This window comes from Bos grunniens, chromosome 21, assembly GCF_055505025.1.
Source record: "Bos grunniens cultivar Pamir isolate PY7600 chromosome 21, Bosgru_T2T1.0, whole genome shotgun sequence".
NCBI lineage: Eukaryota > Metazoa > Chordata > Mammalia > Artiodactyla > Bovidae > Bos > Bos grunniens.
Genome location: NC_141185.1, coordinates 50,344,561 through 50,484,437, shown reverse-complemented (window position 1 = coordinate 50,484,437; position 139,877 = coordinate 50,344,561). Strand labels below are relative to the sequence as shown.

The window sequence follows — 139,877 nt, the reverse complement described above, 5'->3', positions numbered from 1 at the left end:
TGGAGTGTCTCTTAGAGACACATATTTCTGGGTATAGGTCAGAAATAGAGATTTCTGTGTGTATGCAAAAGGAAGGAAGCTGATAATCCCTGTGGATTACTGATTACAGATACAGATTTGTGCCTGTGTTAGTCAGACAACAATAAGGAGAGAAGTTTCAACCTTCAAACAGCACTGGTGGGAATGTGAAATGGTGCTGCCATTTTGGAAAAGAGTCTGGCAGTTCCTCAAAATATCAAACTTGGAGTCACCACATGACCCAGCAATTCCACTCTTGTGGCTAAACCCAAACACTTGTGCACACATGTTCACAGCAGCCCAGTTTCCAACAGCCAAAAGGGGGAAACCACCCAAATGACCATCAATAAGCAATCAAACAGATACACACAGTGGGGTCCATCCACACAGTGGAGTATGACTCAGCCATGAAAAGGAGCAAAGCTCTAACACAGGCTACAATGTGGATGGACCTTGAACACATGATACTCCGTGAGAGAAGCAGACACAGGAGGACACACAGCACGTGATTCCATTTATAGGAAATGTCCCAAACAGGTACATCCACAAAGAATGAAAGTGGGTTTGTGGTGGCTATGGGATAGGGGAGGGGGTGGATGGATGGATGGATGATGGATGGGTGGATGGATGGATGATGGATGGATGGATGGACGTGAAAGGTTGTTGCTGAAACATGAAAGACACCAGGATTCTTGGCCTCTGGAGGAGAAGAATTCAATCTGAGGCCAGAGACGAAGCTTGATCACTCAGAGCTTCAGTGTAATAAAGTTTTATTAAAGCATAAAAGGGATAGAGAAAGCTTCTGACATAGACATCAGAAGGCTGCAGAAAGAGCACCCCCTTGCTAGTCTTTAGCTGGATGTTATATAGCTACTAGCAGTCTGCTAATTAAAGAAAGGAGTTATCTCAAAACTCAGAGAATGGCACCAGGCCCCTCACCCACAACATGCATTTTGAGATAACACTGGCACCAGGTGAGTCATCCCGGGCCATGAAACGATTGACATAAACCTTGAAGAAAGGCAGATTTCCACACAAATGTATCGTTTCATTAACACAGATTAGGAGAACAATGTATGAGTATAACCTACCGGTTTATCAAGTGGGTTCTGAGCCTTTAGGCGGAACCGACTTGAAGACAGAGTCCGGGGTAAATGCATAGCACATTAACATAGCTTAAGACCAACATTTCCATAAGAAAAATGCATTGGTTAGCTCAAGGTTTGAGAAAAGTTAAGTTTAGGTAGAACTGGGTGTCATTAAGGCAACACAAAATTTTAAGAGAAACCTCTTTTTATATTTGTATAGACAAGGGAAAAAAATATAACACTAGTTTGTTTCCTCCTGGCGCAAGAGAGAGATAAAAATGTCTGACACTTGCAGCCTATTTCCTCCATTTGGAGACCCCTGACCTTCCTGCCTGTTACCTTCTCATTCCCCGCTTTTCTTCTAGGAGAATTATGTTGCCTAGGGAAAGGGGCTTCGTTCTCATTCCATAACTGCTTCTGAGCTGATAAGGGGCATTGTCCCTAAATTGGTGAGGCATCATATTCTCCTAACCCTCAGGCTCCAAGTAGTAGATGGAGGAAGCTGCTGCAATTACAGGAGTTTGAGCAACCTTTTGTAACTTAAAAGCCTTCATGCAAATAGAAACAAATCCAGCTACACAGTTACAGATGCAGGGAGAAAACAGCAAAAACAGAACAATCAGAATTATTGTAATTAAGATAGTTTTCCACCATGGGGAACTAGTTAATGTCCAAAGTGAGGCAGTTGAGTCTTCAGGAGTATCCATAGCCTGAGTCATCTTGTTCATGTGTTTAGTAAAATGAGTAACATTCGTGCTCGTATCAGGTATATATGTACAGCATTGGGTATGAATAATGGCACAAGTTCCTCCCTGTGCAGCTGTCAGAATATCTAAGGCCAATCTGTTTTGTAAAACCACCTTTCTAATTTGTATTTGTTCAGCATTAAGAGCTGAAATAGCTTTTTGAGAATCTTGCAATGCCTGTTGAGTAAAATTAGTCAAAGCATCCACTTGTAGCATAACATTTGTAGTTCCCAGAGAGGGAACAAACACTGCAGCCAAATAATTACACCAGTGAAACACAGACCTTGCCCACCGAGTTTTAAGGTGCGGTAAATTAGCAGGCTTTTCTGGAAGCTCTGAAAATATGAAGCCATGAGTAAAAGCTAGACCTAGGGTGCATCTCCCTATCTAGCCAGGGGGAAGCCATGCCCACAGTAAGAGCCACATATTCAATACGCCCCTTTTGGAGCAAGCCAGCGTGACTGAGATATCCAGTCCAAATCAATGCTTGGCCAGGCAAAGGGAGGACCTGAACTGGGGTTGGAAAACACGGGAAAGATTACATTACACATTTCCTGAGTCAAAAATCCCAATTGTTTCCAATCATTGTAAGTTGTTGGACCTTTAGTATAGGCTTAATTCTCTCAGGGCCTATGGTCCTGGTCCCTTCTGAAATGATTAGGCCCAGATAGCTCACAGATTGTTGACAAAGCTGAGCCTTTTCCCTTCATGCCTTGTAACCGCAGCCTGCCAGAGAGTTTAAGAAATCTTCTGAGGCTTGTGAACAAGCTTCCTCTCTCAGCACAGAGCAGAATATCATCTATATATTGTAGTACCACTGCTTCGGAGCTATTCAAGTTTTGTAGATTTCGTGACAAACTTTGCCCAAATAGGTGAGGGCTGTCACGAAATCCCTGGGGCAAAAATGTTCAGGTTAAGAGAAAAGCCGGCTGCATAGGGTCTTCAAAGGCAAATGGAAATTGACTTTCCTCCGCCAAAGGCACTGAATGGAAAGCATCTTTTAAATCAATTACTGAGAAATATTTGGCTCGTTCAGGAATTTCAGACAATAGACTATAAGGTTAGGCACCACGGGGTGTAAAGAACTACAGTCTCTATTATTCATAAATCTTGAACTAGTCTCCATTTACTATTTGATTTCTTTATACCCAAAATAGGAGTGTTGCATGGACTGTTACAGGGAATTAATAGCCCCTGCTCCTTTAAATTCTCAGTGATAGGTTTTAACCCTTCCTTAACCCTTCGGCAACCCACTCCAGTACTCTTGCCTGGAGAATCCCATGGACGCAGGAGCCTGGTAGGGTGCAGTCCGTGGGGTCGCTAAGAGTCGGACACAACTGAGCGACTTCATTTTAACCCTTCCTCAGGTTTCAGTGGGTACTGCTTCTTATATGGAAATAAGTGTGGGTCTTCTTTAAGCTCTGGGGATCAAATCTATCCTAGTTTTTCAGGATACAGTTCAAAGGAGTGAGGCCGAAATTGTTAGTTCCCATCTGTGAGAGAGAGCAAAAAAGCATTGGAGACCCCTGGCCTTCCTGCCTGTTATCCTCAGATGGATGGATGGATGGGTGGATTTGTTGCAGGAAAGGGGACCCCTTCCAGGGTCCGAAACTGGGCTCTTGTCTAACACTTAGAAATGAATTGTCCGAGGAGATACATGTGCTGACAAAGCAAGGGATTTTATTGGGAAAGGGCACCCGGGTGGAGAGCAGTTGGGTAAGGGAACCCAGGAGAACTGCTCTGCTGCGTGGCTCGCAGTCTCGGGTTTTATGGTGATGGGATTAGTTTCCAGGTGGTCTTTGGCCAATCATTCTAATTCAGAGTCTTTCCTGGCGGCGCACGCATCGCTCAGCCAAGATGGATGCTAGCGAGAGGGATTCTGGGAAGTGGACGGACACGCGGTGTCTCCTTTGGACCTTTCCTGAACTCTTCCGGTTGGTTGTGGCTTATTAGTTCCGTGTTCCTTATCAGGATGTCCTGTCAGAAAACAACTCATGCAAATGGTTACTATGGTGCCTGGCCAGGGTGGGCGGTTTCAATCAGTGTGCTTCCCCTAACAGATTGATCTGTGGGTGGGTGGGTGGGTGGATGGATGAATGGATGATGGATGGATGATGGGTGGGTGGATGGAAGAAGGGGTAAACAGAATGTGGCCCATTCACACAGTGGAATATGACTCAGCCATGAAAAGGAGTGAAGCTCTGACACAGGCTACTGAGAGAGTCATTTCCTAGGCAGGTTGATAGGAAATCTAGGGGTCCCCAAGGAGAGAGGGGTCTGGAATTCTCAAGGAGGAAGAAAGGACAAACTTTTCACAGTCTTTGTAGACCAGGACCTGGGGACTGGAGTCGTTGAAAATGAGAGGGTAACAGGCAGGAAGGCCAGGGGTCTCCAAATGGAGGAAATAGCCTGCAAGTGTCAGACATTTTTATCTCTCTTAAGGGGCAGGAGGAAACAAACTAGCAATATTTTTTCCTTCTCTATACAAATTTAAAGGGAGGTTTCTCTTAAAATACTGTGTTGCCATAATGACACCTGGTTTCGCCTAAAGTTATCTATTCTTGAGCCTAGAGATAACCAATGCCTTTTTCTTATGGAAATGTTCGTCTTAAGCTATGCTAATGTACTATGCCTTTACCCCAAACTCTGTCTCCAAGTCGGTTCCGCCTCTTGGCCCAGAACCTACTTGACAAACCAGTATGTTATACTCAAATATTGTTCCCCTAATCTATGTAAATGAAACTATTTGTGTGGTGGTCTGCCCTTCTTCAAGATTCAAGTTAATCATTTTATGGCCCAGGATAAGCCATTTGGTGCCAAGATTATCCCAAAATGCATCTTATGGGTGAGGGGCCTGGTGTCATTCTGAATTTTAAGACATTCCTTTCTTTCATTAACAGGCTGCTAGTGACTATATAACATCCAGCTGAAGACTAGCAGGGGGGTACTCTTTCTACCCCCTTCTGATGCCTATGTCAGAAGCTTTTTCTATCTCCTTTATACTTTAATAAAACTTTATTACACAAAAGCTCTGAGCGATCAAGCCTCGTCTCTGGCCCCGGATTGAATTCTTCTCCTCGGGGGGCCAAGAATCCTGGTGTATTCGCGTGATTCAACAACAACCTTTCACTACAATGGGGATGAACTCGAACACACAATGCTCAGCGAGAGAAGCAGACACAGAAGGACGCACTGTCTTAGTCTGCCTGGGCTGCCATAGCGAAACAGAAGGCTGGGGGCTTCAGCAACAGGAATGCATTTCCTACAGTTCTGGAGCCCAGACGTCTGAGATCAGGGCGTCAGGATGGTCAGGTTCTGGTGAAGCTCTGTTCTTGGTAGGGGCAGGGGTCTTCACTGCGTCCTCACATGGAGGAAGGGCTGAAGGGGCTCCTTCGGGGTCTGTTTCTTAAGAGCATTAATCCCATTCACGGGGTCTCCACTCTCACGACCTCATCACCTCCTCAAGGCCCCCCTCCTCACACCATCACCTTGGGGGTTAGGTTTCAACATATGCATTTTGAGGGGGACACCAACACACAGCCCAGAATAATCACAAACCATATGATTGCATTTATAATAAACATCCAGAACAGGCAAATCCAGAGACAGGGAGTGGGTGAGTGGGGCCTGGCGCTGGGGGACGGGAAGGGCAGTGGGAGGACCTGAATAAACCCTGCAGCTTAGGATGTTCAGGAATAGCCAGTTCTGACTCCACGTTGGAACTGTGTCTTTGACTGGCTCTCTGTTACTTTTGTTACTATAATCACACATAGCGGCCTGCCCCAGAGAGTCCTGCCCCTCTGCCTGACTGTTAAAGTGCTTTTGTTCAGAACCCTGTCCACCTGTGGATGGCAGGAAGGAAGAGATTAACACATCCCCTGCCTGAGGCTTGCCGTTCTCCAAGATATTTGCAAGATTTAAGGACTTTTTAGTTTGTTTCCTCACATCCTCCTTCTCTAATTCATAAAAGAACCTGGCACCCAGAACCCAACAACAGGGTTATTTGGAGACATTAATCAGCCATAATTTTGGTCAGCCGGCAGTTAGGAAACAGTCGTATTCCTTGCCTCAACACCCGTGTCATGTGGTGAGCATAACAAGCTTGGATCCCTGACACCTGTCCTCAGCTGATTTTAATCTGCATCCTAAGCAGCTGTGTTCCAGCTGCAGAGAGGGATCCTGTTCACAGGGCCCTCCCAGGGCACGGGGCTCACATGGGCAGACCCCTCCCAGGGCAGGGGGCCCGTCTGGGCAGGGCTCAGCACACAGGTACCCTGCATGGAACCCTGCAGAGCACCCCCAGCCCTCTTCCTGGTCACCTCAGAGCAGGACCTGGACTAACAAACAGCCGCTCCTGGGCAGGTCAGTGACCCTGGGCTTCACTCTGTGCGGCCTCCTTCTGGCAGGTCTTCCAGAGTTTCCACTGCACCCGGGGCCCTAGGCTCCTGTCTCCACCCACCACCCCTCCTCTCCCTGACTCCTGGGTTCCTCTCTTTAGGAGAAGATCTTCTTGAAATTCTCTCCCACTCGTGGGCCAGAAAAAAAGACTAGAAATGAAACCAGAGCTGCAGCCCCATGTCCATCTTGACCCTCAGGCCCACACCTGTTCCTTGCACCTGGCAGGCACAACAAGACCCATTTTCTGCAACTGTGAGCCCCTGGTGGGTGAGGATTGGCTGACTGGATGAGTCAGCCAGCCCTTCCCAGCAATGCCTGGGTTGAGGTCTTTATAAACAACCCCCTCCAGGCAGTGGGGCTTCTCTGGTGGCTCGGTTGGTAAATGAAATAACCTGCAATGCACGAGACGCGAGCTGGCTACCTGGGTCAGGAAGATCCCCTGGAGAAGGGATGGCAACCCAGTCCAGTATTCCTGCCTGAGAAATCCCATGGACAGAGGGGCCTGGCAGGCTACAGTCCATGGGGTCACAAGAATCTGACACGATTTAGCAGCTAAACCACCACTGCTTCCCTAGTAGCTCAGCTGGTAAAGAATCCGCCTGCAAGGCAGGAGATCTGGATTCAATCCCAGGGTTGGGAAGATCCTCTGCAGAAGGGAATGGCTACCCACTCCAGTATTCTGGCCTGGAGAATTCCATGGACTGTATAGTCCCTGGGGTTGCAAAGAGTCAGACACAACTGAGCAACTTTCACTTGGAAAAAACCACCCTGTCCAGGCAGCAAGAATGCCTGCAGCGGCACCCGACACCATCTTCTCTGCCCCTCAGGAGCACAGCTGGTCTGGTGAGAAGGATGAGGGGTCACACATCGTGGGCTGACTTCTTATTTTGGGTTTCTTTTTCGTTGTTCTAAGAAGTGGATCCCAAAAGAACTTGCTATGATGAATGACAAAGTTTCTACCGCCTATATTTTCCTCAAGAATTTCATAGTATCTGACCTTACAATTAGATCTTTATCTTGACAATCTGTTGCTAACTCGTGTCCAACCCTTTTGTAATCCCATGGACCATAGCCTGCCAGGTTCCTCTCTCCATGGGATTTCTCAGGCAAGAATACTGGAGTGGGTTGCCATTCTCTTTTCTAGGGAATCTTCCTGACCCAGGGATCCAAACCCGAGTTTGTTGCATTGACAGACGAGCTCTTTACTACTGAGCCATAATAAGGTGGGATCTTTATCTTTGTTGGTCAGTCACTCAAGTCGTGTCTGACTCTTTGTGACCCTATGGACCATAGCACGCCAGGCTTCCCTGTCCATCACCATCCCCCGGAGTTTTCTCAAACTCATGTTCATTGGGTGACTCCATCTAACCATCTTGTCCTCTGTCATCCCCTTCTCCTGCTTTCAATCTTTCCCAGTATCAGGGTCTTTTCCAATGAGTCAGCTCTTCGCATCAGGTAGACAAAGTATTGGAGCTTCAGTTTCAGCATCAGTCCTTCCAATGAATATTCAGGACTGATCTCATTTAGGATGGATTGATTGGATCTCCTTGCAGTCCAAAGGACTCTCAAGAGTCTTCTCCAACACCACAGTTCAAAAGCATCAATTCTTTGGGGCTCAGCTTTCTTTATGGTCCAACTCTTACATCCATACATGACTGGAAAAACCATAGCTTTGACTAGATGGACCTTTGCAGGCAAAGTAATGTTTCTGCCCCTTAATGTTATCATTATACTGCTGCTTGATTCAGTTACCACATACACATACAGCATATCTCTTTTTCTGGATTCTTTTACCACAGAGGAATTGCAGAAGGACTAGCAAAGTTCCCTGTGCTGAGCATCAGGTCTTTGTGGAGTATCTACTAGAGATACAGATTTCTGTGTATATGTTAACAATACAGATTTTGGTATATGTTTTAGACATACAGACTTTTGTTTATATCTGGAGGAAGCAAGGAAGGAGATAACCTTGCAGATTATCTATTACAGATATAGATTTCTGTTTATGTTAGTGATACAGATGTCTGTGTAATCTTAGAGATTCTCAAATTTTTGTATTTGTGGGAGAAAAGTAATAAAAAAGTGAAAGTGTTGGTTGCTCTGTCTTGTTCAACTCTTTGCCACCCCTGCCAGGCTCCTCTCCATGGAATTCTCCAGGCAAGAATACTGGAGTGAGTAGCCATTTCCTTCTCCAGGGGATCTTCCCAACCCAGGGATCAAAGCCAGGTCCCCTGCATCGCAGGTAGATTCTTTACTGCCTGAGCTACCAGGGAAGCCCATTTCTGGGAGGAAAGGGCAAGGAAAGAAGAAAGGAGGTAATCCTTTTGGATTATCTATTTTAGATACAGATTTCTGTGTATATGTTAGTCCCGACCTCCTAATTCATCGTTGCTCTTTCAACTTTTTTGGAACCCTCTGTGTTTGAATTCTCAGAGTCTCTTTTTGTGTTGTAAATTAGTTTGTCTACTTCCTTTTAGATTTTGCCTAGTATTCACATCATATGCTATTTTCTCCCTCTGTCTGCCTGACTGGTGTCTGACCCTCCCAGGTCCATCCTTGTGGTGACCAGTGGAATAATTTCATAATTGCAGTGGCGGTTCTCATGGTTGACTTGCGGTCCACTGTATGCATGTACCACACCTTCTTTAAGCTTTCATGTGTCAGCAGACACTTAGCTGGATCTGAGTCTTGGCTACTGTAAGCAGTGCTGCAGTGAGTGTTGGGGTGTATGTGGGTTTTCAAATGATGGTTTTCTCGGGATATAGGCCCAGGTGTGGGAATGGCAGATCCTAGGCTTAGCTTTCTGGAAAGTGTTTTTTTTCCCTCCCGACACAGGGAGGCTGTGCTTTCTAGTGGCTGTTGCCAATGTCCATTCCCACGTACTGTATAGGTGGGTTCTCTCTCCTCCTGGCTCGCTCCTGCCTTGTTGCCTGTGACATGTGAGAATGGCCATTCTGGTCAGTGGGATTTGATTTGTCATTGTCACTTTAATTTGCATCCTCCTGTAATAATTAGGGATGTTCAGCATCTTATCCTGGAGGAGGAAATGGCAACCCACTCCAGTGTTCTTTCCTGGAGAGTCCCGCGGACGGAGGAGCTTGGTGGGCTGGTGTCCATTGGGTCGCACAGAGTCAGAGGTAATTGAAGTGACTTTGCATGCATGCATGCACTGGAGAGGGAAATGGCAACCCACTCCAGTACTCTTGCCTGGAGAATCCCAGGGACAGAGGAGCCTGGTGGGCTGCCGTCTATGGGTCGCACAGGGTCGGACACGACTGAAGTGATTTAGTGGCAGCGGCGGCAACATCTTATCCTGTTGCAGGGTGGGAATTTATTTTCCCCCTTTATACTTTTCTTTAAAGGATGTCAGGAAAATTTACCTGTTGCAATTGGCTTCTTGAACATCGGTTGTGTTTGGAATTTACGTCTGCAATGTGAGCCCCAGATCCTTTCCTGAGGGCAGCTGTCATTCACAGCCCCACAGGCCTTTTTCATTGGAGGTGTGAGCAAGCGCTGCTGGCCAAGTTGTAGTTACAGGAAATGTCCACAGGGCGGCAGCGCTGTTTCGTGCTCAACTCTGGTTTCTTGGACAACCAGAGCCTTCGGGAATGTCTGCTTCCTGATCTGTGAGTTAGAGGACTGTGGCTGAGTAAACACCCAAGGGCTTGTGTCCCCTGCCTCTTCGCCCTAACGCTTCGCTCTTTACCATCCGAATCATCCCTGCCTCGCCCACAGAACCCTGCTGAGGTTCCTAGGAGGCTGCACTCTCAGGAAAGAGCATTGAGCTGGGGACCCCAGCACCAGTCGACCTGCAGTCTCGGTTACTTTTCAAAGTTCAAGGCCAGAGGGTCAGGCGACCATCCTTTGGTTAAACGAAGGACTCTGGTCGCAGCCAGAGCAAACCTCACAGTATAGGTTAAAGATGGGGCTCAGTTAAGGGCACCCTGCCGGGCTGTTCAACCCTACTCCTGTAGGGTTGGATCCAAGGCCGTTCAGACTCCAGGGATGGGATGGCAGCCCAGGTCAGGGAGGTGGGTGGAAATTAGGCTTTGCTTTTCTTTAATCCAATGGCGATGGTATACGGGAATATAGTTGACCTGCCGTTTGGTGCTTGTTGTCAGTATACAGCCACCTGATTCAGTGTGACATATATTAACACACAGCATATCTGTTCTTTTATGGATTGTTTTGCCCTTGAAAATCTTGTAGAATTTCAAGCAAAGTTCCCTGTGGTGAACATCAGGTGTTTGTGCAGTATCTGTGAGATACACAGATTTCTGTATAAATGCGAAATTAGGAAGGAAGGAGATAATCCTTGTGGATTACCCATTACAGATACAGCTTTTTGGGTATATGTTAGTATCAACCTCCTAATTCATTCGTGGTGTTTCCTTTTTTTTTCTTTTAATTCTTTGTTTTTCGATTCTCAGAGTCTCTTTTTATATTATAAACTACTTCCTCTGTTTCTTTTTTTAAACTTTGCCTAAAAGGGACATCTCCTGTTATTTTCTTCCTCTGTGGCTGACTTCACTTAGTGTATGATCCACCAAAGTTCATCCTTGTGGGAACCATTTTCAGAATTTCAGTGGCAGTTTTTCATGTCTGAGTAATAGCCCATTGTATATATATACCACATTTCTCTAAGGTTTAATCTGTCCGTGGACATTTCTTGGGTCTGTGTCTTCGCTATTTGAAGTAGCACTGGAATGAACATTAGGTTGCATGTGTCATTTTGAATGATGGTTTTTTGTAATATAGGCCCAGGTGTGGGCACAAAAGTCCTAGGCTTAGCTCTCTTGAAATTTTTTCTTCTGGCCTGTGGAGGCTGTCCTTTCTAGGGGCTGTTGCCAATGTCTGTTCCTAGGGAAGGTGTAGGGGGATTCCATCATCTCCCTGCTCTTTACCCCCTTTCCTGTTTGTGGACAGTCAGGATTCCCATTCTGTCAGATGGGGTTAGATTTCTTGTTATCATTTTGATTAGCATTCTTCCTGTAATAACTCAGGATGCTGAGCTTCCTGTCCTGTGGCCATTTGTGGTTTTTTTTTTTTTTTTTTTTTCATTTCTTTCTCTTAAAGGGAGTGAGGAAAATTTACCTTCGCAGTTGGTTTCTTGAAAGTAAGTTGTGTTTGAAATTTATTTCTACAATAGCTGCCCCAGGTCCTTTCCTGAGGGTAGGGGTAATTAATACTTCCAGGTGAAAGTGAAAGTCGCTCAGTTGTGTCCGACTCTTTGCGACCCCCTTGGAATTCTCCAGGCCAGAACACTGGAGTGGGTAGCCTTTCCCTTCCCCAGGGGGTCTTCCCAAACCAGGGATTGAACCCACGTCTTCCACATCATGGGCAGATTCTTTACCAGCTGAGCCACAAATAGCTCCAGAGGCCTTGTTAATTGGAGGTGCTAGTAAACACGCAGTGGGCAAGAATGCTCAAACTACTGCACAACTGCACTCATCTCACACGCTAGTATGACTTTCTAGAAATGGAAAATGTATTTTTGTCATATTTTTTAAGTTTCCAGAAAAGATTCCAGACCTCCTGCTCCAGAGCATGATGGTCACATGCATCCCAGGACTCCCTGTCATATCCTGTGTCCCCCAGTGTCTGAGACTCACAGGGGAGGGTCCACTGATGCCCAAGGACCCAGGAGGGAAGGAAATAAGTAAAGGGGCTGGAAAGGACTAGGTCCCTGGAGAGGACCAGCAGCACCTGTCTGGGGTGGTGGAAAAGCAAGATACTCTGGGAAGACAAGGTCTCATGTTTACAAAACAGGAAAAAAGATACAGAAACGCCCTACAAACATGTATACATGTATGTACACACATGTCTACATATGATTTCACAGCATTTGAAATGTATTGAAGGCTGAGGTTGAGGACATGGATGCTCCCTGGATGGAGGGGTGGACGCTCCTGTGAGCAGGCAGGAAGCCTGGCTATGCCGAAGATGGGAAACCAGTCACAGATGAGATTATCATAGTCCTGCTTTATGTCAATTATACATGAGAATAAGAGAAATATAGAAAATACTAAACAGAAATGAGGATGGAAAACAATATAAAGAAAGAGGCTAGCAGCTGCTTGTCTCCAGCAACGCCACTGCCAAGGGAACCAAACCAGGTGACACTGTATCTCCTAAGGCTTGAAAAGGAGCTGTAATCCGAATTGTCACGTGAAATTAAAACAATGTGCAGCCACCAAACACTCAGGGAAGAAACAGTAATGCTAGTGATTCCACATCATTTTTTCATGAAAACACTGATGGAAACTGTGGTGGAAACTGAACACATCAAGAGTCCACCTGCAGTGCAAGCTGGCTTGCAGCCCCTGATCTGCAGCACGTCAGGCTGCATGTGCTGATGTCCAGAGCCAGGGCCTTCCGGGTCCTCTGTGAGGGGGGCGGGGAGGTAGCTGGCACACAAAGTAGGTATAGAGACATTGAACAGAAGGGGAAACGGAGGTTCTATTGAGTAGCTTGCCATGATCATCCAGCTATGAAGGCTCTACTCCTTGTCACTCTGAGTGTCCATCCCATCTCACCCTTCTCTGCCCTTCTGGCACCTCCTCCTCCTTCCTCTGTTCTGGCCATGACTTCCCAGCTCACTGTCTTCCAGTCCACATGCCTGGCTGCCGGGCAGGCAGGGCTCAGCCACATCCAGGCTGTGCTATGACTGGAGCACCACGTCCAGGCTCACAGAAAGGAGGAGGGGCTGCTAGCAGACAAACTTCCACTTCCTGGTTTCCAGGTCAGGGAACAGAGGCCCAGAGAGGGCACAGGCCTGACCCAGGGTCACAGGGTTGGAACCTCCATGCCTCCTCTTCTCCATATCCTCTCTCTGATGCATTCAATGGATTCAAAGCATTCAATGCATTCAAGTTGTCTTAGGTGGAATTTCAGGGTGAGTTCAAGTAATTAAACTGGGATCAAACTGGTGTACAGAGAGCATGACACTCCCTCCCTCCCTCACAGCAGTGCCCCTCCCCACCCCGGCGGTACCCACTGGGAGGCCTGCAGGCTCCAGGGCTCCACTGCCAGTTGGGGCTCAAGGAGTTTTGTGAGTCCAGGGAGGTTCTCAGGTTTGCTCTCTGTTTCTCTTTCCAGCCTCAGCTTGTCCCAGGGTTTATTATCAGCAAAGGCAACAAGGCCCCTGATGGCAGGAAGCTGGCTGGGGCTCAGGCTGCTGGCCCTTCAGCCCTGGGGGCCTCTCAGCAAATAGTCCCTTGGAAACAGGGCAGCTGTCCCTGCGGAGGGGGCAGGCTGGGAGGGGCCTCACTCCCCCAACGCTGGACCCTGGATGAGGCCCTGTGTGAGCAGGACTGCAGCCCTGGCTGGCAGGACTGTCTTGGGCAGTGACCTGGGCAATTGCGTGGTCTCCAGGGTCCCTGCCACTCTGGCCACGTGTCCCTGTCACAGCCCTGAAACCCCTTCAGGCCCCTGTTCTCCTGTCTCAGTTCCAGTCCAGGCCCCTCCTCCATGGGAAGGTTGGCTCCATGCCTGCATCCCTTCTGGGTCAGAAGACACCCACTGGGCTGCCTCAGGGCCCCAGGGACCCTAGGATCCCCCCAGTCATCTCCACTCTGTCCCCCGCCCGCCCCAGTCCTGGGTGCATTCTCAGGGTCGTCTCCTCCCAGGGGTCTTGCAGGGGCCTCCTCTCCTGCATCATGTGCGTGCTCTATGCCATAGATATGGCTTACATGTGGAAACACTACAAGTTGAAGAACATCCCCTGCTATGTGCACACACTACCAGGCCTGCTAAAGATTCTGGAGAGCGCAGTGGCCTGTGTCATCTTCGTCTTTATCAGCAACACCTCCCTGTACCTGCACCAGCCGGCCCTGGAGTGGTGTGTGGCCGTGTACTCCATCTGCTTCGTCCAGGTAGTCGTGGCCATGCTGCTGAAGCTGAGGGGCTGGGAGAAGAGACTGCCCCTCCGGCTCCCCACTTTCCATCGGGTGGGGACCTGGTTCTCATTCCTCCTCTATGTCATTGCCATGGTCCTCTGGCCACTCTACCAGTTCAACGAGAAGTTAGGTGGACAACCCCACTGGTACAGAGATATGAGCTGCGTTGATGAGCTCACCAACTATGGCTGCGTTTGGGACCAGCAACTGGCTGTGGCCATCCTGACAGCCATCAACCTGGTGATTTACATGGCCGACCTGGTGTACTGGACCCGCCAGGTTTCTGTAGGTCTGAGGACCAGCCCAGTTTACTTTATTCCCTCCACTAAACAGAGGTGGTCTTCACAGAACTCTATTTACTGCTGATGCCCTCTTCTGGCCCCCTCTCTCCCTCCTCACACCCTTTGCATTCATCCCACTCTCTTTTCTGTTTCCTTCCCTCCATCTGCTCTGTCTCCTTCCTATTTTCATTGGCTGCCCATGTCCTATTTTGCTTCTTTCTCTTGCTTCTCTCATCTTTTCTACATTTTTTACTTTTTGCCCCTTTTCTGGTCATCCTTGGTTTTCTCGCCTCCTGTATCCTGACCACCTCTCCGCATTTTCCTTCTTCTGATCCATCAGGACCTGAGACTCCTTCCTTCTCTGTCCACCACCCCTCCCACCTCCTAAGGTGCTGACTCTACAGCACACAGCCCTTTGTGCAGCTGTTCACACCCTGGGCCTCGGGAGGGGCCTCATTGCCAAAGCATATCTGTCCCCCTGACAGTGCCTTAGTTGCTGTGTGTTTCTGGGGTGGGAGTGATGGTGGGTAGCTAGGCATCGGGCCTCCCTTCTCCCAATAGAAGGCAGTGTATAGTGCACCTCCCCTTTAAGTAAAAAAAAAAAAAAAAAACATTCTGGAGGTCACTGATTCCCAATGGGCAAGAGTCCTGAAGCAGAGATTTTGGATCCCTGGGCCCAGCCTGATGCTCAGCCTCACCTGAGATTGGCTCCAAAATTCTTCCGAGCTTACTAAACACTGGCTGCCTAGAGGGCATCTTGAAGGAATTTGGGATGACTTCCACCCCCAACCAGTCTCTGGAGAAATGAAAAAGGAGCTGGTGAAGAACCCCAGGGACTTGCAGACACCTGTCTGCAGTGTTGGTGAGGGGCAGTGATGGCCTCCTGCCTCAGTGATCACAACTGCAGGTCCTGCCTCTGCAGGGAGAAGAGCATGGCCACTGCAGCCTTATGTGATGCTAGCCTGAGATTATTTTTTTCTTTCTTTTCCTATCTTCTGGTCAGGAGGCCAATAATTATTGGGTGACTTGTTCTTAAAGATAAAGTTTCTTTTCAGAATTTCTTAGGCAGGTGGTTTGGGGGTGGGGGTGGGGTGGTTGTTGCTGCTTCCACTGCCAAAGGAATTGCATTGCTTGAGTGTGAGGTGACACGTGTGTGTGTTTCTGTGTACCTGTTGCTTTCTGCTGCTGCTTCCTGAGTTTCTGGAATCAGGTAAAATAAATATATAATTAAAAAATTTTTTTCTAGATCTTTTTGTTTCCATGAGCCCCTGTTGTCAATCATCGGGAAAAGCCTTATACTTTTTCTCACACACTTAATGTTCTTTTATCTCAGTATAAAGATAAAGAGCGTTGTCCATGGCTCAGCAGTAAAGAATCCATGGGCAATGCAGGAGACAATGCAAGAGATGCCAGTTTGATCCTTGGGTAAGGTAGATCCCCTGGAGAAGGGCATGGCCTCCCACTCCAGTACACTTGTCTGGAGAATCCCATGGACAGAGGAGCTGGGTGGGCTACAGTCCATGGGTCACTAAGAGTTGGACAAGACTGAAGCCACTTAGCATGCATATAAAGATGAAAGGGAAAACTAATACAATTTTGTAAAGTTTAAAAAAAAAAAAAAGCCCCAAACAAATCCACATATTTTAATACCCCAAATTGACCTAGAACTCAAAAGAGCCCTAGTCAGTTTTCACCCTCACCAAATCTATGTTTTTGAGAACCACTCCCACTGACTCTCCACCTCCATCTGGACCAGAGCCTGGGGATGTGGCTCAGCCTGTGAGGCAAGAGGTTGGGCCCCACCCCAATGTCAACATCCTGCCCACTACCTCTTAAAGGGGCCATGACGGCACCTCAAGGCCTCTCTTTAAAGATGTGTACTGGTATGGAGTTCAGTGCACCTGTGCGTGTACATGTGTGCGTGCTCATGTCAGTCAGTCAGTTCAGTCGCTCAGTCGTGTCCGACTCTTTGCAACCCCATGAACCACAGCACGCCAGGCCTCCCTGTCCATCACCAACTCCCGGAGTTTACCAGACTCATTTCCATTGAGTCGGTGATGCCATCTAACCATCTCATCCTCTGTCGTCCCCTTCTCTTCTTGCCTTCAATCTTTCCCAGCATCAGGGTCTTTTCAAATGAGTCAGCTCTTCGCATCATGTGGCCAAAATATTGGAGTTTCAGCTTCTACATCAGTCCTTCCAATGAACACCCAGGACTGATTTCCTTTAGGATGGACTGGTTGGATCTCCTTACAGTTCAAGGGACTCTCAAGAGTCTTCTCCAACACCACAGTTCAAAAGCATCAATTCTTCGTCACTCAGCTTTCTTTATAGTCCAACTCTCACATCCATACATGACCACTGGAAAAACCATAGCCTTGACTAGATGGACCTTTGTTGACAAAGTAATGTTTCTGCTTTTTAATATGAGGTCTAGGTTGGTCATAACTTTCCTTCCAAGGAGCAAGCATCTTTTAATATCATGGCTGCAATCACCATCTGAAGTGATTTTGGAGCTCCAAAAAATAAAGTCAGCCACTGTTTCCACTATTTCCCCATCTATTTGCCATGAAGAAATGGGACCGGATGCCATGATCTTAGTTTTCTGATGTTGAGCTTTAAGCCAACTTTTTCACTTCACTCTCCTCTTTCACTTTCATCAGGAGGCTCTTTAGTTCTTCTTCACTTTCTGCCATAAGGGTAGTGTTATCTGCATATCTGAGGTTATTGCAATTTCTCCCAGCAATCTTGATTTCAGCTTGCTTCCTCCAGCCCAGCGTTTCTCATGACATACTCTGCATAAAAGTTCACATGCCGCCCTGCGATGACACCAACAGCCCTATATAGTAGCTGGTGATGAGGAATTCACCACAAGCCTTCTTCTCCTGTTCGCAGCCACAAAGCCTCAACCCCAGCATCCTAGCGTCACCAGGCCAGAGGGGCCAGACAAGCAGAGCTGCGGGGGAGGGGAGGGGAGGGGCCCCACTGCTGCCCCTCACTCCTGTACTGGGGTGAAGCATGTGATCCTCACCCAGGGGCTGGACGGATGGAAGGGAAGGACTTCTACGAGGTGGTCCCTGTGGCAGGAAAATCTTAAGCAACAATGAAATAAAATTCCTATTTTAAGACAAGACAAGAAAAATTTAAATTGAACATTTTTGGTCTGTCTCTGTCAGATTCTTCCCTCTCCTCTAGTGTGCATATTTCATCTGCATTGTGCCTTAACCAGACCTCTTCAAGGGAAGAAATACCCATTTCACCACAAGGGTGACATTTTCTAGAGGAAGCCATGTAACTCCTTAGAAGACAGCACTGCTAACTTACTTCGGACCTGATCACTGTCTCTAACTGTATTACTTGTGCTCTGCTTATTTTAAAGATTCATGCCTTATTTCTTGTATTAACAGATGTGTGATAAAGAATGTGATGAAAAAATAATGGTGACTCGGCCTCTTGAAATGATTCATATAGTATATATAGTTTTATAAGATCCAGGATTGTAATGCAGTGACTATTCCCATATGACTCAGTGGTAACGAACCTGCCTGCTAATGCAGGAGACTTGGGTTTGATTCCTAGGTCTGGAAAATGCCCTGGAGAAGGAAATGGCAACGCACTCCAGCATTCTTGCCTGGAAAACCCTAAGGACTGAGGAATCTGGCGGGCTACAGTCCATTGGTCTCAAAGATCAGAGACGACTAAGCGTCTAAACCACAACAACAGCTACAGATATCGGAATAAGCAACAGGAAGGAACCATCTGCTCAGGACTTGGGCCCAGACCACCTTTTTTCTGGGAGTCTTTTTTTCCTCATTCAGTCCGATGACTTTAAGATTCCACTCATCAATAAATATTCTTGTTCCCCAAGTGTGTGTGTGCCAGGCCCTATTCTAGACACTGGATAGAGAGCAGAGAACAGAACCAAGAGTTCCGGCCTCATGGAGCTTGCACTCTAGTACAGGAGACATACACATCAATACATAACATCAGTCAGTGGGCTATTAATGCCATGATAAAGGGAACACAGGTAAGAAGGGTTATTGGAGTGCCTGTTGGCGGTGGGGGGCAAGGCTGCTCCATGGATGTGACGTTTAAGAAGAAACTGAAAGAAGAGTGTAGGCCGAGTCAGGACAGCTCCCCAGTTCCTGTCTCCAGAGCCGATCTCTACTGGGATCCAGAGTCATATACACCTGCCTCCTGATCTCCCCCACCGGATGTCTCGGGACACGTCACACTCCGTAGGTCCAGTCCCACCTCTTCAATCCCCCGCTCCCATCACTCACTGATCCTTCCTCATCTTTCCATCTCAGTCAATGGCACCACCTTCCCAGATGCTCTTCACAAAATTCTCCTGAACCCACCCACTCTTCTTCATCTTTAGACCACCTGGTCCAGATCCATCCATCCCCTCACCTGTACTCCTGCCATAAGCTTCTAGATGCTTCCTCTATTTCCATCCTTTCCCTCAAAGACTGGTTTGGAGTAAAGTCAAAGTATGATACTCTGAAGATTTCTGTTTGCTCCCTTAGGATGGAACACAGACTCCACAACATCACCCACCTCCAAAGCCCTGCAAGATCAGACCCCTTTCTTCCTCTCCAGCCTCCTCCCCTGCCTCCAGCCACTGACAACTGTTTCCAGTTCTCTTGGTCATCTCAGAGCTTTTCACCTTTTATGTCTACACACCACCTCCCAACCCTCAACTGAGACCTGAGTTCAGCCGGGCTCACAGTAGACCTGTGCTCAGTCTATGCTACTCTAGGTCTCAGTTTGCTCATCCAGAAAATGGAGATAATAGCTCCTGCTTTTAGTCATAAAGGCTATTAACTGTACCCTCCAGAGACATCTCTGGCAGCATAAGCAGAGAACAACTGTACTAGAAGGATACTGGATAGCTTGGAGAACTGCTAGAGAGGGACCAGCCTGAGAACAGGCTCAGACCAGAAATGAGGGTGCTGGACAGCCAGCTCACAGCCAAGGGCACTTGGTCCAGGCCCCGTGGCCACTGGAAGCACACTGGATGATACTGCAGGCCCTGCAGAAGGAATTCTGGTCTCTCTTTGTTTCTGTGTATATCTGTTCTTGTGTGTCCAGGCCCCATTTGTGGGGCAGGTCCAATATTTATCTGGCCTTTTCTTTCTTGAGGCTTCCCTGATGGCTCAGACAGTAAAGCATCTGCCTGCAATGTGGGAGACCTGGGTTCGATCCCTGGATGAGGAAGAGACTCTGGAGAAGGAAATGGCAACCCACTCTAGTATCCTTGCCTGGAAATCCCCATGGACAGTGGAGCCTGGGATGCTACAGTCCATGGGGTCGCAAAGAGTTGGCCACGACTGAGCGACTGCACTTTCCTTGCCTTTTCTTTCTTATTGAGGGTCAGGCCCAGTCTCTCCCCAGGTTGCACACATTATGGGATTGTCCTCAAATATAGTGATGAGGTCAGGTCCTCAGTGATTTCCCTCCATGGAGATATCCATCACAGAAGGTCAAGTGTTGTTAGGAGGATTAAATGGGACAAAACATGATTCAGAGATTCTCAAATATTCCCCTAAAAGGCAGAAGGGATGGAGTGCATCCCAGTTGGTAGGTCCAGGCTACAGTCTGAGCTGTAAGCACTTGTATTCATTTCAGAAACATTTGCCATGGGCCAACAGGGCAGGTATTGACATAAAAGTTAAGAGAGGTGTCACACAGAGCACACACTGCAGGGTAACCACTGTTCTGGATGTTTTGTTCCTCCCAGCAGCCCATGAACTATGCACTCAGTGTCTCCATTATCACAGACACACAGTGGGTAACTAGACCAAGATCACACAAGTAGGAAGTGGCAGAACTGGGATTTGAACCCAGTCATGTGGGTGCAGGATCTTGTACTCTGATTGTCATTAATTTGTACCTTGAATTCCAGAAAGATAAAACAGCCAATATTTTTTGCACCAACAGGGTGTAAACAAACAACAAGGAGGTCCAGCACCTCCTTGGTGGCTCACATGGTAAAGAATCCACATACAATGTGGGAGACCTGGGTTCAATCCCTGGGTCAGAAGGATCCCCTGAAGGAGGGCATGACAACCTGCTTCAGTATTCTTGCCTGGAAAATCCCCTTGGACAGAGGAGCCTGGCGGGATACAGTCCAAGGGGTCGCACGGAGGTGGACATGACTGAGTGACAAAACATACCACCAGTCTGACTAGGTGACTTATTATCACTATTTCATTTTCAAGGATATTATTATTGTCATCCCCATTTAAGAGATGATGAATGTGAGGCTCAGAGAGCACATTATGTTTTTTTCCTCAAGATCACACAGTTACTCTCTGAGAGAGCCTGTGTTGAATACAGATCTGTCTCCCCCAAAGCTCAACAAGAACCTCGGGAAATGCTGAGCCCGTTCCCTCTTCTCTCAGATCCAGGTATAACCTCCTGGCTCCTGTCTGTCCTGCTCTGGCTGCAGTACCTCATTCAGAGGTCCTACAGCAGCACCCCTGTCTCAGGCAGACTACCTATTTCCTGTTGAAAAGGGAAGTAGCCAGCCAGAAAAGTCCGGAGACAGCAGGGAGAAACTTCACAGGGGTTGATTAAAGCCCCCTTGTTTCTCTTCAGCTCACCTGCCCCCCAACAGGCACTTTTAGACAGGAGCCAACCACACAGACAAGGGCCGCATGATCGGCCGTCTGCACGGGCACCCAGGGCAGATAACCAGGTGCCTGAGACACAGGAGGGAACGGCCCCAACTCTCCCCACTCAGAGGAAGACTGAAGAGGCTGATTCTGTGATTTTTCCAAGAAGCTGCTCCAGGACCAGAAAACGGGAACATCTGTGCCCCAGGCTGTGTTCTGGATGCGGCTCAGGCCATAGTCTGGGGGTGTCAGCTGGAGTCACCCTGTGCAGAGGACGCTCTGGCCGGCTGAGGAGGGAGCCTCTGACTGCTGCCCCAGGAGACAAGAAGCCCAGGGCAGACAGGGAGCAAGGGAAGGGCCTGAGGCTTGGGTACTGGGAGGTCTTCTCCATGAACTGTGTGTGTTGAAGGGCTGGGGGAGGCCGTGGTCACCAAGTAGGTGGGTTTCGGGTCCCCAGCTCTCCCTCCCGAGACCTCTGGACCCAAGTCACCTCCCTTCTCTCTGCCTTTGGAGACAGGCCTGTGTGGGCATCTCTCAGCTCCTCCCCGAGCCTGTCTGCTCTGGAGTCAGAGCAGATGTGACTGTGAATCCAGTCGCAGACCCCAGATCTGCCTCTCTTCACTCTGGGCTTCTGTTTCATCTTCCCCTGCTTATGGTCAGCCCTCTATATGCACAGCAGGAAGGAATTTGCTTTTCCCAAAGGAAACACAAGCTCCCTAAATAAGGCAAGAGCATTCTGGCTGCTGAGCTGGATCTGAAAAAGTGGAAAGTCAAGAATGTGTGGGAACAAGGAAGTCTGGGAGACCTCAGACTGTGGGGGTGCCTAGAAGCAGTTTGTGTTTTTGACAAGAATCACTGGAGAGTTGGACCCCAGGAAAGGGATTAAGGAAACTCATGTTATGAAAGAGAAGCATGTTCCCCACCAAGCAGTGGTCATGGGGAAGGAGGGTGTGTTTAGTCAGGAAGGATGTGACCAATAAACAGGACCCAGCAGCCGAGAGGAAACAAGCAGAGAGGGTGGAGAAGGGGGACAGACGGGAGGGAGCCGGCTCCATCTCCACGTCTGAGTCTCCAGGACTGGCAAGTCCAGGGGCCCCGGGAAGAGGGGGGCTGGGAAGGACCAGGGTCTCTGGGACCCCTCCCCCATCTAGTAGATGAGGAAACTGACTCAGCAGCAGTGAGTGCCCTCCTCAGGGGGATGGGGCAAGTTTGTGCAGGACTAGGGTGGACGGGGCAGAATCCCAGCCTGGAGGATGCTGCTGCCACACTTATAACAAGCAGTATGGGGCCATGGACAGACAGCCAGCCTGGCAACAGGACACCTGGTCCTGACTCTGACTCTGCCACACACAGGGTGACTTTGGACAAGTCCTGCCCCTCCCTGGCGTCCAGCTGCTCCTCCTCTATGAAGAGAAGACTAAGTGTATCTCACTCAGTCATGTCTGACACTTTGCGGCCCCATGGACTGCAGCCCACCAGGCTCCTCTGTCCGAGGGATTTCCCAGGCATGAATACTGGAGGGGGTTGACAACCCATCTCCAGGGGATCTTGCCAACTCAGAGATCAAACCCGGGTCAACCTGCATTGCAGAAGGATTCTTTACCATCTGAGCCACCATGGAATACCCTAAGACTAGAGGGTTGGACTAAATACAGGATCATTACACTTTCTTTTGAGGGCCACAGTGAGGAATTGGAGCACCATTGGAATTGTGACAAATGTCCCTTAATCTCTCAACAGGAGGAATTGACCAGCTGCCCCCCATGAACCAGGAGGCTTGGACAGCGAGCCCCTCAGGTGAGCCCACCCTAGACAATTCTTTTACTGAAGCACAGAGACATTTGCATCCTCCTGAGAAGTGAGGTCCCAGGGTTGTGTTCAATTTGATTTAGAAAAATATAAGAATCTGAGGTTCCTGCACTGAGACTTGCGGAGGTCATTGCGTACTTGCTTTTGTGGATAAAAAATTAGCTAATAGTCAGACAACCTAAGAAAGAATTGGAAATTTTATTGGAACCAACCTGAGAAGTTTAACTGGGGAGACAGTCTCTCAAGACGCTCCAAGAGCTGTTTTGAGGAGATTAGGTTTGGAGGTCAATGTTTAAGTGATTTGGGGAAGGACATGAAACCAGCCTACGCTTTGGTAGAAGGTTGCTTCACTCAGGAAGAACAGATATCACGGTTCATGCTTTTAGTGCTTCCTAAGCATGGACATATGCAGAAAACTGGGTTCATAGAAAAGTCTCCTGAAATATCCAAGTATGTGAGGGCAGGTTCTGCCAGTTTTCTCAGAGTACAAAGTACAATCCTGACCTTTTTCACGACTTCTTTCCAGAGTGGATTGCAGGTCAGTGAACTGCAGCAGCCAGTGACTTGATTTTGGAAGACCCCAGTGGTGGGCAACATTCTTTATCACACAATCTATTTGTTTCCATCTTAATTGCAATCAAGGTTTGGGAGGAATTTTCCCAGGTCAGGGGAGGATTCCATTGATGGGCCACTGGGTGTGCAATTCTTCTTCTAGTTCTGGTATCAGTAGCCAAAATCCTCCAGAACAATTGTCTCACTTGTCTGTCCGGCTCTCAGAAATGGTTCCCTCCTGTTGCTTCTTCCCATATTTCGAGTCATGGATCTTATAAAACTGTATGTAAGGTCACCTGGTCATCACCATGTTTATCAGAGGCTCAATGACACATTTGTTAATGCGAGAAACAACACTCTTATAAAGTGCTAGACAAGAGTAATATAGCTAGTGACATTTATAAGGTCATAGGGAGGCAGTGTCATGTAAAGTCACAAGGCTAGGGTTAGAAGAACACAAATGGATCTTTATATTGGGTCAGGTATTTCTGCCCTTCGGAAGGTCTGGTTAACACATACTCCAGATGCACACTGCACACTTCAGGGCAGGGAGGAGGTCAAAACAGGCAGAGACGAATTTTGTTTCAATTTTTCTTGTCTTGACTTAAAATATGAATTTTATTTGTTTGCTTCTTAGGATTTGCCTGCCACGGGAACCACGTCCTGGAGCCCTCCCCATCCACCCCACCCGCCCCTGTGTGAAGAACTCATGCTTCATCCCAGTACAGGAGCGAGGGGCAGCAGGGGGGCCTTCCCCTGTCCCACCCCCTCCCCTGCCCACCACAGCTCTGATGCCTGACTCCTCCAGTCCTGGTGACTCCAGGATGCTGGGCTCTGTGGTTTGTGGCTGAGAAACGAGACTGAACACAATAAGGGTGGCTTCCTGGCCACCAGTTATTATAAAGGCTGCTGGTCCAAATGCACCTGTGAGCACAGACATACAGGCACATACACAGGCAAACACGCGCTGGGCATGCACGCAGGGACACACCTTTAAATACAGTTCTCCAGGGTCTCGTCCTTTAAGAGCTAAGGGGACAGAAAGTCTAGTGTTGGGGACACAACTGCTAGTTGTCTTGGGCTGGGCCATGGCCCCAGGGCCCAGGGGAAGGTGCGAGTGGGGAGACATTGGGAAGGGCTCCCAGAGATGAGGGCTTTCATCAGAATAAAAATCTCCTGCATCCTTCCCAGCTCTGAGAAAATTTGGGCAATTAGATATGTCAAGTTTGTGGGGTTTTTCTTTTATCTTTGTACTGAGGTAAAAAAGAGCATTACAGTTGTAGGAGAAAGGGCAAGGCTGCATCTATGATTGATAGCAGGGGTGATGGTATCCAGAAATTCCAGACAATTAAGAAATCCATGTATATTTACATTTATTTAGATTATATGTAGATCCTGGAGAAGCAGGAGGCAGCATGAGAAAACAGCTGACACATAGAAACACATGTCTGTGCAGCACAAACTCAAGCAACACAGTTTCCTCGACTGTGGCATCAGCATTACTCACCCATCCAACACCACCCATCAACAAAGTTTTGAATAGAAACTTTCCATGCAAAAATATAGTCAACCAGTAATTTTTGCCCTTGAGACAATAAAAATTAAGAAAACTATAACACCCAGGCTAACATCACCTTTAATGCTGGCAATGGCGATGTCCTTCTCCCTTCAGAGGCAGAACCTGCTGTTTTGATCACTGAGGTAGGAGGGCCACATCGCTGCCCCTCACCAACTCTGCAGGCAGGTGTCTTCAAGACTCTGGGGTTCATTCACCAGGTCCTACTTTGATTCCCCAGAGAGTAGTTGGATGGGGAGGCATTCAGCCTTTGCTTCCTTTAAGATGGCCTCTGCTGGCAGTGGGTTTCAGTAAGCTTGGAAAAATTCTGGAGCCGATGTCAGATGGGGCCAACCACCAGTTGGGGCTTAGCGACCAGGGTCTCTGCTTCAAGACTCCTCCCACTGGAAATTACTGACCTGCACAGACTTTTGTTTAACTTAAAGGAGTGGTGGACTGTATACCCCATCCGCTGGGAAGAAGTGGGCCATATCCCTTGGTACTCACCCCCAACCCCAGCCTCCTTCCAACACACACACACACCAACTAAGGCACCCCCAGTGGGACAGACTTGCTTGGCAATGAGGCCCCTCCAGAGGCCCAGGGTGTGAACAGCTGCACAGAGGGCTGTGTGATGTGGAGTCAGCGCCTTAGGAGGCAGTGGGCAGAGAAGGAAGGGGTCTCAGGTCCTGATGGATCAGAAGAAGGAAAATGGGGAGAGGTGGTCAGGACACAGGAGATGGGAAAGCCAAGGATGACCAGAAAAAGGGAAAAAAGCAGAAAGTGTAGATTAGATGAGGGCAGCAAGAGAAAGAGACAAAACCGAATGTGAGCAAACACACCAAACGGGGCAAAGACAGAGCAGAAGGAGAGAAGGAACACAAAAGAGAGTGAGATGCATGGAGAAGGTTGTGAGGAGGGAGAGGGAGGCCAGGAAGAGGGCATCAGAGGATGTCAGAGCTCTACAAAGAACACCTCTCATTTAGAAAGTGCATTCTTAGTCCCTACAATAGCCTCACAGGCCAGGCACTCAGTGTCAGCCACATCAAGCAGCAGCTGGATAGGACGGCTACAGCCAGCCGCTGGTCCCAGGTGCACACCGAGCAGGTGCGTCTGTTCCTGCAGCTCACATCACTGGATCACTGGGGTTGCCCATCAGGCTTCTTATTGAACTGGTGGAGCTGACAGAGGACCAGAGCACTAGGGCAGAGGAGCACAGAGAGCACCGTCTGCTCAGACAGGATACAGGTAGGGAACAGAGATTTTTGTCTTTGACTCGATCAAATCGCTTCACTATGAAGTTCACAGCTCCTTCCAGGAGGAAGCATATGAAGTACACAACCTCGAACGTAGGGCTGGCTGATGCTGATACTGGTGGGGGCTGCTGATGAACGTGATGATGAGCCAGTCAGCATAGTTCTCTGGCCTCCTGCGCAGGCCCGGGAAGGCTGGCTTGAACCAGACCATGCCTCCAGGCTGGATATGATGCAGAATGCTTCAATGGCATAGAGACAGCAGCCACGAAGGCGAATGCAGTGGCAGTGATGACCCTGTTCTGGGCGAAGCCTGGAGGCAAGAACTTGATGTAGGTGGCGCCGAAGATGATGGTCTTTGAGAGGCAGGTGATAGAGAAGTAAAAGGCGTGGGCACAGAAAAAGCCCTCCCAGGAGAAGGGGAGGTGGGACCGGAGCTCACAGAATTCCACTATGAAGATGGTGAGGGTCATGGTGAAGCAGACGCACCAGATGAACATGCACCAGTTAATTACGTCCCCCTTCAGAGTGTCCTCACTGGCCCCCAGCGAGAAGGGCACTCAGGTGGTGAGCAGATGCCCCAAGTGGAGGAAGAAGCCCACGATGGGCTTGGTGCCCAGGCCTGAGGACGGGCACATGGTGATCATGGTGGTCAGGTAGGTCACCAGCACCCGTTTGTAACCTTGCTTGTTTCTCAACCAAAGGCTTATGAATAGTTAAACAGAGTTTGATGTTTTCTGGTTTCAGTTTTGCTTGGCCAGTTAAGCTCTGTTTCTGCCTCAATTCTTTTTTCTCTAGAAAATATACAACCACTGACACCTAGATCTGATGTGCTGATCTGAACAAAGTAAGGACCACACTCACCTTCTCAATCCAGCAAGGCGGCCCAGGGGTTAATGTAAAGTCCCCAAAATAGAAGCACAGCGCACCCCTGGCATGCAGCCTGCAGCCGTTTCCTGCTTCCCTCCTTGTATAAATCCCGGCTGAGCCTTGCCGTGCTGGGAGTTGATTCTTCTGGGCAGTAAAACACCTTCTTGCCAGCTTCCTTAAGATAAGCTACTTTTCTTAAACCCAAGACTTAGCTCTCTGTATTGGCTTCTTCAGCGACAAGCAGCTGGGCCTGACTTGGGGGACAATGTTGAGCGCCCAGGCAGGAGTCAGGTCCCCAAGTCTCCAGCCCCTCCCTTTCTTCCTAGAGCAAGGAACAGAGTGCCACTGGGAAGATAAGGTGGAGTGCCAGCTATTCCCAGGAAGATATATAGGTCTCTTCCATCAGCTGCCGAACTTGCTAGATTCAGGAACTTGCCCTGTCCCTCCCCAGGCCTTGCTCACAGGGTTCTTTCTCTTTCTGTTAAGAGAAGGAAACTGGCCTCTGAAGGAGCACTGAGCTCTTGACTGAGTGAGTAGAGGGGTGTGGGTCCCAGGAGCCCCCTTTCCACCTGTTTGGGTGTATTCTGTGCTCTTTGAAACTCTGGGGCCAGTTGGAGACTGGAGAAGTGGGAAATGGCTTGTTTGTGACTCTGTACCACTCTCTTCAAGAATTGCTTGTTTGTTTTAAATCTGTTCTGGAAGAGCCAGTGAAGTGGGGGGAGGGGACCTACATCCATCCCTTCTACAAGTCCACTGGCACCCATCTTGGCAGATGGGCAAAACTGGAGGTATGACCCTGTAATCAAGAAAAAAATGGTTTTCTACTTTCAATACAACCTTGCCCATGTATGTTTTCTGTTGGGAATAGTGTTGGTTCCTGTATGGATCTCTAAATTATTCCAGTATTTTGCAGTTAGAGCTCTTTTTTTAAGATCCGGAAGTGGGAGGGAACTCCATGTGCAGGTCTTCCTGTTACTCCCTAATTAGGATTCTTCCAAGGGCACCAAATTAAAGGCCAAAAGGAAAGTAAACTGTGAAAAGCTTGCCGTGTTCACAGACGAGTCTGCAGGCAAGGGAGGGAGAAGAGGGGTCAGCTTCTTAGTGAACTGATCCAGCCCCAGCTTTGTGGTTCCTATGATGCCCCAGGCAGGGGCTGTCCTGGTCTGCGCCATCCCCCTCCCCCTCCCCCCAACTCCAGTCTCCGGAAGAGGAGGGGTTCTAGTGTGTTGGCGGGGCACAGCCTTAGCGTCACCACAGCTTGAAGAAGAAAGGGGTTCTGAAGTAGTCTCTCCCTTTAAGACCTGACAGGTCACTCAATTTGGCCAGAGTGCGTCCCTTATGGCACGGGGCGGGGAGGCGGAGGTGGGCAAGGGGGTGGATTTCCACTAAGACAATTCCCTGCAGGAGGTTTCAGTGCAGAAGAAAAGTCTGTAACTGCTACTGGACATACGATCTTCTTCTCAACATAGACCTGCTAAACTGGAAAAAACCATCCTCCAAGTTGATCCACAAAAAATGGTGGAAACCTTCATTCGTATTTTTTCTAACCCTCCACCCAACATGGGCTGATGCACAGATGTGGGTGATGATTGTGTTCACAGCAGAGGAGCGGCACCTTGTCCCAGAAAAAGCCGGACACTGGTGTCTCAGTGTTTGGCTTCTTGAGGACTGAGTAGACAAGCCTGAGTTCAGGAACACAGCCACGGGCCAAGGCTCCTCCAGAAGCCAAAAGAGACAAGGAGGGACCCTCCCCTGGGGCATCAGAGACAGAGCAGCCCTGCTGACACCTTGTTTCAAAACGCTGACCTCCAGAACTGTGAGAGAATCCGTTTCTGTTGTTTTAAGCCATCAGGCTTGTGGTAATTGGCTGCAGTAGCCCTAGTAGAACAAAATGAATTTCCAGAAATGAAAAATATATTATTTGTCATATTTTTTTAAAGTTCCAGAAAAGCTTGCCAACCTCCTGCTCTAGAGTATGGTGGTCACAGGGATCCCAGGACCCCTTGTCATATTCTGTGTCCCCCAGTGTCTGAGACACAGGGGAGGGTCCACTGATCTAGAGAAGGGGGGTCAGTCCAAACGCCCACAGGAGCCAGGAGGGAAGGAAGTAAGTAAAGGGGATGGAGAGGACTAGGGCCCCTGGAGAAGACCAGCTGCACCTGCCGGGGGTGGTGGAAAAGCAAGATGCCGTGTGCATGGCACGGTCTTATGTTTACAAATCAGAAAATAAGGAAGATACTCCCTACAGGCATGTGTGCATGTATGCAAACATGTGTCTAAATACAGTTTCAGAGCTTGTGACATGTGTTGAAGGCTGTACGAGATGTTGAGAACACGGATGCTCCCTGGATGAAGGGGTGGACGCTCGTGTGAGCAGGCAGGAAGCCTGGCCATCCCAAAGAGGGGGAAATAGGCACATGTGAGATGATCATAGCCCTGTTTATGTCGATTATACAGGAGAATAAGAGAAATATAGAATACTACATAAAGGTATAAATGGAAAACAGTAAAGAGGCCATAGCTGATGCTCACCCCCAGCTACTCCCCCAACCCCAAGGGAACACAGCCCAGTGACACCAGATCCCCTGAGGTTTCTAAAGGAGCAGGAAATCTGGATTTTCTTGTGAAATTAAAACACTGCAGCTTCCAAACCCTTAGGGAAAAAACAACACTGATTCTACATCATGTCTTCCAGAAAATACCATGAAGAAAAACAAAACAAATCCTCGGGGCCACCTCCAGTACAAACTGGTTTGTGCCCCTAATCTGGAGCTAACCAAGCTTGCATGAGGGGACCAGGGCCTTCTGGGTCCTCTCTGAGGGGGAGGCGGAGAACCGTGAGACCATGAATTGTCTCATGTACATTCAGCTCAAATTCTGCTACAAAAATGAAATTTCTAAAAATCGTTTTCAATTTTGAGAGACTTGAAGATTTGAGATTGTACATAAGGATGATTCTACCTTACAACCCCAAAAGATAATGGTATGCAGCCCAAGAGGCCCCAAATATTCATGGTTTGGGGGCAGATCAAACATGGCTGTGAGATTTTGGGATGAGGCAGTCTCCTGACAAGGCCGAGGGTGATGGGTGGGGAGAACCATTCTGGAGCGGCTGTGTTGTTACCCAAGTGTCTGACCATTGGTTCCAACTCCACAGATCCTGAGCCTCAGCCATCACAGGGCCCTGAGCCTGTTCCAGGAGGCTGACTCGATCCACCACCAGCCAGACCAGCACAGCCCACGTGCACTGGGGTGACACTTGAGACAGGGGCTTCTTGGAGGTCACGTGCTGCTGTCTCTGCCTCTGCCCGCCACAGCTCTTCTCCACCTGCGTGGCCTTCTCTCTGGTGGCCGACATGGGCATCTGGAGAGGGGCCACAGGTAACTGGTTCATGTCCTTCTGGTGCATCTGCTTCGCTGTGACCCTCATCATCTCCATAGTCGACTTACGTGAGCTCTCGTCCTGCTTTCCTTTCTTCTGGTGCAACACCACCCTCCTCTGTCTCTCGGCCTCCATCATCTACTCTGTCACCTTTGTCCAGTTCCTGCCTGATGGTCCTTACCGGGACCGGGCCATCACTGCCACTACGTTCCCCTGTGTCCCACCTCTGCTACATGCCATGTAAGTAGTCTGCATGCGGATCACCTATGGGTTCAAAGAGACCTCCTGCTGTGTGCTCACCATGCCAGGCCTGCTGAAGGTGCTGGAGACCTTTATGGCTGGTTTCATCTTCATCTGCATCATCAACACCTCCCTGTACCTGCACCAGCCGGCCCTGGAGTGGTGTGTGGCCGTGTACTCCATCTGCTTCATCCTAGCAGCCCTGGCCATCCTGCTGAACCTGGGCAAATGGCAATGCAGGCTGCCCAGCCTGTATCCCATTTTTCAACTTGTGCTCAGCCTGCTGTCTGTCCTCCTCTATGTCAGCGCTCTGGTCCTCTGGCCGCTCTACCAGTTCAATGAGCAGTTTGGCAGACAGCCCCACCGGTCCAGTGATATGGGCCGCATCAATGGGCTCAACTATGACATGTGCTTCTGGGACCAGCGACTGGCTGTGACCCTCCTGACAGCCATCAACCTGCTGGTTTACGCGTCTGACCTGGTGTACTGGGCTCGCCAGGTTTCTGTAGGGACTGAGGACCAGCCCAGGGTTCCTGACCCCTCTGCTCACAGGAGGTATACTCACCGAGCTCTGTCAGCCCCTGATGTCCTCTTCCTGGCTCTCCTCTCTCCTTGCTCGCGTACTTATTCACTCATCTCACTCTCTTTTCCATTTCCTTCCCTTCTGCTCTGTCTCCATTCTGTCTTGTGTGGTTGCCCACATTCTGTTTTGCTTCTTTCTCTTGCTTCTTTCATTTTTTCTACATTTTTCTACCTTTCGCCCCTTTCCTGGTCATCCTTGCTTTTCTCATTTCCTGTGTCCTGACCACCTCTCCCCATTTACCTTCTCCTGATCACAGCAGCCTGACATAAATCAAGCTCCCACTCAAGATCAAATTCACAAGTAAGATAGAAAAGATTGAAAATAACCCAGGTGTTCATCTTTAGGATGCGGATTAATAAACAGTGATGTAGTGCAAGAAGGAATACTCTGCAACAGTGATAAGTAAATATCTCCAGGATACATGAAATAAAAATAGTTAAGATATAAATCAACATGGAGTATACTATATTTTATATAATAAAAATGAAGGGAAATAATATTAAATACACCTGTATGTACTTGACTTGCATCAAGGAGCACAGGAAGGACTCCCCTGAGTTCATTGGAATAGCGACGTGGGCCGGGTCGGGGAGGGGAACTGAGGAGAGAGTGGATGGGGCCACAGGTAGAAGTGAGGTTTCTCAGAACATGGCTTTTTCAGAATATTTTTATTTTGAACCAGGTAAAGATTCCCTTTTTAAAAAACTAAAATTTATGTTTGAAAAATATACCAACTGGAGAAGAAGAGTCAGGGAAGGGATAGTTGGCAGATGGTCTGCATGCTTCCTGCAGCCTTCATGGAAAGGCTGCAGGAGAAGCTGAGAGATGCCCACACAGGCCTGTATCCAAAGCAGACAGAAGGGAGGCACCTTGGGTCCAGGGGTCTGAGGAGGGAGAGCTGTGGTCCCCAATCCTCCCTGCTGAGTGGCCAGGGCCTTTCCAAGCCCTTTAGCACACACAGTTGATGGAGAAGACTTCCCGTTGCCCAAGCCTCAGGCCCTTCCCTTGCCCCCTGCCTGACCTGAGCTCCCTGTCTCCTGGGGCAGTGGCCAGAGGCTCCTTCCTTGAAGGCCAGCCAGAGCCTCCCCCAGGCAGGGTGACTCCAGCTAACATCCTCCAGACTGTGTCCTGAGGCGCATCCAGAACACAGCCCGGGGCACAAATGTTTCCATTCTCTGGCCAGCTTGGAAAAATCACAGAATCAACCTTCCTAGTCCACCTTGGAGTAGAGAGAAGGGACTCTGCTCTCCGGAGGCTCCAGGCACCTACCTGGGACCCAGGCATCGACTGCCAATCCGTGTGGCCCTTGTCTGTGTCACTGTCCTGTGGAAAAGTCTCTAGGAAGACTGATGTGCCGAGGAGATTCAGGCCAGGCTCCAATCAGTCTCTCCCTAGGGTCTGGACCCTCCCTGTCATGTTCTGGCTGGCTTGCCAACAGGAAGTGGTCTGGCCTGTATGGGAACTTGGCCACAGGACCTCTGGGTGGGGCACTAGAGCCAGACCAGGACACACGGGAGCCAGGAGATGAATCCTGGACCCAGGGAAGAGGGAAGGGGCTCAGCATTTACTGAGGTTCTGTTCCCTGCTGGGGCTTCCTTGGTGGCTCAGATGGTAAAGAATCTGCCTGCAAAGCAGGAGACTCATGTTTTATCCCTGGGTTGGGAAGATCTTCCGGAGAAGGAAATGGCTTCCCACTCTAGTACTCTTGCCTGGACAATTCCATGGACAGAGGGAGCCTGTGAGGGCTACAATCTGTGGGGTCGCAGCATCAAACACGACTTAGCAATTAACACTTTTCTTTTTCTGAGCTTTGCAGGGAGACAGGCCTGTGTTCAAATCTGGGCTCTGACAGAAAGTGACTGTGTAAACTTGAGCAAAAAACATAACACACTCTCTGAGCCTCAGAATCATCATCTGTACAATGGGGATGACAATAATAATATCCCTGAAGATGAATGAAATGGAGGTGATGTCACCAGGTCAGTCTGTTGGTGCTGAAAAATATATTGGCCACTCTGTCCCTTTGGGTCTAAGGTACAAATCAAACCCAAGCAGATTTTAAGGTCCTAAACCCACATGACTGTGTTCAAATCCCAGCTCTGACACCTAAACCTCTGTAAAGGTGATCGGTTGACCTCTCTGTGCCTGTTAAAATGGGGACTGAAAACATAGTTCAGGGGCTGCTGGGAGGAACAAATGAATCCACAGCAGAGCTCGACCTGCAGTGAGCACGACACATACGACCTCTTGTAACTGTTGTGTCCACAGCAGCCCCGCTGCAGCCCAAGTCCTCAGGGCCCCTTTCTCAGCCAACAGAACCTGTGAGCTGTCACCTGAGGTCTCTTCTGGAGCCAGGCTGGGCTGGTGAGGTTTGCCCAGTTGGTCTTTTCTGGGACTGCTTCTGACCAGGAATGGAGAAGCAGTGGGGGTGGGGGAGCTTAGTTCAAGCCCATCTCCTCACCCCTCACTCCAACCAGCATCTGTTTCCATAAATCCCTCAAGTGCTTGGCCCATCAGCCCAAACCACTGCCCCCAGAAACACTCCCATTGCTAGTGTGGGACCACTCCTTAGGGAAAACCCATAAAAGAAAGCCTGGTGTTCTTTCTGCTACTTCAGGCAGGAAATGCTTCTTGAATAGTCTGTTCCTGGACCTTGTCAGAGGCTGGCAGGACCCCAGAACCCTCCATCATCTCTCGGACCCTCTGCTCCTCTCTCACAGGTTTTGGCTCCCCCATTTTCTACTCCCCCGATCACATGTACTCTGACCCAGCTTTGTTCATGTGTCAACCACAATGTGCCTAAATATAGGCACATAAAGATCTCATCTTCTAGTATCTTCAAGCAAATAGGATGGCTCAGCCACCAGTCCATTAGTAGGAAGTTGTTACTTTTGTATTGAAACAAGTCTGATATGTTAAGAGTATATTATTATGGGGTATTATAAAAAGGAATGCAATATCCCACATTTACTTTCATGGAAAACACGAGGCTTCAAAGATAAACTCTAGAATATAGATCCACAAAGCAGAGGTGTCTTGTCCTTTGTTCTTTGAAATTTTCCCAGTGCTGAGCAGAAGGCCTGGTATGTTGCAGGAGTTTATTGAATAAGTATTAACGCGAGCTTACAACCTCAGGCCCCTTCCTGCCTGGACCTCCTGACTGGGATACATTCCATCCCTTCTGCCTTTAGGGGAAATGTTGAAGAATCAGTGATTCCTTTGTTTTCTCTTTTAATTTTCCCAACTTTCCCATGGCCTTGTATGATGAACATCTCCAGGGAGAAGAACAATTGAGAACCTGAACTTCCCCCCACCTCATATTTGAGGATGTCCCCATCGTGTGAATCTTGATGAGAAACTGGGCCTCACCCTCAATAAGAAACTCAAAAGGTCAGGTAAATATTTGACCTGCCGCCATATGAACTCTGGACACACACCTAAGGAGCAGGTGATACACAGACACCAGGTCAGATCGGAATTTCTACTGCTGAGGCCTGAGTAGCATCCAGAGTCTGCTGCCAGGGGCCATGGTGGCTAGACCAGCTGCCCTTGCCTGTGCCCCAGCTGCCCAGCACCCCTCCTTCCTGGTCTAAGCCTGCTCTCAGGCCCATCTCTCCCTAATAATTCTCTAGCAGCCTTCTAGGACAGTTGTTCTCTGCCTAAGTTGCTAGAGGTGTTTTCTGCAGGATGCAATCAAGAATCTTCACCTTTAAAAACTGATGCTATCTGTAAAGCAATTATCCTTTAATAAAAAATAAATAAATTTATAAAAACTGGTGCTATTATCTCCATTTTCTGGATGAGGAAACTGAGGCTCAGAGTGACATTGCCTGGACAGGACTACTATGTTCCAGGCTCAGTTCTGGTCTCCATTCAGAGTTGGGGTGTGTGTAGACTTGTAGCAGGAAAGGCCCTGAGATGACAAAGAGGAACTGGAAGTACTTCTCAGTGACTGGAGGGAGGGAGGTGATGAAGCTGGAGAGGTAGAAAGGGGTGCGAACATACAGGGAGGTGACACTGTGCAGTTTGAGGGAGCAAAGAAAAGCGGTCAAAGGTAACTTAGTTTGAGTTCAGCCCAAGCTGACTTTGAGGGAAAGAATGGAAATAGAGGAAGCAGTGAGAAGCTTATGAGGGGAGCACAGGTGAGAAGGCTGGATGGATCTGGACCAAGATCAAGTGGATGCTCTAGAGAGGAGGAAGAGAGTGTGTGTGTGTGTGTGTGTGTGTGTGGTGTGGATTCACAGTATTTTGTGAAGCGCATCTGTGAAGGTGGTGCCATCATCTTAGATGGGAAAGACAAGGAAGGATCTGTGTGTGTTGGCGCTAGGGGGGTTCAGGAGATGGGACCAGACATGGCGAGTGTGAGGCATCCTGAGACATCCAGAGGGAGAGATCAGGAGGCAGTTGCATATGACTCAGGGTCTCTGTAGAGATCAGCTCTGGAGGCCAGAATTGGGGAGTTATCATCATACAGCCAATTCACTTCACTCAGCTCCAATGAATCAGAATCTCTTGGTGAGGGGTGGGTCACATCCATAGAGTGGCCTGACCTCCAACCACCTAAAATAGCAGCCTCGCCCATCCCTGCATTCCAATAACTCTCTTTTTCACCTGTTTTCCCTTTAGCATAGTATTTATCATCCACTGACCTGATATTCCATTCTAAAGGAGATCAGCCCTGGGATTTATTTGGAAGGAATGATGCTAAAGCTGAAACTCAAGTACTTTGGCCATCTCATGCAAAGAGTGGACTCATTGGAAAAGACTCTGATGCTGGGAGGGATTGGGGGCAGGAGGAGAAGGGGCTGACAGAGGATGAGATGGCTGGATGGCATCACTGACTCGATGGATGTGAGTCTGAGTGAACTCTGGGAGTTGGTGATGGACAGGGAGGCCTGGCGTACTGCGATTCATGGAGTTGCAAAGAGTCGGACATGACTCAGCGACTGAACTGAACTGAACTGACCTGATATTACACATTGGTTCTCAGATTTTCCATCTTGTGTCCTAGAGGATAAGCTCCATGAGGGGGGAACTACTGGTTATCTTCTCTGCTCTCTCCATTGTCTAGAAAACTGCCGGGCACACACTTGGTGCACAGGTGTATTTGTCAACTGAGTGGAATCTTAAAGCCATCGGACTGGATGAGGATGAGAAGGAGTGAAGGTAGGTAGCTAGGCATCAGGGCTCCTTTCTCCCAATAGAAGGAAGTGTATAGTGCACCTCCCCTTTAAGTAAAAAAAAAAAAAAAAAAGAAAGAAAAAATTCTGGAGGTCACTGATTTCCAATGGGCAAGAGTCCTGAATCAGAGAATTTGGATCCCAGGGCCCCACCTGATGCTCAGCCTCACACTGGCTGCCTAGAGGGCATCTTAAAGGAATTTGGGATAAGTTCCACCCCCAGCCAATCTCTGGAGAATCGAAAAAGGAGCTGGTGAAGAACCCCAGGGAGTTGAAGACACAACCACAAACGTAGGGCTGGCTGTTGCTGATACTGGTGGGGCCTGCTGATGAAGGCGATGATGAGCCAGTCAGCATAGTTCTCTGGCCTCCTGAGCAGGCCTGGGAGGCTGGCTTGAACCAGAACATGCCTCCAGGCTGGATATGATGCAGAACGCTTCAATGGCATACAGTACAGCAGCCACGAAGGCGAATGCAGTGGCAGTGAGGACCCAGGTTCGGGTGGAGCCTGGAGGCAAGAACTTGATGTAGGTGGTGCCAAAGACGATGGACGTTGAGAGGCAGGAGATGGAGAAATAAAAGGCATGGGTGCAGAGAAAGCCGTCTCAAGAGAAGGGAGCCCACAAAACTCCCCTATGAAGATGGTGAGGGTCATGGTGAAGCAGACGCACCATGAACATGCACCAGTTAATTATGCCCCCCTCACTGGCCGCCAGCGAGAAGGGCATACTGATGGAGAGCAGCTGCCCCAAGTGGAGGAAGAAGCCCACGATGGGCTTGGTGCCCAGGCCTGAGGACAGGCACATGGTGATCATGGTGGTCAGGCAGGTCACCGGCACCGGTTTGTAACCTTGCTTGTTACTCAACCAAAGGCTTATGAATACTTAGAGTTTGATGTTTTCTGGTTTCAGTTTTGCTTTGCCAGTTAAGCTCTGTTTTTGCCTCAATTCTTTTTTCTCTAGAAAATATACAACCACTGACCCCTCGAACTGATGTATTGATCTGAACAAAGTAAGGACCACATGTTCTCAGCCCAGAAAGGCTCCTGGTGGTTACTGTAAAGTCCCCCAAAATAGAAGCACAGCGCACTCCCGGCATGCAGCCTGCAGCCGTTTCCTGCTTCCCTCCTTGTATAAATCCCGGCTGAGCCTTGCCCTGCTGGGAGTTGATTCTTCTGGGCAGTAAAACACCTTCTTGCCAGCTTCCTTAAGATAAGCTACTTTTCTTAAACCCAAGACTTAGCTCTCTGTATTGGCTTCTTCAGCGACAAGCAGCTGGGCCTGACTTGGGGGACAATGTTGAGTGTCCAGGCAGGAGTCAGGTCCCCAAGTCTCCAGCCCCTCCCTGTCTTCCTAGAGCAAGGAGCAGAGTGCCACTGGGAAGACAGGGTGGAGTACCATCTATTCCCAGGAAGATCTATAGGTCTTCTCCAGCAGCTGCCAAACTTGCTAGATTCAGGAACTAGCCCTGCCCCTCCCCACGCCTTGCTCACAGGGTGCTTTCACTTTCTGTTAAGAGAAGGAAACTGGCCTCTGAAGGAGCACAGAGCTCTTGACTGAGTGAGTAGAGGGGTGTGGGTCCCAGGAGCCCCCCTTCCCACCTGTTTGTGTGTATTCTTTGCTGTTTGGAACTTTGGGGCCAGTTGGACACTGCAGAAGTGGGAAATGGCTTGTTTGTGACTCTGTACCACTCTCTTCCCAAGGAAGAATTGCTTGTTTGTTTGAAATCTGTTCTGGGGGAGCCAGTGAAGTTGGGGGAAGGGACCTACATCCATCCCTTCTACAAGTCCACTGGCACGCATCTTGACAGATTGGCAAAACTAGAGGTATTGTTGCAAGAAGAGGGACCCTTTCCAGGGCTCGAAACTGTGCTCTCGTCTAACACTCGGAAATGAATTGTCGGAGGAGACACATGCGCTGACAAAGCAAGAGATTTTTATTGGGAAACAGCACCGGGGCGGAGAGCAGGAAGGTAAGGGGACCCAGGAGAACAGCTCTGCCACATGGCTCACAGTTTGGGTTTTATGGTGATGGGATTAGTCTCCGGGTTGTCCATAGCCAATCATTCTGATTCAGAGTCCTTCCTGGTGGTGCCCACCTTGTTCAGCCAGGATGGATGCCAGAGAGGAGGATTGTGGAAGGTGGTCAGACACATGCTGTCTCCTTTCGACCTTTCCTGAACCCTTCTGGTTGGTGGTGGCTTCTTAGTTCCGTGTTTCTTACCGGGACCTCCTGTCGTAAGACAACTCATACAAGTGGTTACTAGGGTTCCTGAACGGGGTGGGTGGTTGTGTCAGTGTGGTTCCCCTAACAGTATGACCCTGTATCAAGAAAAAAGTGGTTTTCTACTTTTAATACAACCTTGCCCGTGTATGTCTTCAGTTGTGAAGAACATTGTTCCTGCATGGATCTCTAAGTTATTCCAGTATTTTGCAGTTAGAGCTCTTTTGTCAAGATCTGGTAAGTGGGAGGGAACTCCATGCGCAGGTCTTCCTGTTACTCCATAGTAAGGATTCTTCCAACAAGGGCACTAAATTAAAGGCAAAAAGGAAAGGAAACTGTGAAAAGCCTGCCGCGTTCACAGAGGAGTCTGCAGGCAAGGGAGGGAGAAGATGGGGTCAGCTTTTTAGGGAACTGAATCCAGCCCCAGCTCTGTGGTTCCAGTCCTGATGCCCGAGGCAGGAGCTGCCTGGGCATCTGCGCCCCCCTCCCCCCAACTCCAGTCCCCGGAAGGAGGAGGGGTTCTAGTGTGTTGGCGGGACACAGCCTTAGCGTCACCACAGTGTGAGGAAGAAAGGAGGTCTGAAGCAGTTTCTCCTTTTAAGACGGGACAGATCACTTGATTTGGCCAGAGTGTGTCCCCTGGGGTGGGGGTGGGGTGGGGGCGCGCCAGGGGTGGATTTCCACTGAGACGATTCCCTGCAGGAGCTTTCAGTGCAGGAGAAGAGTCAGTGGCTGACTCTTGATACAATCTTTTTCTCACTTCAGACCTACTAAACTGGAAAAAAACAAATCCTCTGAGTTGATGCACAAAAAAAGGTAGAAATGTTCATGAGTATTTTTTTCAAACCACCGTCCAACATGGGCTGATGCACAGACATGAGCGATGATTGTGTTCACAGTGGGGGAGCCGCACCTCGTCCCAGGCAAAGCCCAGCACTCATCTCTCGGTGTTTGGCTTCTTGAGGGATGATCGGACATCATCAGAGTTCAGTAACATGGGACGAGCTAAAGGGCCTCCAGAAGCTAAAAGAGGCAAAGCGGGACCCTCCCCTGGGGCATCAGAGACAGAGCAGCCCTGCTGACACCTTGTTTCAAATTGCTGACCTCCAGAACTGTGAGAGAACAGGTTTCTGCTGTTTTAAGCTGCCAGGCTTGTGATAATTTGTTGCAGATCTAGGAAACCAGATTTAATTTCCAGAAATGAAAAATATATTCTTTGTCATATTTTTAAGAAAATTTCTCAGAAAAACTTGCTGACCTCCTGCCCTATAGCATGGTGGTCACTTGGATCCCAGGATCCCTTGTCACATCCTATGTCCCCGTGTCTGAGACTCACAGGGGAGGGTCCACTGATGCCCAAGGAGCCAGGAGGGAAGGAAATAAGGGGATGGAGAGCACTAGGATCCCTGGAGAGGACCAGCTGCACCTGTCTGGGGCGGTGCAAAAGCAAGATGCTCTGGGAAGACGTGGTCTCATGTTGACAAAACAGGAAAAGAGATACAGATATTCCCTACAAACATGTATGCATGTATGTACAAACAAGTATGCTTGTGTGTACACACATGTCTACACGTGATTTTACAGCATTTGAAATGTATTGAAGGCTGAGGTTGAGGTTGTGGACATGGATGCTCTCTGGATGGAGGGGTGGACGCTCCTGTGAGCAGGCAGGAAGCTTGGCCATGTCGAAGACAGGAAACCAGTCACAGGAGAGATGATAATAGTCTTGCTTTATGTCAGTTATACATGAGAATGAGAGAAATATAGAAAATACTAAACAGAGATGAGGATGGAAAACAATATAAAGAAAAGAGGCTAGCAGCTGCTTATCTCCAGCAACCCCACTGCCAAGGGAACCAAACCAGGTGACACTGTATCTCCTGAGGCTTGAAAAGGAGCTGTAATCCGAATTTTCATGTGAAATTAAAACAATGTGCAGCCACCAAACACTCAGGGAAGAAATAGTAATGCTAGTGATTCTACATCATTTTTTCATGAAAACACTGATGGAAACTGTGGTGGAAACTGAACACATCAAGAGTCCACCTGCAGTGCAAACTGGCTTGCAGCCCCTGATCTGCAGCAAATCAAGCTGCATGTGCTGATGTTCAGAGCCAGGGCCTTCTGGGTCCTCTGTGAGGGGGGTGGGGAGGTAGCTGGCACAGATTGAGGGTTCCATGTGACAGGCTTTCTGATGAACCCGTCACATGCTTTTATTCATTTAATTGACACAAAATAGGTATAGAGACATTGAACAGAAGGGGGAAACTGAGGTTCTATTGAGTAGCTTGCCATGATCATCCAGCTATGAAGGCTCTACTCCTTGTCACTCTGAGTGTCCATCCCATCTCACCCTTCTCTGCCCTTCTGGCACTTCCTCATTCCTTCCTCTGTTCTGGCCATGACCTTCCCAGCTCACTGTCTTCTAGTCCACATGCCTGGCTGCTGGGCAGGCAGGGCTCAGCCACATCGGCTGTGCTCTGACAGGGGCACCATGTCCAGGCTCACAGATTAGAGTGGAGGAGGGGCTGCTGGAAGACTCAGACAAACTTCCACTTCCTGTTTTCCAGGGCACAGGCCTGACCCAGGGTCACGCGGTTGGAACCCCCATGCCTCCTCTTCTCCATATCCTCTCTCTGATGCATTCAATGGATTCAAAGCATTCAAGTTGTCTCTTATCGTAGGTGGAATTTCAGGGTGAGTTCAAGTAATTAAACTGGGATCAAACTGGGGTACAAAGAGCATGACAATCCCTCCTTCCCTCACCCCAGTGCTCCTTCCCACCCTGGCAGTGCCCACTAGGAGGCCAGCAGGCTCCAGGGCTCCCCTGCAATGGGGCTCAAGGAGCTTTGTGAGTCCAGGGAGGTTCTCAGGTTTTCTCTCTGTTTCTCTTTCCAGCCTCAGCTTGTCCCAGGGTTTATTATCAGCAAAGGCAACAAGGCCCATGATGGCAGGAAGCTGGCTGGGGCTCAGGCTGTTGGCCCTTCAGCCCTGGGGGCCTCTCAGCAAATAGTCCCTTGGAAACAGGGCGGCTGTCCCTGCGGAGGGGGCGGGCTGGGAGAGGCACACTCCCCCCACACACTGGACCCTGGAGGAGCCCCTGTATGAGCAGGACTACAGCTCTGGCTGGAGGGACTGTCTTGGGTGGTGACCTGGGAAATTCCGTGGTCTCCAGGGTCCCTGACACTCTGGCCATGTGTCCCTGTCACAGCCCTGAAACCCCTTCAGGCCCCTGTTCTCCTGTCTCAGTTCCAGTCCCGGCCCCTCCTCCATGGGAAGGTTGGCTCCATGCGTGCATCCCTTCTGGGTCAGAAGACCCCTACTGGGCTGCCTCAGGGCCCCTGGGACCCTGGGATCCCCCCAGTCATCTCCACTCTGCCCCCCGCCCCCGCCTCCACCCCAGTCCCGGGCTCATCCTCAGGGCTGGCCCCTCCCAGGGGTCCTGCAGGGGCCTCCTCTCTCAGCTCCTGCCCTTTAAAGGATTAGATTTGCACGTGGATGGCTGCTTTGGAGCTTAAAAAGCTGGCATTTTAACATTTCGTTCCTTGGTTCCTCCATGACACTCCACCTTGGAATCATGCTAGGTTGGGATACCCTGACCCAATGCAAAAGAGTGACATGTGAAAGCAAAATTGGGGAGGGGAGTCACAATAGTCCCTACTTCCCATTTCATCCTGTCCCCACGGCCTTGCTCTCACCCCATGGCTCCTCCCTGTTCACTTCTGAAGCTGCCCTCCTCCGGGTGGGGCTGTGTCCCCTCACATGGCAGCTTCTTCTAGTGATGGCTGCAGGGAGGAGAGGCCTGGATTCATGTATGTTCAGGTTGCTGTGGAAGGAGGCTGTGGCCCTGAAGTTGTGTTCTAGGCTTTGGTCCTGGGCTCCACCTAAGGGGATTTCTGCCATGTGTGCTGTAGAGCAAAGAGTTCATGCCCATGGCTTTGGTATATTTATCTGGGGTTCCAACTTCATGGTCATGCCATCTTAGGGAAGGACTTAATTCCCCTACCTTAGTTTTCTCATCTGTAAAATGGGGTTAGTCAAAAGGACACTCCATAGTCCCTTTTCTGAAACACTTGGGGTCAGATATTCTCTAGAATTCAGAATTTTCAGCTCCATACAGGTGACATAGTACATCTACTCTACATGACATCACACCCCACTGGGGTCTCAAAGCACCTTGTAATCATACACATTAGTGTTTTGGCAGCTGAACTTTTGAACAGTCACATTGAGTAAAATAAAAAAAGATCATAATTTGTCTCATGTCTCTTTGGGCCGAATTTTGTTACCAAACAATTTTTTAAATATTCATTTTCAATTTTGAGAGACTTGAAGGGTTGGGATTAAAGATAAGGACCATCCGTCTCTGTGTCTCCATAAATAATGGTCAGCTTAGAGAGATCCACAATGTTCATGGTTTGAGGCTAGACCACAACTAGCTGGGAGCTTTGGGATAAGACAAGTCTCCTGACAAGGCCAAGGGTGATGGGTGGGGAGAACCATTTGGAGCAGCTGTGCTCTTACCCGAGTGTCTGAGCCATCGGTTCCAACTCCACAGGTCCTGAGCCTCAGCCGTCACAGAGCCCTGAGGCGTTTGTAGGCGTCTGATCCTCTGGAGCCGGATCTTTCTTTGGTGGGTCCTCAGTGAAGACCACTGCCAGACCGGTGACTGTGACTTGCCAGACATTCATAACACCATGAGCACCAGGGCGACACTCCCATACTGGCTCTACGTGAACAGAGTGTTCTGGCTCCTCCGCGTGCCGCAGCTCTTCTCCACCTGCGTGGCATTCTCCTTGGTGGCTGACATGGGCATTTGGAGAGGGGACATAGGTAACTGGTTCATGTCCTGCTGGTGCATCTGTTTCATTGTGACCCTATTCATAGTCATAATTGAGTTAAACGATCTCCAGCCTCGCTTTCCTTTCTACTGGTACAACTTTCCCGTCACCTTTGCCTGCTATGCCGCCCTCATCTGCCTCTCAGCCTCCATCATCTACTCCATCGCCTACGTCCAGTTCCTGCCTGATGGCCCTGAGTGGGACCGGGCCGTCGCTGCCACTGCATTCTCCTGCATCGCGTCAGTGCTTTATGCCATAGAAATGGCGGGCGTGTGGAACTTCTACAAGCTCAAAGAGATCCCCTGCTACGTGCACACTGTGCCAGGCCTGCTGAACGTGCTGGAGACCTTCGTTGCTGGTGTCATCTTTGCCTTCCTCAGCAACACCTCCCTATACCTGCACCAGCCGGCCCTGGTGTGGTGCGTGGCCGTGTACTCCATCTGCTTCATCCCAGCAGCAGTAACCATCCTGTTGAATCTGGGCGAATGGGAGAACAGGCTGCCAATCCCCTTCCCCATTTTCCAACTTGTGCTCACCGTGTTCTCTGTCCTCCTCTACATCAGTGCTCTTGTCCTCTGGCTGCTCTACCAGTTCTATGAGGAGCTGGGCGGGCTGCCCCAGCGGTCCAGCGATGTGAGCTGCATTGACGACCTCATGTGCGCCTGGGACCAGCGCCTGGCTGTGGCTGTCCTGACAGCCATCAACTTGCTGATTTACGTGGCTGAGCTGGGGTACTGGGCCCGCCGGTCTCTGTAGGGACTTAGGACCAGCCTGGAGACTCCCGATCCTCTGCTCACAGGAGATATCCTCACTGAGCTCTGACGTCCTCTGATGCCCTCTTCCTGGCTCCCCTTTCCCTCCTCACATCTTTCCCCATGCATCTCATTCTCTTTTCTGTTCCTCTGTCTCCTTCCTGTCTTGTGTGGTTGCCCACATTCTCTTTTGCTTCTCTCATTTTTTCTATATTTTCTATTTTTTGGCCCTTTTCTGGTTTTCTTGTCTGTGTCCTGACCACCTCTCCCCATTTTCCTTCTTCTGATCCATCAGGGACCTGAGACTCCTTCCTTCTGTGTCCACCGCCCCCTCCCGCCTCCTAAGGTGCGGACTCCACAGCACACAACCCTCTGTGCAGCTGTTCACACCCTGGGCCTCCGGAGGGGCCTCATTGCCAAAGTGTGTCTGTCCCCCTGGGGGTAATAGTTGGTGTGTTTATGGGGGGTGTATGAGTGTTGGGGGTAGGTAGGTCCTCATTTCTGTTAGTGGAGGGGGCTGTACAGTGCACCTCCCCTTTAAGTTAAATAAAATCTCTAGAGGTCAATAATGTCAAGTGGACAGGAAACTTGAAGCAGAGACCTTAGATTGAGACCCAACCTGTTGCACAACCCCACCAGAGATTGACTGGAGAATTTTCCCAGGCTTACTTATTATCTGCTGCCTAGAGGGTGTCTTAACAGAAGTGTCTTAACCAATCCAGCTCCTCTCTGGGCAAAGTAAAAAGGATCTAGGGAAAAAAAGCACAAGGTCTTGCAGACACCTGTCTGCAGTGTTGGTGAGGGATGGTGATGCAGCCCTCCTGCCTCGGTGATCAAAGCAGTAGGTCCTTCCTCTGTAGGGAGAAGAGCATGGTCCTGCCAGCCTTAAAGGGGATGTTAGCTTGCTATTCTTTTTTCCTATTCTTTTCTTTTTTCTGATCAAGACAGCAAAAATTAGTAGGTGACCCTATTTGTAAAGGGGGAAAGTTTCTTTTCAAATTTTCTTCAGTGGGCAGTTTGAGGGGGTAGCATTTGACAGCATTGACAATGCTGATGTCATTGTCATAGAAACTGCATGGCTTGAGTATGTGGTGCACACACATATGCTGAAGCATAATGTGATCTATATAAATACATATAGTTTAGAAAAACTCCACAGAGCTTTTCGTGTCCATCATTGTCTCTGCTCAATCACATAGTCTGTTTCTTAATCACAGAGAAAGACTTGTACCCCTTCCCACATTTATAGTGTCCTTTTCAATTTCAATATAAAGATGAAGGAAAACAAAGAAAAACTTCCACAAAATCCAAATATTCCAATTGCCCCAAATTTGCCTAGGGCTCAGAAGGATCCTATCCAATTTCACCCTCACCCAAACCTGGGTTTCGTGGAGCCCCTTCCACTGATGCCCCACCCACACCTGGACGAGACCCTGGGTCACAGGTGGCCCAGCCTGGGACACAAGAGGTTAGGCCCACCCCAGTGCCAGCTTCCTGTGCCTGAACCCTTAAAGGGGCCAGGAAAGCCCCTGGACATCTCTCTTTAAGGGTGTGTGCCTGTGTGCAGGCTCAGTGGGTGTTTGTGTCTCTGTGTGTACCTGTATATGTGCCCATGGGTTCCACTGCACTGAGGCCAGTAGCAGTTTGTTTATAGGAACTGGTGACTGGGAAGGCACCGAAAGGCCTCTTCCTCTCTTCCTCTCAAATGCAAAGCCTCAGAGCCCAGCATCCTGGTGTCACCAGGCCCAGAAGGACCCGGCAAGCAGAGCTGTGGGAGAGGGGCGGGGAAGGACCCCCGCTGCTGCCCCTCAGTCCTGTGCTGGGAGGAAGCCTGGGATCTTCACCCACAGGCAGGTGCGGTGGAGGGGGAGGGCTCCCAGGAGGCAGTTTCCATGGCCGGTAAAACTTAAGAAGCAATGAAAAAGACTTGCTATTTTAAGACAAGACAAGAAAAATTTAAACATAAATATTTTCTCTGCCCATTTGAACCTTCTCCCTCCCCTCTGGTGTGCATTGTGTATTTGCATTGTGTATAAAACCTACCTTCACAAGGGCAGAAATACCTGCTCCACCATAAAGATCAATATTTCTGTTCTGGGCCCAGCCACGTAACTCCTTAGAAAATACTACTGCTTACAAATGACCTTACTAATGTCACTACTTTATTACTTCTATTCTTCCTGTTTGACAAGATTCTTGTTTCTTGCTTTCACAATGTGTTATTGAGCCCCTGAAAAAACTAATGATTAACAGACTTGAAACAATTGACCTGATGTATATATAATTCTAAGATCACTGATTGTAATAGTGTGACTCTGGATATGGGAAGAAGCAACAGGAGGGAATCATTTCCTGGAGCTGACAGACTAGTAAGACAGTTGGTCCAGAGGATTTTGGCTACTGTTACCAAGACTAGACGAGTAATTGCTTGCTGAGTAGCCTATCAATGAAATCTTTACCTGACCAGGGAATGAGCATTCCTAGCATCCTAGGGCAAATTGGTCAAAAACACCTCCTAAACTTTAGCTGAAATAAGACAGAAACAAATGGAGAATATTGAGTAGTAAAAAATGTTGCCCACCACTGGGTTCTACAAGAATCAAGTCATTAACCACTGCAGTCACTGACCTATCCTGAAAGTAAGCTACCCTGAAATGAATTCAGGGTGGAAATCAGGAAGAAGCACTTTATGTTGTAGCAAGACTGGCAGAACCAGAAAGAAACCAGAGGAAGATAGATATTTTTAGGAGAAATTTTTATGAACCCAGTTTCTTGCATCTTCCCATACTTAGAAAAACACTAAATCCTTAACTCTGGTATCTGATCCTTTCGAAGAACAATAACTTGGCTAAGATGTATGCTTGGTTGCATGTACCCAAATCACACACATACTGTCTCCAACCCTTAACTCTTCAGCACAGTTCTCACAGCTTTCTGAAAGACTGTCTCCCTGGTTATAATTCTTTGTTGATTTGAGTAAAACTTTTCACTTCTTTTTGAGTTGACAATTGATGAATTTTTTTACTGATATGAGCATGTATGCATTTATCTCTTGCAAGTTCAGTGCAAGAACTCTCATTTTCTTACATTTTCCTGAATCAGACGAAACACAAACTCCCTCCCAGAGAGGGAGGTGATGAGGTTGAAGAGGTATAAAATGGTCTGAGCTTGCAAAGCTTTGGAGGTGACATTTTAAAAGTTTGTGTTTCATCTTAAGATAACAAAGAGAACCCACCAGAGTTATTTCAGTTTGCATTCAGCACAAGCAGACATTGAGGAAAAGAATGGAAATAGACAAAGCAGCTAGAAGCTAATCACAGGAGTGCAGGTGAGGGGATGGATGGATCTCAGGTTCATCTTTGTTCAAGGCTGCCTTTCACCGGGAACCCCTCTGTCCCTGGCCCCTCACATCATTGTCTCTGACCTTCACACCAGCCTTAGGAGAGTTATATAATCTCCAGTCTACAGATGAGAAACTAGAACCTCAACAGGGCTAGAGCTCAGGACCTTCCAGCCCTGGAGTCACTGAGCAGGGCCTGATCTGCAGTCTCTGCCCACCAGGTCCTGTCCTTCCTGTGGCTGCACCTCAGGCCAGGCTCCTGGGGCTTCCAAACAGCAGGGGAGCCCCAGCTGTGATCTCGGTCGTCCAGCCTTTCTTTCACTTAGAGGACAGATGCTAGTCACATAGAGAGAATTCTTATTACAAAGCCACCCTTCCTTTCTGTAGACTCCAGTGAGTCCCGGTGCAGTGGGACTGAACCAGTAGGCTTGCCAGCTCCCCCTTAGCCTGAGCTCTTGAGACAGAGGATCCTGGGTGGGGGAGGTCTGTCAAGTGGAACAACTCCAGCCTCCACTGAGGGACCCCATGGATGAAAAGCTGGGACTGACTGGCAGGGTGATCTCTGCACCCCTGTCCTTCTAGTGAAAGTGAGTCACTCAGTTGTGTCTGACTCTTTGTGACCCTGTGGACTATATAGTCCATAGAATTCTCTTCGACCAGAATACTGGAGTGGGTATAGCCTTTCCCTTCTCCAGGGGATCTTACCAGCCCAGGGATCGAACCCAGGTCTCCCACATTGCAGGCAGATTCTTTACTGGCTGAGCCACAAGGGAAGCCCAAGAATACTAGAGTGAGTAGCTTATCCCTTTTCCAGCAGATCTTCCTGAACCAGGAATCAAACTGGGGTCTCCTGCATTGCAGGCAGATTCTTTACCAACTGAGCTATCAGGGAAGCCCCCTGTCTCTCTATCCCAGCCCTAAACCCTGGGGATAGGTGGACATGAAGAGATGAAGACACTCCATCTTGACAGAGGGACAAGCTCAGGGCTCTAAACAAGATCCTGATAGGTGTCCCTGGAGCTCCAGGACCTGGGAACAGAGGGTGGCTGTTCTTCACAGACATGAGCAGCTGGGCTGAAAGGCATCTGCCAAGGGTAACTGACCCTGCATTGAGCCAGAAGCAGGAGGCAGGGTTAGAGATTTGAAAGCTCTTCCTCTGGGAATCCTGGTTCCACTCCTTCCAAGAAAGCCTAAAACTCTAGAAGAAACCCCGGCTGAGAGGCAGGAATCCTGGGGTCATCTTCCACACCAGGCTGCAACACTGCCCCAGGCCTCTCCCAACCTCAGCTCATTGGCTGAGAGAGGGCATCTAGAGGTCCCTGGAGCTGCCCCCTGGAGCCACCCCTAACCAAATTGGAGACCCAGCCCCTCACGCCTCCTGCCAGAGCGTCCCTCAGGCTGGCTCTCCCTGCAAGTCAGCCTGGGGGAGAGATGGTCCAAGGACTCCACCTGGTGGCCACTCCACAGCCAGACACAGAGCTGCCTACAGCAGAGACCCCTGAGAAGTCAAGCTGCACCTCCCTGCCCTCTCACACTGGTTCCCAGGTTCTCACACTGGTTCCCAGGTGTCATAGGTGGGAATGCAAAGCACCAGCTCTGGAAACCTGTCTGAATGAAAAGCACTGGCATTGCTGTCAGATGGGCCTGGATTTGAATCCCTTGGGTTCTTAACTTTACCTGGAGCCCCTCATCCCTGCAGTGGGCTATTTGGGACATGTCCTGTGGAGCTGTGCCCCCTCTCTGCATGAACAGGCAGCCCAGGGAGATGGCAGGGGCGAGGCTGGACCAGTCATCAGAATCCCTCTGGAGGTGCTCAGTTCTTAGGCCAGTTGCTAATCCGTGGCTGCACATCATGGTTGCCTGATGTGGCAGTGCTTCTCAAAGTGTGGTCCTCGGACCAGCAGCAGAACATCAACAGGAAATTATTGGGAATGCAGATGCCTGGGTTCCACCCCAGACCTGCTGAGTCAGAAACTCTGGGATGGGGCCCAGAAGCCCCCCAGGTGATGCTGATCCTGGTCCAGTGTGAGAACACGGTGCTCAGGTACCAAGGTGCTGAGAAAGCCCCTCAGGGCATTCCAGGGTGTTAGGCACTGGAAACATCTGAAGGTCAACAGGGCCACCCTACCCCCACCCATCTGCCTCACTCCCCACCCCCAGGGATTCTGGTTCCTTGGAGCTGAAGCAGGACCCAGACACAGATCTAAATAGCAACATGCAGCTGATCCTAATGTGAGTCGCTGCTCTGGTATGGACACTTCCTTACGTACACTGTGCATGCTCTTCCTTTAGAGGCCAGGCCCTGCAGCACAGGACAGGTGCGCTCTGCTAGGTCACTGGACTGTGCAGAGAATAATCACCAGATATTGACGTTTAGTGGTAGCTTGAGCTATGACATGCATGGTGCTGGATGACTTCTATGTAATATCTCAGAAGAGCCCAGCGAATTGTTAGATTTTCCTGCTTTACAGGTCTAAAAACTGAAGCACAGAGAGGTTAAGTCCTTAGTCACACAGCTACTAAATGACAGAATCAGATTTCCAACCTATTTTTCTCAGACTTCAGAGTACACCACTTTTGCTTCCTTTTTTTTACAAACAAGAGCAGGAATGAGGTGCTGAAGGTCACCATGCGGGGCATCCATCACTCCTGCTGTACTTTTGCCTGGAAGCTCCCTAGTGCTGGGGCATCAACTTCAAGATGTGATGAATGGACCTCGGAGCTGGGTATCACCTCAGGAAATAATGCCTCCTGCCTGGGCATAGATGTAGTTGGGAAAGGAAGGTGAGGTTTCATCCTGGACTCACAGGATTCAGGGTGTTAAGGAATTTGACACTTGCCCCTACCTTCTGCAATAGCTATTATGGAGAAAGAATCCAAGAAAGCACAGATATGCTGTGTGTGTATGTCATAACTAAAAAAGCGGCTGTACTGTGAGGACAAGCACAAAACCGCAAATCAACTATATTCTAACACAGCAAAGGCGTGAGATTACAGGACAGGAAAGGAAATGAAAGCAATATCTATTTCGTTTCCCTCTTGCCTCCCTAACTTGGGCTCCTACCCCATCCCTGGAGCCTGAGGAGGCTTGGTTCCTGTGGCTGGACTCGGAGCATCACGACACTGGGAAGTGTGCCCTTAATTTTGATTCCTGTGACACTGGTATTGTGTGATTCCCTCTGGCTAGGACCACAAGTCAGCAGGGCCCATGGGTGGGAGCCCAGGACCAAACTCGAGCTCTGGGACCCAGGACTCAGCTGCAGGTCTTCCTTCCACAGAAACCTGAAGACACACATGTCCTGGCCTGTCCTCCCTGCAGCATCACTAGCAGGAGCTGCCATCTGAGGGGACACAGCCCCACCCAGAGGAGTGGGATCAGAGATTAACAGGGAGGAACCATGGAATGAGAGCAAGGCCATGGGGACAAGATGACATGGGAAGTAGAAACTATTCTGAATCACCTCCCCTAATTTTGCCTTAACATGTGGTTCTTCTCCACTGGAACAGGGGACACCCACCCAGCATGACTCCAAGATGGAGCATCATGGGGGAACCACAGAATAAATTAACATAATGTTTGACTCTTAAGCTCTAAAGATGCCATCCAGATGGGAGTCTGGCAGTAGTCCTACCTGTGAGGATTCTCCTGGCCTGGGAGACTGGTTAGCAGCTTCCAAGCTGGAAGAAGGGATTGGAAATGAACAGGGATGCTCTGTCTGATGCTGATGTGGAGGTTTTCAGGGCATCTCAGGGAGGGGGTGATGATGGATGGATGATCAGACCCCTTTTAAGGGCAGGAGCTGAAAGAGGAGACCCCTGCAGGACCCCTGGGAGGGGCCAGCCCTGAGGATGCTCCACGAACTGGGGTGGGCGGGGAGCAGAGTGGAAATGACTGGGGGGACCCCAGGGTCCCAGTGGCCCTGGGGCAGCCCAGTGGGTGTCTTCTGACCCAGGAAAAGTCACCCTCCTCCAGGTCCGCTGGTGCTGGGGTCCCCAGCTGAAGCCTCTGAGAGTACAGCCTCCTGGGCACCTCAGCAGGGAGCGGTGCCCCAGGTTGGGATAAGTCTGAAACAGAGGGTGAAGTGTTAAGGGGAAGTAGCAGTGAGACAGGCCTTGCGTGTTTGCTCAGGCACGTTACACTCTTAATTCACAGCCCAGGAAGTCAATTTCCAAAGTCTCAGCTTGCCTGCCATTTCCTTCTCCAGGGGATCTTCCTGACCCAGGAATCGAACCCGAGTCTCCCTCATTGAGGGCAGACTCTTTACCGTCTGAGCCACCAGGGAATCCCTAAGAACCAGAGTTGGCACGAAACAGTGCTGCCTCCTTGTGGACATTACCTGAAACTACAACTTGAGCACAGATAATGCCACCTCCAACTGACAAGGACTTTGGGAATGCTGACGACCGCAGCACTCAGGAAAGGCCCTGGGGAAGATATTGCAGAAATAAATTCCAAACACAGCTGACTTTCAAGAAGACAACTGCAACAGGTAAATTTTCCTCATGCCCTTTAAGGAAAAAAAAAAAAAAAAAAAAACTCAGACACAGGACAAGATGCTCAGCATCCCTACTTATAGGAAAAAGGACAAAACTACACAAATACCACTATACGGTCAGAACGGCCAACAATCTGCATCTCCCCCAAAATAATAAAATTTCAAGTTAACTACAGCCTCTGACATTCCCAAACTTGGAGTATATCCCCAGAAAACCATCTTTCAAAAAGACACATGCACCCCAGCGTTCACTGCAGCACTGCTCACAGCAGCCGAGACACAGAACCACAAAGTGTCACCCACAGCTTAAAGCTTAAACAAGATGGGAAAATATTTGCCACAGACTATTACTCAGCCATAAAAACCACACCTGAAATTATGAAATTATGTGATTGGTCATCACAAAAGTGAACCTTAGAGGATCATACGCTAAATGAAATCAGCCGGACAAAGGAAGAAAATACCAGATGAAGAATCTCCAGGGCAACATAAAAAAAGATCAAAAAAAAAAAAAAAGGAACTAATTCACAGCTCAAAAGAAGCCTCTGAGAATTCAAACACAAAGAATTTTTTTTAAAGTTAAGGACCAGGTTGTATTCATAGGGGCTTGGGACTGACAAATACACAGAAATCCACTACTTCAGCATATACACCGAAATCTGTATCTGTAATAGAAGATCCATGAGGATTATCTCCTTCCCTCATTCCTTCCTTTGACATACACACACACAAAAATCTGTGTCTCTAATAGACACTGCACAAGGATCTGATATTCAGCAAATGGAACTTTCCTTTACCTTCTACAATAACCGTTATGGAAAAAGAATCCAAAAAAAGAACAGATGTGCTATATGGATATGTCATCACTGAATCAAGGGTGTATAAACCCCGACAACAAGCATAAAACCTCAAATCAACCATATTCCAACATAGCAATGGCATGAGGTTACAGAAAAGAAAAGGAAACAAAAGCAATATCTATCTCATTCCCTCCTGTCTCCCTGACTTGGCTGCTATCCCATCGTTGGAGTCTGAGGAGGCTTGGTTCCCATGGCTGGACTGGTATGGGACACTGGTCTTGACTTGACTGGGAAGGATACACTTAATTTAGAGCCCTATGACAACTGTATTGTCTGTTTCTCTGGCTGGGACCCCATGCCCTAGACACCCAAAGGATGCTGGCATGACCCTCTGACTTCAAGGACCTTGGAAAAGTCACCTAGCCTCCAGGTCTCCTGGTGCTGGGGTCCCCAATTCAAGGTTCCTTCATGAGACTACAGCTTCCTAGGCACCTCAGCAGGGGCTGTGGCCCAAGTTGGGATGAGTCTGGAGGGGAGGGGTGAAGCTTTAGGTGGAAAAATTAGTGAGACACAAGCTCTGGAGTGTTTGCTCATGCACATTCCACTCTAAATCACAGCCCAGGAGGCCGACTCACCTTAAGGCTCGGGTTGCAGGAGGATCAGAGTTGGAATGAAGAAGTGCTGCCGCCTTGTGGGCATTTCCTGTACCTACAACTTGAACACGCGCATAATGGTGCCTCCAATTCACAAGGGCTGTTAGGCTGCTAATGGCAGCTGCCCTCAGGAAAGTTCCTGGGGCAGGTATTGCAGATAAATTACAAACACACTGACTTTCAGAAGCCAACTGTAACAGGTAAATTTTCTTCACATACTTTCAGGGAAAAGTAGAGAAGAAAATCTCCAAAGGGACACAGGACAAGATGCTCAGCACCCCTAATTATTACAGGAGGAATGCCATCAAAATAACAATGTACTAGTCAGAATGGCCGTTCTAAAAGTCTACAAACCATGTCTACTCCCGGCGTCCCACCTGACTCGGTCTCTGGAATTGACATTGGCAACAGCCACAGAAAGGAAGGCTATGCCAGGGGAAAAAAAAAAAAAAAACTTTCAAAGGTGTCAAGCCTAGGATCTGACATAGCCACATCTGGTCATCTATCTTATGAAAACCATCATTCCAAAGACACATGCTCCCCAACGTTCACTGCAGCTGAGACACAGACATGGGAAAATGTCCACCGACAGATTAAAGAAACTGTGGTACACATACATACACAGTGGACTCTTCCTCACCCATGAATAGCCACCACTGAAGTGTGACATCAGTCACAACAAGACTGGATCTTGGAGAATCATGCATTACATGAAGTCAGCTAGACAGAGGAAGACAAAAGAATTTGATTTCTCTTACAGGCAAAATTTTAAAAATTTACAAAGGAACCAATGTAAAACACAAAAAGATTGCTGAGAATTCAAACACAAAGAATCAGTCTCAAAAAAGTAACAATAAAGGGGCAGGGATAAAATCAGAGATCCTGAAAAACATACGCAGGAATTTGTAATGATAATCCCCACTTCATGGATCACTGCCTTGTTGTGTCCAAGGGGCTTGTATAACTCAATGAAGGTATGAGCCATGCAGTGTAGGGCCACCTGAGAAGGATGGGTCATACCAGAGACTTCTGACAAAACGTGATCCGCTGGAGGAGTGAATGGCAAACCACCCCAGTAGACTTGCCATGAGAAACTCATCAACTGCTGTTTAAAAAGCTAGTGGATGCCATGGAACTCCAGTAGAGCTATTTGAAACGATAAAGGATGACGCCATTGATGTGTTGCATTCAATATGTCAGCAAATCCAGAAAACCCAGCAGTGGCCACAGGACTGGAAAAGGTCAATCCTCATGCCAATTCCCAAGAAGGGCAGCAATAAAGATGTGCTATTGGACAGTTATATTCATCTCCCATGCTAATAAGATCATGCTTAAAATCTTACTTGCATGCAAAGCATTATGCGAACCAAGAACTTCCAGATGTCCAAGCTGGTTTAGAAAAGGAAGAGGAAGCAGAGATCAAATTGCCAACATTCGCTGGATCATAGAGAAAGCAAGGGAATTCCAGAAAAACATCTACTTCTGTTTCATTGATTACTCTAAAGCCTTTGACTGTGTGGATCATAACAAACTGGGGAAAGCTCTTAGAGAGATGGGAATACCAGACCAACTTACCTGTCTCCTGAGAAACCTGTATGTGGGTCAAGAAGCAACAGTTAGAACCCTGCAGGAAACAACTGATGGCTTCCAGATTGAGAAAGGAGGATGACAGGGCTGACTGCTCTCACCCTGCTTGTTTACCTATATGCTGAGCACATCATGAGAAAGGCCGGGCTGCTGAGTTACAAGCTGGGATCAGGATAGTTGGGAGAAACATCAACAGTTTCAGATATTCGGATGATACCACTCTAATGGCAGAAAGTGAAGAGGAACTGAAGAACCTCTTGATGAGGGTGAAGGAGGGGAGTGAAAGAGCTGGCTTAAAACTCAATATTAAAAATACTAAGATCATGGCATCTGGCCCCATTACTTAATGGCAAATAGAAGGGGAAGTATGGAAGTAGTGACAGATTTCCTCTTCTTGGGCTCTAAGATCACTGTGGATGGTGACTGCAGTCATGAAACCAGAAGATGATTGCTTCTTGGCAGGAAAGCTATGACAGACCTAGGGAGTGTATTGAAAAGCAGAGACATTACTCTGCTGACAAATGTCCATATAGTCAAGGCTGTGGTCTCCCCATTGGTCATGTGTGGTTGTGAGAGCGGGGCCACAAAGAAGGCAGAGCACCAGCGAATTGACGCCTTCAAACTGTGGCGCTGGAGAAGACTCCTGAAGGTCCCCTGGACATCAAGGACATCACACCAGTCAATCTTAAGGGAAAACAACCCTGAATACTCATTGGAAGGACTGATGCTGAAGCTCCAGGATTCTGGTCATCTGATGCAAACAATCAGCTCGCTGGAAAAGTCCCCGATGCTGGGAAAGATTGAGAGCGGAAGGATAAGAGGGTGTCAGAGGATGAGAAGGCTGGACGGCGTCACCAAGGTGATGGGCATGAACTTGGGCAAACTCCAGGAGATGCTCAGGGCCAGAGATGCCTGGCGGGCTGCAGTCCATGGGGTCTCAAAGAGTCGGACATGACTGGCCAACTGAACAACAATGACAATGATAATCCAGAAGGATCATCTTTACTTCCCTTCTTCCTTTCAAATATACACAGAAACCTGTATCTCTAACCTATACAAAGAAACCTCCCTCTGTAATAGGTAATTCACAAGGATTAGCTCCTCCCTTCCTGTCTTTCACAAACCCACAAAAAAATCTGTATATCTAATAGATAATCCAGGACATGATTTTCAGCAAAGGGAACTTGGACCAACTTTCTGCAATAAATTTTATGGCAAAAGAATCCCCCAAAGAAGTGATAGGCTATATGTATGTGTCATAGTTGAATCAGGCGGCTGTACACTAACAGAAGCATAAAAATGGAGATTAAAGAAAAGTAAAAGAAGGAAAAGGAATGCCCATTTGTTCCCTCCAACCTCCCTGACTTGGGCTGCGATCCCTTCCCTGGACCCTGAGCAGGCGTGGGTGCCCGTGCTGGACTGGATGGGGCAGAGACCACGGGTAGGGTGCTGGTAATAGAGCCCCCCCGCCCCCAAACCTGTACTATCTGGTTTGCTTGGCTGGGAACAGAGTCCCAGGGCACCTAAAGGATGGTGGCCCAACCCTCTGACGTCCAGGACCTTGGAAAATCACCTAACTCTAGGTCTCCTGGTGCTCTGGTGCCCAACGCAAGCCATCTTCTGAGAGTGGAGCCTCCTAGGCCCCTCGGCAGGGTGTGTGGTCCAGGTTGGGAGGAGTCTAGAGGGGAGGGGTAAAGATTTAGGGGGAAGAAGTACTCAGACCATGCCCTTGAGTGTTTCCTCAGGCACTTTCCACTATAATTCACAGCCCAGGAAGCTGATTTTCCTTAAGGACCTCCTTGCAAGGGGAACAAGAGTTGGGCAGGCAGAATTGCTATTGCCCTGTGGACATTTCCTGTAACTACAACTTGACCAGCAGTGCCCACTTGCACCTCCAATTCGCAAGGCCTGGGGGGCTGTTAAGGACAACCTGCCCTCAGGAAAGATCTTGGGCAGGTGGTGCAGAGATATATTCCAAACAGAGTTGACATTTAAAAGCCAATTCTGACAGGTAAGGATCCTAAATTCTTTATGGAAAAAAAACCCAAACAGCCACAGCACATGATGATCAGCATCCTTAAATATTATAGGGGAAATGACAATCAAAACAGCAAGAAATCAAATCCCACCTGCCCTAATGGCCATCATCACAGGTGTGTAAACAGTAAATGCAGGAGAAAGCCGGGGGATGTTTGAACTCCACTACATGGTTGGTGAGAATGGACATTGCCAACATCCCTTAGAAAAGACAATTTTCTCATGCCAAAAAACCCCCAAAAAACCTTTCCGACAAGCTAAGCCTACTATCTGGCATCTTCACCTGGGTCAGTGTGCAGAGAAAACCATCATTAAAAAAAGATTCATGCACCCCAGCGTTCACTGCTGCAGTGCTTACAATAGTCAAGACACAGAACCACAAAATGTCCTGACAGATTAAAGCTTAAGGAAAATGTCATACATAAATACAATGGACTATTACTCAGTCATGAAAAAGCAGCACTGAAAATATGAAACTATGCTCCAGGTTGCCACAGGAATGGAGCCTGGATGATCATACACTAAATTTAATCAGCCAGACAGAGGGAAAAAATAGCATATGATGTTCCTTTGAGGCAAATAAAAAAAGAGATACTAAGGAACTAATTTACAACACAGAAAGAGACTAGGAAAATTCAAACATAAAAGAAATTTCCCAAAAAAAGGAACAATAAAGGCCAGTGAAACATTTGGAAATCAGCACTACCATATACAGAGGAATTTGTATCTCTTACATACACATAGAAATTTGTATCTGCATGACATACACACAAAAACCTGAATCTGTAATAGATGATTCACAAGGATTATCTCCTTCCTCCTTCCTTTCATATATGTGTGTGTGTGTGTGTCTATATATATATATATATATATATATATATATAATCTCTATCTCTAATAGATACTATGGTCTTCCCTGGTGACATAAGGGGTAAATAATATGAAGGCAATGATGGAGACCTGGATTTAATGCCTGGGGCCAAAATATCCCCCAAAGAAGGGGATGGCTACCTACTCCAGTATTTGTGCCTGGAGAATTCCATGGAGAGAGGAACATAGTGGGTTACAGTCCTTGGTGTCGCATACACTCAGAATAGATACACCAGAAGGACATAATATTCAGCCCAGGGAGGTTACTTGACCTTGTTCAATCATCTCTATGGCAAAGACTTGAAGGACAGAGATGCTGTGTGTAAATGTCATAACTGAAACCGGAGCCTGTTCACTGACAACAAGCACAACACTGCAAATCAAACGTAGGCCAACGTAGCATCTGCGTGAGATTAACCAAAAGAAAAGAGCAATGTCTTTTATTCCCTCCGATCTCCCTGACTTGGGCTGCTTTCCAGCCCGTGGAACCTGAGCAGGCTTGGTTCCCATGAGTGGGTAGAGAGGGGTCCAGACAGTCGGGCCGGGTGCCCTTCACTGAGCCTCCTCTTCAACATGTACCATCTGGCTTGCCCTGGCCGGGACCATAGCCCCTACTGCATCCAAGGGATGGTGGACTGACCCTCTGGCCACGAGGACCTTGGAAAAGTCACCTTCCTCCAGGTCCGCTGGTGCTGGGGTCCCCAGCTGAAGCCTCCTTCTGAGAGTGCAGGCTCCTAGGCACCTCAGCAGGGAGCGGTGGCCCAGAATGGGATGAATCTGAAAGGAAGGGGTGAAGCCTTAAGGGGAAGAAGCAGTGAGACTCAAGGCCTTGGGTGTTTGCCCAGGCACCTTTCACTCTATTTCACAGCCCTGGAAGGCAACTTTCCCAAAGGCTCAGTTTGCCTGAAGAACCAGAGTTGGCAAGAAACAGTGCTGCCGCCCTGTGCACATTTCCTGTAACTACAACTTAAACACCTTGCTTTCTGCACCTCCATTCACAAGGCCTGTGGGGCTGGAATGACAGCTGCCCTCGGGAAAGGTCCTGGGGTGGGTATTGCAGAAATAAATTCCAAACACAACTGACTTTCAAGATGCCAGTTGCAACATGTACATTTTCTTCACACAATTTAAGGAAGAAAATAAAGAAAAAACAATCCCCAAATGGCTACAGGACAAGATACTCAGCATCCCTAATTATTACAGGAGGAAAGTCAATGAAAATAGCCAGAAATCTAATCACACTAATCCACAAACAATAAATGCAGTACAGAGCCGGCAAGACAAGTAACACCTCCCTCTCTGACCCAGCACAATCAGTGGGATGGACATTGGCAATAGCCACTGAAAGGAGAGTTTCCACGTGCCAGAAAAAAAACACTTTCCAAGTAGCTAAGCTTAGGATCTGACATATGCACACCTGGGCCAAGAAACTGTCATTCCAAAAGACACATGCACCCCACGTTCACTGCAGCACTACTCACAGTAGCTGAGACACAGACCCGAGAAAATGTCCAATGGCAGATGAAAGCCTAAAGAAAATGCGGGGCACATATACAATGGACTGTCACTCAGCTATGAGGAGGCACCACTGAAACTACTAAACTCTGTCGTCAGTCACTAGAAGGATGGACCTCGGAGGATCACACACTAAGTGACGTCAGCCAGAGAAGACAAAAGACTATGATACCCCTACAGGGAAAGTTTTTAAATACATGAAGAAACTCATTGAAAACTCAAAAAAAATCCCTGAGAATACAAACACAAACAACCAATCCCCAAAAAGTAACAATAAAGGGATATGGATAAATTCAGCGGTCATGACTAAAAAAACACATGAATCTCTATCTGTAATAGGTAATCAAGAAGGATTATATTTTTCCTTTCTTTCTTCCTTCCAAATATATTCAGAAATCTATCTCTAACATATACACAGAAAACTAAATCTGTAATAGATAATTTACAAGGACTATCTCCTCCCTTCCTTACTTTCACAAATACAAAATATCTGTAATAATAGATATCCTGAAGAACATGATTTTCAGCAGATGGAACTTTCCTCAGCCTTCTGCAATAATCTTTATGGCAAAAGGATCCTCAAAACGAGAGTTACGCTGTCTGTTTATGTCATAGTTGAATCAGATGGCTGTCCACCGACAAGAGGCACAAAATTGGAGATTAAAGAAAAGTCAAAGAAAAGGAATCCCATTTTGTTCCCTCCGACCCCCTGACTTGAGTTCCTATCCCATCCCTGGAGTCTGAGCAGGCTTGGGTCCCACTGCTGGAATGCATGGGGGCAGAGACAGCTGGGCAGGGCACCCTTAACCAAGCCCCCACTTAACCTGTACTGTCGGGTTTGCTTGGCTGTGAACAAATTCTCCAGTGCACCCAAAATATCGTGCCCCAACTCTCTGACCACTCTCTCTGGTGGATATTGCACATATAAATTACTAACAGCCGACTTTCAAGAAGCCAATTGCAACTGGTAAATTTTCCTAACACCCTTTAATGAAAAAAAAAAAAGAAATAAAAACTATCCCAAATGGCAACCAGACAAGATGTTCAGCACCCCTAATTACTGCAGGAAGAATGACAGAATGACAACAAATGTCACCCTACACCAGTCAGAGTGGCCATCCACCCAAGTCTACAGGAAATAAATGTAGAAGAGAGCCAGGAGGTGAGGGAACCCCTTACATGGTCGATGGGAATGCACACTGGCAACAGTCACTAGAAAAGACAGTCTCTGCATGCCAGAAATTAAAGTTTCAAGATAGTTAAGCCTAGGTCTGACATTCCCACACCTGGGCTATGTCCTGAGAAAACCATCATTCACAAGACACATGCACCCCAACATTCTCCGCAGCACTGCTTACCACAGACAAGACACAGAAACACAAAATTTCCACCCACAGCTCAAAGCTTAAACAAGATGTGCTACGTACTTACCATGGACTATCACTCAGCCATAAAAAAGTGCCACTGAAATTGTGATATTATGTCCAGGGCTCCACAAGGGTGGACCCTGAAGGACCATACACTAAGTGAAATCAGCCAGACAAAACAGCAGAGGAAGAACCTTCCAGGCCACATAAAAAGAGATAAAAAGAAACCAATTTACAACACAAAAGGAGCCTCTGAGAATTCAAACACAAATAAAGGGTTAATAAAAGGCCAGGATGAATTCAGAGGAGGTTGGCACTAACACATACACCAAATTCTTTATCTGTAATAGTTAATCTACGTGCATTATCTCCTTCCCTCATTTGTTCCTTCACATTCATGCAAAAAACAAACAAAAACTGTATCTCTAATAGATACTGCACAAGGATCTGAAGTTCAGCACAAGAACCTCCCCCTACCTTCTGCAATAACCTCTATGGAAAAAAAATCCAAGAAAGCACAGATATGCTGTGTGTATACATCATAACTGAAAAACGCGGCTGTACATGGATGACAAGCACAAAACCGCAAATCAACTATATTCTAACACGGCAAAGACACGAGATTACAGAAAAGAAAATAAAAGCAGTATGTATTTCATTTCCCTTTTCCCTCCCTGACTTGGGCTCCTATCGCATCCCTGGAGCCTGAGGAGGCTTGGTTCCTATGACTGGGCTGGGAGGGTCGAACACTAGGAAGAGTGCTCCTAATTTAAACCCCTATGACGCTTGTATTTTGTGGTTTCCTCTGGCTGGTTCCTAACGCCCTAGGGCATCCAAAGGATTGTGGCAGGACCCTCTGACCTCGAAGACCTTGAAAAAGTCTCCTAATCTCCAGTTCCCTGGTGCTGGGGTCCCAGGAGGGAGTGCAGCCTTCTGGGCCCCTCACCAGGGACAGGTCCGCAAGGTAGGCATGAGGGTAGTGGGCTGGGGAGAAGCTTCAGGAGGAAGAATAGTGAGACACAAGCCCTTGGGTGTTTGCTCAGGCACATTCCACTCTAAGTCACAGCCCCCAAAGTCCACTTTCCCTCAGGCTCTGACTGCAGGTGGAACCAGAGTTGTCATGAAGTGCTGCCGCCTTGTGGACATTTCCTGTAACAACAACTTGCCCACCAGCGCTTACCTGTACCTCCAATTCAAAAGCCCTGTGGGGTGGTTAATGACAGCTGCCCTCAGGAAAGGCCCTGGGGTGGCTATTGTGGAAATAAATTCCAAACATAACGGACTCAAGAAGTCAATTGCGATGGGTAAATTTCCTCAAATCCTTTGTGGGGGAAAAAAAAAAGAAAAAATGGCCACAGGACAAACCATTCAGCATCTAATTATTACAGGAGGAAAGACTATCAAAATGATGACAAGAAATCAAATCCCACCAGTCAGAATGGACACCCTCAAAGGCCGACAAAGAGCAAATGTGGGAGACAGCCAGTTAATGATTGAACCCCACTACACGGTTGGTGGGAATGGACGTCGCCAACAGCCCCTAGAAAAGGCAGCCTCCGCATGCCAGAAGATAAACTTCTCAAGAGAGCTAAGCCTCGTGTCTGACATCCACACCTGGGCCTATAGCCCCAGAAATCCATCATTCAAAAAGACACATGCACCCCAACATTCACTGCTGTACTACTTATAATAGCCAAGACACAGAATGACAAAATCCTGTAACAGATTAAAGCTTAAAGACAATGTGGTAAATACATTGGACTATTAGTAAGCCATGAAAAGCAGCACTGCAGTGATGAAATTAGGCCACAGTTTGCCACAATGATGGAGGCTGGAGAATCAAACACTAAGTGGAAGAAAATAGAAAATAGAGGAAGGAAATATAATATGATGTTCCTTCTAGACAAAAATAAATAAAGAAACTAATATACAATACAGAGACAGAGACTCTGAAAATTCAAACACAAACAGGAATTCCAAAGAAAAGAAACCATAAAGGGCCAGGGATGAATTAGGAATTCAGGACTACATATACATAGAAACGGTATCTGAATAGATAATTCACAAGGACTACCTCCTTTCTTCCCTGCCCTCCTTCCTTATTCCTTCATTCCTTATTCCTTCCTTCCACATATACACAGAAATCTGTATGTCTAACAGGTACACACAAATCCATATGTCTAACATATACACATAAATCTGTACTCATAATAGATAATTCAAAGGATTATCTCCTTCCTTCCACATACGTAAATATCTGTATCTCTAATAGATACTGTGGGCTTCCCTGGTGGCTCAAAGTATAAATAATATGAAAGCAATGAGGGAGACCTGGGTTCAACCCTGGGTCAAAACATCCCCAGGAGAAGGGAATGGCCCCCCACTCTGTATTTGTGCCTGGGAAATCATGGAAAGAGGAGCCTGTTGGGCTTCAGCCCTTGGGGTCACATAGAGTCAAAATAGATGCTCCAGAAGGACAGAATGTTCAGCATAGGGAGCTTACTCTCCTTGTTCAATAACGTCTATGACAAAGAAGTGAAAAAGGAACAGATATGCTGTATGTACACGTCATAACTGAATCAGGAGCCTGTACACTGACAGCAAGCACAGCACTGCAAATCAAATACAGGTCAGCATTTCATCAGCATGATATTAAAGAAAAGAGTAATGCCTTTTTTATTCGCTCTGGTCTCCCTGATGTGGGCCGCTTGCTGTACCTGGAACCTGACCAGGCTTGAGTCCCATGACTGGGCAGGAGAGGGGCTGAGACAGTTAGGGTGAGTGCCCTTAACTGAGCCTGCTCCTAAGCCGGTAGCATCCGGTTTGCTCTGGCTGGGACCATAGACCCTAGTGCACCCAAAGGATGGTGGCTTGACCCTCTGGCCACAAGGACCTTGGAAAAGTCACCTTCCTCCAGGTTTCCTGGTGCTGGGGTCCCCAGCTGAAGCCTCCTTCCTGAGAGTGCAGCCTCCTAGGCACCTCAGCAGGGAGCAGTGCCCCAGAATGGGAGGAGTCTCCAGGGGAGGGGTGAAGCCTTAAGGGGAAGAAGGGAGACCCTGGCACATTCCTCTCTAATTCACAGCCCTGGAAGCCAACTTTCCCAAAGGCTCAGTTTGCCTGAGGAGAAGGCAATGGCAACCCACTCCAGTACTCTTGCCTGGAAAATCCCATGGACAGAGGAGCCTGGTAGGCTGCAGTCCATTGGGTCACGAAGCGTCGGACACGACTGAGCGACTTCACTTTCACTTTTCACTTTCATGCATTGGAGAAGGAAATGGCAACCCACTCCAGTGTTCTTGCCTGGAGAATCCCAGGGACGGTGGAGCCTGGTGGGCTGCTGTCTATGGGGTCGCACAGAGTCGGACACGACTGAAGCGACTTAGCAGCAGCAGCAGCAGCAGGCAAGAAATAGTGCTGCCGCCTTATGGACATTTTCTGTAATAACACCATGAAGAGCTGTGCTGCTGGACATTTAATATTCACAAGGATCCAGGAGCTCCAAAAAATTAAATACATGCCCTAGAGAAATGTTTTATGGGTGGCCATGGAAAAATAATTCAAAATAAGGCAGGCATTAAAGAAGCCAATTTCAAGATATAAGTTTAACTCACACCCTTTTCAAAAAAATCACATGAAATGATGTCAACATTGTTAAATATTAGAGAAATGCAAATCTGAACTACAGCAAGGCATCACATCACACTGGTCAGAATGGCCATTGCCAAACACTCCACAAACAATAAGTGCTGGAGAGGCTGTGCAGACAGGGGAACACTCCTCCACTGATGCTTGGGATGGAAATTGGTAACAGCCACTGTGGAGGACGCAGTGAGGGTTCCTTCAGACATGAAAATGAGAAAGAAGTTAGAAAAATTCCTAACACCGTACACAAAATAAATATGGTGTAAATATCTACAGGCAATGATGGATACTATGAAATTCTTGAGAAAAATATAAACAGGACATGATTTGACATAAAATGCAGGAAGTCTGCTGTGGATCTACCTCTCAGAACAATGAAAAATAAACCACAGATCAGAAAATGGGATTTCATTAACCTTAAAACCATTTGCCTACCAAAGGAAACCCTAAACAAGAGACAAGCACAACCCTCAGAATGGGAAGAAAGATTTGCAAACCAAGACACCCACAAGGAATTCATCTCCAAAACATACAAACAGCTCATGCAACTCAATATCAAAAATAAATACAACCCAAGAATAAAATGGGCCAAAGATTGAAGATGATATTTCTCAGAGGAAGGCCTGCAGATTGCACTTGGGCACATGAAAAGATGCTCAGCATCACTAATTATAGAAAGACTCAAAGTCCAATAAGCTAAGCACTCACATTGGTCAGAATGGCCATTTCAAAACATCTTAAAGAATAAATGCTAGAAAAAAAATGCTAGGACTTACCTGGTGGTGCCATGGTTAAGAATCGCCTGCAAATGCAGGAGACAGAAGCCCGGTGCTCTGGAGCCCACATTCTGCAGCCAGAGGGCACCTCAAGGAGAAGCTGCACAGTGAAGCTAGAGAGTAGCCCCGCTCGCTGCAGACAGAGGAAGCCTGCGCTCAGCAACTAAGGCCCAGTGCAACCAGAAGAATGAATAAATAAAATTATTTTATAAGAATAAATGCCAGAGAGGGTGTGGAGACAAGGGAACCCTCCTGCACTGTTGATCGTAATGTACATAGGTTCATCCGGTAGGGAGAACACATGGAGGTTCATTTAAAAAATAACAGAAGTACTTCAGGACCCAGCAAGCCCATGTCTGGGCATAAATCTGGAGAAATTCAAAAATTTAAAAGCCAAGGGAACGCCTGCAGTCTCGGCCCCACAAGGTACAACAGCCAAGTCTGGGAAGCAAGCTAATTGATGAAATTACAGATGAATGGATACACGGTGGGGTCCATATACCCAAAGCAATATTTCTCAACCATAAAGAAGTAGGAAATAATTCCAAGGCCAGCCACAGAAAAGAAAATCAAGATGATCATTCCAGGTGAAGTAAAGGAGACAGGGACAGACAAGTATCGTATGATGTCACTTCTAGGTAATCAAAACATGGATGCAAATGAACTTCTTTACAAAAGAGAAGCAGATTAACATACTTAGAAAAGAAACTTAGGGTTACCAAGAAAGAAATGTGGAGGGGGGACGAGGGGAATTAGCTGGTTCAGGTCAATATATACACCTCAAAACAGGTGCTGTTGTTGTTCAGTCGCTCAGTCGTGTCCAGCTCTGTTGCGACCCCATGGACTGTGTAGCCCACCAGGCTCCTCTGCCCATGGGAGTCTCCAGGCAAGAATACTGGAGTGGGGTGCCATTTCCTCCACCAGGGGATCTTCCTGACCCAGGGAGCGAACCCGTGTCTCCTGCATTGAAACTGACTCACTGTACAGAGGACTAAGTCAGCAGTGCAGAGAGGGAGGTGGGAGGGGCAAGATAGGGGTAGGGGAATAAGAGACACACACTGCTATCCGTAAAAGAAATAAGCTACTACAGCAGAGTGAAATACAGTCATTATTTTGTGATTCCTTTAAATAGAGTATATTCCATAAAAATATTGAATCACTATGTTGCACACCCAAAACAAACATAGGAATGTAAATCAACTGTACTTCAGTTAAAAAATACAGTTGATGGCTAGCTACAAACACAAAAAATAATCAACAAAAAAAGTTAGCAAAATAAAACTGGGTATTTTTTTAAAATAGGAGATTCTATCAAGAAATTAATTTTGATGAGATTTTAAATAATCATATAAAGTAGTTTTAGTCTTTTAAAATTTGCTTCACAAATCATTCAGGTCAAGCCAATTAATCTAACTACAAAATAAATATGGTTTTTTGAAAGTTATGTTGCTTTTGTCAGTGTTCTCTGAAAAAATACTTTATTTAATGTTATTTTTGATGCACTTGCTCCTTGTGAGAAAAGCTATGACCAACCTAGACAGCGTTTTGAAAAACAGACAATCACTTTGCTGACAAAAATCTCTATAGTCAAAGCTATGGTATTTCTGGGTGAAGGCAATGGCACCCCACTCCAGTACTCTTGCCTGGAAAAATCCCATGGACAGAGGAGCCTGGTAGGCTTCAGTCTATGGGGTCGCTAAGAGTTGAACATGACTGAGCAACTTCACTTTCACTTTTTACTTTCATGCATTGGAGAAGGAAATGGCAACCCACTCGTGTTCTTGCTTGGAGAATCCCAGGGACAGGGGAGCCTGGTGGGCTGCCGTCTATGGGGTCGCACAGAGTCGGACACGACTGAAGCGACTTAGCAGCAGCAGCAGCATGGTATTTCTAATAGTCACGTACAGATGTTACAGTTGGACCATAAAGGCTGAGCGCTGAAGAACTGATGCTTTTGAACTGTGTTGCTGGAGAAGACTCTTGAGAGTCCCTTGGACTGCAAGGAGATCCAACCAGTCCATCCTAAGAGAAATCAGTTCTGAATATTCATTGGAAGGACTGATGCTAAAGCTGAAGCTCTGATATTTTGGCCACCTGATGTGAAGAACTGACTCGTTGAAAAAGACCTTGATGCTGGGAAAGATAGAAAGCAAAAGGAAAAGAGAGAGGCAGAAGATGAGATGGTTAGACAGCATCACTGATTCAATGGACATGAATTTGAGGAAACTCCAGAAGATAGTGAAGGACAGGGAAGCTAGTGTGCTGCAGACTGTAGGGGCAAAATGAGTCAGACAAAACTTATCAACTAAACAGCAGCAATATGTACACAGAAAGCTGTACCAGTAATTTTAATATATCTTATCTTATATAAGCTTATCTCCTTCCTTCCACATATACAAAAAAAAATCTGTATTTCTAACAGATACTCCACAAAGACCTAATGTTCAGCACGGGTTCAACCTTCTGCAATAAGCTCTTAAGCAAAAGAATTTAAAAAAGAAGAGATACGCTGCATGTATATGTCATAACTGAATCAGGCGGAAATCGACTATACTCCAGCACAGCATAGACATGAGGTTAAAGAAACGGAATAAAAAAGTAATGCCTAGTTTATTCCCTCCAACTTCCCTGACTTTGGCTGCTACCCCATCCCTGGAGCCTGGGCAGACTTGGGTCTCTTGTCTGGACTGGGGTGGGGTCCAGGCGGCTGGGTCGAGACAACCCAAACTTTAATAGAGAAGTGTACCTATGTAATTTTGACCCCACAAGGTACAGCAGCCAAGACAGGAAGCAGCTAATTATAGGACCACACATGAATGGAGACAGAGGTGGGTTCATGTTCACAGTGCAGCGTACCTCCACCAGAAAAAGGAGGATATAACGCGGAATCCAGCCACAGAAAAGGAAGGAGGCGTGGTCATCCCAAGTGAAGTAAGGGAGACAGGCAGCTGCAAGTATCACATGATCACTTCCAGGTGTAATCTGAAAATGGATACAAGTGAACTCTTTCTAAGAGACACAGCTCAGAGACTTAGAAGGGAAATCTCCAGTCACCAAGAATGTAAGATGTGGGGCAGGGAGAAATGAGCTGCTTCAGACTAACATATGCACATAACTATTTCTAAAGTAAGACACCAGGACCCACTGTGTAACACAAGGAATCTTACACCACACTATGTAATTACCTATATAGAAAAAGAACCTCCCCAAAAGCGTATACATCTATATGGAAGTGAACCAGTTGCGGTAGATTGAAAAGGAAAGGGGAAAAAAAAAAAACAAAAACAAGATTTTAATTCACCTAAAAACTCTAGTTCAAATAATTGATTAAAAACAGAAAGAAAAAAAAATGGGAAAAAATGCTAACTCTATTCCCTCCAGGCAATAGTGACCGGGCTGGTGTCACATCCCTGAAGCCAGATTGGCTTGCGTCCCAAGGCTGCAGAGTCCAGGAGCTGAGGGAGCTGGGAGCATGTGGCAGGCAGTATACCTCCAAAACCAACCTGGAGTATCTCTTCCTTTCTGCAGAGCCCCCAACCTCCAGATACAGGCAGGAGAAATTGAAAGCTTGGAGTTAACATATACACATTAATTCGTGTCGGATAGATGATCCAGAAGTTTATTGAACACATTGTAATCATGTGAAGAGTTGACTCATTGGAAAAGACTCTGATGCTGGGAGGGATTAGGGGCAGGAGGAGAAGGGAACGGCGGAGAATGAGATGGCTGGATGGCATCACCGACTCGATGGACATGAGTTTGAGTGAACTCCGGGAGTTGGTGATGGACAGGCAGGGAGGCCTGGCGTGCTGCGATTCATGGGGTCGCAGAGTTGGACACCACTGAGCGACTGAACGGAACTGAATCACCTAAACGTGAAAAAGGACCTGAAAGATAACAGATACACATCTATGTATAATTGAATCAAGTTCTTGTACACCTGAAACAAAAACATCAGAAATCAACTATGTTCCGATATAAAATTACAAGAAAATTACAGAATAAAGAAATAAACATTGTAGCGTGGAGAAGTGATGCCGCCTTGTGGCCATTTTCTGTAACAACACCATGAAAACCAATAACATGAAAAACCAATAACAATTAAAATACTTGAGCTTGGTGAAGGGGAAACCAGGCAGTGGTGACCTATGAGACTGGTGAAGGGGAAACCAGGCAGTGGTGACCTATGAATTAGACATGTGATATGCTATGATATGGAGAAGGCAATGGCACCCCACTCCAGTACTCTTGCTTGGAAAATCCCATGGATGGAGGAGCCTGTTAGACTACAATCCATGGGGTCGCTAAGAGTCGGACACGACTGAGCGACTTCACTTTCACTTTTATGCATTGGAGAAGGAAATGGCAACCCACTCCAGTGTTCTTGCCTGGAGAATCCCAGGGACGGGGGAGCCGGGTGGGCTGCCGTCTCTGGGGTCGCAATAGTAGGACACGACTGAAGCGACTTAGCATAGCATAGAATGATATGACATTAATCTGACAGCAAAGGTTGTCACTCAGCAGAACACAGAGCAGCAACCCACTCAAAGGCGCCTGACCTCACGTGAATGTGACAACGTGAAGAGAAGAAAAGGGACCACAGGTTAATCAGGCAACACCCTCAATTCAGATGTTGGGAATCTCCGAGGTGACAAGACACACTGCAGGCACACAGCAGATACACGGCCTCTGTGTACACAGGATCCCGACCCACGTGGATGGGGTGAGACCCACACAATCCCCAGAGCCTGCACCTGGGGTCCCACGACCCTTGGTTAGGGTGTCGTGTCTCTGAGGAGTCTCCTGAGGAGTCTCCAGGAGCCCCAGGGAGGGTGAACCTCGCGGGGGTAAAAAGGCAAACAGGCACAGCCTGTATAAAGTGAATTCCATAAAGTACTGATTCCTAAACACAAGTGAAGCTCTCATGTATCCTTCCCTTTTTCTTGTCTTTGTGTGTGTGGTCTCCCCACATACGTGATCCTGACCCATGCAGAGGGGGTGAGACTCACACAGTCCCCAGAACCCCACCTCGGGTCACGTGCCCCCTCGATCAGGACACCATGGCTGTGGTCAGCCAGACCCCAGTGGGTAAACGAGCCAGGTCTGTGGGACCCCCGGGACCCTAGAAAGAAGTGCAGGGTCTGTCTCCTCTCCCCTCAATTGTCCCTGAGAAGTCAGGCCCCTCCTGTTTTCACTTTGGTTCTGTGTGATTTTTTTTTTTTTTTTTTACTGGTTTGGAAGCTCATGCTGGAGTTAAATACAGTACCTTGGTTCTGGCGGGCTCTGTCTTTCTTGTCCCGACGAGGTGCTGAGAAAACACAGGAGAGCTGGGCTGAAAGACGAGGGGCAGCTCTGTTCTCTTCGGAGGAGAGAGTCGACTGGAAGGAGTTCACAGCCGCAGCCTCACCTGCTGCCCATTGACTTTATGCCCGATCCCTGTGCCCTGGAACCAATTCACCAGGTGAACCTGCTTCTCTACTCAACCCGAATGTGCTGGAAAATTGGAATAATTACCAGGTAGCCCACCTGAGGGGTCTCCAGGAGCCCCAGGGAAGCTGAACCTGGCAGGCCCCCCAGAAGGGCCATGGAACCCCACTCAGAGAAGAGCACGGTTACCTAGAGAAGGCCTCCTCAGCTCCAGACCCCAGACAGCTGAGCACTGACATTCAGATGCAAGCATGGAGTTTTCTAGGACAGAAGCCAGACCAGGCCTCCACCCGGGTCTCCATGTCCCAGTGCAGAGAGTACAAGGTCAGGTCTAAATGTTCTCACTGCAGAAAGTGTAGGGAATGGAGTTAGAGAAGGCGAGGTTCAGAAAAAGAAGGAGACCAGCACTTTACAGGAACAGATCACCTTTAATGAGGTGAGAAGGGGCAGCAGTCAGATTAGTGAGCTGCTACACTAACCCAAGAAAAGAGCAGGTATGTATAGGCATATATGTGGAAATCTACTGTCTTAAGGGGGCCTGTTCTTCTCCAAGGTTGTTCAGAGTAGATATCTCTTAAATGGCTGGGGCAAGGAATTCTGGAGATCGGCCAGAGGCTGGACTGGCTGGGAGCTGGTTGTAACCAACCTTAATGTCCATTTTTTCCTTTGGGTGAGAGAGTTCTTTGTTTTGCATAGAATGGTGGGGAGGACCAGAGGGGAGTTTAACTCCAGGCTATTTTGAGCCTGTAACTTTCCTTCAGAAAGCACAGTCTCATCTAAACATCATCATGTAGATAGGACTTATAGAGGGCTAAATCTACCATGTAGACAGAACTTGGTCAGGTTCAAACTAGTTTAGCGCTGGTCTCCCAGGAGGCACAGGTCACACATGCAGGGTCTCTCATCATCCGATGGGGGCTCACCCTCGTGTGGGAACTAGGAAGAAGTCATCACTGGGCTCCACACTTCACCCACATCAGGAAACCGAAAGAATCTGTCCTATTACACATTTCAACAGGCAAAACAACAACGTTACCAATTTCTCTGGCCACATGATGGTCAGGGGAGCAACAGGAACTTCTCAGAGTGCAGCCCAGTGTCCTGTAAAGACAGACAGGAAGAGGCCTGATTCCAGCATCCCAGCTTCCAGCAGGAGGTGGCCATGCTGGAAATCTTCTGAAAAAATACATTCCTTATCAGAATAAAAATATATTGTTGAAATCGCAAGCATACTAATTACTGTTTGCACACCTAAAATATTCTTAAAAGCTTGGCACCCTGATCTTTGCGGTTTTCATTGTTTCCTTCGGTTCAGATTTTCAAGCCATCTTTTCAAACTACTTTCTTCTAGTTCTGTTATTTGTTATTATATGAATGAAGGGTCACACTTAAAATAAAAGAAAACCCCTGCCAACAATTAGTGACAAAGATCACATGAGCTTCAGGAATTTTTCTTCTAACAGTTTCATTTTTCTCCATGATGAAAACAGAAAACATAGGCCCCCCTGATTTTTTGCTTCTCTGTTCAAACTGAGCTAAAATGAAATTGATGCTCATAGCAACAAGTAACAGTTTTGAGGTTTGAAATGTCATGCCAGAGTAACAGGGCCTGGAGAAAAGGGAATGCTCCTAAGCTGCTGGAGAGAAACCACATCCTAAAATTCAAATTGGACAGATTCAAACTATGACAGAATGTGATTACATGGAGTATGAACCAAGGGTCTCCATGTAGCAAGCAATATGTGAAGACAAATTTGATGTCTCAGATGTGAGAGTAAAGGTTTCTTCTCAGATCTGCAGCTTGTATGCACAAATTCTTTTAGAATACTGCATGTATCTTTTCAAATTATAGCTTAGTCTGTATGGTTGGGAGTGGGATTGCTGTATCATATGGTAACTATTTTTTTTTTTTTTTTTGAGGAACTGCCATACTGTTCTCTACAGTGACTGCACCAATTAACATTCCTACCAACACTACTGGAGGGTTCCCTCTTCTCCACATCCTCTGTAACACTTGTTATTTGGAGATTTTTTAAATGATGGCCATTCTGACCAGTTTGAGGTGGTACCTCACTGAAGTTTTGATTTGCATTTCTCTAATAATTAACAATGAGGAGCATTACAGGATGATTCTTTAATTTTCAGATATGTGAAGTACGTTAAGTGTAACCTGTCAACTTGACCATTATTTTCACAGATGAGGATTTATTGAATATTTAGTTATTTCCTTTCTTCCTAGTCTAACTATAGGGGACATTCATTATCATGTTACTTAAGGCAATGATCTTGGTTATGCCTGCAATGCAGAAGACCCAAATTTGATCCTTGGGTTGGGAAGATCTCCTGGAGAATGGAATGTCTACCCAGTATTCTTGCCTGGAGAATTCCATGGACAGAGGGTCCTGGTGGACTATTGTCCATGGGGTTGCAAAGAGTTGGACACGACTGAGCAACTAACACACACGCGCGTGCACGTGCATACATACACACACACACACATACACACACACACATACACACACACACATCTTTGAACAGTTTTAGAGAACTGCATTGCTCCCTATACAGGGAAGGTTTGTGTTGGGACCAAGGTCTGCTGTTCCTTGAGCAAATAAATGCTGTTCCTTGAGCAAATTCAGTCACTGCCCAGGGGGCACATGGTGAGACCACCTTGTCAGCTGACATTTCCCACATCTCAGGCCTCAGACTGACCATTCCATTTGTGGTGTAACAGTTTGCCCTGGTGATACAGCTTGACCTCTTTCTGTATGACTAGGTGAGTTGTTAATAACATTTTAGGATTCTGTAGGATTAACAGCCCTCTAATAGCAAAATATCGGAGAAGGCAATGGCACTCCACTCCAGTACTCTTGCCTGGAAAATCCCATGGATGGAGGAGCCTGGTACGCTGCAGTCCATGGGGTCGCGACTGAGCGACTTCACTGTCACTTTTCACTTTCATGCATTGGAGAAAGAAATGGCAACTCACTCCAGTGTTCTTGCCTGGAGAATCCCAGGGACGGCGGAGCCTGGTGGGCTGCCGTCTACGTGGTCGCACAGAGTCGGACACTACTGAAGTGACTTAGCAGCTGCAGCAGCAATAGCAAAATATATGTTTTAAAGTTACACCAGGACCCAGGGGTTACACCATGAGCCTCAGGGAGTTTCTGCTGGATTTTTCTGTTCTGACATCAAGGCCCATCCCCAGTTTGATGACAGCACAATTGCCAGAGACTGGATGAGCTACATAATTGGGAAGGATCAGCGCAAAATGAAAATGTCGGAATTCTTGTGTAAGAATTATTAAGAATTTGGATGGTGACAGCCAGCCTTAAACCAAGCACAGAGCCCTTCTAAGTGCAAGAGGAGCCCCCGACACCATGCAAACCTGTGCCCATGAAGCCAGCCCCAGCCAAAGACTTCTGTTTGAATAGTCAATCTTGTGTAAAGGTGTGCTAAATTGACTTATAACTTCAAATATTTGTATTAATGATATGTGGACTTGTTTTCTATCGAAAACAGGTGCATTTTTAATTGAAGAGTATTTGTTTTACGTTAATTCCAGGTGTACAGCAAAGTCATTCAATTGTATATATATTATATATATATAATATATATTACATATATTTATATAAGCATATATAATACATACATATAAATATACCCACATACATGTTCTTTCTCAGATTATTAGGCTATTACAAGATATTGATTATAGCTCCCCATCCTGTTCATAGGGACTTGTTTATCTATTTCATATATAGTAGTATGTATCTGTCGATACCAGACTCCTAATTTGTCCCCCACCTCTTTCCCCTTTGGTAACCATAAGTTTGTTTTCTATGTCTGAGACTATTTCTGTTTTGTCAAGAAGTTCATTTGCATCATAGTTTAGATTCCACACATAAGTGATATCATATGCTATTTGTCTGTCTGTGCCTTCACTTAATATGCTAACCTCTAGGTCCATTCATGTTGATGAAATGGCATTATTTCATTTATTACGGCTGAGTACTATTCCATTGTATATTCTATGATTTGTGGACTCTTGATTCAGGCCTTAGAGATGTTACCCACAGACCTGTTTGCATGAACGTGCTCTCATGGTGAGGGCTAAACCATGATTCCCCAGAAGAAACTTACCTGATGGTCTGGGCCTCATCTTCTGACATGGAGCGCTCCCTGATCACCTTAACAGAACATTATACTGCCCCTCCCACCTGCCCAGAGGGACCGCTCCAAACAGGCCACTTCCCAGCTCCTTCAACACGGTAATCTCTTCACTTTGCAGACCCCAGACTCCTAATACGGCAGCACAGGTGCACTTTAGGATGAGAGCAGGAGGCTCTGGGGCTAGCAGCGTCACAAGTGACTTCCTCTCCAATGAGAATTTAACACCGACAGGATGAAGCACAGCACGACTTTTTAAAAAGTTGCTCAGTTAAAAAGAAAACCCTTGGTAATGTGATCTTAGGACCTGTTATACCACGTGATATTGCCACCAGAACAATATTGCTCCTGAAATAGCTACAATTAGTGACAAGAAAGGTTAAAGTTAAAAAAAACCTTTGCCAACTAGAGGCTTCTTGGAAAAACATGGTGACCAAATGTGCTTACCGCCCTTAGCTTGGTAAGGTTTAGTGTTAGGTAGATTAATTGGCTTGACTGGACTAATAAGTTCTTGAAAAGCAAGAATTAAAACAGTAAAGCTATTTTAGGTGATTTTTAAAATTCTCATCAAAATTAATTTCTTGATGGAATCTTCTATTTTTAGCAATTTCCCATTTTTATTTCACTTATTTTTTAATTTTTGACTACTTTATTGTTTTTGTAGATAGCCATCAACATTTTTTTAAGTTGAAGTACAGCTTATTTACAATACTATATTAGTTTTGGATATTCAACATAGTGATTCAATATTTATATGGATTATACTCCATCTAAAGGTATTACAAATAAAGGCTATATTTCCTCATGCTGTATAATATATCCTTATACTTTATGGATATTATACATAGTTTCTATCTCTTAATCCTCTATACCTATCTTGCCCCTCCCACTGGTAACTGGTAACCATATCTATGAGTCTGTCTCCATTTCATAGATAAGTTCATTGGTGTTATACTTTAGATTTTACATGTAAGTGATATTATATGGGATTTCTCTTTGTCTTTCTGACTTATATCACTTATTATGATAATCTCTAGGATTATACTGCTGAAAATGCCATTATTTTAATCTTTTTATTAACTGAGCAGTACTCAGTATATATTTCACATATGAAAACCTAGGTATATATTTCATATAAGAAAACATAGGTATATATTTCATATATGAAAATATACATACATATATTTGCAGAGTACACTCCTTTGCTATTGTTCTTTAACCAAAAGGACGAAAATTTTACAATAACTTCTAATGATACTAATTCTTACAACTGGGGCTTGGTAAAAGTGTATTTTGCCAGGATTTTCAGCGCAAAAACTGAAAACTGAAGTTCTCAAAAGTCAGTTTGCTTTAGTGCTTCAGATTCACCTGGACGCTTATTTACTAAAATCATCAGACGGCAGTTCAGAGCTTCTGATTTAGTAGATTTGCAAATACCAGTCCAGGGACCATAATGAAAACCATTGTGCCTTTTGAGTAATGCTTTTAGAGACTGAAGATAACCCTTCCAAATCAAGTATACTGTCTTACATCTTAATACATACAAAAGTCTTAATCTGAAGCTAGAAGATTGCTAAATGACTTCTACTTATAGGGCATTGTGAACTGAAATCAATTTGTAGGCATGAAAAATAATGAAAATAAAATGTTTTGTCAGAGAACATTGACAGAAGCAACTTAAGTTTTAAAAAAAGCATATTTATCCTATAGTTATATTAAATGGCTTGACCTGACTGATAAGTTCTTTGTAAAGCAAAAATCAAGAGTAAAACAATTTTACGTGATTTTTAAAAATCTCATCAAAACCTGTTTCTTGATGGCATCTCCTGTTTTTAAAACTTTCCCATTTTTATTTTGCTATTCTGCTGAGTAGTATTCCATGTGTATTTCATATATGAAAATAAAGTTATACATTTCATATATGGCAATATAGGTATGTATGCCACATGAAAATATTAGTATATATCTCATATGACAATGTAGGAACATATCTCATATGCAAAAATATAGGTATATATGTCATAAAATATAGGTATCTATTTTTATATCATAAAATTAAAAACTTTCATAAACTTAAAACTTAAAAAAGAATTAAAGCCTTTGATTATGTGAATCACAACATACTGGAGAATTCTTAAAGAGATTGGAGGACCAGACCACCTTACCTGCTTCTTGAGAAACCTGTATGCAGGTCAAGAAGCAAAGGTTAGAACTGGATATGGAGCAATAGACTGGTTCAAAATTGGGAAAGGAGTATGTCAAGGATGTGTCTTGCTACATGGCTTATTTAACTTCTATGCAGAGTACATCATATTAATGCTGGGCTGGATGAAATCACAAGCTAGAAATGAGGTTTCTAGGAAAAATGTGAGCAATGTCAAATATGCAGATGATACCACCCTAATGGCAGAAAGTGAAGAGGAACTAAAGAGCCTCTTGATGAAGGTGAAAGAGGAAAATGAAAAAACTGGAATAAAACTCAACATTCAAAAAACTAAGATCATAGTATCTGGTCCAATCACTGTATGGCAAACACACAGGGAAGAAATGGAAACAGTGGCAGATATTATTTTCTTGGGCTCCAAAAGTACTGTGGATGGTGACTGCATCCATGACTGAAACACCTTATTCAGAAAACCAAGTGATGAACCACAGACTGGAAGAAACTATTTCCAAAACACATATCAGAGAAAGGATCTGTACTCAATCAAGAAAGGATCTGTACTCAAATTGTATCAAACAGCTCCTTAAAATTTGATAAAGATTGAAAAACACACCTGGCCAAAAAATATAAACAGATGTGTACATAGATATTTATATAATATATAGAGAATTGTTTATCTCTCTGTAGATAGATGTTTACATGTCTAGGTAGATAGATATTTATATCTCTCTGTAGGTAAATATTTATATCACTACACAGATATTCCACAAAATTAATAACTTCCATAAAATTAAATACCTCCATAAAATTGAAAATTTCTATAAAATTAAAACTTCCATAAAATTGATAATTTTCATAAAATGAATATCAAAATTTGCATAACTTCTATAAATTGAATAAATTTATAAAACTATTGACATTCCTAAAATCTTTTATAATTAATAATATTCATAGAACTACTCACTTTCATACAATTAAAAACTTCTTCAGGAAGTTAAAACCTTCCTCAGAAAATTAAAAACTTCCTCAGAAAATTAAAAATTATAAAATTATTTATAAAAATTAAAACTTCTACTCTATGAAACACCTTATTCAGAACATCAAAAAATGAACCACAAACTGGAAGAAACTGTTTTCAAACCACATATCAGATAACGGATCTGTACTCAAATTATACCAAACAACCCCCCAAAAATTTGGTAAGGTTTGAAACACACATCTGGCCAAAAAAAGATAAACGATAAGTAAGAGAGGAAGGAAAAACTAGGGTGGGGTAGAGACAGCCCCTTGAGACAGCTAACCCTAGGATCTGACGTTCCCACCCTGGGCTGATATCCTGAGAAAAACAAGATTCAAATATGCACATGCACCCTGACCTTCACTGCAGCACTCCTTACAATAGCCAAGACACAGAACCAGCAAGACGTCACCCACAGGCTAAAACTTAAAAAAGATGTGGTACGTGTAGATAATGCACTGTTACTCACCCCAGAGAAACTGCCACTGAAACTGAAATAACACCCCTGCAGCCACAGGGATGGACCTTGAAGGTCACACACGAAGTGAAGCCAGACAGAGAAAGGCCATAGCATATGAGTCCATTCTGGGCAAAATAAAAAAGGTGGTACAGGAACTAATGTACAAGACAAAAAGAGACTGAGATTTCCAACACAGACAAAGCAAACCAAAATAAATAAATAAATAAAGGCTTTATCTCCTTCCTTCCATCCACTGTGCAGAAACTCTGTATCTCTAATAGACACTCCACAAGGACCCGAGGATCATCACACGGAACTTTACTTGAGTTTGTGCAATATCCTCTATGGAAAAGAATTGAAGGAAACAACAGATATGCTGTCTGTATGTCACAACTGACTCAGGTGGCTGTACACTGCCAACAAGCACAAACCGGAAAACTGTCCCAGCACAGCTACCCATGAGATTAAAGAAAAGGAATTACTAGTTTATACCCTGCCACCTCCTTAACTTGGGCTGATAACTCATTCCTGGAACCTGAGTAGACTTGAGTGCAGGGCTGGATTGGGGTGGAGTCGAGACAGGCCAGGAGGTGCCCTTCTTTGACACCCCTGTTAAACCTGAACTGTCTGGCTTGCCCTGGCTGGAACCAGAATCCCTAGTGCTCCTTAACGATGGTGGCCTGACCCTCTGGACCAGGGTAAAGTCACCAAAAATCCAGGTTCACTGGTGCCGGAGTCCCAGCTGAAGTCTCCTTCCTCAGAGCACAGCCTCATCAGGGAGCCGTGCCCCAGGTTCAGATGAGTCTGGAGGGAAGGGGTGAAGCTTTAGGGGGAAGAAGTAGTGAGACACAAGCTCTTGGAAGTTTGCTCAAGCACATTTCACTCTCATTCATAGACCAGGAAGCCCACTTTCCCTAGGGCTGGGGTTGCAGGTGAAACCAGAGTTGGGCATGAAGAAGTGCTGCCACCTTGTGGACATTTTCTGTAACTATAACTTGTCCACTGCATGTTTACTAGCACCTCCAATTAACAATGGGGCTTCCCTGGTGGCTCAGAGGGTAAAGCGTCTGCCTGCAATGCGGGAGACCGAGGTTCGACTCCTGAGTCAGGAAGATCCCCTGGAGAAGGAAATAGCAACCCACTCTGGTACTCTTGCCTGGAAAATCCCATGCACAGAGAAGCCCTGTGGGCTCCATGTGGTCATAAAGAGTCGGACACGACTGAGTGACTTCACTTTCACTTTCCAATTAACAATGCCTCTGGGGCTGTTAATGACACCTTCCCTCAGGAAAGGACCTTGGACGGCTATTGCAGAAATAAATTCCAAAGACAACTGACTTTCAAGAATCCAATTAAAGGTAAAATTTCCTCACAGCTTTTAAGGAAAAAGAAAAGAAAACCCAAACAGCCACAGAACAAGAATCCCAGCATCCTGAACTATTACAGCAGGAATGCCCATCAAAACGATAAGAAATCTAATCCCATCTGACAGAATGGGAATCCTAACTGTCTACAAACAGGAAAGGGGGGAAAGACCAGGGAGATGATGGAATCCCCCTACACCTTTCATAGGAACAGACATTGGCAACAGCCCCTAGAAAGGACAGCCTGCACAGGCCAGAAGAAAAAATTTCAAGAGAACTAAGCCTACGACTTTTGTGCCCACTGCTGCTGCTGCTAAGTCACTTCAGTCGTGTCCGACTCTGTGTGACCCCATAGACGGCAGCCCACCAGGCTCCCCCGTCCCTGGGATTCTCCAGGTAAGAACACTGGAGTGGGTTGCCATTTCCTTCCCCAATGCATGAAAGTGAAAAGTGAAAGTGAAGTCACTCAGTCGTGTCCAACTCTTAGCGACCCCATGGACTGCAGTGTACCAGGCTCCTCCGTCCATGGGATTTTCCAGGCAAGAGTACTGGAGTGGGGTGCCATTGCCTTCTCCGTTTGTGCCCACACCTGGGCCTATATTACAAAAAAATCATCATTCAAAATGACACATGCAATCTAATGTTCATTCCAGTGCTACTTCGAATAACCAAGACACAGACCCAAGAAATGGTCCATGGACAGATTAAATATTAAAGAACTGTGGTATATATATATACAATGGGCTATTACTCAGACAAGAAAAACTGCCACTGAAATTATGAAATCCTGCAAATGGTTCCCACAAGGATGGACCTTGGTGGATCATATACCAAGTGAAGTCAGAAACAGGAAGAAAATAGCAGATGTCCCTTCTAGGCAAAATTTAAAAAAAGAAATACAGAGGAAGTAGTTTACAGCACAAAAAGAGACTCTGAGAATCAAAACACAAAAAACTCAAAAAAAAAAAAAAAAAAAAAAAGGAAATGTCACGAATGAAATAGGAGGTTGATACTAACATATACCCAAAAAGCTATATCTGTAATGGGTAATCCACAAGGATTATCTCCTTCCTTCCTAATTCCACATTTACACAGAAATCTGTATATCTCACAGAGGCTGCACAAACACCTGATGTTCACCACAGGGAACTTTGCTTGAAATTCTGCAAGAACCTCTAGGGCAAAACAATCCATAAAAGAACAGATATGCTGTGTGTTAATATATGTCATACTGAATCAGGTGGCTGTATACTGACAACAAGCACCAACTGGCAGGGCAACTATATTCCTGTATACCATCGCCATTAGATTAAAGAAAAGCAAAGCCTAATTTCCACCCATCTCTCTGACCTGGGCTGCCATCCCATCCCTGGAGTCTGAACGGCCTTGGATCCATGCCTAGCCAGGAGTAGGGTTGAACAGCCCGGCAGGGTGCCCTTAACTGAGCCCCGCTTTAACCTGTACTGTGAGGTTTGCTCTGGCGTTTAACCAAAGGATGGTCGCCTGACCCTCTGGCCTTGAACTCTGAAAAGTAACCAAGACTGCAGGTTGACTGGTGCTGGGGTCCCCACCTCAATCCTCTTTCCTGAGAGTGCAGCCTCCTAGGCACCTCAGCAGGGTTCTGTGGGCGAGGCAGGGATAACTCGGATAATGAAGAGTAAAGCGTTAGGGCGAAGAGGCAGGGGAACACAAGCCCTTGGGTGTTTACTCAGGCACAGTCCTCTAACTCACAGCCCAGGAAGCAGACATTCCCGAAGGCTCTGGTTGCCCAAGAAACAAGCGAGTTGAGAACGAAACAGCGCTGCCGCCCTGTGGACATTTCCTGTAACTACAATTTGACCGGCCGTGCTTACACCTCCAATGAACAAAGCCTGTGGGGCTGTGAGTGACAGCTGCCCTCAGGAAAGGATCTGGGGCTGATGTTGCAGACGTAAATTCCAAACACAACCGATGTTCAAGAAGCCAATTGCAACAGGTAAATTTCCCTGACACCCTGTAAATAAAAGTATAAAGGGGGAAAAATAAATTCCCACCCTGCAACAGGATAAGATTCTGAACATCTCTAATTATTACAGGAGGATGCAAATTAAAGTGACAATGACAAATCAAATCCCACCGCTCAGAATGGCCATTCTCACATGTCACAGGCAACAATGCAAGAGCAAGCCAGGAGGAGAGAGAAGCCACCTACACAGTACGTGGGAATGGACATTGGCAACAGCCACTAGAAAGCACAGCCTCCCTGTGTCGGTTGAGGGGGGGACACTTCCCAGAAAGCTAAGCCTAGGATCTGACATTCCCACACCTGGGCCTATATCCCGAGAAAACCATCATTCAAAAACCCACATGCACCCCAACACTCACTGCAGCACTGCTTACAGTAGCCAAGACACAAATCCAGCAAAATGTCTGCTGCTGCTGCTAAGTCGCTTCAGTCGTGTCCGACTGTGTGTGACCCCATAGAGGGCAGCCCACCAGGCTCCCCTGTCCCTGGGATTCTCAAGGCAAGAACACTGGAGTGGGTTGCCATTTCTTTCTCCGATGCATGAAAGTGGAAAGTGAAAGTGAAGTCACTCAGTCGTGTCCAACTCTTCGAAATCCCATGGATGGAGGAGCCTGGTGGGCTGCAGCCCACCAGGCTCCTCCATCCATGGGATTTTCCAGGCAAGAGTGCTGGAGTGGGATGCCATTGCCTTCTCCGAGAAAAATGTCTACTGACACATTAAAGCTTAAAGAAGGTGTGGTACATACATACAGTGGACCACAATTCAACCATGAGAACCGCCACTGCAATTATGAAATTATTCCACTGGTCACCACAAGAATGGACCTTGGAGGGTCAGACACTAGTCAGGCAGACAGAGGGAGAAAATAGCATATGATGTGAATACTAGGCAAAATCTAAAAGGAAGTAGACAAACTAATTTACAACACAAAAAGAGACTCTGAGAATTCAAACACAGAGGGTTCCAAAAAAGTTGAAAGAGCAAGGATGAATTAGGAGGTCGGGACTAACATATACACAGAAATCTGTATCTAAAATAGATAATCCAAAAGGATTACCTCCTTTCTTCTTTCCTTGCCCTTTCCTCCCAGAAATGGGCTTCCCTGGTGGCTCAGGCAGTAAAGAATCTACCTGCGATGCAGGGGATCTGGCTTTGATCCCTGGGTTGGGAAGATCCCCTGGAAAAGGAAATGGCTACTCACTCCAGTATTCTTGCCTGGAGAATTCCATGGAGAGGAGCCTGGCAGGGGTGGGGTGGCAAAGAGTTGGACACGACAGAGCAACTAACACTTTCACTTTTTTATTACTTTCCTCCCACAAATGCAAACATTTCAGAATCTGTAAGAATACACAGAAATCTGTATCACTAACATATAAGCAGAAATCTATGTCTGTAACAGATAATCTGCAAGATTATCTCCTTCCTTGCTTCCTCCAGATATAAACTAAAGTCTGTATGTCTAACATATATACCAAAATCTGTATCGTTAACATATACACAGAAATCAGTATCTCTAATAGATACCCTACAAAGACCTGATGTTCAGCACAGGGAACTTTGCTAGTCCTTCTGCAATTCCTCTGCGGTAAAAGAATCCAGAAAAGAGATATGCTGTATGTGTATGTGGTAACTGAATCAAGCAGCAGTATAATGATAACATTAAGGAGCAGAGACATTACTTTGCTGACAAAGGTCCATCTAGTCAAAACTATGGTTTTTCCAGTAGTCATGTATAGATGTGAGAGTTCAACCATAAAGTAAACTGGGCCCTGAAGAATTGATGCTTTTGAACTGTGGTGTTGGAGAAGACTCTTGAGAGTCCCTTGGACTGCAAGGAGATCCAACCAGTCCATCCTAAAGGAAATCAGTCCTGAATATTCATTGGAAGGACTGATGCTGAAACTGAAGCTCCAATACTTTGGTCACCTGATGTGAAGAGCTGACTCATTGGAAAAGACCCTGGGAAAGATTGAAAGCAGGAGAAGAGGGGGTTAATAGAGAACAAGATGGTTAGTGGAATCACCGACTTGATGGACATGAGTTTGAGAAAACTCCGGAAGATGGTGATGGCAGAGAAGCCTGGCATGTTGCAGTCCATGGGGTTGCAAAGAGTCAGACATAACTGAGTAACTGAACGACAACAAAGATAAAGATTCCACCGTATTATGGCTCAGTAGTAAAGAGCTCGCCTGTCAATGCAACAAACTCGGGTTTGATCCATGGGTCAGGAAGATTCCCTGGAGAAGAGAACGGCAACCCACTCTAGTATTCTTGCCTGAGAAATCCCATGGAGAGAGGAGCCTGCCAGGCTATGGTCCATGGGAATACAAAAGAGTTGGACACGACTTAGCAACAGATTTTCAAGATAAAAATCTAATTGTAAGGTCAGATACTATGAAATTCTAGAGGAAAATATAGGCAGTAGAAACTTTGACATTCATCACAGCAAGTTCTTTTGGGACCCAGCTCTTAGAACAATGAAAAAGAAACCCAAAATAAGAAATCAGCCCACGATGTGTGACCCCTCATCCTTCTCACCAGACCAGCTATGCTCCTGAGGGGCAGAGAAGATGGTGTTAGGTGCCACTGCAGGCATTCTTGCTGCCTGGAGGGGGTGGTTTTTTCCAAGTGAAAGTTGCTCAGTTGCGTCTGACTCTTTGCAACCCCAGGGACTATACAGTCCATGGAATTCTCCAGGCCATAATACTGGAGTGGGTAGCGGTTCCCTTCTACAGGGGATCTTCCCAAGCCTAGGACTGAACCCAGATCTCCTGCCTTGTAGGCGGATTCTTTACCAGCTGAGCTACTAGGGAAGCGGTGGTGGTTTAGTCGCTAAGTCGTGTCAGATTTTTGTGACCCCATGGACTGTAGTCTGCCAGGCCCCTCTGTCCATGGGATTTCTCAGGCAGGAATACTGGACTGGGTTGCCATTCCCTTCTCCAGGGGATCTTCCTGACCCAGGTATCCAGCTCGCGTCTCGTGCATTGCAGGTTATTTCATTTACCAACCGAGCCACCAGAGAAGCCCCACTGCCTGGAGGGGGTTGTTTATAAAGACCTCAACCCAGGCATTGCTGGGAAGGGCTGGCCAACTCATCCAGTCAGCCAATCCTCACCCACCAGGGGCTCACGGTTGCAGAAAATGGGTCTTGTTGTGCCTGCCAGGTGCAAGGAACAGGTGTGGGCCTGAGGGTCAAGATGGACATGGGGCTGCAGCTCTGGTTTGATTTCTAATCATTTTATCTGGCCCACGAGTGGGAGAGAATTTCAAGAAGATCTTCTCCTAAATAGAGGAACCCAGGAGTCAGGGAGAGGAGGGGTGGTGGGTGGAGACAGGAGCCCAGGCCCCGGGTGCAGTGGAAACTCTGGAAGACCTGCCGGAAGGAGGCCGCACAGAGTGAAGCCCAGGGTCACTGACCTGCCCAGGAGCGGCTGTTAGTCCAGGTCCTGCTCTGAGGTGACCAGGAAGAGGGCTGGGGGTGCTCTGCAGGGTTCCATGCAGGGTACCTGTGTGCTGAGCCCTGCCCAGACGGGCCCCCTGCCCTGGGAGGGGTCTGCCCATGTGAGCCCCGTGCCCTGGGAGGGCCTTGTGAATAGGCTCCCTCTCTTTGCAGCTGGAACACAGCTGCTTAGGATGCAGATTAAAATCAGCTGAGGACAGAGGTCAGGTGCAGGGGCAGGGATCCAAGCTTGCTATGCTTGCTGCGTATGCTGGCTGCATGACACGAGGTGTGGAGACTAGAAATACAACTGTATCCTAAGGGCCGGCTGAGCAAAATGACGGCCGATCAATATCTCCAAAGAACTATCTCTTCGGGGTCTGGATGCCAGGTTCTTTTATGAATTAAAGAAGGAGGGTGTGAGGAAACAAACTAAAAAGGCCTTAAATCTTGAAAATACCTTGGGAGAACACCAAGCCTCAGGCAGGGGATGTGTTAATCTCTTCGTTCCTGCCATCCACAGGTGGACAGGGTTCTGAACAAAGGCACTTTAACAGTCAGGCAGAGGGGCAGGATTCTCTGAGGCAGGCCGCTATGTGTGATTATAGTAACAAAAGTAACAGAGAGCCAAAGACACAGTTCCAACGTGGAGTCAGAACTGGCTATTCCTGAACATCCTAAGCTGCAGGGTTTATTCAGGTCCTCCCACTGCCCTTCCCGTCCCCCAGCGCCAGGCCCCACTCCCTGACTCCCTGTCTCTGGATTTGCCTGTTCTGGATGTTTATTATAAATGCAATCATATGGTTTGTGATTATTCTGGGCTGTGTGTTGGTGTCCCCCTCAAAATGCACATGTTGAAACCTAACCCCCAGGGTGATGGTGTGAGGAGGGGGTGCCTTGAGGAGGTTATGAGGTCGTGAGAGTGGAGACCCCATGAATGGGATTAGTGCTCTTAAGAAACAGACCCCGAAGGAACCTCCTCAGCCCTTCCTCCATGTGAGGATGCAGTGAAGACCCCTGCCCCCACCAAGAACAGAGCTTCACCAGAACCTGACCATCCTGACGCCCTGATCTCTGACATCTGGCCTCCAGAGCTGTAGGAAATGCATTCCTGTTGCTGAAGCCCCCAGCCTTCTATTTCGCTATGGCAGCCCAGGCAGACTAAGACAGTACGTCCTTCTGTGTCTGCTTCTCTCGCTGAGCATTGTGTGTTCAAGTTCATCCCCATTGTAGCCTGTGTCAGAGCTTCACTCCTTTTCATGGCTGAGTCATAGTCCACTGTGTGAATGGACCACATTCTGTTTACCCCTTCTTCCATCCACCCACCCATCCACACATCCATCTACCCATCCATCCATCCATCCATTATCCATACATCCATTCACCCATCCAACATCCATCCATCCATCCACCCCCTCCCCTATCCCATAGCCACCACAAACCCACTTTCATTCTTTGTGGATTTGCCTTTTTGGGACATTGCCTATAAATGGAATCACGTGCTGTGTGTCCTTCTGTGTCTGCTTCTCTCACTGAGTATCATGTGTTCAAGGTCCATCCACACTGTAGCCTGTGTCAGAGTTTCACTCCTTTTCATGGCCGAGTCATATTCCACTGTGTGGACGGACCCCACTGTGTGTATCTGTTCTCTGATCACTTGTTGATGGTCATTTGGGTGGTCCTTGGAAATTGTGCTGCTGTGCACATGCATGCACAGGTGTTTGGGTTTATATGTAAGAGTGGAACTGCAGGGTCATGTGGTGACTTCAAGTTTGACAATTTGAGGAACTGCCAGACTGTTCTCCAAAATGGCAGCACCATTTCACATTCCCACTAGCACTGTTTGAAGGTTCAAACTTCTCTCATTATTGTCTAACACAGACACAAATCTGTATCTGTAATCAATAATCCATAAGGATTATCAGCTTCCTTCCTTCTTTCCTTCTGCATACACATAGAAATCTCTATCTCTGACCTATACACAGAAATGTTTGTCTCTAAGAGATACTCCACAAGGATTATCTCCTTCCTTCCTTCCTCATATACACAGAAAACTGCATGTGAAATAGATAATCCCCAAGGACCTGATGCTCAGCATCTTTCTTGACCTTCTGCAATAATCTCCATGGCAAAAGAATTCAGAAAACAACAAATACACTCCATGGATACGTCCTGCCTGAAGCAGGCGGCTGTACACTGACAACAATCATATTGCAGATCGACAATACTGCAAGGAAGCATCAACAAGATGTTGAAGAAAAGGAAAGAAAAGTGATGCCTACTCTATTATCTCCAGCCTTCCTGACATGGGATGCTATCCCATCCCTGGAGGCTGAGCAGGCTTGGGTCCCACTGCTGGACTGGGGTGGGGTCCACACAGCCTGGCATAGTGCCCTTCGGTTAACATTTTTTAAAGACCTATTGTCTGCTGTGTTCTGGCTGGGACCAGAGTCCTGAATGAGATCAAGGGCTCAAGGACTTTGGGGGCAACAGACACCCAGGCACCATGTCTCCTGGTGCTGAGGTTCCCAACTCAAGCCTCCTTCCTGAGAGCACTGCCTCCTAGGCACGTCAGCACCCTCAGCAGGATGCTGTGGCCCCGGATGGGACAGTGGAATGGAGGATTGTGAAGCTTTAGGGAGAAGAAGTACTGAACCGCAAGTCCTTGAGTGTTTGGTCAGGCACAGTCCACTCTAATTTACATCCCAAGAAGCCAAATTTCCCTAGGCACTTGTCACTGGAGGGTCCAGAGGTGGGCATGAAACATGGCTGCCCTTGTGGACTTTTCTTCTAACTTCAACTTGACCACTGGTGCTTATTGGCATCTCCAATTCAGAAAGCCTGGTGGACTGTTTATGACGGCTAACCTCAAGAAATGTCCAAGAGAAGGTATTTTTGAAATGAACTCCAGACACAATGAACTTTCTAGAAGCCACTTGCCACAGATAAATTTTCCTCATACAATTTGAGAAGAAAACAAAACAAAACACCAAATCTCCACCACAGAAGAAGATAGTCAGCATCTGTAATTACTTGGAATGAAGATCAAAATGACAACTCAAATGAGAGCTCAAATCCCACCAGTCAGAAGACAGAAAAATGTGCTTTATGCAGAGTACATAATGTGAAATGCCAGGCTGGATGAAGCACAAGATGGAATCAAGATTGCTGTGAGAAATATCAATAACCTCAGATATGCAGATGACACTAACCTAATGACAAAAAGCAAAGAGGAACTAAGTCTCTTGATGAAGATGAAAGAGGAGAGTGAAAAAGCTGGCTTAAAACTCAACATCCAAAACACTAAGATCATGGCATCTGATCCCATCACTTCATGGCAAATAGAGGCGGAAAAATAGAAATAGTGACAGACTTTATTTTCTTGGCTCCAAAATCACTGAAGATGGTGGCTGCAGCCATGAGATTAAAAGACACTAGCTCCTTGGAAGAAAAGCTATGATAAAACTAGACAGCGTATTAAAAAGCAGAGACATTGCTTTGCTGACAAAGGTCCTGTTAGGTAGTTAGAATGGGATAAAGGAGTCCAGAATGGTGGTGGCCAAAAGACAAAGAAGGAAAAAGCCCACGAAAATAGTGCAAAGGAAGGTCCAGGGAGTGGAGTGAGGACCTCAGGTAAAACAGTCTTCCTGGCTAGCCCAGTTTACACAGGGCAGGCTCAGGGGAAGGAGAAAAAACATACAAAAAGAGGAGCCAAAATTGACCCGGGGGCCTCTCTTCTCTTCTTGTCTTTTGGGTCAGCCCGCCCTCATGCCTCAAGGATGTATTTTCCTTTGCTTGCCAAATAAAACTGAGCTGTAACACTGATCTGTCCGTCGCTTCAATTTTTTGCTGCAGCAAGACAGAACCGAGGAAATTACGAACTCCCCCTACAGTCCGGATAGTCAAAGCTATGGTTTTTCCAGTAGTCATGTAGTGATGTGAGAGATGAACCTGGCTTGCTGCCGTTCATGGGGTCCCAAAGAGAAGGAAATGGCAACCCACTCCAGTGTTCTTGCCTGGAGAATCCCAGGGATGGCGGAGCCTGGTGGGCTGCTGTCTCTGGGGTCACACAGAGTGGGACACATCTGAGGTGACTTAGCAGCAGCAGCAGCAGAGTCGTATATGACTGAGGGACTGAAAAACAACAGAGGGAATCCCTCTTGGCTCATTAACTTTAAGGTAAAGTCGGACACGACTGAAGTGACTTAGCAGCAGCAGCAGCAGCAGTGTAGTAATATCAAACCTTATTTTAATCAAATAAATCTCCATTCTATTTATCCGGTTCCAAATAACCATCCAAAGATTTTTTTACATTTATTTAGTTAAGGCAAATCATTTTTTAAAAGAATCTGCCTCAGTGAAATGTGCTTAGTTGCTCAGTCCTGTCTGACTCTTTGCAACCCCAGGGACTGTAGCTCTCCAGGCTCCTCTGTCCATGGGATTCTCTAGGCAAGAATACTGGAGTAGGTTGCCCTGTCCTCTTCCAGTCATTGAAATAATAGCTACATTTTCCTTCCAAATTTTTTTCTGCTGTTATTCTTAATTGTTCTTATTAGCATCTGTAAGAGACATCGAGGGGAAGATCATAATGGCGTTTCCCAAACCAGCTTTTCTTGTTTTCAGGTTAACTTAACTTTGGTTAGATAGGTACAGGAAAAAAGAGTTGTTTACAATGAGAGCATTCTGGATTTCATAATTTGTTAGTTTCTTTAATTTTAGAAGTATCCATCACTTGGGCACTAATAAATTATAAAAGGACCTCTTATAGGCCTAACTCAAACAAACACACAACAGAACACCTTAGGAATGTCAGATAGAACATTCACATCTCAAAAACACATGGAAATGTAAGTTTCCCCCAGGAGGTCTTTGTTTAAAGTTACCAAGCCAGCTTCCTGCCTGCCCCTTCCCCACATCATCTTAATTAATTACATAGGCAAAAAAAAAAAAAAAAAAGAACTTTCTGGGGGGGGAAATATTTTTTACATGTGATCATCTTTAACTTCCACTTAAGTAAATTCTTGTCATAATTACAGGTTGACCAAGTCCCCTAGGATTTTCCCTAGGGGACTCTGAGAAGGAACTTTAGAGGAAGCACTTCCATTCTAGCTTAAGCAGTTAGCGTCAGAAGTCTGTGCTCACAAATCAGAGTAATCAAGCCAAACCAAACCACACTAACGGGAAGTCACCAAAAACAAAGCAAATGCCTAAGAGATGCCCAGAAATTCAAAGCACAAATGGCAAGCCTGCCCCAGACGTGACTTCTAAGTCCCACAAGCCTGGGACACTTCTCCAAAGCAACGCCTTACAAACAGGCAGAAACCTCAAACTGGAACTCCATCAGTCCCCAAAACAGAAAACATCAAGAGGCCTTGAGGTGCACCTCGGGGGATTTACCAAAATGCTGGTGGGTGTCACAACACACCAGACGCCCTCCTCCTGATCCTCCAATATTTAGTGTTTCTCTGAGTGGAAGGTCAGGCTGGCACGGACAAGAGAATAAAAAAGTGTCCTCAAGGCCTAAGAGACCTTGGCAGCTGCAAAGGGCAACCTCTCTCCCATTCTCTGCCATAGCCTGGAGTTCCACAGTCGAGCCACAGGGTCGGGTTGAAGAAGGAATTCACAGGGCCTGGACTCCATCTTAGGCCTGTTCATGCTGATCATGCTCAGCCACCTTTCCAATGGACTCTGAACTCTGTGTTTAGTGCCCATGAAAACAACAACAGAAGGATAAGACCCCCTGTCTGGAGGTCTTATGACCTTGAAGATCATATCTAGGTTACTCATCGCCTAAGAGAAAACATACACTAATCACCCCTTCTCCAGACAGGCTATAAATTTTTCTGTATCTATCAGAGTGTAACCTCGGGTTTATTGATTACTGGTTAATTGTTTGACTGTTTGAGCACATGAGCACATAGCACATGAATGATGGGGTTATTGGTTTGTATTTTCCTTGGTTTATGTAAGTCTCAAGGAATTTGGAGTGGTGGGTTCAGACACGTACACATGGAGTATAAAAGATTTTCACAAATGCTGGTCGGGGTCCTTGGCTAAGGGGAGACTCTGCCTTGGGCCCGCCGGTGTAATAAACTGTGCTCCACTATCTGCATTGTCCTTCTGAGTGAGTTTGTTTCCCGGAACACGTGGCTACAGCAGGGTGTGATCAGGCACAGCCCTACAGCAGGAGGTCTGTGGCCTCAGAGAATTCCCTTAATTCTCTGCTCTCCCAAAGGAGGCTGGCACTGTTAGCAGAAGCACACTGATTGAAACTGCCAACATGTCCCAGATGCCTCCATCATCTCCCTTACACTCTGCCCAACTCCCAAAGGACCCAGTTTTCTCCTCCATCACCCAGAGGAGGAGTGTCCACCGGAACTTGCTCAAATATAGGCACAACAAGACACAGTTTTCTGTATCTTCAAACAAATAGGGCAGCGCAGGCACCAGACCATTCATAACTTTTGTACTAAACAAGCCTGACATGTTCAGTTCAGTTCAGTCGCTCAGTCGTGTTCGACTCTTTGCGACCCCATGAATCGCAGCACGCCAGGCCTCCCTGTCCATCACCAACTCCCAGAGTTCACTCAGACTCACGTCCATCGAGTCAGTGATGCCATCCAGCCATCTCATCCTCTGTTGTCCCCTTCTCCTCCTGCCCCCAATCCCTCCTAGCATCAGAGTCTTCCAATGAGTCAACTCTTCGCATGAGGTGGCCAAAGTACTGGAGTTTCAGCTTTAGCATCAGTCCTTCCAAAGAATGCCCAGGACTGATCTCCTTTAGAATGGACTGGTTGGATCTCCTTGCAGTCCAAGGGATTCTCAAGAGTCTTCTCCAACACCACAGTTCAGAAGCATCAATTCTTCAGCACTCAGCTTTCTTCACAGTCCAACTCTCACATCACACATGACCACAGGAAAAACCATAGCCTTGACTAGACGGACCTTTGCTGGCAAAGTAATGTCTCTGCTTTTGAATATGCTACTTAGGTTGGTCATAACTTTCCTTCCAAGGAGTAAGCGTCTTTTAATTTCATGGCTGTAGTCACCATCTGCAGTGATTTTGGAGCCCCCCAAAATTAAGTCTGACACTGTTTCCACTGTTTCCCCATCTATTTCCCATTAGGGGTATATTATTGACATTATGGACCTATTACAAAATAGAATGCAGAACTCTGAACTGACTTTCAAAGAAAACAGGAGGCTTCAAAGATAAACCCTAGAATACAGATCCACTGAGAAGGGGTATTCTGCCCTTTGTTCATTGTTGTAGTCCCTGAACTGAGAAGAGGGCCTGGCACACGGCAGACACTTGCTGACCACAGCACAGGATTATAGCCCAGGGTCCTGCCTGGACCTCCCACCCTGGACACATGCCATCCCTTCTGCCTTTAGGGGAAATGTCTGAGAATCAGTGCTTTGTGTGTTATCTCACTTCATTCTCCCAACCACCCCCATGGTCTTGTGTGATGAATACCTCCCTGCATGGGTTCACTGACAATCTGAACTGCTTGCCATATTTGAGGGTGTCCCTCTCCTGTGAGTTGTGGTGAGCAACTAGGCCTCACCCTAATAAGAAACTTAACGGCCAGATAAGTATTTGACCAGCTGCACAAGAGGGGCCTGCACACACACCTAAGGAGCAGCTGGAACACACCAGGTCAGGTCAGATTTCCTTCTGATCTGCAGGAGCATCCAGTGCGTGCTTCCAATGGCCACGAGTGCCTGGACCAGCTGCCCTGGCTGTGCCCTGGCTGCTCAGCTCCCCCCATCCTGATCTAAGCCTATTCCCAGGCTGGCCCCTCCCTAGTAGCTCTCCAAGCTACCCTGCATCCTTCTAGTACAGTTGTTCTCTGCTTGAAGTGAAGTGAAGTGAAAGTCGCTCAGTCATGTCTGACTCTTTGTGACCCCATGGACTGTATAGCCCGCCAGGCTCCTGTGTTCATGTAATTCTCCAGCAAAAATACTGGAGTGGGTAGCCGTTCCCTTCTCCAGGGGATATTCCCGGCCCAGGGATTGAACCCAGGTCTCCCACATTGCTGGCAGATTCTTTACCATCTGGGCCACCAGGGAAGCCTAAGAATACAGTAGTGGGTAGCCTATCCCTTCTCCAGGGGATCTTCCTGACCCAGGAATTGAACTGGAGTCTCCTGCACTGCAGGCGGATTCTTTACCAGCTGAGCTTTGCCAGAAATGTTCTCTGCAGGGTGTAATCCAAAGCCCTTACGACTAAAAGCAGGAGATATGATCTCCGTTTTCTGGACAAGCAAACTGAGGCTTGGAGTAGCATTGACTGGGCACAGGACTATTGTGTGCCAGGCTGAGATCTGGTCTCAGTTCAGGGTTGGGGAGCACGTGGACATTAAGGGAAAGGCCCTGTGATGATCAAGAGGAACTGGAAGAAATTCTCAGTGGCTGGAGGAAGATGAGGAGGCTGGAGAGGTAGAAAGGGGTCTGAGCTTGCAGGGCTTTGGAGATGACATTTTGCAGTTTGTTTTTCGTCCTCAGGTTACAAAGAAGCTGTCAAAGGTGTCTCAGTTTGAGTTCAGCCCAAGCAGACATTGAGGGAAAGAATGGAAATGGAGAAACCAGCTAGAAGCTAATGGCAGGACTGCAGGTGAGGGGACGGATGGCCTTTCACTGGCACCCTTCTGGGAGCCGCCCTTCACTTCTTTGTCTCTGACCCTCACACCAGCCCTGGAAGGGTTATTATAATCTCCAGTCTACAGATCAGGAACTAGGACCTCAGTGGGGCTAGAACTCAGGACCTCCCAGCCCCGCAACCACTGAATGGGGCCAGGCCCCCAGCCTCTGCCCACCAGGTCTTGCCCTCAGCACCTGGAAACAGAGGCCAGTGGTTTTACCAGGAGACACAGCACATCCCCTGAACTCAGGGTGCTGGGCCAGGCTAGAGTTTGCCTTTCCCTCCATGTTTCAGCAAAGCTATTCAAACCCTCTTATCCCCCAGAAGGAAAAGCACATGCTCTTTCCATGAAGAGGAGAAACTGTGCCCTGAGTGAGTAAGCTTCTTGGCCATGGTGCCCATGGCAGACTGGGCAGGAAGCGGGCAGCGTTCCTACCACTGCTGGAACCAGACCGCCTGGATTCTCACCTTCAGAGACAGCGGGCCTTCGGATAGGGCAGGGCGCAGGGGAACAGGGCAGGGTGTGAGCATGAACATAGGAAGCAGGTAAAAATGGAGAATCCTGTCCCTGAATAGAAAGTCTTTTCTCCATTGGGCGGGTCCCCTGGTGGCTCAGACGGTAAAGCATCTGTCTATCAATGTGGGAGACCTGGGTTCGATCCCTGGGTTGGGAAGATTCCCTGGAGAAGGAAATGGCAATCCACTCCAGTTCTCTTGCCTAGAGAATCCCATGGACGGAGGAGCCTGGTGCAGGCTACTGTCCATGGGGTTGCACAGAGTCGGACACGACTGAGCGATTTCACTTCACTTAAGAGGGTGGAGAAGGTGAGAGGGAAGGCTGCTGCTGCTGCTGCTAAGTCGCTTCAGTCATGTCTGACTCTGTGCGACCCCATAGACGGCAGCCCACTAGGCTCCTCTGTCCCTGGGATTCTCCAGGCAAGAATACTGGAGTGGGTTGCCATTTTTCTCCAATGCATGAAAGTGAAAAGTGAAAGTGAAGTCGTTCAGTTGTGCCCGACTCTTAGCGACCCCATGGACTGGAGCCTACCAGGCTCCTCCATCCATGGGATTTTCCAGGCAAGAGTACTGGAGTGGGGTTCCATTGTCTTCTCCAGAGAGGGAAGGCTACCAGGTGTGAAAAGAGCAGGCAGCCCTTCCAATCCCCTTACTCTACCAGCAAACAGGTCTGAGTCAGAGGTGACCCAGGTGAGCTTAGTGAGGCAGGACCACTGTCAATGGTCCTTTCCAGACATCCCAGATTTCCCTTGATGCCTCCAGGGTTAGGTGGCAGGAAGGGATCCCATCCCTGTGTCGTAGTTCATTCTGTCAGAGAACTTACAGGTGTTTCAAAAGCCAAAGTCAGCCCTGTGCACTGGTTCCCCTGGCTCAGCTGAGACCTGATTTTCCTCCCATCTTTTCCTCATTTGCTGAGAATCCCCTGAGAATAGGTTAGGGGGGCGTGAGCAGAGAATGGGAAGAGAGAAGCACCCACTCAGCTCCAAGCACTCTCCTCTGTTGCTGTTGCTGCTAAGTCGCTTCAGTTGTGTCCGACTCTGTGCGACTCCATAGATGGCAGCCCACCAGGCTCCCCCGTCCCTGGGATTCTCCAGGCAAGAACACTGGAGTGGGTTGCCATTTCCTTCTCCAATGCATGAAAGTGAAAAGTGAAAGTGAGGTCGCTTAGTTGTGTCCGACCCTCAGCGACCCCATGGACTGCAGCCTTCAAGGCTCCTCCATCCATGGGATTCTCCAGGCAGAAGTACTGGAGTGGGGTGCCATTGCCTTCTCCAAGCACCCTCCTCTTAGAGACAACAAAACTCAGCGACACCAGAGCTCCTGAGACTTCAAAGGGACCTAGAAATACAGATATTCTTTGAAATTAAAACACTGTGCAGTTAAACACGTAAGGAAAACATATCATCAATTCTGTAACTGTCTGACACACACAGAAAATACTGTGAAGGGAGACCAAACACAGGTACCGGCCACCTTGAGTACAAACAGGATAGCAGTCACTGATTCGAAGCAAATCAAGCTTGCCTGTGCTGATGTCCAGAGTTGGGCCAGGGCCTTCTGGGTCCTCTGTGAGGGAGATGATGAAGGGCACAGGTAGCTGGTAGGGATTGAATGTGCCATGTGACAGGCCTTCTGATGAGCCCTTCACATGCTTTCATTCATTTAACTGATACAAATTAGGGATTAAACCCATTGCACAGATGGGGAAACTGAGGTTCTGATGAGCAACTTGCCCAAAATCATCCAACTCTGAAATGTCTGCCAGAAGTCCAGAGCCCTCTGGTAACTGAGTGTCCATCTCCCCTCCACCTCCTCTGTCCTTCTGGCACCTCTTCCTTCCTTCCTCTGTCCCAGCCATGACCCTTCCAGCTCACTGTCTTCCAGTCCACATGCCTGGCGTTGGGCAGGCAGGGCTCAGCCACATCCAGGCTGTGCTCTGACGGGGGCACCATGTCCAGGCTCACAGACTAGAGTGGAGGAGGGGCTGCTGGGAGACTCAGGCAAAGCTCTTCTTTCCAGGTGGGGGAACAGAGGCCCAGAGAGGGCACAGGCCGTACCCAGGGTCACACAGCTGGAAGCCCCATGCCTCTCGTGCCCAAGTCCTCCCTTGTGCCATCAAATGGACCCAAAGTTGTCATTTAACCTTAGGTAGAATCAAGGGTGACTTTGGGGATGTTGGTGGGGGAGCAACTGAGGTACAGACAGCATGACACCCCAACTCCCTCCCCCCGGTGCCCTGCCCCCACCCCGGAAGTGCCCATGGGGAGGCCAGCAGGCTCCAGGACTCCATTGACAATTGGGACTCAAGGAGCTCTGTGAGTCCAGGAAGGTTCTCAGGTTTGCTCTGTGTTTCTTTTTCCAGACTTACCTTGTCCCAGGGTTTATTATCAGCAAAGGTGACAAGACCCCTGATGGCAGGAAGCTGGCTGGGGCTCAGGGTGCTGGCCCTTCAGCCCTGGGGGCCTCTCAGCAAATAGTCCCTTGGAAACAGCTGTCCCTGAGGAGGGGGTAGGCTGAGAGGGGCCTCACTCCCCCGACACTGGACCCTGGAGGAGTCCGTGTGTGAGCAGGACTGCAGCTCTGGCTGGCGGGACTGTCATAGGCAGGTGACCTGGGCAATTCTATGCTCTCCAGGGTCCCTGCCACTCTGGCCACGTGTCCCTGTCACAGCCCTGAAACCCCTTCAGGCCCCTGTTCTCCTGTCTCAGTTCCAGTCCAGGCTTCCATGGAGCCTCCCATGGAGGAGGCTCCACGGGAAGGTTGGCTCCATGTCTGCATCCCTTCTGGGTCAGAAGACACCTACTGTGCTGCCTCAGGGCCCCTGGGCCCCTGGGATCCCCCCAGTCATCTCCACTCTGCCCTCCCACCCCAATCTCGGGTACATCCTCAGGGTCGTCCCCTCCCAGGAGTCCTGCAGGGGCCTCCTCTTTCAGCTCCTGCCCTTAAAAGGGGGGTGATCATCCATCTATCCCCACCCCCTCCCTGGGATGCCCTGGAAGTCTCCCCATCAGCACCAGACACAGCATCCTTGTTCATTTCCAATCCCTTCTTCCCAGCTTGGAAGCTGCTAACCAGTCTCCCAGGCCAGGAAAATCCACACAGGTAGGCCTACTCCTAGATCTTTTCAGACTCCCACCTAGATGGCAGCTTTGGACCTTAAGAGCCAAATAGTATGTTAATTTATTCTGTCGTCCTCCATGATGCTCCGCCTTGGAGTCATGCTGAGTCAAGGTCTCCCTCCAGTGGAGAAGGATCACATGTTAAAGCAGAATTTGGGGAGGAGACTGAACAACAGCTCCCACTTCCCATGTCATCTCATCCCCACGGCCTTGCTCTCACCCCAGGGCTCCTCCCTGTTCACCCCTGAAGCTGCCCTCCTCCGGGTGGGGCTGTGTCCCCTCAGATGGCAGCTCCCTCTAGTGATGCTGCAGGGAGGGCAGGCTGGGACATGTGTATCTTCAGGTTGCTGTAGAAGAAGCCCATGGCCCTGAAGGGATGTCCTGGGTCCCAGAGACCTGAGATTTGGTCCTGGGCTCCCACCCTCAGGCCCTGCTGACATGTAGGCTGTAGAGCAAAGTGCTCAGACCCACAATGTTGGCATTTTCATGTGGGGTCCCACTTCCCAGTCGTGCCACCTTATGTAAGGCACTTGATTTCTCCAGCCTTGGTTTTATCATTTGTAAAATGAGGTTAGCAGTACAATCCACAGTCCCTTTTCTGAAATACTTAGAGTCAGAATAAAGATAAGGCCTAGAATTGAGAATTTTTCAGCCCCAGACAAGCAACCTGGTACACATCTACTCTATATGATGTAACACCAAAAGCTGTTTGTAATCAAATACATTAATATTTTTGCAACTTCACTTTTGAACTTTCACACTAAGTGAAATAAAGACCACTAATTATCTCATGTCTTTTTAGGTCAAATTCTGTTACCAAATGAATTGTTTTTATGCTTTCCAATTTTCAGAGCCTTAAAGGTTTGGGATGTCAGATAAGGGCCATCCTACTCTGTGTTCCTGTAGATAATGACCCAGTGCAAAGGACAAAAATATGTTCATAGTTTGAGGCCAGACCCAACCTAGCTGTAAGATAAGACAAGTCTCCTAACAAGGCCAAGGGTGATGGGTGGGAAGAACCATTCTGGAGCGGCTGTGCTGTTACCCGAGTGTCTGAGCCATTGGTTCCAACTCCACAGATCCCGAGCCTCAGCCGTCACAGGACCCTGAGCCTTTTCCAGATGTCTGACTTAATCTGCCTCTGAAGCTGGATCTTTCTCCAGTGACCACTCTCATACTAGCGAAGGTGACCTGCATGAACATCGCAAACTCCACGTAATCGTCCTGAGGCCTGGACTTCTGGGCCATCATGGGCTACTTCCTCCGAACACTGCAGCTGCTCTCCACCTGCGTGGCCATCTCACTAGTGGGCAGCCTGGACAGCTGGACGGTGCCCACAAGTACCTGGTCCTTTGTTATCTTGTGCTTCTGTTGCCTGATGACCCTCATCATCCTCATAATCGAGTCACTGGCACTACAGTACCGCTTCTCCTTCTCTTGGGGGGACTTTCTCCTCTGCCATGCCTGCTACCTCGCCCTCTTCTGCCTCTTGGTCTCCATCATTTACCCCACTACCTATGTCCAGTTTTTGCCTTGCAACCCTTCCCGGGACCGCGCCATCGCTGCTACTGCATTCTGCTTCATTTCCACTGTGTCTTATGCCACCGAAGCAATCTGGATCTTGGGCTGGCCCCAGACAGGTGATTTCACTGGCTATACAGGCAGCTTGCCATTCCTCCTCAAGATGCTAGAGACACTGGTGGCCTGTGTCATCTTACCCTTCATCAGCAATCCCTCCCTGTACATGGACCATCCATTGCTGGTGTCGTGCGTGGCCGTGTACTCCATCTGCTTCATCCTGGGGATCGTGACCATCCTGTTGAACCTGGCTAACTATGAGAACTGGCTGCCCATCTCCTCCTCCATGTTCCATCTGGTGCTGAGCCTGCTGTCTGTCCTTCTCTACATTGGTGCTCTGGTCCTCTGGCCACTCTACCAATTTGATGAAAAGTTTGGTGGGCAGCCCGAGAGGTCCAGGGATGTGAGCTGTCAACATAGACTTACCAACTATGTATGCGTCTGGGACCAGCGACTGGCCGTGGCCATCCTGACAGCCATCAACCTGCTGATTTACGTGGCCGACCTGGTGTACTGGGCCCACCATGTTTCTGTAGGGACTGAGGACCAGCCCGGGGACTCCTGACCACCTCTGCTCACAGGAGGTATCTTTACCAAGCTCTGACATCCTCTTCCTGGCTCCCTCTCTCCCTCCTCACACCCTCCCTCATTCATCTTGCTCTCCTTTCTATTTCCTTCCCTTCTGCTCTGTTTTGTCTCCTTCCTGTTTTGTGTGGTTGCCCACACCTTGTTTTGTCTCTTTCTCATTTTTTCTGTATTTTCTACTCTTTGGCCCTTTTCTGGTCATCATTGGTTTTCCCATCTCCTGTGTCCTGACCACCTCTCCCCATTTTCCTTCTTCTGATCCATCAGGACCTGAGACCCCTTCCTTCTCTGTCCACCGCCCCCTCCCGCCTCCTGAGGTGCTGACTCCACAGCACACAGCCCTCTGTGCAGCTGTTCACATCCTGGGCCTCATTGCCAAAGCGTGCCTGTCCCCCTGGTGGAGCCTTAGTTAGTGTGTGGGGTGGTTTTGAGATGTGGTTGGTAGCTAAGGATCAGGCCTCACTTCGTCCTCGTGGAGGTGGTGGTATAGTGTACCTGTCCTTTAAGTTAAAAAAAAAAATCTCTGGAGATCAATAATTTCCCTTGGGTGGGTGTGCTAATGCAGAGACTTGGATCCCTAGGCCCCCCTTGGTGCTCCATCCCATCTGAGATTGGCTCCAGAATTTTTTCTGGCTTACTAAAACCCATTGCTTACAGACCATGTGGACAAAAAATATTGTGAGTCATTTCTTAAACGATGAATGCTGCTGGCCATCAAGCCTTCAGCCACTGCAGCAGCCCCCAGTGGGGTCAGCCTGAGGGGAATTCACGATGGAGAAAAGGCACTGGCTTTAGCTCATTACGATGCATAAGAAAGGAATGATTCTAATGCCCTCAGACTCCTGCACCTTCTGGCCCTGAGAAAAAGACTAAACTCATTACCTTGAGATTTCTGCTTTTGTGCTTAGTGATAATCCTTTGATATTTGACTACATGTTTCTTTTTTTTTCCCCCAGCAAAAACTCCCATGTATCGTGCCCCCTCCTCACCTCTTTGGAACAGTTCCACAGAGCCATCTGTGACGTGCCTCCCAAGCTATAGTCTTTAGTGAGGTCTCCAAACAGAATGTAACTTACAACTTAGATTGTGAGGTTTTTTTTTCTTCAGTCATATGTTTTTGGTGACTGATGAAGGAACCTAGAGCAGATTTCTCCTGAACTCTATGAAGGACTGGAGGTTGGGTACCTCTTGTGCCCATCTGCCTCCTCAGAGAGTCCAGATGAATATGGGGGAGGTTATCGCATCTCCTATTATTGGGCAATGATGCAAAGTTTGATTTGGCGCTATTAAACTCTTTCCTGGAAGGGTAGGTTTTCCTCGACACTCAGTTTCAAGAAACAGCATCTGGGTTATTCTAAGGTGAAATACACTAGGAAGATTTTGCTCAGTGGAAACACACTGAGTGATATGAAATGAAATCCATATTTTAATGGCAAGAGGAGAAAAGTTTAAACATAAAATTATTCTTTCCCTGTTTGGGTCTCCTCCCTCCCATTATTGCAAATTGAGAATCTGCATTAATCACACCTTCTAAGTAGATTGACAGCCATGTGGCTCAGACGGTAAAGAATCTGCCTGCAATGTGTGAGATCTGGATTTGATCCCTGGATCGTGAAGATCCCCTGGAGAAGAGCATGGCAACCCACTCCAGTATTCTTGACTGGAGAATTCCATGAACAGAGGAGCCTGGCAGGCTACAGTCCATGGGGTTGCAAAGAGTTGTACAGGACTCAGTGACTAACACTTTCACTTTCTTAAGGAGATAAAATTCCTTCTTTACCATATCAAGGATCACAACTTTTGGGGAGATAAACTTCCTTCCTCTTCTCCTAAGGAGTCACAATGACCTGTACTCACTGCACACTTTATTGAGTTGATCCGGATTGTGTAAAGTGTCGGTAATACCTCACTTGACAAATAACCCTTTGTCATAAAAGCTTACATAACTGTGCTTCGACCTCATGGGTGGAACAATCTCAGAATGTTGTGAAATACTGTCTCCTAGGTTATAATCCCCAGACTGGCTCAAATAAAAAAGTTTCCACTTGTTTCTTAGACTGATGATTAATTTTTTCATCATAGTGGTTTATTCTCAGTTGAAAGACATGGAAAAGTGCTTACAGAATTATATTTACAAGTTCTTGCTTAATTGGAATTTAAAGGAAATATTGCCCCCAAATGGCCAAATTTTATTTACTGGACACTGCAAAACTAATTAGCTTTGCATGTGCAGCTAGAAAACCAGCTTGATAAACTCTCTCTTTAGAATTCTGACCTTAAAGGAACAAAAGTCATTTAGAGGCACCTTGCATTTTTCTTCCTGTGTCTTTGATTTATAAATATAACAGACCTTCTAAGGTTTTTCCTCCCTGTGTTTTAAGAGTCTCTACCATCAGAAGGAACATGTATGGCAGCCAGTTGAATAGATTAGAATTTTAAGGAGTTTTTTTGATCTGGCTATGCAACTTTCCTAGCTCATAAGTGGCCTTTGTCACCTTAACCTTCGTTGAGTCTGCCTATACAACGAAGGCCCTTTACTTTCTCAGACTATTTTGGGGAGGAAGCTTTCTAGATCTTGTGAAGGCTGTATCCTTTACACCTTCTTGTGGGGCACCTCAAGCAGTGGCCAGATGATGAACCCTTTAAATTGAGAAAACTTCTAAATTGGTATATTTTCAGAGAGTCTCAGTATAAACAGTTCTTCTCTTGGTATCTGAGGAAAGACAAACAAATTAGAAGGTTGATTAAAATATTTTAGGCTCATCTAAGAACTCCTTTACTTTAAAACAAACAAGGAAAAAATACAGTTTGGAAAGCTTTATTTGTGGTCCTGGCTTCCCTTCAATGGGGTTTACAGATGTTAATACACTAGATGAACTATTAGTTAGATTGATTAACAAGGGAATAAGAAGAAGCTGCGGCAAAATCTAGACATTTCCCAACAAGTTGGAAATTTAAAGGGACTAAACTCAAAAAGATAAGATCTTCATTGTTGTTTAGTAGCTAAGTCTTGTCCAGATCTTTTGCAACCCCATGGACTGTAGTCCGACAGGGTCCTCTGCCCATGGAATTCTCCAGGCAAGAGTACTGGAGTGGGTTGCCATTTCCTTCTTCTGGGGATCTTCCCAACCCAGGGACCAAACCAGCGTCTCCTGTATCTCCTGCATTAGCAGGTGTATTCTTTACCACTGAGCCACCAGGGAAGCCCAAAGAAATCTTTAGATGGCTATTAAGAAATGGGATAAAGAAAACTGATGCCGGTGGGATTAAACAAAAGATTTGATACAACATGATCTAAGACTAGATGGACCAAATAGAGACCCTGTTTGTTCCCAACGTTAAAAAGCCCCAAACAAATCTGCTCTTTTTACCCCATTTTAAAAATAGATATAGAATTAATGCTTTTGAACTGTGGTGTTGGAGAAGACTCTTGAGAGTCCCTGGGACTGCAAGGAGATCCAACCAGTCCATCCTAAAGGAGATCAGTCCTGGGTGTTCACTGGAGGGACTGATGTTGAAGCTGAAACTCCAATACTTTGGCCACCTGATGGAGAGCTGACTCATTTGAAAAGACCCTGATGCTGGGAAAGATTGAGGGCCAGAAGAGAAGGGGACGACAGAGGGTGATACGGTTGGATGGCATCACCAACTCAATGTACATGGGTTTGGGTAGACTCTGGGAGTTGGTGATGAACAGGGAGGCCTTGCATGCTGCGGTCCATGGGTTTGCAAAGAGTCAGACATGACTGAGTGACTGAACTGAACTGAACTGAAAAATAGATAAATAAATATGCCTAATTTAAAGCTGGAAGAAAATTGCATTTGAGATACTTGATCAGGAAACGCTTAGGACAACAGACAACAGGGCAACTAATCAAGTTAAAAGATTAACAAAAGGACCTTTCTTGAACTCTTCCAGTTGGTGATGGCTTATTAATTCCGTGTTCCCCATTAGGACCTCCTGTCGTAAAACAACTCATGCAAATGGTTACTCTGATGTCTGGCCAGGATGGGTGGTTTCAGTCAGTGTGCTTCCCCTAACACATCAATGGGTTAGAAAGCTCCCCTGGAGGAGGAAATGGCAACCCACTCCAGTATTCTTGCAGAGATATTCCCATGGACAGAGAAGCCTGGTGGGCTACAGTCTATGGGGTTGCCATGGGAATAACACAACTGAGAGACTGAGCATGCATGCATGCAAGCTATGGGTTAGCATAAATTTATGAAGAGGCTTGGGTCACATATGCATATTCATGAAGGGGCTTGAGCAGGAGAGAGTTCAGTATAGAATTGGAGCAGGGGTTGTCAGAGTCCAAGCTTTAGTTCATTGAAGTTAGGAGGGTCAGAGGGTTCTTGTGTCCTTTGGTTCAACCCCTCACTGGGGACTTCAAATGGGGTAAAATGTCCAGGGATAAAAAGGGAAGCTTCTAGGACTTCTTTAAGACCAAGGCTTATTAATGGGCTCTTAAAGGAAACTAAAGTTAAAGGTATGAAAATCAACAACACTGAGATGAAAGTTTACATAAATTGGTATATTTAAATGGCCATTATATAAGATGGTTATATGTCCTTTGCCTAATTATATTGTGAGAATCTAATTATTCCCAAGATATAATTATGTCTCACTGGGCACTGCTTCCCCTGCCTGGTATTACAAGACAGAGTATACACATCTGTCCCTCAGACAGGTATTATGGCAAGTATGGCCACAATACTTGCCCTTGAAAAGGAATTAATGATCTTAAGGGGACAAAAGAATGCAGGAACAACCAACTCAAGACAAGTAACTCATGAAAAAGAAGTAACAATAGCAAAGAAAGAATTAGTTATAACGACTTCTCTTTCATTTCAATGGTAAATATTAGCCTGAAGAATTTTTGAGCTGTTTTGTAGAATTCAACCCTTTTCTCACCCCCAGTGCTCAAGCATTAAATCAACTGGTGATTTTTCAGTTGCTAAGTCGTGTCTGACTCTTGGTGGCCCTAGGAACTGCAGTCAGGCCTCCCTGTCCTTCACTGTCTCCTGGAGTTTGCTCAAAGTCATGTTCATTGAGGTGGTGATGCCATCCAACCATCTCATTCTCTGTCACCCCCATTCTCCTCCTGCCCTCGATCTTTCCCATCATCAGGGTCTTTTCCAATGAGTTGGCTCTTCACATCAGGTGGCCAAAGTATTGGAGTTTCAGCTTCAGTATCAGTCTTTCCAGTGAATATTCAGGACTGATTTCCTTTAGGATTGACTGATTTGATCACCTCGCTGCCCAAGGGACTCTCAAGAATCTTCTCTAGCATTATAATTTGAAAGCATCAATTCTTCTGTGTTCAGCCTTCTTTATGGTCCAACTCGCACATCTGTACATGACTACTGGAAAAAACCATAGCTTTGACTATATGGATCTTTGTGAGCAAAATGGTGTCTCTGCTTTTTAATACGTGGACCCAAGGAATAATGATCTTGGTCTTCTCTGACCCTCCTAACTTCAATGAACTAAAGCTTGGACTCTGACAACCCCTGCTCCAATTCTATATTGAACTCTCTCCTGCTTAAGCCCCTTCATGAATATGCATATGTAACCCAAGCCTCTTCATAAATTTATGCTAACCCATAGCTTGCATGCATGCATGCTGTCTCTCAGTTGTGTTATTCCCATGGCAACCCCATGGACTGTAGCCCACCAGGCTTCTCTGTCCATGGGACTATCTCTGCAAGAATACTGGAGTGGGTTGCCAGTTCCTCCCCCAGGGGATCTTCCTAACCCAGCGATGTGTTAGGGGAAGCACACTGACTGACACTGCCCATCCTGGCCAGACATCAGAGTAACCATTTACATGAGTTGTTTTACGACAGGAGGTCCTAATGGGGAACACGGAATTAATAAGCCATCACCAACTGGAAGAGTTCAAGAAAGGTCAAAAAGTGACACCACGTGTCCAAAACCAACCACCTCCCAGAATCCTTCTTGCTGGCATCCATTTTGGTTGAACAAGATGGAACCACCAGGAAGGACTCTGAGTCAGAATGATTGGCTAAAGACAACTCAGAAACGAATCCCATTACCATAAAACCTGAGACCATGAACCATGTGGCAAAGCAGTTCTCCTGGGTTCCCTTACCCTACTGCTCTCTGCTTGGGCACACCTTCCCAATAAATTTCTTGCTTTGTCAGCACATGTGTCTCCTTGGACAATTCAATTCCAAGGGTTAGACAAGAGCCCAATTTTGGGCCCTGGAAGGGGTCCCCCTTCCTGGAGCAAATGGAGACTAACATCCTGACCACTTGGGGAACTCAGGGACCAGCTTGCCCACCAATGGGCCAGACTCAGCGGCCACAACTAAAACCCTTTTGTCCCTGGTCTCCTCCTGATGTGGACAAATGGCCAAAGTGTCCCGACCAGATAAGAAACAAAAGACTTTATGGACCTCTCTCCCCTTCCGTCTCTCTTTCCTCTCCTTAACCCTTCCTATTCCACCCTTTTTTTCTAGTCCCACCTTCCTGGATGCAGGAATCTGGTCAAAGTGCCTCAGCCTGAGCTGAGAATTGGAGACCAATCACCTTCTCCTGGCATAGAACTTGAATTCTGCTTCTGTTCTGAATTCTGGTTCTGTTCTGATCTGGTCTGATTTTTGGCAGGGCCAAGTTCCAGTCCTCCCTTCCCTGGAGGCCCAAGGTAAAGTCCATAACACCTGGGTATCTGCAGGTAGCAGAAGAAATTTGTAAGACCATCCTTTTTGCTCTCCTCTCCCACCTCTTCATCCCTCTTCTTTCAACCTGGCTTATTTTCATTTACTCTGTTAGTACTTGGATCTGAAGTTCTGTGTCTCTATAGGAGCTTTCCTGAGAGACTGAAATCTTGTGTTTAAGCGAGCATCTGATTAGGACTGCCAGGTCTATGTGAGTGTTTTATATTCTGTGTTCTGTATTGTGATTTGTAATGGCCATTTTGCTTTGTGTGGCCACCATTTTGTGTAGACCTGGCACCATTTTGCTAGAACTTGATTTTTTTTCCCTGTGCCTTGAGACCTGGGCCCTCAGTAAACACTCAGTAAACATTTAGATCATCTTTAACTCTTGAGACTGAGGGAAAATGGGAAGAAGTCTTCAAAAATTTTATTTGTTCTTTTATTTATAAGCTAATGAATTTTATATTGTAGGATGGCAGAGTAGAAGGATGTATGCTCATCTTCTCCTGCAAGAACTCCAAAATTGCAACTTGCTGCTGAACAACCATCTATAGGAGAATGTTGGATCCCACAAAAAAAAGATACCCCACATCCGAGGGCAAAGAAGAAGCCTGAACAAGATGGTAAGAGGGGGGAGATTGCCTTTAGAATCAAACCCCATACCCGCCAGAGACACTCAGAGAGCGAAAACAAAACCTTGAATACACCAGGACCCAGAGACCCCACAAGAGTCTGAGCCAGACCTGCCTTTGAGTGTTTGAATGTCTCCTGTGGAGGCATGGATCAGCAGTGGCCACATGGGGACAGGGGCTCTGCCTTCATCAGACCTGGGAAGCACTATGTGTGGCATAAATCCTCTTGGAGGAGGCCATAATTAGCTCCACCATAGAGCCACTGAGCAGACGACCCAAAAACTGGAGAACAAATATATCAAAGAAGTTCTTGCACTGTTACAAAGGTTCTGGGGCTCACAACAGATTCCCCAACCTGGGGGATCCGGCCAAGGGATGGTGAACCCCCAGGGAACTTGACTTTGGAGGCCAATGGGATTTGATTACAGAACTTCCACAGGACAAGGGAAACAGACTCTTGAAGGGCACAAACAAAACCTTGTATGCACCAGGACCCAGGAGGAAGAAGCACTGACCCCACAAGAGACTGAGCCAGACTTGCCTATGAGTGTCCAGGAGTCTCCTGTGGAGTTGTGGGTCAACAATGGCTTGCTGTGGGGTCAGAAGCACTGAATACCGCAGTCCTGTGAGCCGTGGGGTGTGCTGGCATAAGTCTTTTTGCAGGAGGTCGCCATTACCACCATTCAGTTCATTTTAGTCTCTCAGTTGTGTCCAACTCTTTGCGACCCCATGGATTGCAGCACTCCAGGCCTCCCTTCCATCACCAACTGCCAGAGTTTACTCAAACTCATGTCCATTGAGTTTGTGATGACATCCAAACATCTCATCCTCTGTCATCCCCTTCTCCTCCCACCTTCAATCTTTCCCAGCATCAAGGTCTTTTCAAATGAGTCAGCTCTTCACATCAGGTGGCCAAAGTATTGGAGTTTCAGCTTCTACATCAGTCCTTCCAATGAATATTCAGGACTGATTTCCTTCAGGATGGACTGGTTGGATCTCCTTGCAGTCCAAGGGACTCTCAAGAGTCTTCTCCAACACCACAGTTCAAAAGCATTAATTCTTTAGTGCTCAGCTTTCTTCATAGTCCAACTCTCATATCCATATGTGACTACTGGAAAAACCATAGCCTTGACTAGACTGACTTTTGTTGGCAAAGTAATGTCTCTTCTTTTTAATATGCTGTCTAGTTTGATCATAACTTTTCCTCCAAGGAGTAAGTGTCTTTTTGTTTCATGGCTGCAGTCACCATCTTCAGTGATTTTGGAGCCCCAAAAAATAAAGTCTGCCACTATTTCCACTGTTTCTCCATCTATTTGCCATGAACCGATGGGACTAGATGCTATGATCTTTGTTTTCTGAATGTTGAGCTTTAAGCCAACTTTTTCACTCTCCTCTTTCACTTTCATCAAGAGGCTCTTTAGTTCTTCTTCACTTTCTGCATGCATAAGCATGGTATCATCTGCATATCTGAGGTTATTGATATTTCTCCCGGCAATCTTGATTCCAGCTTGTGCTTCTTCCAGCCTAGCGTTTCTCATGATGTACTCTGCATATAAGTTAAATAAGCAGGGTGACAATATACAGCCTTGACAAACTCCTTTTCCTATTTGGAACCAGTCTGTTGGACTGGAACAGGTGAATTTAATTCAGATGACCATGACATCTACTACTGTGGGAAAGAATCCCTTAGAAGAAATGGAGTAGCCCTCATAGTCAACAAAAGAGTCCAAAATGCAGTACTTGGATGCAATCTCAAAAATGACAGAATGATCTCTGTTCATTTCCAAGGCAAACCATAAAATATCACAGTAATCCAAGTCTATGTCCCAACCACTAATGCCAAAGAAGCTAAGGGGTTCCATGAAAACCTACAAGACCTTCTAGAACTAACACCCAAAAAAGATGTCCTTTTAATCACAGGGAACTGGCATGTAAAAGGAAGCCAAAAGATACCTGGAGTAACAGGCAAATTTGGCCTTGGAGTACAAAATGAAGCAGGGCAAAGGTTAACAGACTTTTACCAAGAGAATGCACCAGTCACAGCAAAAACACTCTCTTCTAACAACACAAGAGAAGACTCTACACATGGACATCACCAGACAGTCAATATCAAAATCAGGTTGATTATTTTCTTTGCAGTCAAAGTTGGAGAAGCTCTATACTGTCAGCAAAAACAAGACCAGGAGTGGACTGTGGCTCAGATCATGAACTCCTTATTGCCAAATTCAGACTTAAATTGAGGAAAGTAGGTAGAACCATTAGACCATTCAGGTATGACCTAAATCAAATCTCTTATGACTATACAGTGAAAGTGAAAAATAGATTCAAGGGATTCGATCTGATAGACAGAGTGCCTGAAGAACTAGGACGGAGGTTTGTAACATTGTACAGAAGGCTGTGATCAAAATTATCCCCAAGAAAAAGAAATGCAAAAAGGCAAAATGGTTGAGGAGGCTTTACAAATAGCTGAGAAAAGAAGAGAAGCAGAAGGCAAAGGAGAAAAGAAAAAATATATTCATCTGAATGCAGAATTCCAAAGAATAGCAGGAGAGATAAGAAAGCCTTCCTCAGTGATCAATGCAAAGAAATAGAGGAAAACAACAGAATGGGAATGACTAGAGATCTCTTCAAGAAAATTAGAGATACCAAGGGAAAATTTCATGCAAAGATGGGCTCGATAAAGGACAGAAATGGTATGGACTTAACAGAAGCAGAAGATATTAAGAAGAGGGGGCAAGAATACACAGAAGAACTGTACAAAAAAGATCTTCATGACCCAGATAATCACGAAGGTGTGATCACTCACACTCACCTAGAGCTGGACATCCTGGAATGTGAAGTCAGATGGGCCTTAAGAAGCATCACTACGAACAAAGCTAGTGGAGGTGATGGAATTCCAGTTGAGCTATTTCAAATCCTAAAAGATAATGCTGTGAAAGTGCTGCACTCAATATGCCAGCAAATTTGGAAAACTCAGCCACAGGACTGGAAAGGGCCAATTTTCATTCCAATCCCAAAGAAAGGTAATGCTAAAGAATGTTCAAACTACTGCACAATTGCACTCATCTCACATGCTAGTAAAGTAATGCTCAAAATTCTCCAAGCCAGGCTTCAGCAATATGTGAACCGTGAACTTCCAGATGTTCAAGCTGGTTTTAGAAAAGGCAGAGGAACCAGAGATCAAATTGCCAACATCTGCTGGATCATGGAAAAAGCCAGAGAGTTCCAGAAAAACATCTATTTCTGCTTTATTGACTATGCCAAAGCCTTTGACTGTGTGGATCACAACAAACTGTGGAAAATTCTGAAAGAGATGGGAATACCAGACCACCTGACCTGCCTCTTGAGAAACCTGTATGCAGATCAGGAAGCAACAGTTAGAACTGGACATGGAACAACAGACTGGTTCCAAACAGGAAAAGGAGTACGTCAAGGCTGTATATTGTCACCCTGCTTATTTAACTTCTCTGCAGAGTACATCATGAGAAACGCTGGGCTGGAGGAAGCACAAGCTGGAATCAAGATTGCCGGGAGAAATATCAATAACTTCAGATATGCAGATGACACCACCCTTATGGCAGAAAGTGAAGAGGAACTAAAAGGCCTCTTGATGAAAGTGAAAGAGGAGAGTGAAAAAGTTGGCTTAAAGCTCAACATTCAGAAAACGAAGATCATGGCATCCGGTCCCATCACTTCATGGGAAATAGATGGGGAAACAGTGGCTGACTTTATTTTTCTAGGCTCCAAAATCACTGTGGATATGATTGCAGCCATGAAATTAAAAGACACTTGCTCCTTGGAAGGAAAGTTATGACCAACCTAGACAGCATATTCAAAAGTAGAGACGTTACTTTGCCAACAAAGGTTCATCTAGTCAAGGCTATGGTTTTTCCAGTGGTCATGTATGGATGTGAGAGTTGGATTATAAAGAAAGCTGAGCGCTGAAGAATTGATGCTTTTGAACTGTGGTGTTGGAGAAGACTCTTGAGAGTCCCTTGGACTGCAAGGAGATCCAGCCAGTCCATCCTAAAGAAGATCAGTCCTGGGTGTTCATTGGAGGGACTGATGTTGAAGCTGAAACTCCAGTACTTTGGCCACCTGATGCGGAGAGCTGACTCATTTGAAAAGACCCTGATGCTGGGAAAGATTAAGGGCCTGAGGAGAGGGGGACAACAGAGGATGATATGGTTGGATGGCATCACCGACACAATGGACATGGGTTTGGGTGGGCTCCGGGAGTTAGTGATGGACAGAGAGGCCTGGAGTGCTGCGGTTTATGCAGTTGGAAAGAGTCTGACACGACTGAGCGACTGAACTGAACTAATACTTTATAAACAAATTAAAACAATTATATTTTGTCTCTGACTCCTCCAGAGACTGAAAACTCATAGGTTTCCAGTTACTTTATCAGATGAGTTAGGAAGCTTATCTCATTAACAGGTACAGAAATCTCAAGGAATTTTTGAGACCTTGAAAAGGGAAGAATTCACTTAGATTTGTTAGGCGAAATGTGTGATAAGCCTTTGGTGTGACTTTCCCAGCCCTGTTTTATTTTAAAAGTTCCGTCTGAGATTAAAGTTTCAGCAAAGCAAAAAGTCTATGATCGATTATGGTTATACAAATCATCAGGCCAAATTTATTGACAGCAAACCTGTTTGAAAACAAATTAACCTTAATTTGGTTATATTTGATAAAAATGAGGGTAATTTTAGGGAGAAAAAGATGTTTCAATAAATATCAAATCCCAGTCTGTTAATGGAGGTCTGTATCTAGTCAGACTCACTTTCTGGATAGTTCTTTGCTGTTGTGGGATATTAATGTAACATCTAATTGAATTCTTAAAGAACACCCTAAGTTTGTTTCTGAAGCTTATCTCAGTAGTCTACCTTTGGATGAAGATCAGATGCCTCATGACCTGCAACCAGGACTGGGAAAAGACACAATTTAAGCGACTGTCTCCAACTTGGATGAAAGGATCTTTTTGTCAGGTATTCTTAACTAGCTCATGCATACTGAAATTGAAGGGAAATTGACTCTTGGATTAATTCCCATTTCCAAAGGCCCCTATACTGGACTGGTCTATAGAGAGGACAGCTGACTTGATCTCACCTTAAAATGACACTCAAACAGAGGGGAATCTACACTATACCAGGACAAGAAGAAGACAACATCAGAGACTGATAGCTTGCCCAAGATGCTGGACCTGATTCGTGTGATCATATGATCATTTATAATGTTTTCTTGACTTCTTATGTTGCAGGAAGGAGGACTCCTTCTAGGGCCCAAAAGTGGGCTCTTGCCTAACACTCAGAAATGAATTATCTGAGGAGACACATAAGCAAGAGATTTTACTGGGAAGGGGCGCCCAGGCGGAGAGCAGTAGAGTAAGAGAACCCAGGGGAACTGCTTTGCCACATGGCTTGCAGTCTTGGGTTTTATGGTGATTCATTAGTTTCTGGATTGTCTTTAGCCAATCCTTCTGACTCAGAGTCTTTCCTGGTGGTGCATGCCTTGTTCAGCCAAGATGGATGCCAGCAAGGAGGATTCTGCGAGGTGGTTAGACACATGGTGTCAATTTTGAACCTTTCTTAAACTGTCCTGGTTGGTGGTGGCTTATTAGTTTTGTGTTCCTTACCAGGACCTCCTGTCATAAAACAACTCATGCAAATGGTTACCATGGTGCCTGGCCAGGTAACTGGAGTGGATGGAGGGTGTCATGTGACAGGCCTTCTGATAAGCCCTTCACATGCTTTTATTCACTTAATTGATACAAAGTAGGGATTAAGCCCATTATACAGATGGAGAAACTGAGGCTCTGATGAATAAGTAGCCCAGGATCATCCAACTCTGAAATGTCTGCCAGAGGTCCAGAGCCTTCTGTAACTATGAGTGTCCATTTCTCCTCCACTTCTTTGCCCTTCTGGCACCTCCTCCTTCCTTCTTTTGTCCTGGCCATGACCTTCCCAGGTCACTGTCTTCCAGTCCATGTGCCTGGCTGCTGGGCAGGCAGGAATCAGCCACATCCAGGCTGTGCTCTGACGGGGGTACCATGTGCTCTGACTAATCCATGAATAAGCTCATGGATTAGAGTGGAGGAGGGGCTACTGGGAGACTCAGGCAAACCTGCTGACTTCCAGGTGGGGGAACTGAGGCCCAGAGAGGGCACATACCTCACCCAGGGTCGCACAGCACAAATCCCCATGCCTCTCCTTCCCCAAGTCTTCCCTTGTGCCATCAAATGGATCCAAAGTTGTCATTTAACCTTAGGTGGAATCAAGGGTGACTTTGGGGATGTTGGTGGGAGAGCAACTGGGGAACAGGCAGCACGACACCACCAGCTTCCCTCATGCTAGTGCCCCTTCCCCACCCCGGCAGTGCCCACTGGGAGGCCCGCAGGCTCCAGGGCTCCACTGGCAATTGGGGCTCAAGGAGCTTTGTGAGTCCAGGGAGGTTCTCAGGGTTTTCTCTGTGTTTCTCTTTCCAGCCTCAGCTTGTCCCAGGGTTTATTATCAGCAAAGATGATAAGGCCCCTGATGGCAGGAAGCTGGCTGGGGCTCAGGGTGCTGGCCATTCAGCCCTGGGGGCCTCTCAGCAAATAGTCCTTTGGAAACAGGGCAGGTGTCCCTGAGGAGGGGGTGGGCTGGGAGGGACCTCACTCCCCCAACACTGGACCCTGGAGGAGCCCCTGTGTGAACAGAACTGCAGCCCTGGCTGGCGGGACTGCCTTGGGCAGGTGACCTGGGCAATTCCGTGGTCTCCAGGGTCCCTGCCACTCTGGCCACGTGTCCCTGTCACAGCCTTGAAACCCCTTCAGGCCCCTGTTCTCCTGTCTCAGTTCCAGTCCAGGCCCCTCCTCCATGGGGAAGATTGGCTCCATGCATGCATCTCTTCTGGGTCAGAAGACACCCACTGGGCTGCCCCAGGGCCACTGGGACCCTGGGGTCCCCCCAGTCATTTCCACTCTGCTCCCCACCAACCCCAGTCCTGGGAGCATCCTCAGGGCTGGCCCCTCCCAGGGGTCCTGCAGGGGTCTCCTCTTTCAGCTCCTGCCCTTAAAAGGGGTCTGATCATCCATCCATCATCACCTCCTCCCTGAGATGCTCTGAAAACCTCCACATCAGCATCAGACAGAGCAACCCTGTTCATTTCCAATCCTTTCTTCCCAGCTTGGAAGCTGCTAACCAGTCTCCCAGGCCAGGAGAATCCTCACAGGTAGGACTACTGCCAGACTCCCATCTGGATGGCATCTTTGGAGCTTAAGAGTCAAACATTATGTTAATTTATTCTGTGGTTCCCCCATGATGCTCCACCTTGGAGTCATGCTGGGTGGGTGTCCCCTGTTCCAGTGGAGAAGAACCACATGTTAAGGCAAAATTAGGGGAGGGGATTCAGAATAGTTTCTACTTCCCATGTCATCTTGTCCCCATGGCCTTGCTCTCATCCCATGGTTCCTCCCTGTTAATCTCTGATCCCACTCCTCTGAGTAGGGCTGTGTCCCCTCAGATGGCAGCTCCTGCTAGTTATGCTGCAGGGAGGACAGGCCGGGACACGCGTGTCTTCAGGTTGCTGTGGAAGGAAGACCTGCAGCTGTGTCCTGGGTCCCAGAGCTCGAGTTTGGTCCTGGGCTCCCATCCATGGGCCCTCCCAACTTGTGCGGTACAGAACAAAGTGCTCAAACCCACAGCTTTGGTACTTCTATCTGAATTTCCACTTCCTAGCCATGGTACGAGAGAAGGAAATGGCAACCCACTCCAGTATTCTTGCCTGGAGAATCCCAGGGACAGAGGAGCCTGGTGGGCTGCTTTTGTCTATGGGGTCACACAGAGTCAGACACGACTAAAGCAACTTAGCAGCAGCAGCAGCCATGGTACGAAATTAGGGATGGTACTTAAGTCTGTGAATGTTTTTTGTTTCCTCCTCTGCAAAATGGAGTTAACTGTACAATCCAGGACCTCATTCCTGAAACATTTGGGGTCATATATCCTCCAGAATTCAGAATTTTTCAGCTTCAGTCATGAAACATGGTGAATCTACCCTGTATGATGTAACACCCCCTGGGGTCTTAAAGCACCTTACAGTCAAACCCAGTAGTGTTTCTTCAACCAAACATTTAAACATTCACACTAAGTGAAATAAAGATCAGAAACTGTCTCATGTCTGTTGAGGTAAAACTTTATTAGCAAATGAATTATTTTAATTTAATATTATATTTATTCAAGATTTCAATTTGGAGCAAAATCCATGACATTAAAGGCCAAATGAATTTTTTTTTAATTCTTTTTAAATTTTCGGAGACATGAAAATTGAGTAATGTAGATAAGGACCATCCTACCCCGTGTTTCTGCAGATAACGTCATGTACCACAAAGTAATCATTTAAAAAAATATATTCATGGTTTAATGCCAGACCTAACCCAGCTGTGAGGTTTGGGATAAGATAAGTCTCCTGACAAGGCCAAGGGTGATGGGTGGGGAGAATCATTCTGAAGCGATTGTGCTGTTACCAGGTGTCTGAGCCACTGGTTCTAACTCCACAGATCCTGAGCTTCAGCAGTCACAGGACTCTGAGTCTTTTCCAGGCATCTGACTTAATCCCCCTCCAGAGCTGGATCTTTCTCTGATGGGTCCTCAGGGAAGACCACCGCCATATTGGTGACAGAGACTGATCTGACTTCATGATCACCATGTGCTCATCCTCAGGCCTGCTTTCTGCAATCCTCCTGGGCTACTTCCTCCGCCTGTTGCAGCTGCTCTCCACCTGCCTGGCCTTCTCCCTTGTGGCCAGCGTGGGCACTTGGATGGGGGCCGTGAGTAACTGGTCTGTATTCATCTGGTGCTTCTGTTTTCTCGTGACCCTCATCATCCTCATAATCGAGTTCTGTGGGCTCCAGTCCCGCTTCCCCTTCTCCTGGTACAACTTTCTCATCACCTATGCCTGTTACGCTGCCCTCCTCTGCATCTCGGCCTCCATCGTTTACCCCATCACTTACATCTGGTTCTTCCCCCATGGCCGCTCCCAGGATCATGCCATCGCTGCCACTGCATTCTCCTGCATTGCTTCTGTGGCTTATGCCAGCGAAGTGGCCTGGGCTCGTACCTGGGTCTGGCTCGGCGTGATCACCGGCTACATGGTCACTGTGCCAGGACTGCTCAAGGGGCTGGAGACTTTTGTGGCTGGTGTCATCTTTGCCTTTATCATTGACAGCCACCTGTACATGCACCAGCCGGCCCTGGTGTGGTGCGTGGCCGTGTACTCCATCTGCTTCCTCCTGGCAGCCTCGGCCCTTCTGCTGAACTGGTGTGACTGCGACAACAGGCTGCCCATTGCCTTTCCCACTTTTCTTTTGGGGCTGACCCTGCTCTCCGTCCTCCTCTACACCAGCGCTCTGGTCCTCTGGCCTCTCTACCAGTTTGACGAGCAGTTTGGTGGCCAGCCCAAGCGGTCGAGCTGCAATGATGGGCTCATCTACTCTCTTTGTACCTGGGACCAGCAGCTGGCTGTGGCCATCCTGACAGCCATCAACCTGCTGATTTACGTGGTCGACTTGGTGTTCTTGGCCCACATGGTTTTTTCAAGAACCGAGGATCAGCTCAGGGGCTCCCAGTTCCCTCTTCTTTACAAGTCATGATGTGCTCTTCCTGGATCCTTATTTAGGGACCTCCCTCAGGTTTGGCTGCCTCTTTTCAGAAGTCCAACGGTGAGGGAAAAGTGTCAGTTAAAAGAAAAATAGCTTTATCGAGGAAGCTGCTAATCCTGGGGAGAATGTGAAGTCATGTCCCAAAGAATCCACTCCTAAATCCCCAGGTTTTCCTCATAGTTTATATAAAGAAAAGAGTAAGGGTATAAGCTAGGGGTGCTTCCCAGGTGGTGCTAGTGGTAAAGAACATGCCTGCCAATGCAGGAGGTATAAGAGACATAGGTTCGATCCCTGGGTCAGGAGATCCCCTGGAGGAGGGCATGGCAACCTACTCCAGTATTCTTGCAGTGTCCTGCCCCCATCCAGAGTGTGGGAAGCCCCTGGACAGCACACCTGGCCTCAGGATCTGGATTCCTTGCCTGGCCCTGACTGGGCCCTGGGCTCATGGGTGAAGCCAGGGCTGCTCCAGACACCTGCCAAGTCCAGGGTGTCACAAGCCTTGGGGACTCATCCCTGACCCACCTCTGCCCCGGACATCAGGATGTTAGCAGGGAAGGCCCGGGTCCCATGGCACCTGGATTCAGCCCCCAGTCCCCTCTCTGTCCTGTGTCTGCAGGAGAGCGTGCTGTGACATAACTCAGTGGAAGACGCCAGGGCAGCCATGGAGCTCTACCGCATCTCCAGGAGAATTCAAGAGCAGTGAGGGCTGCACGCCTGGTGGAGTTCAGCCCCCTCCCCAAGGACTAGAGGCCTTCATCTCTTCAGGACAAAAACTCTCTTGCTTTGGGAACGTGTATCTTTAGCAGTAACATGGGTCCATATCCTCTCTACTCCCTCGGGTCCTCCTCTTATCTCTTTCTTTTTTCTCTCTGAGCTGAGTGTCAGTGGACACCACCCAGCACTGAGATGGCAACAAAGGCTTGAGCTGGGATGGAGACAAGTGTCAATTTCCTTAACATCCTGAATCCTGTGGGTCCAAGAAGATGTCCCTGGGACTTAATTAATACCCTGCCTCCGCCTCACTTTTCCAGTTGCATTTGTTCCCTGGAGGGTGACATTATTTCCTGGGGGTGACACCCCCCCTCTGAGGTCCATTCATCTCAATTTGATATTGGTGCCTCAGCATTGGGGAGCTTCCAGACAAGGGTGCAGGAAGAGGGATGGGTGGCCCCTGCTGACCTTCAGCACCTCATCCCTCCTCTCGTTTATAAAACTAGGAAACAAGGGTAGTGGACTTGCAAGAGTTGTGGATCTGTGGGAACGAGGTTGGAATCCTTCCTTTGGGTCCAGGAGTCATGTCCTGGACACTGTGTGTCCTGGTCTGGCTGCAGTGCCCCACCCAAAGATCCTGCAACAGCACCCCTATTTCAGTCAGGTCAGTCCCTGTTGGAAAACCAGCCAGAAAAAAACAGTGTGGAGACTTTAGGTGGGGGCTGATGGAGAGCATCACTCTCTTTCCAGCCACCAGCCTCTCTACAAGGACATTCACAGCCAGCCTCACAGACAAGGGCCACATGGATTGGCAGCCAGCACTGCCATCCCCAACCAGGGTGGACAGCCAGGTGCCTGAGGCCACAGGAGAGAAGGGTCTCTCTTCTCTCCACTCAAAGCTGGATTGAAGAAGTCATCTCCATGATTTTCCAAGAAAAGCCAGAGAATGGGAACATCTGTGCCCTCAGCTCTGTTCTGGATGCAGCTCAGGCCACAGTCTAGGGGACGTCAGCTGGAGTCACCCTGCCTGTCAGCCAGCTCTGGCTGGCTGAGAAGAGAGCCTCTGGCCGCTGCCCCAGGATACAGGGAGCCCAGGCCAGGCAGGGAGCAAGGGAAGGGCCTGAGACTTGGGCACCGAGGGGGCTTCTCCATCAACTGTGTGTGCTAAAGGGCTGGGGGAGGCCATGGTCACCCAGCAGGTGGGCTTGGAGGCCACTGCTTCCCCTCCCCAGACCCCTGGACCCAAAACACCTCCCTTCCTTCTGCCTTTGGAGACAAGCCTGTGTGGGCATCTCTCAGCTCCTCCCCCAGCCTGTCCATCAAGTCTGCAGGGAACATGGAGACCATCTGGCAACCATCCCTCCCCTGACCCTTCTTCTCCTCTTGGGATATTTTTCAAGCTTGAATTTTGTTTTCTTAAAAAGTTAATTTACTTCCATATTTCAAAATCAAGTTGTTCTAAAAAGCCATATATTGAGCCATATAATCCCTCCTTACTCAACCCTCAGCTCCCCTCCCCCACCAGGACCAGGTAACTTCTCCACTGGACTCCTAGGAGTCATTCATGTGCTTTTTGATATGAATCAAGCAAATACAGACGTATTTATTTTTATTTTCTCTCCTTTGATTATTTAAAATGTATAATACTATTCATAATTCTGTATCTTACTGTTTTTTCCTTATAAATCCTGGGGATATTTTCTTATTATTATTTTGAGAGACTCCTCATTTTTCTAAGCTGTATAGTATTCCATCTTGTGGCTACACCATGGTTTATTAATATTTGTCCTAAAGATGAGTACTTGGGTTATTTTAAACCTATCCACCCTTATTACCAAATGAGATCTTGAGTGAGCGAATTCATTTCATACAGCTCTGGTTAGAGAAAAGTGGTGGATGATGCCATCAACCTACTTACAACCCCATCAACTCACCAGAAACTTAGAGCCTCAGGGAAAATAGCTTAATAACAATCCCTTTAGTATAATTTGCTTATTTTATAAATGGGAAACTGAGGCTCAGATCAGTGACAAGACTCGTCCGTGCTCATGGCAGATGAGCTGTAGAATGGGAACTGGAAAACTGATCTCTTGGGCTCTGCTCTCCACATGATCACTATTCATCCCCAGGGAGACCAGACCAGGGCTGTAGGGCCACTGGACTGGAGTCAGGAGCACATGTGACTGTGGACCCAGCCGTGGACCCCAGGTCTGCCTCTCTCTCATTCTGGGCTTCTGTTTCCCACTTCCCCTGCTATGGTCAGTCTCTCTGTACTCTCAACAGAACGAACTTTGTGTTCCCTAAAGGTAACATGAGCTTCTCAAACAGAGTGAGAGCATTCAGACTGCTGAGCTGGACTCTGAAGAAGCGGGAGGACAAGAATGTGCAGGAACAAGGAAGTCTGGGACACCTCAGACTGTGGGGGCACCTGGAAGCAGTTTGTGTTTTGACAAGAATCACTGGAGAGTTGGAACACTGGGAAGTGATTGAGGAAACTCATGTTATGAAAGAGAAACGTGTTCCCCACCAAGCAGAGGTCATGGGGAAGGAGGGTCTGTGTAATCAGGGAGGATGTGACCAATAAACAGGACCCAGCAGCCAAGAGGAAACAAGCAGAGAGGGTGGACAGAGGAGAGGGAGCCGGCTTCCATCTCCACGTCTGAGTCTCCAGGACTGGCAAGTCCAGAGGCCCCGGGAAGAGCGGGGCTGGGAGGGACCAGGGGTCTCTGGCACCCCTCCCCCATCTAGCAGATGAGGAAACTGACTCAGTAGCAGTGAGTGCCCTCCTCGGGGGGACGGGGCAGGTTTGTGCAGAATGAGGGTGGACGGGGCAGAATCCCAGCCTGGAGGATGCTTCCGCCACACTTGTCACAAGCAGCATGGAGCCATGGACAGACAGCCGGCCTGGGGACAGGACACCTGGTCCTGACCCTGACTCTGCCACACGCAGGGTGACTCTGGACACATCCTGCCCCTCCCTGGGGTCCAGCTGCTCCTCCTCTATGACGAGAGGGTTGGACTAAGCAGAGGACCTTTACACTCTCTTTTGAGCTCCACAGTGAGGGGATAGGACCAGTCTTGGAATTGTGACAAATGACACTTAACCCCGCAACGGGAGGGATGGAGTAGCCGCCATCATGAACCACAGGCTTGGACAGTGAGCCCCTCAGGTGAGCCCACCCTGGGCGATTCTTTTACTAAAGCACAGAGGCATCTCCATCCTTTTAGAAATGAGCTCCCAGTGTTGTGTTCAGTTTGACTTAGGAAAATAGAAGAATATGAAATTCTTTACCCAGACTTGTAGGCATCAATGCGTACTTGATTTTGTCAATTAAAAATTAATCAACAGTCTAAGAAAGAAATGGGAAATTTTATTCAAGCCAACCTCAGAATAATAAACAGTCTTCCTGAGGTACAGGCATCTTATTTAACAGTTTTAGCACTTTTCTGCAAGAGCATGAGAGGGTGCAAGAAACTAGATCCATAAAAGTTTCTCCTGAAAATACCTCTTTGAGGGCCAGTTCTTCCAGTTTTCCCAGAGCACAAAGTGCCTTATCCTGATCTTCGCCCTCAATTCCTTTCAAGGTGGATTGTAGATCAGTGACTGCAGTAGCTGATGACTAGATTCTTGTAGAACTGGATGGTAGACAGTATTCTTTATTACACAGCCCATCTATTTCCACCTTAATTTCAACCAGGTTTTCAGATACATCTTTAACCAATTTGTCCCAGGTTAGTAGGAATGCTCTTTCCCAGGCCAGGTAAAGATTTCACTGATAGACCACTCAAGTGCTATTGCTCATCTAGTTCTGGTAAGAGTAGCCGAGTCCACTGGACCACGTGTCTTACTAGTCTGTCAGCTCCAGGATATGGCTCCCTGCAGAGGCAGGACCTGCTGCTTTGATCACTGAGGTAGGAGGCCACATCGCAGCCCCCCACAAATACTGTAGACAGATGTCTTCAAGACCTTGTGATTTTTTACCAGCTCCTTTTTTATTTTCCCAGAAAGTAGTTGGGATAAAATGTATCCCAACTTCTGTTAAGATGACCTCTACACAGCGGATATTTAGTAAGCCTGGAAAAATTCCGGAACCAATTTCAGGTGGGGCTGAATACAACATGGGACCCAGGGATCCAGAGTCCTGCTCACTGGGAATTACTGACCTCCAGAGATTTTTGCGTGACTTAAAGGGGAGGTACACTGTACATTCCTCTCCACTGGGAGAAAGGAGGCCAAATTCTAGCTATATACCTCCAGCCACCAACCCCTTCCAACCCACCCCCTAACTCTCCCCACATACACACCAACTAAGGCACCCCCAGGTGGACAGACTTGCTTTGGCAATGAGGCCCCTCCGGAGGCTCAGGGTGTGAACAGCTGTACAGAGGGCTGTGTACTATGGAGTCAGCACCTTAGGAGGTGGAAAAGGGTGGTGGGCAGAGAAGAAAGGAGTCTACGATCCTGATGGATCAAAAGGAGAATGGGGAGAGGGAGTCAGGACACAGAAGACGAGAAAACCAAGGACGACCAGAAAAGGGGGAAAAACCCCCAGAAAATGTAGAAAATATGAGAGCAAAAAGGAGGCAAAACAGAATGCGGGCAACCCAACAAAATAGGAAGGAGACAGAGCAGAAGGAGGGAAGGAAACAGAAAAGAGAGAGATGAGTGGGGAAAGATGTGAAGAGGGAGAGAGGGAGCCAGGAAGAGGACATCAGAGGACATTGCTGTTGTTCACTTTCTGAGTCGTGTCTGACTCTCTGTAACCCCATGGACCGCAGCAAGCCAGGCTTCCCTGTCCCTCGCCATGTCCTAGAGTTTGCCCAAGTTCACATCCATTGAGGACATCAGAAGATAACAGAGCTCAGTGAGGAGACCTCCTGTGACCAGAGGGGATCAGAAGTCCCTGGGCTGGTCCTCAGTCCCTATAGAAACCTGGCGGGCCCAGTACACCAAGTCAGCCACATAAATCAATAGGTTAATGGCTGTCAGGACAGCCACAGCCAATCGCTGGATCCAGGTGCATATGAGGTCATCGATACAGCTGATATCACTGGACCACTGGGGCTGCCCGCCGAATTCCTCATAGAATTGGTAGAGCAACCAGAGGACCAGAGCGCTGATGTAGAGGAGGACGGAGAGCAAGGTTAGCCCCAACTGGAAAATGGGGAAGGGGACGGGCAGTATGTTCTCCCAGTCACCCAGTTTTAGCAGCATAGCTAGTGCTGTTGGGATGAAGCAGATGGAGTAGACAGCCACGCACCACTCCAGGGCCGGCTGGTGCAGGTACAGGGAGGTGTTGCTGAGGAAGACAAAGATGACACCAGCCACAAAGGTCTCCAGCACCTTCAGCAGGGCTGGTAATGTGTACACATAGCAGGGGATATCTTCGGGCCAATAGTAGTTCCACACAAAGGCATCTATGGCATAAAATGCAGAAGCGATACAGGATAATGTAGTGGCTGCAGTGGCCCGGTCCCGGAGAGGTCCATCAGGCAGGAACTGGACGTGGGTGATGGAGTAGATGACGGAGGCCAAGAGGCAGAGGATGGCAGCGTAGCAGGCGTAGGTGATGGAAAGGTTGTACCAGAAGAGAGGAAAGTGTGATTCAAAATCAAAAAACTTGACTGTGACTATTATGAGTGTCACAGCAAAACAGAAGCACCAGATGGACATGGACCAGTTACCTATGTTCCCTCTCCAAATGCCCATGTCGGCCACCAGGGAGAAGGCCACGCAGGTAGAGAAGAGCTGTGGCAGGCGGAAGAAGCAGCACACTGTGTTCCAGTCATCCAGGTTTGGGTGTGTGACCCCAGTGGACATGGTGCTGTGATGGTCAGGCAAGTCACGGTCACCAGTATGGCAGTGGTCTTCACTGAGGACCTGCCAGAGAAAGGTCCAGTTCTGGAGGTGGATTAAGCCAGACACCTGGAAAAGGCTCAGGGCCCTGTGACAGCTGAGGCTCAGGATCCATGGAGTTAGAACCAGTGGCCCAGACACTCGGGTAACAGCACAGTCGCTCCAGAATGGTCGTCCCCACCCATCACCCTTGGCCTTGTCAGGAGATTTGTCTTATCCCAAACCTCACAGCTGGGTTGGGTCTGGCCTCAAACCATGAACATCCTGGATCTCTCTGAGCTGTGGGCCATTATCTGAGACACAGGATAGGATGGCCCTTATCTCTAACCCCAACCCTTCAGGTCTCTCAAAATTGAAAACAAATTAAAAAAAAAAATTTGGTAACAAAATTTAACCTAAACAGACATGAGAAAATTTGTGATCTCTATTTATTTCACTTAATGTGAATGTTCAAAAGTTCAGTTGCAGAAACACTGATGTGTTTGATTACAAGGTCTTTTCAGACCCCAGTGGGGTGACGTGTCGTATAGAGATGTACCGTGTCACATACCTGAAGCTGAAAAAACTGAATTTTGAATTATATCTGACCCCAAGAGTTTCAGAAATGGGATTGAGGATTGTATTGCTAACCCCATTTTACACATGACAAAACTTAAGGCTCAGAGAATTAACTGCTTTCCTTAAGGTGGCATGAACAGGATGTGGGAACCCCAGATAAAAATGCCAAATGTGTGGATTTGAGTGCTTTGCTGTATAGCCCATATATCAACAGAGCCCCTGGGTGGGAGCCCAGGACCAAAGCTCGGGGCTCTGGGACCCAGGACACGGTTGTAGGGCCACAGCCTCCTTCCACAGCAACCTGAAGACAGACGTGTGCCAACCTGTCCTCCCTGCAGCATCACTAGAAGAAGCTGCCATCTGAGGGACACAGCCCCACCCGGAGGAGGGCAGCTTCAGGGGTGAACAGGGAGGAGCCATGGGGTGAGAGCAAGGCGTGGGGACAAGATGATGTGGGAAGTAGTGAAACAGAGCAGGACTCTATGGTCCTTTCCTCCATGACCCTGCCTGCCTTTTGTCTATGGAAAACTTTAGTTAAAGAATGAGTTTAATCAAAGAAATGAGAACATGTAGAAACAAAGGAAAACGGACAAAGGAGACCAAATAATAATAATAATGAACTCATTAAGTGTAGTCAAGGATCTTTAGTTCCTCCTTGAGGGCTATAGATAATATTCTGATCCATATCCTATAAGCTGTCTTATAGGTACTGGAACCCACACCAGGTGGAAGAAGTCAACTACATGATGATCAGACTGTAGCCATGACATAAGCTGCCAGTTCTGAGAAGTGGCTTCAAACAAATGGAAACAAACCAGTTCGTAGTGATGTAGAATTAAAGCATCACTACGAACAAAGCTAGTGGAGGTGATGGAATTCCAGTTGAGCTATTTCAAATCCTGAAAGATGATGCTGTGAAAGTGCTGCACTCAATATGCCAACAAATTTGGAAAACTCAGCAGTGGCCACAGGACTGGAAAAGGTCAGTTTTCATTCCAATCCCAAAGAAAGGCAATGCCAAAGAATGCTCAAACTACCGCACAATTGCACTCATCTCACATGCTAGTAAGGTAATGCTCAAAATTCTCCAAACCAGGCTTCAGCAATACGTGAACCGTGAACTTCCTGATGTTCAAGCTGGGTTTAGAAAAGGCAGAGGAACCAGAGATCAAATTGCCAACATCTGTTGGATCACAGAAAAAGCAAGAGAGTTCCAGAAAAACATCTATTTTTGCTTTATTGACTATGCCAAAGCCTTTGACTGTGTGGATCACAATAAACTGTGGAAAATTCTGAAAGAGATGGGAATATCAGACCACCTGACCTGCCTCTTGAGAAATCTGTATGCAGGTCAGGAAGCAACAGTTAGAACTGGACATGGAACAACAGACTGGTTCCAAATAGGAAAAGGAGTACATCAAGGCTGTATATTGTCACCCTGCTTATTTAACTTACATGCAGAGTACATCATGAGAAATGCTAGACTGGAAGAAACACAAGCTGGAATCAAGATTGCCGGGAGAAATATCAATAACCTCAGATATGCAGATGACACCTCCCTTATGGCAGAAAGTGAAGAGGAACTCAAAAGCCTCTTGACGAAAGTGAAAGTGGAAAGTGAAAAAGTTGGCTTAAAGCTCAACATTCAGAAAACAAAGATCATGGCATCTGGTCCCATCACTTCATGGCAAATAGATGGGGAAACAATGGAAACAGTATCAGACTTTATTTTGGGGGGCTCCAAAATCACTGCAGATGGTGATTGCAGCCATGAAATTAAAAGACACTTGCTCCTTGGAAGGAAAGTTATGACCAACCTAGACAGCATATTCAAAAGTAGAGACATTACTTTGCCAACAAAGGTCCGTCTAGTCAAGGCTATGGTTTTTCCAGTGGTCATGTGTGGATGTGAGAGTTGGACTATAAAGAAAACTCAGCACCGAAGAATTAATGCTTTTGAACTGTGGTGTTGGAGAAGACTCTTGAGAGTCCCTTGGACTGCAAGGAGATCCAACCAGTCCATTCTACAGGAGATCAGCCCTGGGATTTCTTTGGAAGGAATGATGCTAAAGCTGAAACTCCAGTACTTTGGCCACCTCATGTGAAGAGTTGACTCATTGGAAAAGACTCTGATGCTGGGAGGGATTGGGGGCAGGAGGAGAAGGAGACGACAGAGGATAAGATGGCTGGATGGCATCACTGACTCGATGGACGTGAGTCTGAGTGAACCCTGGGAGTTGATGATGGACAGGGAGGCCTGGTGTGCTGCGATTCATGGAGTCGCAAAGAATCGGACACGACTGAGCAACTGAACTGAACTGAACTGACTGAGAACAATCAAGATGATGTGAGTCAGACCACCGAGGACCGATATGAAGATGACTGTCAGAGCTGACTATGCTGTTTCTGCATGTAGCCCCCTCCCTCAGCCTATAAAGGCTCTCACCTCCTGCTTGGCAGGGATGTACGGTGGATAGGGTGGGGTGGGGAGTCAGCCTTGGGATAGACATCCACCCTCCCGCCAAATTGCCACTATCTGAAATGAAGTAAACTTTCCTTCCCACCAACCTGGCCTATTTATTGACTTTTGGGCAGTGAACAACCAGACCCCACACCTTTTGGTAATAGTAGCCACTATTCTGAATCCCCTTCCCTCAATTTTGCCTTAATGTTTGATTCTTCCTCATTTCGGAAGGGAGACCTCAACCCAGCATGACTCCAAGGAGGAGAGTCATGGAGGAACCACAGAATAAATAAACATAATGTTTGGCTTTTCAGCTTCCAAGGGGCCATCCAGATGTGAGTCTGGAAAGATTTAAGAGTAGTCCTACATGAGCAGGATTTTTCTGACCTGGGAGACTGGTTAGCAGGTTCCAAGGTGGGAACCAAGGGATTGGAAATGAACAAGTACGCTGTGTCTGATGCTGATGTGGAGCTTTTCAGGGCCTCCCAGAGAGGGGATGGGGATGGACAGATGGCTGGACCATTTTAAGGGCAGGAGCTGAAAAAGGAGGTACCTCCTTGATCTCTGGGAGGAGACAGCCCTGAGAATGCACCCGAGACTGGGGTGGGGGCGGGGGACAGAGTGGAGATGACTGGGGGGATCCCAGGGTCCCAGTGGTCCTGAGGCAGCCCAGTAGGGGTCTTCCGACCCAGAAGGGATGCAGGCATGGAGCCAACCTTCCCATGGAGGAGGGGCCTGGGCTGGAACTGAGACAGGAGAACAGGGGCCTGAAGGGGTTTCAGGGCTGTGACAAGGACACCTGGCCAGAGTCGCAGGGACACTGGAGACCACGGAATTTCCCAGGTCACCTGCCCAAGACAGTCCCTCCAGCCAGGGCTGCAGTCCTGCTCACACAGGGGCTCCTCCAGGGTCCAGTGTTGGGGAAGTGAGGCCCCTCCCAGCCCGCCCCCTCCGCAGGGACAGCTACCCTGTTTCCAAGGGACTATTTGCTGAGAGGCCCCCAGGGCTGAAGGGCCAGCAGTCTGAGCCCCAGCCAGCTTCCTGCCATCAGGGGCCTTGTCACCTTTGCTGATAATAAAGCCTGGGACAAGCTGAGGCTGGAAAGAGAAACACAGAGCAAACCTGAGAACCTCCCTGGACTCACAAAGCTCCTTGAGCCCCAACTGGCAGTGGAGCCCTGGAGCCTGCTGGCTTCCCAGTGGGCACTGCCAGGGGTGGGGAGGGGCACCAGATATAAGTTATTCTGGGATGTTAATGCTCTGTACCCCAGTTTGTCACCAACTTAACTCCCTGAACTGCCACTGGGATTTCCACTTAAGAGTGAAAGACAATTTTGGAGTCTTTTAATGGCACAGAGGGAGGATTTGGAGTGGGAGAGGCATGGGGGTTCCAGCTGTGTGACCCTGGGTCAGGCCTGTGCCCTCTCTGGGCCTCAGTTACCCCACCTGGAAAGCAGGAAGTGGAAGTTTGTCTGAGTCTCCCTGCAGCCCTCCTCCACTCTAGTCTGTGAGCCTGGACATGGTGCCCCCATCGGATCACAGCCTGGATGTGGCTGAGCCGTGCCTGCCCCGGCAGCCAGGCATGTGGACTGGAAGACAGTGCGCCAGGAAGGTCGAGGTCAGGACAGAGGAAGGAGGAGGAGGTGTCAGAAGGGCAGAGAAGGAGGAGGGGAGATGGACACTCAGAGTGACAAGAAGGCTGTGGGGCCTGGAGGAGACACTTCATAACTGAATGATCCTGGGCAAATTAGTCATCAAAGCCTCAGTTTCCTCATGTGTGTAGGATGAGGAAACTTAGTATCTGATTTATGTCAATTAAATAAATAATAGCATGTGAAGGGCTCATGAAAGGGCCTGGCACAAAACACACTCAGTCCATGCCGGCTACCTGTTCCCCTCCCTCTCACAGAGGACACAGAAGGCCCTAGCCCCACTTTGGACATAAGTGCATGCAAGCTTCATTCTTCCAGATCAGGTGTTGCAAACCTGTGTGTCCTGAAGGTGGCCCAGGGATGTGTTTGGTTTCTCTTCACAGGGTTTTTAGGAAGAGATGGTGTAGAATCAGTATTATTTCTTCCTGAAGTGTTGGTAGCTGCAGTGTTTTAATTTCACATGGAAATCTGGATTTCCAGCTCCTCTGGAAGCTTCAGGAGATGTGGTGTCACTGGGCCATGTTGCCTCTGGAAGGAGGGGTGGAGCTGAGTAGCTGCCATGTCCTTTACTTTCCACTGCTTTTCATTCTCACCTTTGTTTAGTATTTTCTATATTTCCTTCTTCTCAGGTATAATTGGCACGAAGCAGGGCTACGAGCATCTCACATGTGCCCTGTTTACCCTCTTGGGCATGGCCAAGTTTCCTGCCTGCTCACGGAGTGTCCACCTCTCCATTCAGGGATCATCCGTATCCTCAATCTCATGTACAATCTTCAACACCTTTCACATGCTCTAAAATCATACGTAGACATGTGTGTACATATGCAGCTTCCCATGTGGCTCACTGGTAAAGAATCTGCCTGTCTATGCTGGTGACTCAGGAGACATAGGTTTGATCCCTGAGTCAGGAAGATCCCCTGAAGAAGGGAATGGCAACCCACTCCAGTAATCTTGTCTGGGAAAATGCCATTGACAGATGAGCCTAGTGGGCTATAGTCCATGGGGTCTGACACTACAGAGGGACTGAGCATGCACACACATACATATATGCACGCATGTTTGTGATACATATCTGTAGTTTTTTTCCAGGTTTGTAAACATAAGACCATGTCATGCACATGGCCTCTTACTTTTTAACCGCCCCCAACAAGTGCAGCTAAACTCTCCAGGGGCCCTAGTCCTCTCCATCCCTTTTACTTATTTCCTTCCCTCCTGGCTCCTGTGGGAGGGAAGGAGCCTTCTCTAGATCAGTGGCTCCTCCCCTGTGAGTCTCAGACACTGGGGGACACAAAATATGACAAGGGGTGCTGGGATCCATGTGACCACCATGCTCTAGGGCAGGAGATCAGGCATTCTGTCTGTAAACTTTTAAAAAATACAACAAAAACTCTTTTTTCCTTTCTGGAAACTTAGCTTGGTTTCCTAGGAATATTGCAACAATTTGGTACAAGTTTGCTGGCTTAAAACAACAGAGATTTATTCTCTCACTGTCCTGGAGGCCTGAAGTCTGAAATCAAGGTGTCAGCAGAACTGTGCTGCTTCAGATTCTTCAGAAAGAGAATTCTTCCTTTCCTCTTTTAGTTTCTGGAGGCCTCTTAGCTTGTGGCCATTTATCTATGTCTCGGCCTCCACCTTCATGTACTCATCTTCTCTCAACTATGTGTGTGAAAATCTCTCTCTCATTTCTCTTATAAAGATACCAGTCATGAGATTTCAGGCCCACCCTCCATTCTTAACTAAATATGTCTGCAAAGATCCTACTTCTAAATAAGGCCCATTCTGAAGTTTTGAGTAGAGATGAATTTTTGGAAGACACTCTTCAGCCCTTTATGGTCCTCTTTCACGTCTTCCTGTCCTTACTTCATGATTATTTTTCTAATGTGTTTTATCATATAAAGTGAATTTGTTTACTGAGTATTTCTGATTGATGTGTGTTCACTGGAGTTCCTGGGATTCACAGTGGGTTGTTCCTCATGTATTTTGTCATTAAACTGAGACCCTCTTTTACAGGACCCCTTTTCCTGGAAGGGTCCTACTGGGTTGGGAGCTTCACCCAGAATAACTGCACCTGCTCCTGTTCAGGACCCTCCAGATCAATCGCCTATTGGGCACTGACTGTGTTAATTTCCCAGGTTGGAGTTGTGGGATCTCAGGGATCATGCACATTGGGATCCAAACACACAAGAAAAGAAGACCTGAAATTTCTATTCCTCTTGTGGAAACTTAAAAAAAAAAAAGGCAAAACTCACGTGGGGCGATGTCAGCCTTGACCTTTCCTCTGGCTGAAGGGCATGGTTTTTCCCTGTCTACCCTTGCTCCGAGGCTGTAGGCCACGTGGTCTCGGCTTTAGGGAAGTCTCTCAGCTCCAAATCCTTACGTTGTGCCACCCCAAAGCCTTGTTCCTGACTCAAGTGGGGATATGAATCAGCCTCCAGTTAGCCAGGCTCAATTCTCCCTTCTCCCTCCTCCTTCCTACACACAAGCAGCAGTCACATCAGCTCTGCCACTGAAGACTCATGAGATCCTTGAGCAAAAATTTAATCCTGCAACTGTTTCCTGTCTTTTTGCTTTGTTAATTCTAACTCGTCCTTGACCTCCACATCACCTCCTCCAGGAAGTCTTCCTGGATCCCACAAGCTCCGCCTCTCATTGCTCCCAGATTGATACTTCTCAGCCTTTACCCTGTGGTAAGCAGTGATTGTGGACAGGTCACTACAGAGTCCTGCATCTTATCTGAGCATCACAAATGAGGTGCGGAGTAACAGAGGTGTTGGATGGGCCTGAACACCAGAGAAATAAGTTGGATTTTAGCCGTGAGTGATGATGCCTCACTGACATTTTCTACGGTTGGGCCACTCAATCAGGTGCCCACATCAGAACTGTCCCTCCGGTTGTTAGGAAGAAAATGAAATGGAGGTCAGTGAATAAGCAATGCAGAATGCAGTGGTCACGTGGAGCAACTGGAACATGCGTACATCACTGTGGGCGTGTAAAAGCTACACTCAAGGGTCGGACAGTTTCTTATACAATTAAACATAAACTACCCTGTGACCCAGCAGTTTCAACCATAAGTATTTTCTCAACAGAAATGAAATCTTCCTTTACAAGTCTTATATGAGAATGTTCATTCATAGCAGCTTTCGCATAATAATCCCAAATTAGAAACAGGCAATATATCAATCAACAGGGGAATAAAGACAGTAATACAGTCAAACCTAGAGTATTACAATACAAAGGATGAACTATAAGCTACACAAAACATGGATGCATCTCAAAAACTTTGTGATAATTGAAAGATTCTAGAAACAAAAGAATATACACAGTATCATTCTGAAATAGGTTAAACTAATCTATTATGCAAATCGAAAGTGGTCCCCTCTTGGGTTAGAGAGGTGGATTTACTCAAAAGGGCATGCGGAAACTTTCTGGGGTGTTTATATTGCTCTATATTTTAACAGTAGTTTACAACACATTGGTGCACGGATTATCTTTTGATGGAAAATGAAATTCAAGAAGTCCTCTCCTTCTATAAAGTGTTTGATAACATTTTACAACAAGCAGTATCAAGATATGTATATGTCACTTTTGAATTATGTTTTAAATAATGGAACACTTTATAACAATCTGTAGAAATTCTATTTTTCCAAATCTGCAATTTTAGTTTTTGCCCTTTCATCTTATCTGATATTAAGGAGCATGGCAAAATGAAAATAACCTGAGTGTCCATCGATGGGTGAATAGAATAAGAAACACACACACACACACACACACACACACACACACACGGAATATTATTCAGCCCTTAAAAAGAAAGAAATTCTGACATTAGCAACAACTTAGATAAACCTGGAGGACATTACACTGAGTTGAAAGGGAGATACAGAAAAACTAGCACAACTGCACTTATGTGTGGAATCTAAAAAAAAAAAAAAAACATATTCACAGAGGCAGAAAGTAGAACAGTGGTGGGGCAGGGAGGTGGGGGGAGGCGTTGTTAAAAGATACAAAGTTGTAGTTCAATCCACAGATGCTCCAATGCTGTAGTTTGGGAAAGAGGCAAGCTGGGGAAATTTAATGCCCAGAGAGGCTACCAGATCTTTTTGAACCTACTTCTCTTGATGCTGTGGTGTTGGAGAAGACTCTTGAGAGTCCCTTGGACTACAAAGAGATCCAACCAGTCCATTCTAAAGGAGATCAGCCCTAGGATTTCTTTGGAAGGAATGATGCTAAAGCTGAAACTCCAGTACTTTGGCCACCTCATGCAAAGAGTTGACTCATTGGAAAAGACTCTGATGCTGGGAGGGATTGGGGGCAAGAGGAGAAGGGGATGACAGAGAATGAGATGGCTGGATGGCATCACTGACTCGATGGACATGAGTCTGAGTGAACTCTGGGAGTTGGTGATGGACAGGGAGGCCTGGCGTGTGCTGCGATTCATGGAGTCGCAAAGAGTCAGACACAACTGAGCGACTGATCTGATCTAATCTGATCTCTTGATGCCAAGGGAGGTCACTGCTCCAGATGGACAACACAGAGAGAATCCTAAATCTTTGTTCCCTCACTTATTCTGTTGGTACACAATATTAGTACACAATATCTACTTCTTTTGGAGATACAGAAAGCCCCTTGGAAACATTTCAGCTTTTCCAGTACACAATTCCCATTGAGAATATGATGATCCCAGAAATATGCATGCACATACCTTGGAAACATTGCATTCTGTTATAAGGCTGTTACAGACCACCTAAATCCTATCTTCCAGGACATTAATGGACCCACGGGACTCAGGGTAGAAAGCTGACCTTAGAGGTAAGTCGGGTGATTCCTGCACTACCTTCCCCTCAGGTGTGGGTGAGCAGAGTCCTGAGCTCATACTCAGGTGTCCCCCTTGTGGTGCCCCTCAAATGCCCGAGGTCCCGAGACAGACCAGAGAGTCCTCTGGAGGCAGACCAAGGAGTCTGAGTCCTGACAATGATGGCTGCACTCATCTTCACGGTCCCCTTTTGCTTCTATGCCTCAGGAGTTCTGGGACCCCCATCACAGGACCCTCAGAAGGTGACTATTGAAACCTTTGGGGAAGGTGGGTTGCTATATTTTTCACTATTTGGATTAAACGATTTTAAGAGAGTGATTGCAGTCTGGAGTTTTCATCTTTAGGAAATGATAGGGGAAGGGTACTTCTCACAGAACAAGCCAGGGGCAGGGGGGACAGAGCAATGTTTATGGGAGAGAGAGCAAGTAGAGTCTGACAGGGACAGACAGTCAGTCTTGGGCATCACATTGAGCACTTACGATTCAGTGGGAAGCCATTGTTGAGCTGTAACCTGGGGACTAACTTTCAGTCTGAGAAAAGCCTCTGGGACTTCCCCTCAGATAGGAGAGTGGCACATATGCAATGAGCAGGGGGAGGGGGATCAAAAAATGAGAGAAGGACCCTGAGCTCAAACTCGCAGGCAAAGATGGTCCCCCTGAGGTCCCAGGCAGGGGCAGGTGTGTGCTGAGAACTGGGAGCTCACTGGGGTAGAAGGGCCCAGGGAAGCGGGCTGGACACTAGGAGCTGCGGCCACACAGGGGCCCTTCTAACTCAGCACCTGCTCTGGACCAGAGGCTGAGGACCTGGGTGAGCAAGGCCCAGCCAGTCCTTGAGAAACTCTTGGTTGAAGGGAGGGTGACCCATGACCTGACCATCAGCACATCTGGGGGTATGTCCACAGAGGGGAGGGCAGGTATCCTGAGCAGGGATGGAGGACAGGGGCAGGCAGGACACTAAGTCCAAGTGGAGGGTGAAGGGTGTGTCTTAGTGGAGGAGGCAGGAAGCAGGGACTGGGGAGGGAGAAACCTGAGCTCCAGTCTGAGGAGTGGGGGCAGCTTGTCTGGGGAGCAGGAATGTGCAGAAGGCGGGAAATAGACCTGAGTTTGGGCCCCTCTGCTGGGCTTGTGGCACCAGGGACCGAGGACAGAGTATCAGCTCCTGGACTCACTGAAGATCCCTGTTCTCAACATGCTGAGCAAGGAGCACTCTAGAAACATCTGTGTCCATGTTCTCCAGGCCCTGGCCTCCCTGTGAGAACTGCTTGAAGCCAGGCCTGCTTCAGCACTTGCTGAGACTATTGTATCAGAGCCCTTGGAGACTCACTCTGACCTACTTCAGCCCTGGAGTCAGGGTGTGAGCAGGGAAGTCCCAGGTCACATGGCACCTGGATTCAGCCCCCAGGCCCCTCTCAGTCCTGAGTCTGCAGGACAGTGTGCTGGGATACAACTTGGTGGAAGATACCAGGGCAGCCATGGAGCTCTACCTCATCTCCAGGAGAATTCGAGAGCAGTAGGGCTGCCTGCCTGGTGGAGTTCATCCTGGCCCTGCCCGAGGACTAGATCCTCATCTTTCCAGAGCAAATATTCCCTTGCTCTTGGAAAATGCTTTTTTAGTAGTAAAATGGTTCCATATTCTCTCTACTCCCTCAGATCCTCCTCTTTTTCTTTATTCTCTCTGAGTCAAGTGTTGGTGGACACCACCCAGCACTGAGAGGGCGATGAACACTTGAGCCAGGACAGGAACACCCTGAATCCTGTGGGCCCAGAGAGCAGACCACGTGACTAATCAATACCCCTCCCTTTGCCTCCCTGTTCCAGTTCCATTTGCTCATGGGAGGGGGGCATTATTTCCTGGGGGTGGCACCTGGCTCAGAGGTCCATTCACCCCATTTTGAAATTGGTGCCCCAGCACTGGGGAGCTTCCAGGCAAATGTACAAGAAAAGTGATGGGTGCCCCCTTCTGACCTTCAGCACCTCATCCCTCTGTTCCTACAAGTTCTTGGGCCCCATGCACAGTGAGGCCAAACAAACTGAAATGTTGAGGTTTGGACCAGAAAAAGGTTTATTGTAGAGCCATGCAAGGAGACACGTGGCTTGTGCCCTAAAATACTCCCTGAAGAGTTTCAGCAAAGCTGTTTTAAAAGCCGTGTTGGGGGCAGGGAGTGTCCTAGGGTCTGTGATTAACTCCTGCACATTTCTCTGATTGGCTGATGGCGTGACTGCAAGGTGGTGTCACAGGGCTGAACTCTATCAGTCCTTAGGCTCCAGGAGGCCCGGGGCTACGTGCTTCTGGCCATCAGGCAGTTAACCTCTTCCATTTGTTGGAGAGGGAGTTGGTTTTCACATCTGCAGACCATCTCAGGAAATGTGCATCACCTACTATTTATTATCTAGAAACTTCAGTTTAGCTCAGTTCAGTTCAGTCGCTCAGTCGTGTCCGTTCACTCAAACTCACGTCCATCGAGTCAGTGATGTCATCCAGCCATCTCATCCTCTGTCGTTTCCTTCTCCTCCTGCCCCCAATCCCTCCCAGCATCAGAATCTTCTCCAATGAGTCAACTCTTCACATGAGGTGGCCAAAGTACTGGAGTTTCCGCTTCAGCATCATTCCTTCCAAAGAACACCCAGGACTGATCTCCTTTAGAATGGACTGGTTGGATCTCATTGCAGTCCAAGGGACTCTCAAGAGTCTTCTCCAACACCACAGTTCAAAAGCATCAATTCTTTAGCACTCAGCTTTCTTCACAGTCCAACTCTCACATCCATACATGACTACTGGAAAAACCATAGCCTTGACTAAACGGACCTTTGTTGGCAAAGTAATATCTCTGCTTTTGAATATGCTACCTAGGTTGGTCATAACTTTCCTTCCAAGGAGTAAGAGTCTTTTAATTTCATGGCTGCAATCACCATCTGCAGTGATTTTGGAGTCCCAAAAAATAAAGTCTGCCACTGTTTCCACTGTTTCCCCATCTATTTCCCATGAAGTGATGGGACCAGATGCCATGATCTTAGTTTTCTGAATATTGAGCTTTAAGCCAACTTTTTCACTCTCCTCTTTCACTTTCATCAAGAGGCTTTTTAGTTCCTCTTCACTTACTGCCATAAGGATGGTGTCATCTGCATATCTGAGGTTATTGATATTTCTCCCTGCAATCTTGATTCCAACCCGTGCTTCTTCCAGCCCAGCGTTTCTCATGATGTACTCTGCATGTAAGTTAAATAAGCAGGGTGACAATATACAGCCTTGACGTACTCCTTTTCCTGTTTGGAACCAGTCTGTTGTTCCATGTCCAGTTCTAACTGTTGCTTCCTGACCTGCATATAGGTTTCTCAAGAGGCAGGTCAGGTGGTCTTGTATTCCCATTTCTTTCAAAATTTTCCACAGTTTATTGTGATCCACACAGTCAAAGGCTTTGGCATAGTCAATAAAGCAGAAATAGATGTTTTTCTGGAACTAGAAACTCCAGAGAAGAGCTAAAGCAGAGGATATCGGGGAGGGGCCTGTCCTGGGAAGATCTCATGGGTTCCTGCTCAGTTACACCTCCTCTCATTTATAAAAAGGGGGAGAAAAGGTAGTGGACTCTGGAGTCTGGAGGAACTAGGATGGATCCTGGTTCTGCTATTTAGTAGCTGTGTGACCTAGGGTGAGTGACTCAACCTCTCTGTGCCTCAGTTTCACCCTCTGTAAAGTAGGGGAATGTAACCATTCATAGGGTTCTCATGAGATGTTGATACAAACCCCAAGCACCAGGCCTGTCATAGATCAAGCAGCCACCAAATGTCTGTAACTGTGATTATTCTCTGCACCACAGGCCCACCTAGGAGAGCAGTCATCCTCTGCTGCAGGGCCCAGCCTGTGAAGAAAGGTTGTGCATAGTATGTGGGGAGAAGGGTCCAAACTAGAGCAGTGACTGTGAATAGGAATCAGTTTCTGAGTTGTTTTTTAATCCCTGCCTGGGTCCCGTTTCAGGTTCACTGAACCAGAATCACTGGGGTTGGGCAATGGGGTTAGGGCAGAAACCTATTAGTATTTTGACTTCTAGAATTATTTCTTTTATTTATTTGGCTGCATTGGATATTTTTTTAACTTGTGGAATCTTTCATTGCAGTACATAGACTCTCCAGCTGCAGTGGACACAGTTGCTCCATGGCATGTGATATCTTAGTTCCCTGACCAGGGATTGAACCCATGTCCCCTGCACTGCAAGGCAGATTCTTAACCACTACCACCATGGAAGTTCCGTTCTAGAGGTGATTCTGAATGTTGAGACATTGGAGTCACCTGAGGGGTTTTTCAGCACCCAGGACCTGAGCACCATGTTCTCACAGTGGACCAAGAGCAGCATCACCTGGGGGCTCTTGGGCCCCATCCCAGAATTCCTGATTCAGCAGGTCTCAGGTAGAACCCAGGAATCTGCATTCCCAACAAGTTCCCCCTATCGGCTACAAATTGGCGCTTGCCATCTACCTCTACAAGGATTAAATCATGTGCTACTGCAGCTGCTGACCTTCAACACCCCCTAAAAGGAGTTCAGGGTGGAGAGCAGAAATGAGGCCCTCTGTGCTTGGGGTCCTGGCAGGACAGGTCTTTAGACAGATATTTTCAGGAGCCGATTTTATGAGCCCAGTTCTTGTACCTCCTCATATCTACAAAAACACTAAATCCTTCATGGTGACCACTGTTCCTCATGACTAGCAAAACCTTCATGAGACTAGTTGGAACCTTCTGGAAAAATATGTGCTTGACTGCACATATTCCCCTTTCATGAAAATCATATATAAATTGCCTCTTTGGAGCAGTCTCTCAGAGCTACCTGAGATGCTATCTCCCAGGCTACAGTCCTCATTTTGCCCCAAATAAAACTTAAAGCACAACTCTCATGTTCTTTTTTTTTTTTTTTAATTCGACGCCCTCTACCCCATGTTGATATTCTGTTGCTGGCCCGGGAACCATGTTTGAGAAGCACTGCCAGAGCATTAGGTGATTATGCTGTGTCATCATGGATAAACCACTGGCCTAGGAGATGAGCACACCACTGTGGGGACTTTTGTCACCATTCAGCCTCTCCCTCATCTCTCCCTTGGCTGCTGTTCATGCAGAGAGGGCACAACCCTGCAAGGAGTGTCCTAAACAGCCCACTACATGGATAAGGGTCTCCAGGTGAGGTTAAGAACCCAAGGGATTCATTCCAGGCCCATCCGACTCTAAACAGACTTCTGTTTCCTTCCTTCCTTTTGCTCTTTCCTCCTGTTTGGTGTGCCCACATCCAATTTTGCCTGTTGCAAGTAAGATGCTGGCCTCACCTACCACTTTCTTTAACTAAAGCAGTCTGGCATTGACCTCAGAGAGACAGCTATGAATGGTCCTGACAAGAGATCTTAGCTTCCTGCCCAGGAATTGAACCTGGGTAGCCTGGATAAAAACCAAGACTCCTTGCCACCAGGGGCTGGAGGCTAGAAGAAAAGTGGCCCTGCTTTTTCCCCCATTTGAAAGCAAGAACGTTTCAAGACGGCAAAAACCGTAAAAACAGGTACACAGTTTATTATTAGAGACACAGTATTACATGTGGGAAAACACACAGAGAAACAGTTTTTTTATTTAAGTCAGAAGGAGGCCAGAAATAGACACTTGGAGAGGAGTGCAATAGGAGGTGATTTATGTTGCTTATATAGGATAATCCTTCAAGGTCTTTGTTTACATTTGACCAAGATGTGTACGCAACTTTTTGCTAAGATGAATCCCAATGCAGAAGCCTGTGGGTGCATGTCCACACTTATTATGGGGTGCTGCCATTTTCCTTTTTGAACTACAAGGAGCCTTCCACACATGTGCAGATGGGGAAGTCTTCCTTGACCTCGGGAGTGGAAACCTTATCTCTGCTTTAACAGAGCTCAGCTTCTGCCACTAGCTTTGTCTTTGGAATGTCTGGTTGAGAACAGAGCTTCAGTTTTAGCCCATTTGACAAACACCAGCTGTCCATTCCAGGGGCCAGCTGTCCATTCCAGGGGCCCAAATATCCCCTACTTCAGTAATAATCAATTTATGCCCTGTCCTTGGGCTATGTCCTTCTCTAAAATGTTATGCCCTGCCCACCTCCCTCCTTCCCCATCTACCCATCCCACACTCCCAAGAAAAATTTGAAAAGAAACTTTCCCTTTAAGAATAGGGTCACCCAGTAATTTTTGCCACCCAGACTAGAAAAGCAAAGCAAAAAATACCCATCCTATCATCACCTTCAAGGCTGGCAGTGGCCATTACTTCTTCCTGAAGAGGCCTGGGAACACTAAGGCCGGAGGGCCACAGGGATGCCCTTCGCAAACATGCAGGCAGGTTTCTCCAAGACCATATTTTTTTGATCGTTTCTTTTGTAACCGAGCAGGACCCTATGGGGGCTTCTTGGACCAGAAAGAAAGTGTTAGTCACTCAGTTGTGTCCAACTCTTGTGACTCCATGGATTGTAGCCCACAGGTTTCTCTGGGATTCTCCAAGCAAGAATACTGGAGATCCCTCCCTCAAACCCTCTGCTTTAGCTCCTTTTGAAGTACCTAGAAGACACTATCTGATGCACATTTTCAGAGTTGTTTTACAGATGTGAAAAACCCTGAGTGAATGTGAGACCTTAACCACTTCAATTTTTTTTAGTATATGTGCTGCCGAAGCGAGCACCCTTAACCACTTCAAAAGCTGGACTATAAAGAAAGCTGAGCACTGAAGAATTGATGCTTTTGAACTGGGGTGTTGGAGAAGACTCTTGAGAGTCCCTTGGACTGCAAGGAGATCTAACCAGTACATTCTAAAGGAAATCAGTCCTGAATATTCATTGGAGGGACTGATGCTGAAGCTGAAACGCCAATACTTTGGCACCTGATGTGAAGAACTGACTCATTTGAAAGGACCCTGATGCTGGGAAAGATTGAAGGCAGGAGGAGAAGGGGACGACAGAGGATGAGATGGTTGGATGGCATCACCGACTCAATGGACATGAGTTTGAGTAATCTCTTGGAGTTGG

The 139,877-nt window shown here is 47.3% G+C and overlaps 5 protein-coding genes, 2 long non-coding RNA genes and 1 pseudogene across 12 annotated transcripts; 6 read left to right on the top strand and 2 right to left on the bottom strand.

Moving 5' to 3' along the window:
* The first annotated feature begins 13,908 nt into the window (after positions 1-13,908).
* On the top strand, positions 13,909-14,514 carry LOC147349697 (myeloid-associated differentiation marker-like). The gene has a single exon (XM_086364994.1). It carries the CDS (start codon positions 13,909-13,911, stop codon positions 14,512-14,514), a length of 606 nt encoding a protein of 201 aa, XP_086221120.1.
* An 8,196-nt stretch (positions 14,515-22,710) lies between these two features.
* LOC147349696 (uncharacterized) lies at positions 22,711-25,026 on the top strand. Its single transcript, XR_015150082.1, has 2 exons — positions 22,711-22,846; positions 24,048-25,026. It is a non-coding gene; the product is annotated as an uncharacterized LOC147349696 (long non-coding RNA).
* A 4,899-nt stretch (positions 25,027-29,925) lies between these two features.
* Positions 29,926-37,004, top strand: LOC147349695 (myeloid-associated differentiation marker homolog). Its single transcript, XM_086364992.1, has 3 exons — positions 29,926-31,402; positions 33,562-33,657; positions 36,853-37,004. Exons 1-3 carry the CDS (start codon positions 30,724-30,726, stop codon positions 37,002-37,004), a joined length of 927 nt encoding a protein of 308 aa, XP_086221118.1. The 5' UTR covers positions 29,926-30,723.
* Positions 37,005-37,901: 897 nt separating this feature from the next.
* LOC147349694 (myeloid-associated differentiation marker-like) lies at positions 37,902-47,288 on the top strand. 4 transcript variants are annotated; one of them, XM_086364633.1, is made up of 3 exons: positions 37,902-38,032; positions 41,266-41,392; positions 43,254-47,288. In XM_086364633.1, the coding sequence occupies exon 3, from the start codon at positions 43,393-43,395 to the stop codon at positions 44,290-44,292; it is 900 nt and encodes a 299-aa protein (XP_086220759.1). In that variant the 5' UTR covers positions 37,902-38,032; positions 41,266-41,392; positions 43,254-43,392; the 3' UTR covers positions 44,293-47,288. The 4 variants fall into 4 exon arrangements, with proteins under 4 accessions (XP_086220759.1, XP_086220761.1, XP_086220760.1 ...); XM_086364634.1 differs by having other exon boundaries at positions 37,984-38,444; XM_086364635.1 differs by lacking the exon at positions 41,266-41,392 and having other exon boundaries at positions 37,972-38,032.
* Positions 47,289-68,974: 21,686 nt separating this feature from the next.
* Positions 68,975-85,557, bottom strand: LOC147349693 (uncharacterized). 3 transcript variants are annotated; one of them, XR_015150081.1, is made up of 5 exons: positions 85,398-85,557; positions 71,835-71,899; positions 70,988-71,142; positions 70,638-70,749; positions 68,975-69,258 (listed from the first exon to the last, which is right to left on the bottom strand). It is a non-coding gene; the product is annotated as an uncharacterized LOC147349693 (long non-coding RNA). The 3 variants fall into 3 exon arrangements; XR_015150079.1 differs by having other exon boundaries at positions 70,638-70,864; positions 85,398-85,556; XR_015150080.1 differs by having other exon boundaries at positions 70,638-70,814; positions 85,398-85,555.
* Positions 85,558-98,947: 13,390 nt separating this feature from the next.
* LOC147349692 (myeloid-associated differentiation marker-like) lies at positions 98,948-99,841 on the top strand. The gene has a single exon (XM_086364632.1). It carries the CDS (start codon positions 98,948-98,950, stop codon positions 99,839-99,841), a length of 894 nt encoding a protein of 297 aa, XP_086220758.1.
* Positions 99,842-115,710: 15,869 nt separating this feature from the next.
* On the top strand, positions 115,711-116,802 carry LOC147349691 (myeloid-associated differentiation marker-like). The gene has a single exon (XM_086364631.1). The coding sequence runs from the start codon at positions 115,849-115,851 to the stop codon at positions 116,800-116,802; it is 954 nt and encodes a 317-aa protein (XP_086220757.1). The 5' UTR covers positions 115,711-115,848.
* A 5,565-nt stretch (positions 116,803-122,367) lies between these two features.
* On the bottom strand, positions 122,368-123,484 carry LOC147349690 (myeloid-associated differentiation marker-like; annotated as a pseudogene).
* Between the last annotated feature and the right edge of the window lie 16,393 nt (positions 123,485-139,877).

Excerpts from the sequence above, each read along its gene's own strand:
- LOC147349697 (XM_086364994.1), top strand. The coding sequence starts at position 13,909 with ATGTGCGTGCTCTATGCCATAGATATGGCTTACATGTGGAAACACTAC.
- LOC147349695 (XM_086364992.1), top strand. The coding sequence starts at position 30,724 with ATGCGGATCACCTATGGGTTCAAAGAGACCTCCTGCTGTGTGCTCACC. Across the intron at positions 31,403-33,561 it reads TCTCCATTCTGTCTTGTGTG|CAGCCCCGCTGCAGCCCAAG; the intron begins GTTGCCCACATT and ends TTGTGTCCACAG. Across the intron at positions 33,658-36,852 it reads TCTGGAGCCAGGCTGGGCTG|GCCTGGGAGGCTGGCTTGAA; the intron begins GTGAGGTTTGCC and ends CCTCCTGAGCAG.
- LOC147349694 (XM_086364633.1), top strand. The coding sequence starts at position 43,393 with ATGAGCACCAGGGCGACACTCCCATACTGGCTCTACGTGAACAGAGTG.
- LOC147349692 (XM_086364632.1), top strand. The coding sequence starts at position 98,948 with ATGGGCTACTTCCTCCGAACACTGCAGCTGCTCTCCACCTGCGTGGCC.
- LOC147349691 (XM_086364631.1), top strand. The coding sequence starts at position 115,849 with ATGATCACCATGTGCTCATCCTCAGGCCTGCTTTCTGCAATCCTCCTG.